The 144,179-nt window shown below is 39.9% G+C and overlaps 1 protein-coding gene across 1 annotated transcript; it reads left to right on the top strand.

The window, feature by feature from the left end:
• Positions 1 to 30,376: 30,376 nt before the first annotated feature.
• On the top strand, positions 30,377 to 113,094 carry LOC126235038 (protein amalgam-like). Its single transcript, XM_049943774.1, has 11 exons — positions 30,377 to 30,512; positions 52,467 to 52,688; positions 55,264 to 55,467; positions 60,117 to 60,241; positions 60,388 to 60,529; positions 61,080 to 61,352; positions 74,020 to 74,147; positions 76,800 to 76,965; positions 87,835 to 87,867; positions 104,100 to 104,217; positions 110,290 to 113,094. Exons 1-10 carry the CDS (start codon positions 30,377 to 30,379, stop codon positions 104,204 to 104,206), a joined length of 1,536 nt encoding a protein of 511 aa, XP_049799731.1. The 3' UTR covers positions 104,207 to 104,217; positions 110,290 to 113,094.
• Positions 113,095 to 144,179: the final 31,085 nt, after the last annotated feature.

Below are 144,179 nucleotides of genomic sequence, written 5' to 3'. Positions count from 1 at the left end.
AAAATTAATGATCTGTTAATTTTATACCGTCTGCATTGTTCTCATTCCTAATTGTGTCAAACAACCATGTTTCGGAAATCTTTCAAAATAGGGAACTGCTAAGCTCTCGATCTATATAAATTACTAACCTCTAGTATTACATAAATTATTGAAGAAGATACAAGCATTCCTTTCGGTACGACCGTTGCATCAAATTTTAACATTTGTTCGTTTCCCTCTGAAATAATTTTATAACAGCTAAACGCGCGAAACTTTAAACGGACACCATGGGTTTTGATTAACGGTTAGTGGATATGAGTGCTTTACTCTGAGGAACGACGTACAAGAGATTATTATTGACGAGGGAGACCAGCTTCCATTCTTCATTGTTTGGTTTGCGCACTTACTAGGTGCGGTGCACGCCAGCATGCCTGTATACCCGCCACAGTCCACCTTATCGGGTCCCTGTTGCTTCCACTCTAAATATATCATGGAATCGTGTTAGTATATGAGTCAGACAGTGGAAGCCTTAATCTACAAACTTTCGTGAAAAGAACATTTTCTTTCGTTCGGCATATCTCATGTTAAGTTGTCTGAGCATATCAGAAACAGTTTCATGTTGACTAAATGATCTGTGGCTCTTACAGCTCTGAATTTCTTCTATTTCCTCTTTTTCCTTCTATTTCCCCTTCATTTCTACTATTTTCCAAAAATTCTAACAGTGGAAAAAATAGATTGCACGACACTTTTTGCACGGGGTGTAAGAAAATTAATATGCGCTGCATCGCCATTTCCTTTTTATTTCACTAGCTATCGAATACTGCTAAGAAATTAACGTGGTTAGTGTTGAAAATAATCATATTGTAGCCTAAAATGATTTAGTGACACCAAACAAAATCTAAACCTGAATAACTGGATTAGCTCTGCTCCTCCCGAATATGAGGCCAATACTTTGATCGCTGCAGTGCCTCTCTTGGTTTTACTGTTTTGAATGCTCAACATCCTAAAAGCAGCTCCGGAGGCCACGTTAAAATGCTCCTCCAATAATTATATAGTGACGACTTTGAGCGTTGTTGTCTTTGAACTCTGTTAAAGTCATCAACACTCGGACCATGCATTCTAACGCTGAGCATTGAACGTGACGAGTTTCTGACATCATAGCGTCGAAAAAGCACTTGGGGAGTCTTTCCGAACGTGCAGAGCAATATCTAGCATATCATATATTTCCAAGGTGCATCTGAACGTAGGCTCATGGGATGGAAGAGCGCTCAGTCAGGAACCGCGCGACTGCTACGGTCGCAGGTTCGAATCCTGCCTCGGGCATGGATTTGTGTGATGTCCTTAGGTTAGTTAGGTTTAAGTAGTTCTAAGTTCTAGGGGACTTATGACCACAGATGTTGAGTCCCATAGTGCTCAGAGCCATTTGAACCATTTTTTTTTTATGGAAGAGCGCCACCTACGTAACAGGACGCTATCTCTCTTCAGTACAGGGTCGTAAGCCGCCACATTGGCTTTCAGTTAAAAACCCATATGTATATATATCCTTTCTAGGCACATGTAAATTGAGGGTCTCTCGTAAACCAATCGTTAGTTGTACGACTTATTGTAATAAAGTTACGGAAACGTCAAATTGGTAGTTAAAGATTTATTGCAGCTTGCTTGTTATAAAAGTATGTTGTCTCATGGCAACGGCACATTGACTGTCTGTCGGAAACGCATGGTTCTTAGTACGATTTGTTATAATTAAATTTCAGTTAATAATATATGTAAGATTAATGGTTTCAGGAGGTGGTACGATGCAAGTATGGGGGTGCCTCATTGATGATCGGTGTTACGCAATGAGTAGAGACGTAGAATTGTAAGGTAACAGCTGGTGTTTTTTATTTTTTATTTATTTATTTATTTATTTTTTGCTGATTCGCATCTCACAGGACACAAATAGTTTTGTACTAACCTTCGCATTTTCTAATAGGTTCCGGAATATTCGTTGTTATGTAAATATAAGTGCGTTCTTTCTGAGGAGTAAGTTTGTTCGATTGGCTTTATCTAAAACACGGCTTGCACTACTTGCGCTAAGATATTTGGACATTCTTGGTTCAAGTTTTGTATTTAACACGTTGTAAAGATTCTGTTATTGAACAAGAACAGAGATCCAAGTAAGAATAACCGTAAGGTTTCACTAAAAAAGTAAGAATGAAGAAATAATTTGTGTCTTATGTGGAGAAATATTATAAATTTGTATCACACAATTTTTTCCTTTATTGTTATTTCGTCCCTCTCGCACCATATGGGCGGAAGCGGGCTGTCACAGAGGGTGCGTTGTGTGGGTAGGGCATTGGTTGCAAAAGGAAAGGGAAGGGGATGGATGGAGAGGGAAAACGAGAGAGGAGCCCTGATGTGGAGCGCGATAGGGAGGGGGGGAGGGGGAGTTAAAGGTGGTAGGAGTGATAAAAGTCAGGGAGGATCTCATTGTCTGGGAGAGAGAGTTGGTTGAAGTATCGCACTATTTGTAATGAAACTTTATTAGCCCCTCATTGACTGGACATGGTACTTTCCTTTATGCCTTATTTTGCCTTATCTAACAATCCTACCACAACAGAGGTCAAAAATATATTGCATTTTCGGGCAACAACAAAGTTATATTATGTGGCAGGTGTCATTAGAGCACAGTTAATAAGTCATTTCATGAAATAATGGATAAACTAGGCACTCATCTTTTCGTGTTTCCCACGCTGGTCTCGTTATGAACTCATGGCTCAATCGTCGAAAATCTAGGTGGTGATGATTCCAAGCTCGGATGCAAAGAGGCCTAGGTGTTACTCTGCGATATTCAAAAGTTTTGTAGATGTGTTTCATAAACCATTCTTGAAGATTAAACTTTTGCAAGTTAGGACAATGGTGATGTAAAAAAAGTAATCAGCATTCCGAATTTAAGTTACACCTCTTTTTTACTACTTTTGTTGCAACATCACTTCACAATAAAAAAACATACTTGAAAATATCTTCCTCACTGTTAAAGTTCACATTTCATAAACTGACTACAATTTGCGTCTTTTCAACCTGACGACCAAGACTTAACTCTCTAATAACCGCTTACGCGATCAAAAAATCAGAGTTACAAGTACGTCAAAAATCATAGTGACAAAAGAAAGAATACACATAAGAATAATATCATTGCAATATAAACATATCGATGTATCAAAGTACCTCTACATTAATGAAATCAAATCTGAATGTTGTCACAGAAATATGTTAACTATTTTACAGAAACACAGTAGAATATTGCTGGTATCGAGAGGTTGAGGTGAGGTGCCGTAATGGTTACGTAATTCAAGTACCATTACACTTATGACAAATTTATGGATATTAAAGTTTTTATTTATTTATACTGCAGAGTGAACAACGTGGCTGGGATATGGACATGGGACATTTCATGAACTGTGATATGTGAGCCAGACAGAGCCGACAACTGCCGCTGGTGCGCGCTACTATCGCGTATACAACGTTGGGGCGCACGAACTGTACGCACAAGCCGCATCGTTTCCGAGCGTTCAGCAGCACGTTGAACTCCGCACGCCCAACGTTGACGTTCGAAAGCACTGTCTGCGTGCCGACGTCTTAACGGCGTGAGTCACCGGTGAGACTCGAGGCATCGGCATTGGGCATCGGGTCACGGCGACCGCCGGCAGCTAAGTACGGCCTCGGTGGCGATGACTGGATAGGGAGGCGCGAGGTAGCAACGGCGGCGCGACGTGCTTGGCGGCGGCGGTGGCGCGCACAGTGCGTGGCGCAGGCGCCGCGCTACGCTGGGGTCGAGGCGCCGCGCTACGCTGGGGTCGACGCTCGCCGCGTAGCATCGGCAGGCGCGGCGCGTCCACGGGCGTCCGCTACCTGCTGGCACCTCGCTGCCGGGACCGCTACCAGCGCTGCCTCTGTCTCTGCCCAACTGTCGCTTCCAGACTCTGCCATCCTAGTCGGTATTCGACAAGCCGCTGTATGCTGTGACATTTGACCCCTTGCCCTGTTCTGTCCCGAGCTGTTGTGCCGGAAGAGCCATTGTTACGACGCTTTCGTATAAGCCCAAATTTGACCGAGCGAGAGGGTAGCACGCTCGACTCGCTTCAGGAGGACGACAGGTCAAATTTGCCTCCGGCCATCCATCATTATGTTTTCCGTCATTTCCCTAAATTACTTAACGCTCGCAATATCGTGGGGTGGGGGTAATTCATGCCCACCGTTTGAAAGTACTCTTACCTAGTCAGTTTCTTTACATTTTAAAATTTTGAAAACGTTATTTGTTGTTATTTATTAAATTATCATCTTCATTGCGCCATTTGCTGTATGTCGAGTGGTCAGTTTTCACAGTATATAATTCTTCACACTAAATAATAATCTCGTTGAATGGAGTTCCACGAACTCTTCCCTTTTTTTAAGCGTATATAATCAGTACATGAAAAGGATGCCTACTACGGCAGACATGTGTATCGGTGTAATTATGATTTCATATTTAAAGATACTCAAAGTACAGTGTACATACAGTAGTAAAAAAGTCAGAAAACGTCGCAGCGAAGACAAAAAAAAAAAAAAATGGCTCTGAGCACTATGGGACTCAACTGCTGAGGTCATCAGTCCGCTAGAACTTAGAAGTACTTAAACCTAACTAACCTAAGGACATCACACACATCCATGCCCGAGGCAGGATTCGAACCTGTGACCGTAGCGGTCTCGCGGTTCCAGACTGTAGCGCCTAGAACCGCACGGCCACTCCGGCCGACGCAGCGAAGACACAGCTCCATAACCCAAAATAGGTAATATTCTGTTTACACGTTTATGTAACTTCAAATATGTCAGTGCCTGAAGACAGCGAAATGGCGGTAATATAGGTCTAGTTAAAAAATAAAAAATTAATGCAAATTGTGACTTTTCCAAAACATTCATTTAAAATGTTTCATCCCTCGTCACCATTATGAAATAGTAAACAATACCGCTATAGTTCAAAGTTCTTTTTCTATTTTGAGATTAGATCTACTCAGAATGGACGCAGTTACACACACGCCGGGCAAATCTAGGTCGCTGCAGTGAAAGTGAACGTTAATCTTGTACAAGACGTGGAATCATTCCGCTATAACGCATGGGCAGTTTGAAGAATGTGAGACGCAACGCTGGTGGCAATGTGCTCTTTTGTGAGGCTGGTCCCGGCGGAGGTTCGAGTCCTCCCTCGGGCATGGGTGTGTGTGTTTGTCCTTAGGATAATTTGGGTTAAGTAGTGTGTAAGCTTAGGGACTGATGACCTTAGCAGTTAAGTCCCATAAGATTTCACACACATTTGAACAATTTTGAACAGTGTGCTCTTTTATCTCTATTGGCACGTAAACAGTCCTGTACATGGCTTTGTCCGACGTCATGGTCCGCAGACTCGATAGAGTTTTCGTTAGTGTTTTGCGAAAAGTTCCACAGCAAATAGTAACTCTTTTATATATATATATAGTTTGAAACAGGACGCTGTCCTATTCTACACCGGCCCCTTCCTTCCTGAGAATGACGTGCACTTTAAGATTACGTGTCATTTAAGCGAGTACGATTAAGAATTAATGGATTATCTTGCATTTAAATTCACCAAGATTTACAAAAACACAGCTGGAAAAGTGAAGTAAAACCTTCATTTAACAAGTTGCGTGCCAAACCAAATCGAAATGGCTGCCGCACCTTCCCTTTCATTCAGAGACATAGTTAAATGTCACTACAGTAGATTGCAGAATTCTCCAGTATAGAAAACTTCACGTGATATACTATTCACACTAAGCAAAACTACATGATAGCAGGAACGATCGCGCCCGTGTGACGCAAAAAATTGCTTATCCGCCACGTAACAAAGGCCCTGCGACTTCACGGCCCATTTTGCTGCTAGAGGCCAGTGAACTAAATTTTGAAGACTACTTGTCGATGCATAGATACCTAATTTGTTGTAGTTATGGTTTTCAACCAGGAGACTAATTTGATGCAGCTCTCCATGCTAATCTATCCTGTGCAAGCTTCTGCATCTCCCAGTACCTACTGCAACATACACCCTTCTGAATCTGCTTAGTGTATTCATCTCTTGGTCTCCCTCTACGATTTTGACACTCCACGCTGCCTTCCAATACTAAATTGGTGATCCCTTGATGCCTCAGAACATGTCCTACCAACCGGTCCCTTCTTCTTGTCAAGTTGTGCCACAAACTCCTCTTCTCCCCAATTCTATTCAATACCTCCTCATTAGTTATGTGTTCTACCCATCTAATCTATAGCATTATTATGTAGCACCACATTTCGAAAGCTTCTATTCTCTTCTTGTCTAAACTATTTATGGTCCATGTTTCACTTCCATACATGGATACACTCCACACAAATACTTTCAGAAACGACTTCCTGACATTTAAATTTATACTCGATGTTAACACATTTCTCTTCTTCATGAACGCTTTCCTTGCCATTGCCAGTCTACATTTTATATCTTCTCTACTTCGACCATCATCAGTTATTTTGCTCCCCAAATAGCAAAACTCATGTACTACTTTAAGTGTCTCAGTTCCTAATCTAATTCCCTCAGCATCGCCCGACTTAATTCGACTACATTCCATTATCCTCGTTTTGCATTTGTTGATGTTCATCTTATATCCTCGTTTCAAGACACTGACAATTCCATTCAACTGCTCTTCCAGGTCCTTTATGCTAGAAACGTAGGTTTGCCTTTAATTAATCTATCTTCTAAGATAAGTCGTAGGGCCCAGTATTGCCTCAGGTGTTCCAACATGTCTACGGAATCCAAACTGATCGTCCCCGAGTCAGCTTCTACCAGTTTTTCCAAGGACAGTAATTTAATCTACAAACATGAAAAATTATCATTTTTTTTCTTCCGAAACCCCGCATATGTCATAGAGGTTGGTGGATTACAATGATCGTCTTTGCGTCAAATCTCAATAAACACAGTAGCTTATAAAATGGCTCTCACCACTATGGGACTTAACATCTGAGGTCATCAGTCCCCTAGAACTTAGAACTACTTAAACCTAACCAACGTATGGACATCACACACATCCATGCCCGAGGCAGGATCCGAACCTGCTACTGTAGCGGTCACACGGTTCCAGACTGAAGCGCGTAGAACCGCTCCGCCACACCGGCCGGCAGTAGCTTACGTAACAGATATCTAGCGTCCTGCGAGACAAATAATGCAATATTTGTTAAGGCAGTGGGCGAAATACATGAATACTAACAGCCTCCTCTTTGCGTGAACTCCCTCTGTTTCTCATCGCTGTTCCATCTCTCACCTTATCCAACCACAACACTAACTGGCGACAAAACTCGATATTTCTTCAGCTGTGACATAGGACGCGCTTAATAACGGTGGAAATAAGCTTCAGGTAGCCTTTGATCTTTTTAAAAGAAGTCACCGCCGTAGTACAGAAGGATGAGCCGTCCTGGCTGATTTAATGCCGCCGAGAGCTACTGAAGACGAAGCCGTCCGTGCACAGACAGAAAGAATTCTTGATGAAGTATTTAGCTCTTCAACGATTGTGAGACCGCAAGATATTCGACCTTAAGTATCACTGGTAAGTAACGTAAAAAATAGGACGAAATGTTTTCCTTCTTCGATCTGCTCGTATAGTTTAAATGCGTGTGTTCGCTAGCGAGTAACTTCCGCGGGTAACTTCAGCATGCGCGTGCTGAGGTGTTAACGTTAGAATGAAAACTTGCGAGTTTACTTCCATAAGTCGCTCGAGCAAGTTGCGAGTAATTTCAGTAACTTGCTGCAAGTACTAGCAGAAGTGTTTCCACTAGAGTCGCATCGTGAGGCAGGCAAGTGAACGTCCGCAGTGTTGTGCTTAAAATCCAGCAGCCGCCACCTTTATTGTATTTTTATTATTATTGAAGAAAAATCGTGACGAAGAACTAAAAGTTCAGAAAGAAGGAAAAAATGTTTGGGTGAAGGGATGGATAAAGAGGCGTATCTTCAATTTATCTAGAAACATAAATGAATCAACTAAAATCGGAGCACCTCAAAAACTTTCTGAGAATGTCTATGCAAGTTTCGAATCTCTCTTGCCTGTTGTAGGCCTAAAGTCCAATTTTCGAAAACGGGATACAAAAACGCGGCAGACTATATCACCAGTAGACCGCCTTTTACTTACTGTTGTATTTTTTCAAACAGTATTTGTTACTTTGATTACAATCTAGCTCAGTGCCCGCTGTTTCGCTCGCGTAGGCCGTATGGTCTGCACAGGTTTTCTTTTGTTTTCCTTTAACCGAATTTTTATGTAGTTCCCAAACTGCGACATCTTCTAAACGTTTACGCAAATTAAGGCCATAGAAGAATGAACTTTTCCGAACGGACTTCTGACCAAAAAGAGCTTCTGATAGCTGGAGTCTGAGGTCTTTGTTAATGCTACCTTTTGAGTTCTTGTGGTGACATTTCCTTAGAAACTTCATCCCCTAACACATATTTCTTTAGAAGCAAATTCCAGATTTCATAGATCTAGCTTTAAAGTGCTTTAATGAAACAAAATATTTTCAAAAATACTGAAACACGTATTTCTTTTATTTCTAACCGAGAAGCTGAATTAAAATTTTCTGAGATTCCGCTATAGTTTCATGATTTTCCGATAGGCGGCGGCGCTATACGTAACTTTCTAAATGGCGTCCGTAACTGAGTTGCGTTCCAAGCAGAGAGCTGTGATTGAATTCCTTTTGGAGGAAAACCAAGGCATTAAAGATATTGATAGACGCTTGTAGAATTTCTACGAACGCCTGGCGGTGAAAAAACGCACGGTTAGTCGCTGCGCGGGGAGTCTATTACCATCGCAACAAGGTCGCACGAACATGTCTCATCTCCCGTGTGCCGGCCGGAGACACACAGCTGTTACTCCTGCAATGTTGGAACGTGTGGATACTCTCATTCAAGGTGCTCGACGGATTACAATCAAACACCTTGCTGTTCAACAGTACGTCTGTGCTGATGGTGCTGACAAACTATTCCAAGAGTTGGGCTTCTCGAAGGTGTATGGCCGGCCGGGGTGGCCGTGCGGTTCTAGACGCTACAGTCTGAAACCGCAGGACCGCTACGGTCGCAGGTTCGAATCCTGCCTCGGGCATGGATGTGTGTGATGTCCTTAGGTTAGTTACGTTTAAGTAGTTCTAAGGTCTTGGGGACTGATGACCTCAGAAGTTAAGTCCCATAGTGCTCAGAGCCATTTGAACCATTTTTGAAGGTGTATGCCCGATGGGTTGCTCGCCGCCTAACAGAAGACCATAAAGAGCAATGAAAGACCATCTCTTTGGCACAATGAAGGATGCACTCCGCGGATATCAGTACGTGGAGGATGAGGAGGTTATTGATGCAGTATGACGTTGACTCCCACGTCGACCAGTGGACGGGTACCATGCGGTCATACAGGCCCTTTCAGTGTGCTGGCATAAGGGCGTCGCATATGTTGAAAAATAGGGTTTTGTAGCCAAAAGAGTGGAGAATAATATGGTGTATTGGAATCCTGAACAAAATCAACCTACTTTAAGAAAAAATATGTTGCATTACTTAATGAAGGCCCCTCGTATGTTTAGGCTTTCGAACGGTACTTTGGTTTCGGCCTATCTGTCTTTGCGCCCTTCTCCTTTACGATGCTGACATTTTCGTGCCGGCATTGAAAGCACAAAAACGTCTACAGGTTCGAGAAAAACTTCCAGCAACTGGCAGGTTTGGGAAGCAATTGCAGCCAGACGCAAGAAACTGTTTTCACTAACTTGTGGAAGCTACTTCTGGAAGTTGTCGGTACTTGCGGAAGTCAACTTACTACTTTCAGAAGTAGCTTCTGCAAACGACTTGCGGAAGTTTACTTGCTAAGCAGCGGACACACGCCTTAATGCGCACGCGCTAGCTCGCAAGACAGCTCGGTGAGCAAGGCCTAAATCGAATATGGGAGGGATTTTAACGACCACTGATCTGGTATACTGTTCGGCCTGACTGTGGTCTTCAGGTGGTTTTCCACTCTCGTTTAGGCAAATGCTGAGGTGGTCCCAAAGCACCGCCACGGAAAATACAATATCAGTCAGTTAAAATACGATGACGCAGTGAACGAAGTTTATAGACAGATAGCGCTCACGAGCCCCATCGTTTACGTTAACTGTCGACTGTGGCGCCACGAAGGATATCCGGCCGCATGGTTAAAGTAAAATCAATTTGCCAAATCATGAAAACAATGAACTCGAACGATAGACTAAACGCTAGTAAAGACATAGTCTTTCATTAGTTGACACCTGGTCCTCATGATGTGCGGCTGCTGTTGGTTTGTGAGTATATCTGTTTATTTTAGACGAAAGTGACAAGTGCGTGTAGAGTTCAATGTTTGTGTTGTTAAAGAGAGAGAAGCGAGAGAGCGTCGACACTCCTGTCAAGTACACTGAGGAAACCACCGGTTTTAACGTCCCCTTCCAACGGAGTGTTCATTGTGGCGCGCTCTCACTCCACAAGATATTGCGGAAAGCTACGTGGTTTAAGCCACGACGTTAGCACATAAGAAACCGTATGCAGCATCTCCTCTTACCCTTTCTCACCAAATCTCAACGCAAGTTGACCCATTACCAAGATCCAATCAGACTGCCTCCGACTCGAGTCCTACCTCATTGTGGTGTGATTTAAATTGAAGTTTAGGTCAGAAGTTGCGACGTTATAAAAAAAGCTGCCACCATAGCTGTGCATTGCGAAAGAAAATCTCGTAAAATATCCCGGACTCACTTTTATTAGACGAGAGAAAATAGATAAACCTTATGATGGCGGTTTTAATGCTTCGGGTGTTCTACGCAATCACCCCGTACTTGAATACAACACGCAGAACGTTCATACAACCGTGTAAAACTGTCAGAAAAGTCTTGTCTTGAAATTCTGTTCAACTCTCGAGCCACACTGCCTTTCAACGTCAGTTACGATGTCAAACCGTTGATCCTACACGTGAATTTCTACGCTTTGGCGTTTGTAGTAGGCTCTGAGCACTATGCGACTTAACTTCTGAGGTTATCAGTCGCCTAGGACTTAGAACTAATTAAACCTAACTAACCTAAGGACATCACACACATCCATGCCCGAGGCAGGATTCGAACCTGCGACCGTAGCGGTCGCGCGGTTCCAGACTGAAGCGCCTAGAACCGCTTGGCCACACCGGCCGGCTTTCTCTTCTTCAAAACATTTTGGAGAATGTCTTGTGGACTTGATTGGGAGGTGTTGCTCCTTTGCGATTTGCGACACAACAACATTGACACACTCCAGCCGCGCGGGATTAGCCGAGCGGTCTAGGGGCTGCAGTCATGGACTGTGCGGCTGGTCCCGGCGGTGGTTCGAGTCCTCCCTCGGGCATGGTTGTGTGTGTTTGTCCTTAGGATAATTTAGGTTAAGTAGTGTGTAAGCTTAGGGACTGATGACCTCAGCAGCTAAGTCCCATAAGATTTGACACACATTTTTTTGAACACACTCTAGTCGCACGTCCGCTATTTGACATTGTCTTGTCACAACTGGCTGGTCAAATGAACATCTGTTATTAGTTCAATCTGGCACCGTAGTTACTGCGCTGACGTCGCTTATACACCAGGAATAAAATGAGTCTCGAAACTACTTGGATGGACGATGTCTCTTGAGAATGTCCAAACCCATTTTTCATTTTAGTGAGGGCCGGAGAAATGTTTTTCTTTCAAATAGATAAAATCGTAGTGCGCGGGAAAGGTTCGTACATGACAACTGCAAACCACAGTGCTTTGGGGAACGGAGGTGGCTCGTGACGATACAAAGATGGGGGCGGGGGGGGGGGGGGGATGGGGGGCGCAATACCAGGCTCTCATTGGTGAACTGCTGGTGGGAGCAACCGCCTCGCTGTCAAATACCCACTAATTTAAGTTTGACTACAGTGTGTGTTAGCGGCCTTGGCAGCTAAAGCGTGTGCATACAGCGTACAGAATGCTCGCTGTTGTCACAGTGGTTATGGATGTGTTGCCGCATCACTTGGCGTGGAAGGTGCGCCCTGAAGTGAAATCCGGGCCGTGAATAGGTGTCGAGGCTGGTGCGTGTCTGCCCTGCCAAAAACAGGCGCGGCGGTGGCCGGAGGTCGATGACCTCGGTCGCGTCACGCTGGCCCACTGCCTGGAGCGCCCTAGTGGTGGTGATAGAGGGGGAGGGGCGGGAGAACCGAAGAAACAGCTGCGCGGCGCGGCAGCGCGGGGTGGGCGTGGCTCTACGCTGACGCAGTCGTCGCCCGGCTTTACGCCTACGTGCGCGTCGCTCATTTTTATACCATAAACTTTTCAATATTCAGACACATTTTGAATGTGATAACACGCCAACTGCCCAGTACACTTTCCTTTCATGTTCAACGTTTTGACGTCATACTGGTTTTCGCAAATAGAGTGAGGTATACATTTCTTAACTAAATTATTAAGTTTTGGAAAGAGGCTTATAGTGTTGTTTAGGGTGTCGACTTACCGGAAACACGAGAATATTGTGAAGTAACGGATCAACTGAATTTGCTGGAAAAAATGGCTGTGGATCGAGGGAATTCTGACAGGTTTTAGGGGGAATTGAACTTTTGCTGGAAACAAAACAGTCTGCGATTCTGATTCCTCTGGGGCATTCGCCGACCTCTTCGCTATTGTGTGTTCTCGGGCTCCAGGTCCATTTCACGTAGCGTGAGTTTTAAGGACGCTGCGTGTGACGTAACTGTAAATTTGTCATTCAACACAAAAGGTAAAGTAGATTTTTTTTATAAAAGCCATGAATAGTAATCCGGAGACCGCCCGGATAACCGCGCGCGCTAATACACCGCTTCCGGGATTCGGGGAGGTGCGCGGACCCCGGAACGAATCCGGCCGACCGAGTAACGACGAGGGCTGGTCTGCTGGCCAGCCTCTTTGTGATTTTTACGCGATTTCCCACCCCCAACAATATTATTAATCCTTTTTTTAAATAAGAAATAACAAATAAGTATCATATTCTGTACATGTACGATTTTGTATTGTTTAAGTACGATCTGTCTTATTAACAAGGTGGAATGTCATTTGTAAATGACAACAAATAAATAAATAAACCCCCAGTTAGGTGAATACCGGGCTGGTACCCAAGTCCTGCCTCAGTAACACGATTCGCGAACATTTCGGAAAAAAATCTCACACTTTCACATGAGAACTCCAGACGCAGACAGATTGGGGTGCATAAAGTCCGCCGGGGTGGAAGGGGGGAGAGGGGTGGCGACAGGAAGGACATCCGGCCACCTCTGTTAAATCCAGATTAACATATCGGCCCCGTGAAGATATGGGATAAGACGAGGAAAGAAAGAAGATAAGAAGGAGTCTGGAAGTGAACGAGCATGTTCTATAGATAAGCAATGAATATGCAGGCTATGGTTCTTTTCCACTGGTTTCAGTACGAGGCCGAATTTGAGGCGCTTCAACAATGACTACAGTGTGGAGAGCGTTCGGTTTGAAACTTGATGTGTCGTTGTTGTCAAATTGTAGTAATGCTACATTCCAGTGACAACAGCTTGTTCCTGTGAGGATTTCCCATACACTTGAGGTTTTCACACAGTGACACGGAGTGGCACGGAATGATGACAGACAACAACAGTAACAGCGGAATCCCCCATATCTTACAAAATTGTTGCTGAAACCATAAATCCCGGATGAACTCGGAATATCCACTAATCATTGAGGCGGCAATTCAGAAAAATGTAATTCTCATTTATGAAATGTAGTACAGTAAAGATTACTCCTACATGCAATAAAAATCGTTTCTCGGAAATCTGGAATTTCAACCTTGAAAAAACCTGGAGATCTCAGGGGTGTTTTTAAATGAAACGAAGTCGTCACACTTATTGTTCATGGCAGATATTCTCGTAAAAAACAAACAGGAAAAGTTGATAATAGTGACACCCAAGATTTTCGGACAGTACAGTCTCACTTAGATCGCCACGTCCACATCTCTTGACTGGGATTGGACAGCCTTGGTCTTGCCGTTTAGATCATAGTAAAGTGTTAGTGAGGTGGCCGAGGTTCACATTAAACATAAACTTCGTTAGAGATACGAAAAAGGTTGTATCTGTAGTTAACAACCGTTCGCCCCGGAATATATTCACTGCGTAGTCCTTTACCTATCAGGAACTACTAACGTGCATAACATCTAAGTTGTATGTGAAAGTACACACGCTAAGTTTCATTCCGTGCACACTTTCATCTTGAATGTCTGTCTATTAATTATGCTACGAGACAGTGAGGATATGATGGCATCACGTTGTAAAAATATTAAAATATCACTCGTTTAGGGCCAGTTCCCTTCATCTTCCGGAGTTTAGCCTACAGAAATAGTGAAATATTGTTCTTCAGTTTAAATTAAACTCAAACACAGCAAACTTATATACAGCTGTGCATTGCTTGGGAAAGTGTGTGATGTTTGAAGTTTCGCACTTCTTGACGTTAGTACCAGTTGTGCTGTTCCTTGCTTCAATAGTGCTGTCTAGTCAACCTGTGTTGGTGGTTAGTAGCCTTCCGCTTCAGGGAATTTTATAAACGGAGTGACGGGAATGGTTGTTCCATTTGAAGATGTGCGTGTGTGTTGGGCGAATGCTACGACTAGATGCGGCCAATGGAGGGAGTTCAGAGACGATATCTGAGTCCTCTGTTACAGGCAGGTATACAGTGAACGTGGCGTGAGGTCGCGAGTTAACCAACTTTGAGCGTGGGGTGGTATTCGGTGCAAGACAGACGAGTCATGGGATATCGAAGATTATACAAGAATTCGGCTTTCCAAGGTCAGCAGTGTCTAGGCTGGATCTTCGATGTCGCAGAGAGAACGTCTCCAGACGTGTGCGCCGCCACACAGGAAGGCGACAGATGTCCTCGGCGTCTTTCGCGGTCGCATGCTTCAGTAAAATCTTCGAGGTTTACAAGCCGCATCACTTCGACTAATGTAGTCGAGGTTTGGACAGGTATCTCCGCCATCGGCATCGGTGACGATGGCGGGGGCTGCTATCGAAAGCTCTTGTGTTTTTTTCGAAATGACACGGTTTGTACCGAGAAGATTTTGTTGACGACCACAGGTGCTTGACGAACGGACGTCGCCTCTGCAGAGCCATACTGGGCGATAGACGCTCTAGCAAGGGTCAGATGGACGCCGATTTGAAAGTGTAGCGTCCACCAGGAGTGTTCGGAAGCAAATGCATCGCGTAGGCTTCAGCATCCGACGAACGATATTACATCCCATGACTCAGTCACCCACAATCGGAAGGCCTCAGACACGACCAAGCGTTTCGGCTCCTATTTGGCAGGTCCCTTGTGTACAACCTAAAAGTAAAAAGCCTTAAGATATTTTCGCTCCATACTCCCCTGTTTATGAGAAAACCATCATTAAAGTTCATAACGCGCAGTCCACTTAGAATTGATGAGATCGATAGATAACTGAAAATTTAGCATTTTTCGTCATCGGTTATGGGACCGGCAACACACTAGTTTTTCTAGGAATCGAGGGAAGAAACTGTTACGATTAGTGATTTTGTAACCATAAGGTTAGCTGTGTTCAACGAAAGCGCCACTGGCTTAGCGACAGTGGCGGGGCTGGGGAACAGAGATCCACAAATGCATTCTAATTATTTTTTCATTTGTATTTTCTTTCGTATCGAATTTGGTAGGAATAAGTGGGTTAATAAGGAAAGCAAATCGATAAGAAATAATAACACAGTAGGCAAATAAATTTCGCGGATAACGTGGATTATAAAGAATTAAAACAGCAAAGTCTCGGTGTGTGAAGCCGGCCGGTGGGGCCGAGCGATTCTAGGCGCTTCAGTCCGAAACCGCGCTGCTGCTACGGTCGCAGGTTCGAATCCTGCCTCGGGCATGGATGTGTGTGATGTCCTTAGGTTAGTTAGGTTTAACTAGTTCTAAGTTTAGGGGACTGATGACCTCAGGTGTTAAGTCCCATAGTGCTTAGAGCCATTTCGTTGGGTGAAATTGTCTGTTTCTCCAATGCTGCGTGTTGAATGACTTGTTCTCAGACCGGACTTAGTCATTATTGTGAACCGAGTTGCATAGATCGACACATCCATGTGTGATAATATGAAATTTTACGTAGATGATTATCTTGATGTTGGCTTCGTTGTGTTCTTTGTAGGCATGATAACATCCAGCAGTTTTCTTCTAGTACGGAGAAAATTAACTGATCAGACAATTGAGCAAATTAGGTAATCCTCGAAGTAGTAAATGAAGTACGGTATTTGAATTTTTAAACGTTTGTATTATGCAACATTTCGCATATTGCGATGGCATAGTTTGAAAAAAAAAACAAAACAAATAATACACATGCCTTATGCAGTCTCGTAAAACGACTCGCCTTTCATTTACCCCACTCCCCGCGAAGTCTCTACGCAATGAAAAGAAATGAGCGTACGGCATCTTTGGCCGGGAGGCACCATCCGGGGAAGTTCGGCCCCCAAGTGCAAGTCTTATTTCAGTCGACGCCACATTGAGCGGCTTGTGCGCCGATGATGAGGATGAAGTTGTAATGAGGACAACACAACACCCAGTCCACGAGCGGAGAAAACCTCCAACCCGGCCGGGCATCGAAGCCGGGCCCGCTGCACGGGAGGCAAGCACGTTACCACCCAGCTAAGCAGGCGGACTTCTATACAATAAAGAGCAGAGATATTGTGCAAAGCAAAGATTTACATCTTTGTCAAAGACAGTCATTGGTACATATTTAGCTGAATTAATAGAACAGAATTTGCAAAATTTTATATTAAAAATTCAAAATTATTTTAAATACATGGAATAAATACATGGAATATAAATATTTAACCGCGAAGTAATTTATTTTCATGTACACGGTTTCCATATGAATTTTTCTTTAGGCAAACTAACCTGTCGGTACCCGCTGGTGTCGTAGGATTCCGATTGTATCATTGGCTTGATTATATTACTCAGTGAATGCAGACGCTTATGTTGGATAATTAATTAAATACCACAAAAGAGTCTGATCTTCATTGCGCTTTAAAATATGGGACTGGAGCGCTCCAGTTTAGATTCAGAGATACCTATTTGAGAAAAGTGTGTTCAGTTTTATTGGGAGCCGCAGTCAGTGCCTGACCTCGATAGTTGTATTTGAAGTTTGCTTTTTCGTACCTCTAGAAAACTCGTTTGTGTTTCTTACCTCAGTCTCTGCTAATCGTGTTGTTTGAATGCCTTGTGTGTGAAAACACGAGAGAACAAGTTGTATCGGGCGTGCATCGCTCGTTGCCACACTGTACCACGAGCGTGCATCACGTGATGTAACTACTTAGCCAAGTAGCATGAGCCAACTGCAAGGACATCAGCTGCATGAGCACGTAAGTGGGCATGACGTATCCGCGTCATAATAGAACCGTCTCCTGGAGCAATGCACGAAACAGTCGCATGTGGAACGCGCCAAAGGCCGCATGACGACAGGATGACTCGTGGCCGCAATTGCCGTGCACGCGCAACTGTGTCATGTTTAGCTTTTGTTTCGCTACGGCCATTTAGCAAATTACAACGAATTGAGTCACCGAGCGTGAGGAGCGCCGTTTCGCCATTAAACAGGAATTTGTGTGTCCACTACGCGTGTCTGCGATGATAAGTTTACTTGGCGTGCAATTTCTAACAACTCTGGTAATGAGACGAATTGAGTTTACATATGCACCAAGTGGTTCCAAGTTGTCAGAACGAGGCCCACATTTCACTTTCTTGACCTTAAAAATACACTGGTGTGCATGACTTAAGGACGAAAGCAATTTTCTCCTGGTGTGTCACTGCCAAGTAACATTGCTCGATGGAACTTGCACCGCCGGCCACTGTGGCCGAGCGGTTCTAGGCGCTTCAGTGCGGAACCGCGCTGCTGCTACGGTCGCAGGCTCGAATCCTGCCTCGGACATGGATGTGTGTGATGTCCTTAGGTTAGTTAGGTTTAAGTAGTTCAAGTCTAGGCGACTGATGACCTCAGACGTTAAGTCCCATAGTGCTTAGAGCCGTTTGAACTATTTTTGAACTTGCACTATACATAGAAAGAAAGGCTACAGTGTAGTACAGATGGTAACCGTAAAAAAATACAGAATGAGGCGAACAGAAATGACACTTTTTTTCGAAGACAATAATTACGCAGAAGTCAGCGCTCCCGTGGTGGCCACAAGGTTGGTAGAACGTTCCATTGCTCCTCGAGCGTGCTTGAAAACTGCTGCCGGCCGGTGTGGCTGAGCGGTTCTAGGCGCTTCAGTCCGGAACCGCGTTGCTGCTACGGTCGCAGGTTCGAATCCTGCCTCGGGCATGGATGTGTGTGATGTCCTTAGGTTAGTTAGGTTTAAGTAGTTCTGAGTTCTAGGGGACTGATGACCTCAGATGTTAAGTCCCATAGTGCTCAGAGTCATTTTTTTAAAAACTGATGGATGTGTTGCCATACGTCTCCCCAACGCAATCTACACCCGCTCGATGGGATTTAATACGGTGGGACGGGTAGGCCAGTCCATTCACCGAATATCTTCTCGTTCCAGACGGTCCTCCATCTCCGCGGTTCGATGCGGTCGCTCATTGTCAACCGTAAAAGTGAAGACAGGGCCGAATGGACTCCTGAAAAGAGCACATAGGGATTGAGTATAGTGCCACAATAATGTTGACAAGGAGAATGTACCCTCTTCAAAGATTTGGAAGTCAGTACGCCCACGCAACATTATGCCTCCACAGTCCATAACACCTGTATCACTAAAACGGTCTTGTTCGACAATGATGGACGTATCCTTATACGGCGAGGGGCGGGAACACGTAACGCACCCAGGAACATTATCGTACGTGATCGTTTTGATAGCCCAGGAGTTACGGTGTGCTGCATCAGCGTACTGACCTCAAAACGTCTGAACTCAGTACACTTACCGGTCAATGCTATTACGACACTGAACTCCTTCCCCACTTCGTCTTTTCAGGAGTGCATTCGGTCTTGACTTAATTTTTATGCATGACAAATTGCTACCGCATCGAACGGCGCAGGTGGAGGAATTCTTTGAACGAGAGGATATTCGACGAATGAACTGCCCTGAAGGTTTACACACTGGTGTCTCTTGAGAGATAATGTGATGGAATAGCCAATTTTACGTTAAGAAAATTTCAGATACGAGAAGATTTTAAAAAGGAAGGACCGATTATCCACAACTTATGATAGATATGCAGTGCAAGAGAACATTCCCTCACATTATTTTTGCTTTTTATCTATGTATCAGTATCTGAGGACTTATCTCGAAGAAACAATGACAGATCTTCGATGCACAAGCAATCAATTCCTCACGCTGCTGTTGCATTTTCTCTGTATAATAGGTCGATGACTTGGCTGCGAAAATATACAAACCCGCCGCCAACGATATTAAAAAAAAGTCGGCTCTATCCTCCTCTCTCTCTCTCACTCATACACACACACGGCATAAACATCATAAATAGAAGTTAGCATCGGATATACTTCGTTAGGTTGGCAACTAATTGGAAAACATACCAAAGAAGATGAAACACGTAATAGAGTCGCAATATTTACGCTGTGAAAAGCGGTGTACGACGAAATAGTTGTATCTAGTGACAAAAGAACAATAGCCCACAACAAAAAAGGGCGAGAAACATGGTGAACAGTGTGTGGAAGACGAGAAAACAAAGATGTGATTATATGGCAGTGATAAAAGTGGTAGTGCGACATCCAGACCATATGTGAAGAAACGCAGATCAGCAAATCGTAATTAATTACTTTTTTTTACAAAAAATCGCGAAGTGAACTGTTTGATAATCTATAACTAACAAAACTGTATCGTTATAGATCCCACTGATGATGCCTTAGAGCAGAAGAAGGCGAAACGCGTATGGGATAAATAAAGTAACTAGCAGCAGGCAAAGGCAGTTTTATTTACAAAACAAGTATTTAGATGCTTGCTGCGGAGGATGGCCACCCAAACAAAATTGATATACGACGAGTTGCTAAATTTATCAATAGAAAAGGCATACTGTTTCTAAAATTCGCTGTGAACTGGGAGATATTTATGGAGATTTAGCAATAAGCAAAGGAAAAGCAAAACAGTGGTGTCGTGCATTTAGCGGCAGTCGTACAAATGTAGACGATGAGGAGAAAAGTGCCAATCGTAGGGTTCAGATAGGACAGCCTATTTGTACCAGCCTGTCTCATGAGAGAAGCTTTGCTCGTCTCTTCTACTGATGACTGAGTTACTGCTGTGGATGTTTTGCTATTCAGTCACCGTAATTTATGATATGGCGTGATTCATCTGTGCTGAGCGTAGCGCCGTTGCAGAAATTGAACACTGCTGTTCTGGCAAGAATTTCCTGTGACGCCATTGTATCATATGTTGCACATCTAAGTGCGTAGTATGAGTCACATTGAGAAGTGCTTTTAAAACACATTTTTATCTGTGAATATGTAAATTAGTGGAAGGGACAGAATAATTCCGGTGTCAGCAGATATCTTGTTGCTTCTAGCAGTAGACTGGTGTCATTTCATGCGCGTAACTTACGAATAATGTGTTAGAAATACTACGTTTCTTAACAAAATTTTGTCGTGTGGTTGTGACCTGTTATTCCTAGATAGTGACTGGAGAGGTCCTAAACCACGTTGTAGTTGCCAACAGCAGACGCATTTGCATCTATAATGTCTTAGGGAGTTAAACCATAAGGCACTTTTGATTCTGGTACAGATTTCTGCCCTGCTGACATCTCATGCGCATAATTAATTCGTTAGCAAATACGTCTGGTAACAAAAATGATTCTTTGGTTGCGAAATATCCGAAGTACATTACGGCGAGGTCTTAAAACACCTTATAGTTTCCAATACCAGAAACATCTTCTCCTGTAATGTCTTTTAAACCATACTACACCTTTAATGAGGATGCATTTGATGGCTTATGTTATTTCCAATCCCATGTCGACAGTAAATCTCTCCATTTCCGATCAAGATCAACGGGACGTTTTTTTGGTCCCCCCTCCGCCTCAGTACCAGCTAACTGCGATGTTTGGCAGAAAATAACATGGTTTTACAACTGAAAAGACGTGTTTTTACAACAGACATCCAATTCTTCATCAGTAGGGATTGAAAGATGTGAGAAAAAATCAATAGCCGCGTCGTGGAAACCACAGGGATTGGACAAAAATATGGGAACACCTCGAATCAGTCTTGTGGCGCCCTATTAGACATGACGTTTGATCATGTGGATGCAATATTGTGGAGATTTGTGTACATAGGAATTTTAACTTTTGTCTGGAACCGCGCGACCGCTACGGTCGCAGGTTCGAATCCTGCCTCGGGCATGGATGTGTGTGATGTCCTTAGGTTAGATAGGTTTAAGTAGTTCTAGGGGACTGATGACCTTAGACGTTAAGTCCCATAGTGCTCAGAGCCATTTGAACCTTTTTTTTTAACTTCTGAGGTGCCAACACATAATTCATGACATATGTTGTGCATCTGGAGATTTAAGGGATAGATTTCGTGTGCATCTGGCACAAGATGTTTATAATAACCTATACGAAGATCTGATGACGGTAATAGTTTTACCGAAACCGGTCATCCACAATACTGTGTTTTACTGTGATCTTGGCTAAGAAGTTTTTCTTCTCCTAAGAAAGCATAAAAAAAACTCTTCGTCCGAACAGACATCGGAAGGTCCAACGGTACCGACCGACCGACCGACCTCTGTGTCCTCAGCCGATAGACGTCACTGGATGCAGATGTGGAGGGGCATGTGTTTAGCACATCGCTGACATAACTAATGAAAACTTTGCTTCGAACCGGGATTTTTTGCTTTTCTGATTTACCTATTAGGTGTCTCTGAACGTTCCTCCAGACATGAATCGAGTATTCATTGTCATTACCAGAAGTGTTCCCAGCGGGTATGTGAGAGTCGGTGGAGACTGTGGCTTACCCAGTCATTGGGGATGTTCTTAGATCAGTGGTTCCCAACCTGGGGGTAATTACCCCCGGGGGGAAAATGAGAATTTATAAGGGTAAGAAGCCAAAAGGGTGTCGTGTTTCAGTCATGAAACTAAATTACCTTTAAGACATCATTACTATTATCATAATTTTGTAAGACTTTAATACTGGTTATGTAAGTTATCAATAATTACTTTTTCTGCTATTACTAGCATTAACGCATGACATCATGCGGTGTAGGTCACGGGCGCCTCACACAGACCACCGATTCCACACACACTTTGCACTTCGAACTGTACATATGTGAAAGTAAAAGTAAGAAATACGTAAGAAATGAAAAAAAAAAGAAAAGAAAAGAAATCTCATGAAAATGTCTTCTGCAAGTTGTAGATAGTTCCTGTAATAGACCAGAAAATGCTTCATTCCTTACTTTTAAATAGACATACTATTTAACTTACAGCACAACACGATATTGCTGTATACAGAACTATTATTACTATCGTTGTTATTAGAGTGGTCTGACACAAAGCGTTAACAACCCGAAGTCTTGCAATGTCCACCACCTCAGAAGTAACGAGTCCAACACTCAAGCGATTTACAAACAGTAACTACGCTCCTGGAAATTGAAATAAGAACACCGTGAATTCATTGTCCCAGGAAGGGGAAACTTTATTGACACATTCCTGGGGTCAGATACATCACATGATCACACTGACAGAACCACAGGCACATAGACACAGGCAACAGAGCATGCACAATGTCGGCACTAGTACAGTGTATATCCACCTTTCGCAGCAATGCAGGCTGCTATTCTCCCATGGAGACGATCGTAGAGATGCTGGATGTAGTCCTGTGGAACGGCTTGCCATGCCATTTCCACCTGGCGCCTCAGTTGGACCAGCGTTCGTGCTGGACGTGCAGACCGCGTGAGACGACGCTTCATCCAGTCCCAAACATGCTCAATGGGGGACAGATCCGGAGATCTTGCTGGCCAGGGTAGTTGACTTACACCTTCTAGAGCACGTTGGGTGGCACGGGATACATGCGGACGTGCATTGCCCTGTTGGAACAGCAAGTTCCCTTGCCGGTCTAGGAATAGTAGAACGATGGGTTCGATGACGGTTTGGATGTACCGTGCACTATTCAGTGTCCCCTCGACGATCACCAGTGGTGTACGGCCAGTATAGGAGATCGCTCCCCACACCATGATGCCGGGTGTTGGCCCTGTGTGCCTCGGTCGTATGCAGTCCTGATTGTGGCGCTCACCTGCACGGCGCCAAACACGCATACGACCATCATTGGCACCAAGGCAGAAGCGACTCTCATCGCTGAAGACGACACGTCTCCATTCGTCCCTCCATTCACGCCTGTCGCGACACCACTGGAGGCGGGCTGCACGATGTTGGGGCGTGAGCGGAAGACGGCCTAACGGTGTGCGGGACCGTAGCCCAGCTTCATGGAGACGGTTGCGAATGGTCCTCGCCGATATGCCAGGAGCAACAGTGTCCCTAATTTGCTGGGAAGTGGCGGTGCGGTCCCCTACGGCACTGCGTAGGATCCTACGGTCTTGGCGTGCATCCGTGCATCGCTGCGGTCCGGTCCCAGGTCGACGGGCACGTGCACCTTCCGCCGACCACTGGCGACAACATCGATGTACTGTGGAGACCTCACGCCCCACGTGTTGAGCAATTCGGCGGTACGTCCACCCGGCCTCCCGCATGCCCACTATACGCCCTCGCTCAAAGTCCGTCAACTGCACATACGGTTCACGTCCACGCTGTCGCGGCATGCTACCAGTGTTGAAGACTGCGATGGAGCTCCGTATGCCACGGCAAACTGGCTGACACTGACGGCGGCGGTGCACAAATGCTGCGCAGCTAGCGCCATTCGACGGCCAACACCGCGGTTCCTGGTGTGTCCGCTGTGCCGTGCGTGTGATCATTGCTTGTACAGCCCTCTCGCAGTGTCCGGAGCAAGTATGGTGGGTCTGACACACCGGTGTCAATGTGTTCTTTTTTCCATTTCCAGGAGTGTATAATGCACACAATTTAGCTAGGTGGACTTTAAATGGGAATGGATGGTGTGGGTGAAGCAAATGAGGTAGGGAGAGGAGTAGTACAGGAAAAGCACGTTTTGTAACAAGTGTCTACCTTCACTGTGAATAGTGACTCCGTTGTAGGTAGCACTCACTGTTCACCGGGAATTGCTCCATCATTCATTATAGCGCGCGCGCACACACACTCACTCACTCACTAACACACACACACACACACACACATCGCAATATCATTTATCTTTCATCAATTTAGAAACAAAGGTTTTCAAAGAATATTCATTTTCATTATGTAGTTCAGGTAGGCATTAAATTTGATGATGGCGGGCGAAGCGATTGAGGGATGGAGGTGTAGGGGGAGACCGGGGGGGGGGGGGAGGGGTGCTAACTCAGGGGTAGTGGGTAGTGGTCTAAGAAAAGTTGGGAACCACTGGCTTAGATGAACTGAAATAAAAGTGAATATATGATGGCAATGAAACGGATGAAGATGCAGTGACATGAAATGGCAGCAGCGAAAGCCAATCAGAGATGCCCGAACGGCAATGCTATGAATATGTCGTGATTGATGAAAATTTGTGCCAATTGGGACTCAACTGCTTGCGGAAAACAGGAAATCCGGATTCGAGTCCAGGTAGGGCGCACGATTTTCATTATTTATCACAATGTCGGTTCAGGATATGTGATCGTCTTTTGCGGATATAATTTCTTTTCAGTGCATCTTCATTGATTCCATTCATGTAAACCATTCCTCCTATTTCAGCGAATCTAATTCGATTGACTGTACTTGCGAAATATTTTCTATGTCTGACAATAAGGAGTAACACAACAGCAGAATAGAAATCAAGAAGAGAACAGGGTGGCACTCTTGACAGTTACATTTAGGAAAGCTTGCTTAAAAGCTCCGGCTGTACTGGTTAGCCTGGTTTCTTTCGCGTAAAATGCATAGAGGATACCTGCAACAGATTCACAGATGTTTCCTTCCTCTACAACACAAAATAAGACAGTCGTCCCAACTCTAGTACCGTCGTCCTCGATGAGACGAATGTGTTAATCGTAGAAAGACCTTTCAGTCATAAGCAGAACGACACAAACAGGGAAGAAAAAGATCGAAGGTTTTATTGGGTCGGAAAAAACAGTTAGTGGATGCATCCTTCAACTTTAATTGACAACTAACTGTTATGATTTCAGACTGAGAGCCAATATTTGATCTGGACAGAATGCCCACAAAGCTTTCGTGGGAAGCGACTTACATCGAAGACATGAGTCCTCTTTCAGTACCTGTACGTCTGTTGCGTGTTCAGCTGTCGATTGCGCGCTGCAGACCACGATAAATGCACCAAACACTCAAAATGCCGCGAGGCCTGGCATTTGGTGTTCCCGTGGCCTTTTGCTGGCAGCACGACGCCACAAACCTCCCACAGAACCAGCTGGTGCGCTGACCTCCGTGGTCTCGGCGGAGCCTCGCTGCCTCATAAAGCAGAGGTCGAGAGTTAGTCCTGCCTCTGTGTGGCTGTGGGCTGTAAATATGTCCGTACTCTGTTTCCTGTACATACAAAGTGGAAATAATTCACTGTGCACGTTAACTGCGTGTTTGATGTGAGATGTAGTTTCTGCGTTGGTGGGTCCAAAGACTGTTTATACTGTGCAAGCACTGTAGATTCTGCGTTCGTGAGTCCAAAGACTGTTTCTACTGTGCAAGCCTCTTCATCTCTTCTTAAGTACTGCAACATGCATGCACTTGAACAGGCTTACGATAAGTCACCCTCCACAGTTGTTTTCCCTCCTCCTGCCCCTGCCCCCCCTCCTCCCCCCCCCCCTCAGAAACACTCCCTCTCACGCTAAAAAAAAAAAAAAAAAAACGTTAAGATACCCGGTTTCGACAGACTTTGCTGTCATCTTTAGGTCTTAAAAAATCTTTTTGTTATGAAATGTGTTCATTTTACGTAGAACCTCACAAGTTGTCATGGCGTGACGTTCAACGTAAAATGAACACGTTTGACGGCAAAAAGATTTTTAAAACCTGAAGATGTCAGTAAAGTGTACGGAAACCGGTTGTCTTCAATAAAGAAATATCTTATGCGATTTAGGCTGTTAAATGTGTTGTAGCAAGTAAAACGGATTGCTCCTTCAGTACTCCGAAAATGAGAAAATTCTCTTTTTCTCTCTCTCTGTCTCGTCTCGGTATCTCACACACACAGAGAGAGCAATACGGGTGAGCACACATTTCACATTAGTGACAAAGAACGACGTTTTACATCATTAATACAGGTTTCGGCGTTTAGTGAACGTTCAGTGAAATCAGGGAATATCACCAAAACTCCAGTCAGACTCGCCTGCACTTAAGTGAAAAGAATTTGCAGCTCATATCACTCCAATATAACGTTCGTATCTATGTGCAGCAATGTGTTGGAATTTATTTATATCAGAATAGTGTGATATTTATCAAGTAGAAGGACGGTTATAATTTTAACTGCCTCTAGTTCCAAGAAAACATCGATTACCTGGAAACCGAATTCCCAGTGTCTGCACAAAAAGGGAGGGAATCGAGGTCAACTTTCGTCATAAGCAAAATAATTAGACACGGAGCGTTAGGTTAGACTGACAAACATGAGGATTTAATTGTTCTGCTTTCCCCATAAAGTAATTTAGAGAAACCCCACAAAAGAGAGTTGTGAATCCAGTTTCCGCACAGGAAATTCTAAAATCAATGGATGACTATACTCATGCAGATTTACTTCACCTGAATTTTGTTAAGCATAGAGTGAGGACGCCTTGGAATGAAAATAGTTCATATTGCACATTGATTCTGATGTGTGGCGGGGTTAAGAATTCCTTGATAGAAAGAACAGAAGAAATATACTTGGTAGAGAGTAGTAAACAAAGAAAGGTAACTTCGAATAGTCTTCAGGGAAATCGGAGTTGACCACTACCCATCAAGACGTATTTTCACTGCTTTTTAGTGTCAGACACGAGACTCAACAGTCTGACATCAGGTAGCTCGATAACAAACCATAGGGTTGAGTTTATTTATTTATTTATGAATAGGTAAATTCGTTGCAACTGTTTGTTTGGATGCGGGATTCGTTCCTGTAATGTCTGAAAGCACTCGCCCGCGTCGCTGACTTCGCTCATACACCCTTCGGCAATCGTGACCGCAGACAGTCTGTTCTAATCCTGAAGGTAAACGAAATTTTCGTCTTCTGAATTGACCTCACAAGAAGAGGAGATGCGATGGTGTACAACCATACGATGCTCTCAGTTAAATCCGAGTGTCCCATAGCGTGACAGTGGGAGACACTGTTGATGATAGTCCATCCTCTGGATGCCATATTGGTGCTGTTCGTTGGGCGTAACCTGCGTGCCAGTAACAGAGTTGATGATTTCACTTACGTCATCATCAGAAAAAATACAAAAAGAAACTACACCATCAAGCGAGGTGACGCAGTGATTTGCACACTGGTCTCGCATTCGGGGGGACGACGGTGCAAATCCCCGTCCTGCCATTGAGGTTTAGGTTTTTCGTGGGTTCTTTAAACTCTTTGAAGCAAATGCTGGGTGATTCATTTGCAAAGGTCGTGGTCGATTTCCTTCTGCAACTCGAGCTTTTGCTCTGTCTCAAATGACGCAGTCGTGGACGGGACGTCAAACACTGATCTCCCTTTGAACTATACTAAATTTTTATACATAAGGCACAACATGCATATTTGAAGAAGAACAGGTGCCAACGTGAGGGAGGGGGGGGGGGGGAGGGAACAACTTTTCCAATTAGAAAACAATCTGCTCCTTGGTGTCTCCCAAATAGGACTGCAGTAGTACCTTACTATATTTTGGACGATGCTTCCACACTGTTGGGGGTAGAGTGGCGCTCTACCAAAACTACGGTTCGGTAGTTTGGTGCAGGACATAAAGGACATAGTAAATGGTAGGATTAGCGGTAGTATTGGTAGAATTCGTAAGGAAAGAAACATAAATGAATGTGTAAGAGGGTAACTGGGAACCGACAACTTCTCTTTGATTTTTTGTTTGTTTCGTGTTTGTTTTGCATGTAATTAGAACCGCACATCATTCTCTGTTGGTCCATTATATATTTTATATCCTTACAGAAGGTACATTGGGTTTTATAAGTAATTAAAATTAGTTGTTCAAAAAATGGTTCAAATGGCTCTGAGCACTATGGGACTCAACTGCTGAGGTCATAAGTCCCCTAGAACTTAGAACTACTTAAACCTAACTAACCTAAGGACAACACACACATCCATGCCCGAGGCAGGATTCGAACCTGCGACCGTAGCGGTCGCGCGGTTCCAGACTGTAGCGCCAGAACCGCTCGGCCACCAGCGGCCGGCAAAATTAGTTGTTGCTTACGTGTAACCAAAGTAGTTACTTTTGATGCAAGTACAATTTGTTTGCACAAACATAAAATATATACAATTATTCTTTTTATTTTGTGCTAAAGAGAGCGTTCTTCATCATGATCAAAGAAAAAGAGTTTCCTGCCGTTATTCATAATGCGAAAGTTGTTTGTGAATAACAGAAACATTTTTCGACGAAGTATTCTGCAAATCACATTTAAGTGCCTGGCAGAGGGTTCATCGAACCACCTTCGCAATTCTCTATTATTCCAATCTCGTATTGCGCGCGGAAAGAATGAACACCTATATCTTTCCGTACGAGCTCTTATTTCCCTTATTTTATCGTGGTTATCGTTCCGCCATATGTAGGTCGGTGTCAACAAAACATTCTCGCATTCGAAGGAGAAAGTTGGTGATTGGAATTTCGTGAGAAGATTCCGTCGCAACGAAAAACGCCTTTCTTTTAATGATTTCCAGCCCAAATCCTGTATCATTTCTGCGACACTCTCTCCCATATTTCGCGATAATACAAAACGTGCTGCCTTTCTTTGAACTTTTTCGATGTACTACGTCAGTCCTATCTGGTAAGGATCCCACATCGCGCAGCAGTATTCTAAAAAAGGACGGACAAGCGTAGTGTAGGCAGTCTCCGTAGTAGGTCTGTTACATTTTCTAACTGTCCTGCCAATAAAACGCAGCCTTTGGTTAGCCTTCCCCACAACATTTTCTATGTGTTCTTTCCAATTTAAGTTGTTCGCAATTGTAATACCTAGGTATTTAGTTGAATTTACGGCGTTTAGATTAGACTGGTTTATCGTCTAACCGAAGTTTAACGAATTCCTTTTAGCACTCATGTTTTCTTTATTTTTACTACAACATCCCACTGTTTCAAGTCAAAAACCAAGAATTTTCGAATAAAACCTGAAGTAAACATTGACAATTTCAATTTTGCTATAAATATTGTTTAATTTTAAGCAGCAGACACGAGGGTAACTATGCAGAACAAAAATGTTCCATAGGTGACCCGGCCTTTGTATACCCTCATTCATTTTCTAGATAGTTGAGCGTTTCTGGTTTCAAAGGGAATGTAGAAAGACACTGATCGCAAACGTAAAGAAATCTATCCTTACGAGGTACCGCCAGATAGGTATGCAACACATCCACCGTACAATTGGTTCAAATGGCTCTGAGCACTATGGGACTTAACATCTGTGGTCATCAGTCCCCTAGAACTTAGAACTACTTAAACCTAACTAACCTAAGGACATCACACACATCCATGCCCGAGGCAGGATTCGAATCTGCGACCGTAGCAGTCGCGCGGTTCCGGACTGAGTGCCTAGAGCCGCTAGACCACCGCGGCCGGCTCCACCGTTCAGATAACACGGGTAGAACCTTCACTGACCAGAGCTGTGGGAAAAGTACCGCAGTCTACGCTTACTTAATGATAGTCTACGGTAGCCTAGGGTAGGTTTACAAGTCTAGTTGTGGGCTATGCGTTGGTTCTTATTTGCTCATATTTTCTAACTACTTAAGTGGTATGTTCCCATAGTTCTTCTGTGCTGGCCAAATACATAGTCTGCAGATGTAGACGTGCAAGAAGATCATACGATGACTCATGATTTAAGGAAGTTGGTTTGCGGCTTCATTGGATTTTGCCGAGCGGCGATGGACAAGACCGAACTGTCATGTGCACTGCCAGTCCGGTAGCAGAATGGCACTGGGGCAAGTAGAAGAAAAAGGGTGTTACAGCCGACCAGCTAGCACCATAGCTTCGAAGTGAACTGATGAAATAGATGTGCTCCAAGTATCATCCTGCGCGGACTGCGACCCGTCACCGTAGTCCCCGAAGGATCTCTGGAAGAGGAAGGTGGTTGTATTTTTGTTTTCCGAACCGATACACAGTAAGTGGGGGGGTGAGCGGGCAGTCCCGATTTAAGCGTGACATCATGGCAAGGGCGGCGGGCAGTTTTAGACGTTCTGCCTGAACGGTCGGCAGTGACCGCGAGGGCGCTCTGCCAAATGCCTGAGTCGTGCGCTGAGGCGGCGCGGCTCGGTCGGCGGCACGTGGACGCGCCAAAGGCCGCGGCAGGCGCCGCCGCACACACCGCTGGCCAGGGGACTCAGGTTAATCACGTTCCAGACAGCTTTGTTGCCGGTGCGTTCCTAAACAGTCTCCTCGCAGATAGAGGGACCAGTACGAAGGAGGACAACCATACGATGATAATCCGCACATCAAAAAGCAGAAAAAAGTTGTATCTTATAACTACTGTATCAGTGAGTCACAACTGGAATTAGTCAACTGACGCAAATACGTAGCCGTAACACACAAATACTTAGGTGTAACGGTTCGATGGATATGAACTGGAAGAGAAATCTACGAACACGTGAGATTATATATACACAGGGTGGTCCATTGATAGTGACCGGGCCAAATATCTCACGAAATAAGCATCAAACGAAAAAACTACAAAGAACGAAACTCGTGTAGCTTGAAGGGGGAAACCAGATGGCGCTATGGTTGGCCCGCTAGATGTCGTTGCCATAGGTCAAACGGATATCAACTGCATTTTTTAAAATAGGAACCCCCATTTTTGATTACATATTCGTGTAGTACGTAAAGAAATATGAATGTTTTAGTTGGACCACTTTTTTCGCTTTGTGATAGATGGCGCTGTAATAGTCACAAACGTATAAGTACGTGGTATCACGTAACATTCCGCCACTGAGGACGGTATTTGCTTCGTGATACATTACCCGTGTTAAAATGGGCCGTTTACCAATTGCGGAAAAGGTCGATATCGTGTTGATGTATGGCTATTGTGATCAAAATGCCCAACGGGCGTGTGCTATGTATGCTGGTCGGTATCCTGGACATCAATCATCCAAGTGTCCAGACCGTTCGCCGGATAGTTACGTTATTTAAGGAAACAGGAAGTGTTCAGCCACATGTAAAACGTCAACCACGACCTGCAGCAAATGATGATGCCCAAGTAGGTGTTTTAGCTGCTGTCGCGGCTAATCCGCACATCAGTAACTGCGCGAGAATCGGAAATCTCAAAAACGTCGGTGTTGAGAAGGCTACATCAACATCGATTGCACCCGTACCATATTTCTATGCACCAGGAATTGCATGGCGACGACTTTGAACGTCGTGTACAGTTCTGCCACTGGGCACAAGAGAAATTACGGGACGATAAACAGATTTTTTGCACGCGTTCTATTTAGCGACGAAGCGTCATTCACCAACAGCGGTAACGTAGACCAGCATAATATACACTATTGGGCAACGGAAAATCCACGATGGCTGCGACAAGTGGAACATCAGCGACGTTGGCGGGTCAATGTATGGTGCGGCATTATGGCAGGAAGGATAATTGGCCCCCATTTTATCGATGGCAATCTAAATAGTGCAATGTATGCTGATTTCCTACGTAATGTTCAACCGATGTTACTACAAAATGTTCCACTACATGACAGAATGGCGATGTACTTCCAACATGATGGATGTCTGGCACATAGCTCGCGTGCGGTTGAAGCGGTATCGAATAGCATATTTCATGACAGGTCGATTGGTCGTCGAAGCACCATACCATGGCCCGCACGTCCACCGGATCTGACGTCCCCGGATTTCTTTCTGTGGGGAAAGCTGAAGGATATTTGATATCGTGATCCACCGACAACATGCGTCAGAGCATTGTCAATGTATGTGCGAACATTACGGAAAGCGAACTACACGTATTGCCAAATGCACTGAGGTTGACAAACATCATTTTGAGCATTTATTGCATTAATGTGGTATTTACAGGTAATCACGCTGTAAAAGCATGCGTTCTCAGAAATGATAAGTTCACATAGGTACATGTATTACATTGGAACAACCGAAATAAAAATGTTCAAACGTACCTACGTTCTGTATTTTAATTTAAAAAACCTACCTGCTACCAACTGTTTGTCTATAATTGTGAGCCGTATGTTTGTGACTATTACAGCGTCATCTATCACAAAGCGAAAAAAGTGGTCCATGTAAAATATTCATATTTCTTTACGTACTACACGAATATGTAATAAAACATGGGGGTTCCCATTTTTAAAAACGCAATTGATATCCGTTTGACATATGGCAGCGCCATCTAGCGGGCGAACAATAGCGCCATCTGGTTTCCCCCTTCAAGTTAGACAAGTTTCGTTATTTGTAGTATTTTCGTTTGACGCTTATTTGGTGAGACATTTGGCGCGGTTACTATCAATGGACCATCCTATATACATATGTGAGGGGCGTTTAATAAGTAATGCAACACACTTTTTCCTCGGCCAGTTTGGGCTGCAAAAATGCCGAATTTGTTATAGGACATAGTGGAATACTCCCACTTCAGCCCCTACAGTTTCATGAAATTCCGATACGTGTCGGCGGTCTGTCGCTGTACGTAGCCTTCAAAATGGCGTCTGTGATGGAGCTGTATTCGAAGCAGAGAGCTGTCATTAGGTTTCTTTTGGAGAAAAACCAGAACATCACAGATATTCATAGTAACTTGCCGCATGTCTAAGGAGAACTGGAAGTTAACAAAAGCACGGCGAGTCGTTGGGCGAGGCGTCTGTCATCATTACAAGGTCGCGCAAACCTGCGCGAGCTTACGCGTGCCGGCCGGTCGCACACTGCAGTGACGTCTTCTGCGTGTATTTTGCCACAAAATGCAAACGAACTTCCCCTTCTCCATGACGACGCAAGGCCTCACACAAATCTGCGCACCGGAGAGCAGCTCACAGAACTTCATAGGACTGTTCTTCCTCATCCGCCCTACAGCCCGTCTCGCACCTTCCGACTTCCACCTGTCCGGCCCAGTGAAGGATGCACTCTGCGGGGAGCAGTACGTGGATGATTGGGAGCTTATTGGTGAAACAAAACGTTGGTCCTGACGTCGACCAGTAGAGTGGCACCATGCGGGCGTACAAGGCCCCCCAATAAGGTGGCCTAACGCCGTCGCGTTGAACGGAGATTATGTTGAAAAATAGGGTTTTGTGGTCAGAAGAGTAGGGAGTAATATGAACTACTGAAATTCTGAATAAAACCAATCTGCATTCAGAAAAAAAAGTGTTGCATTACTTATTGAGCGCCCATCATAGCTTCAAGAAAGGCAAATTTATAGATTTAGAGAAAGCTTTTGACACTATTGACTGGAATACATTCCTTGAATTATGCAGGTTAGAGACATCAAGTGAATACAAGCTTTTGAAACGTGGTGCTACATAAGAATGTTGAAAATTAAGTGGCCAGATCGAATAATTAATCTGGAGCTACTGAATCGAACTGAGAAAATAGAAAACTGGCACAGCTTGACTAAAAGAAGAGATCGTTTAGTAGTCCTGAGACATCAAGAAATCGCCAGTTTGGTAATGAAGAAAATGCGGAGGGTGGGGTTTAAATTGTAGAGGGAGACCAAGGCTTGACCACACTGTTTAGGTTCAGTTGAATTTAGATTCAATAGTTGTGCGGAGATGATGAGGCGTGTGCGGGATGGACTAGCGTCGAGAGGTGCATCAAACTACTCGTCGGACTGAAGTCCACAATAACAACAGAAAACGAAACGATCACATGTCTCAGGATGTTGCCGCCGTCAGCAGGTGACTGCGACAGACCCCCTCAATCGGCTGCGATGAAATGAGTGGATGCCGTGTGTGCCCGGCTCGACTGCCACACTAACGGCCAGTATCAGATCGGACTTCATCCCAGTCACGTGGTACTCCGAACTATCCCATTCGCCAAGGAGGGTGACCAGACGTCCGGATAAATCCGGACATGTTCTCTGTATTTTTTCTTTGTCCGGATTTTTACATTGTTGTCCTTTTTCGCAAAGCTGACTGTAATAAAATTATATTTGGAATTATTCCCATTCTATTGCTCTTTTCTTAAATACCTTATCTATAGATGGCAGCACGATCGTCGATTTTACCGATTTTTCACTACTGATCATGGATCAACTCATAAGCGAGTGCAAATATCTATTGTTTATAAATTTTTGCTCCGTATTTTCAGTTCCGAATTCATATTGTCTTGGCTTGGCGTTATAGCTTTCATGTCGTGTACTCAGTACTCTTGTGTGAGTGTGATTTGCTGTCTATTGTAACCGAGTGAGTTTTATAAAATATCTGGAATTGCCACACTTCGTAATTACTTTTCTGTTTACACTGTTAGAAAGGAACAGCATGTGAAAACTAAATGGTTGCCTCCTTTCCCAGCCATTGAAAGCGTACTGGAAATTTCTCCTGCTCTGAAATCTTACTTTCTGTCTGAAACCAAGCCACAAAGATTTTGTTTCAGTTTTTTGAGAATAGATTAAGTGAAGCGCACTTATGGCATATGCATTTTGTGAAGTTACGTTCAGTTCAAATATTCTGCAGATAGAAAAGGAGGAAAATTCTGTGCTTGGTGTGATTGAAACTTTAGATTCTGTACGTAAGGTGCTTGAGAACCGATTAAGTGAAAAATTCATTTGCCGAAAGGTTAAACATAAAAATGGTTCAAGTGGGACTTAACATCTGAGGTCATCAGTCACCTAGAACTTAGAACTACTTAAACCTAACTAACCTAAGAACAACACACACATCCATGACGGGGCAGAATTCGAACCTGCGACCGTAGCAGTCGCGCGGTTCCGGAGTGAAGCGCCTAGAACCGCTCGGCCACAACGGCCAGCAAGATTAAACGGAAGCTGGAAATTGCAATAGAAGAAGGCTTTGATAAAGGAGTTAAAATTTTTAAGGAGGAAGCATATGTTGCAGTGTCAATTGTGTCATGAACATTTAAAAGGATAGTTCTGTATGTTTGATAGCTTTTCGTTTTTCAAATGGATGTCTCTTAAAAAATAAGTTGAGAAAAGCCTTTTGTATTTACAAGATGAATGCAAAGGTTTTGAAACTGAATATGAAAATGTTTTGACCAGTTCGGTAATTTTAGGCAACTTCTGAAACAGAATACTAATGATACCGAATTTAGTGGGTTATCTTGCAGCTAAAAAAGGGCCAAGTATTTTGTGAAAGTAAGTCTGTTGAATGTCATTCAAAATTGTTAAAACTTGTCAGATACTTTTTCTGTATATCAGGGCACAATACAAGTGCAGAACGAGTATTTTCGCTCATTACAACATAGCGGACTGATGACAGGAATAGGTTGAATCCTGAGTCTGGTTAAAGGTATTTCGATGGCCCAGTATAATTTAAAAAGAATTTTCCTATGTATCTTTTTACGATTATCTGCTAAGCAAGCCCACACTTCTACAGAAAATTTGATATTCAGAGAAGTACCAATAAAAGTTAAGGCATGTATGTTGTATCTATTAGTTAATTCATTTATTAAATTTGAACGCACATTTGTCTGTCGTCGTCTTTTTTCTAACTTTGTCCTCCTTTTTGAAGCTGTTTGTCCTCTTTCTTGGACGTCTGCATCTGGTCACCCTAGACAAGCGCGATCTCTCTCCAACACAGAAACTTTGTTTTGTTCAGTTGCTTATTAATGTGTATGAAATTTGTAAATCTGTTCGATAACAGCGAGAAAGTAGTGCTGGTGGCTTACGGTCTCCGAAAAGTTGTTAATGAGCCACCAGAAAGATTAATGTGGCTAGCGCAGTGCAGAACGCCAGAGGAGCGTGTCCCGTGTTCCGTGGACGCGCTAGCGGGAGGTCGGCCGTTCTGTGACCCAGTTGCTCGTCAAAGGCGGCGCGGCGGTGACAAATTACCAGGGGGACAGTGGCGCCGTCGGAGGCTCACCCCTCAGACAAATTGCCCGCTCTTGTAACTGCCTGCACTGATACACTCCCCGACGAGGGCGCGTTGGCTCTCACTTACGCTGTTTAGCTTTTGTATCTTGTAATGAGTTTGCACCGAGCGCCTGAAACACGCTACCTGCGATTACGTTTAGTATATTACACGTGAAAGTGCAATCATGTAGGTTTAATGGCTATTTCTGTGAGTTATTCATTTGGGAACAACCTTACCTCGACTATTACTAACAAATTCTCCTAGCACTCCGTCGTCAGGCCACAAGTGGCCCATCGGGACCATCCGACCGCCGTGTCATCCTCAGTTGAGGATGCGGATAGGAGGGGCGTGTGGTCAGTACACCGCTCTCCCGGTCGTTATGATGGTTTTCTGTGAGCAGTAGTCATCAATTGGCATTACGAGGCTGAGTGCACCCAGAAAAATGGCAACAGCGCACTGCGGCCCGGACGGCCACCCATCCAAGTGCCGGCCACACCCAACAGCGCTTAACTTCGGTGATCTGACGGGAACCGGTGCATCCACTGCGGCAAGGCCGTCGCCAACAAATTCTCCTAGCTCCTAAATAAATCAGTTCCATAGCAACAAGCAGCTAAGCATGCTTAATATACAGGGTGTTTCAAAAATGACCGGTATATTTGAAACGGCAATAAAAACTAAACGAGCAGCGATAGAAATACACCGTTTGTTGCAATATGCTTGGGACAACAGTACATTTTCAGGCGGACAGACTTTCGAAATTACAGTAGTTACAATTTTCAACAACAGATGGCGCTGCAAGTGATGTGAAAGATATAGAAGACAACGCAGTCTGTGGGTGCGCCATTCTGTACGTCGTCTTTCTGCTGTAAGCGTGTGCTGTTCACAACGTGCAAGTGTGCTGTAGACAACATGGTTTATTCCTTAGAACAGAGGATTTTTCTGGTGTTGGAATTCCACCGCCTAGAACACAGTGTTGTTGCAACAAGACGAAGTTTTCAACGGAGGTTTAATGTAACCAAAGGACCGAAAAGCGATACAGTAAAGGATCTGTTTGAAAAATTTCAACGGACTGGGAACGTGACGGATGAACGTGCTGGAAAGGTAGGGCGACCGCGTACGGCAACCACAGAGGGCAACGCGCAGCTAGTGCAGCAGGTGATCCAACAGCGGCCTCGGGTTTCCGTTCGCCGTGTTGCAGCTGCGGTCCAAATGACGCCAACGTCCACGTATCGTCTCATGCGCCAGAGTTTACATCTCTATCCATACAAAATTGAAACGCGGCAACCCCTCAGCACCGCTACCATTGCTGCACGAGAGACATTCGCTAACGATATAGTGCACAGGATTGATGACGGCGATATGTATGTGGGCAGCATTTGGTTTACTGACGAAGCTTATTTTTACCTGGACGGCTTCGTCAATAAACAGAACTGGCGCATATGGGGAACCGAAAAGCCCCATGTTGCAGTCCCATCGTCCCTGCATCCCCAAAAAGTACTGGTCTGGGCCGCCATTTCTCCCAAAGGAATCATTGGTCCATTTTTCAGATCCGAAACGATTACTGCATCACGCTATCTGGACATTCTTCGTGAATTTGTGGCGGTACAAACTGCCTTAGACGACACTGCGAACACCTCGTGGTTTATGCAAGATGGTGCCCAGCCACATCGCACGGCCGACGTCTTTAATTTCCTGAATGAATATTTCGATGATCGTGTGATTGCTTTGGGCTATCCGAAACATACAGGAGGCGGCGTGGATTGGCCTCCCTATTCGCCAGACATGAACCCCTGTGACTTCTTTCTGTGGGGACACTTGAAAGACCAGGTGTACCGCCAGAATCCAGAAACAATTGAACAGCTGAAGCAGTACATCTCATCTGCATGTGAAGCCATTCCGCCAGACACGTTGTCAAAGGTTTCGGGTAATTTCATTCAGAGACTACGCCATATTATTGCTACGCATGGTGGATATGTGGAAAATATCGTACTATAGAGTTTCCCAGACCGCAGCGCCATCTGTTGTTGAAAATTGTAACCACTGTAATTTCGAAAGTTTGTCTGCCTGAAAATGTACTGTTGTCCCAAGCATATTGCAATAAACGGTGTATTTCTATCGCTGCTCGTTTAGTTTTTATTGCCGTTTCAAATATACCGGTCATTTTTGAAACACCCTGTATATGCTCGTAAATTGTAAATTATCAGTAAAATTTCAGTCTACATCATCTTCTTCTGCGTTTCACGAGGTACTCTTACAGCCTGTTATATCTCCACTGAAGCCACGTGTTCCTCGGCCGTTCAGATCCATTTCCTATTGATTTATAGTTAATTACTTCTGTAACTAATCTGTCTGCCACTACTCCGTTGGTATCTTGTTCCCATTTTATGCATACTTGCTCTATTTCTTTTTCATATATATTAACTTCTTATCTTATAACTCCGTTTTGTATTTGATCTGTGAAGGTAAAGCCTTTAACTTCCTTTAAAATTTTCGTTTCAGCCGACTATATTTTTCTTTTGTCTTTCTTAGTTAAAAATTCAGTTTCTGCGTTAAAGTTTCCGGTGGATTTTGACCAGAACTTAAAGATATTTACTTTAAATCAAAATTTTATGGGCTTTGTCATTATTAATCGTTGGAATAATTTCATTAAATGTTGTTAGTACACCTGTCCTAATACGTACAAACCGTTATACCAAATTTCAGGTTTCATAATGAATTACATTTATGTAAATTTACCAATATGTCAGTAGTATTATTCCGTTTCATATGCAAGTGAAAGCCTTGGCATTATGAAAATGTGTGTGCTTCCGTGACAAACATGCACAGTGCTCCATGGAGCAAGGTCTTAGGAGACTGTTGCTGGTGATCACTTCAACGGATGAGAACATTAAGCCTGGCGGCTCCTTTGCTGCTATTAGTGAGGAGCAGCCTATGTACCGGCAGCGGGTTTGACACTTTCCCTTGGCTCGTCGTCACCACCACCATAACCACGACCACCACCACCACCACCACCACCACCACCAACAACAACAACAACAACATTATCATTATCATCATCAACAACAACAACAACAACAACACCGTTCATTGTGCATCCACTCATTACATAGAACTAGCACGGCCTGATATAAGTCGTCAGCTACCCGAGCAACAACATACAAACCTCGAGGTCCATTTTGTAATAGCTTTTTAAATTATGCCAGTCCTCCTTTATACAATATGATGTACTGCGCCTTTTGCAACCAGTCTTACAGTTTCTTACTTCGGCAATAAGAGTCTACCAACACCTACTGGTAATTCACGTACCGAAAGAGTAGGCGATTATTGTCACTGCTCTCAGAATACCCTACAGTTCCTAGGTTATCAACTTCGCTAATGACAAATGCAGTTTTATAGTTAAATGACATAATTAATGGTCAGATTGAGCAGAGAAAGTTATGCATTCGCAGAAGACATGAACGAAATAATGAATCTTGTTTATAAGTGTACGCATGCACGGAATAGTGCTGCAACGTACCAGGTGACCGGGATCAATACATAGTTAAGTGCCTAGCAGAGGGTTCATCGAACCACCTTCAAGCTATTTCTCTACCGCCACTCTCCCGTACAGCAAGCGGTAGAAACGAACACTTTAATCTTCCCGTGCGAGCTTTGACTTCTCTTATTTCATCATGATGTTCATTTCCCCCTATGTAGGTGGGCATTAACACAATATTTTCACGCCGTGCGGAAAAAGTTGGTGATAGAAATTTCAGGAGAAGCTTCTGCCGCAGTGAAAAATGCCTTTGTTTTTATGACTGACATTCATGTATCATTCCCGTGGCACTCTCTCCCTTATTTCGCGATAATACAAAACTGCTGCCCTTCTTTGAACTTTTACGGTCTTTCTTCAATCCTATATGATGCGGATCCCACATCGTACAGCAATAATCCAGAAGAGGGCGGACAAGCGTAGTGTAAGCAGTCTCTTTAGTAGACCTGTTACATTTTCTAAGTGTTCTGCCAGTAAATCGTAGTCTTTGACTAGCTTCTCCATAACATTATTTACGTGACCTTTCCCATTTAAGTTATTTGTAATTGTAATCCCTAAGTATTTAGTAGAATTTACAGCCGTTAGATTTGCGTGATTTATCGCGTAACTGAAGTTAAGTGATTCCTTTCAGTACTGCTGTGGATAACTTCAAACTTGTCACTATTTAGAGTCAATTGTCATTTTTTACACCGTACAAATGTCTTGTCTAAATTATTTTTCAATTCGTTTTGATCATCTGACGACCTTACAAGACGGTAAATGATAGCAACATCTGCAAACAACCTCAGAGGGCTGCACAGATTGTCTCCTAAATCGTTTGTGTAGATCAAAAGAACAGAGGGCCTATAACTCTTCCTTGGGGAACGCTAAATATTACTTCTCTTTTCACTCGATGATATTCGGCCAGTTATTACGAACTGTGACCATTCTGACAGGAAATTACGAATCCAGTCACATAACTGAAAAGGTACCCCACAGGCTGGCGCTTTAATTAGAAGTTTCTTGTGACGAAAGGTGTCGAAAGCTGTCTCGGAATCTTAAAATATGGAGTCATTTGACGTCCTCTGTCGATATTACTCATTACTTCGTGAGAATAAAGAGCTAGATGTGTTTCATAAAGACATTTTTTTAATCTGCGTTGGCTATTTGTCAAATAAATCGTTTTCTTCGAAGTGATACAAGCATACAAGTAGTGTATGTTCCAAAATACTACTGCATGATCCGTTGTTCCTAAATTGTGCTCAGCTAAGAGAGAAACGTTTAATTAAGCAATTGCCTTCGGTAACATCGACAGTAGATACGATGTTTATGGGTGATGAGTACTTGACTTACGTAGCCCACAAATCATTCCAATAAGATTGTTTTGCAACATTTTTTATTTTGTATTGACTAACCGAAACACTTTTTTAGCCTTGTTTCAGGAACTCTATGATTACTGCACGACCTCAATTAAGGGTTATAAGTTCATTTTCTAGTATATAGCTGATCGCAAAGATCAAAAACAAAGCACAGATAAACATGCCAACTTTTTAAATATGTCGATTCTTGACTTAAACTGTAAAAGTTATATCTGTTGACAATTTTCACAAAATTATGAATGGATTTACAAAATTCTGTAGGAAAACGCTTACAATATTCATTAGTACAACGTTTACAGTAACTATGACTAAACATACATTGGAGTGAGGCTATTATTTTTATTAAACATTCTAGTGCTGATCTTAAGAAACCTCAATCAGCTAATTTTATAGGATACGAGTCTTATTTTTTTGTCTGCGGGACTTGGCGCGAATAGGTTGCACGTGGCAGGCAGTGGCTCGCGTGCTTAGCTGCAGGTATTTCGGGACAACGCCCCCTCAGCTGATTGGAATTAACAACCCCCTGCGGACGCAACGGGTGCGATTTTCACGCCAGGGAACCGCAGGCACGCACGGGAATGGAGACTGCTGACCGTATTCCTGCAGCTACTACAGCTTTCACCTGACAGGCCAATGACGACTCGGAATACTATCGTAACTGGAGACTGCATAGGCTTTAGGATTCTCTTCCACCACCACTAACCGTCCACCCAAACAATCTCATACAATTACTTAAAATAATCCACAATTTTATCTCGTTAATGTGTAGGGTCGGTTAAGTTGTAATCAACATAGGGTGTGAGTGAGTTGTCGCCTGCTCCACCACTTATAACTTTCCCTAGCCTACTCTTCTTCCCCTCGCCCTGTAGGAGAGATACACGCACAGTTCTGAAAGCCAGACGTATTGAATTATTTCCTAATTTAAGTCTTTCTATCGACAAGAAATCGAGCCTCTTCCAAGAAAGTACTAGACAATTATCTCTCTGTATTCTGGAAAATTTCTTCAACTGAATTTTTCGCTTCATACTACATTTTTTACTTTTACACCCCAATCACTCCCCTTCCACCATTGCCTACTTCTGTCTACAGTGCGTAAAAGGAAGGATGTATCAAAGTGCACAAGACAGTCGTTATCCCACTATTGTTATAAAGAGTAAATGCGATACCTATGTACAAAGTTTCGGAGATTTTTCAGTGATATTTTCTGAGTATTTTGGTCCACTTTACTCCTCGCCCTCAAGCTTGCCAGACAATCCTCCTCGGTTCTATCACGGATTTGTTTTTCCGGGTTGTACGTTATCGGTGATACACAACAGTAAGGACAGTTTTACTGATGAAGATTTTGCCGATGTATACCTCGTGTATGGGATCACTGAAGACTGTGGAAGAGCAACACAGCGATGGGAACCGCATCATAGTTCTTTTGCATCTTTATGTAGACGCCAACTTTGTTTTATGTGTTGTACGTTTTGTTGATTGTATATTACAGCCTTTTTCACTTTTTAGAGATACTTTCACAGAAACAATGGTAACTAGAGAAACAGATAAACCGTAATTACTTTATTACTCTGTAACGATCCACGGATATTCTGTACGAAAATACTCAAAAAACACCCTGAACAACGTCCGAAATTTTACCGATGAAATTTGGGTTCACCGTGTACATGCTGACAAGCGGGTAGCCTTTGTTATCAAAGCGATTTTACCCTCAGTATTCGGCGATAATAGGTCAACTACAAGACGACTATTAAAATTTTATGTGACGTCAAAGCTCCTTCACAACCAATTTGTTGGAGCTTTTCAATATATTTCATGGAGAGTGGCTCAGACGATTAGTTGAATAACGAAGTCTTGCATATGTGGCATATTACAATGGTGCAAAGCTTAAGGATGAAAGTAACTTTTGCATGATGAGTCACTTCCAACTTGGAACTTACGTAGAGTACAGTATTGTACAAAAGGTAACTGAAAGAAGTGCGTAATGAGATGAACAGATGGTTCAAATGGCTCTGAGCACTATGGGACTTAACATCTTTGGTCATCAGTCCCCTATAACTTAGAACTACTTAAACCTAACTAACCTAAGGACATCACACGACACCCAGTCATCACGAGGCAGAGGAAATCCCTGACCCCGCCGGCAATCGAACCCGGGAACCCGGGCGCGGGAAGCGAGAACGCTACCGCACGACCACGAGCTGCGGACAGATGAACAGAAATGATACTTTTATTCAAAGATAATAACTGGAATGAAGTCACCGCGATTGATGATGCTCCTGGCATTACAAAAGGCGGGGGCTCCTGGCATTACAAAAGGCGGGGCATGGTTCTTCGTAGGGTGTGTGTTCACCTCTGCGCCGTGCTTCAGTCTGGCACAAGGCTAACCGAAGGACTTCAAGTGGTAGGGTGTTCCATACCTTCACCAGTGCGGTTGACAACCAATGAATGGTCGTTGGTGCATGTCGACGTGCTACAATGCGTCTGCCCAACGCATCCCACATGTGCTCCAAGGGGTTTAAGTCAAGGAAATGGGCGGCCTGTAAATTCGCCGAATATCCTCTCGTTCCAGGAGATCCTCGACCTGCACCGTTCGATGCAGTCACGCATTGTCATCTATAAAAATGAAGTCAGACCCTAATGCAGCCCTGAAAAGACGCGCATAAGGAAGGGGAGCAGTGCTACAATAACGTTGACCAAAGATACCTTTATATAAATGAAAGAATTATAGTTTTAACTGCCAAAGAAGAGAGAAAAAACTTCACTGTCATTGCAGTTTATGCACCTGATGAATGAAAAACTGCAGTCGGTTTTGGACAAGGATAACAATAAGCATCAAATAATATTGACGGATTTAAATGCAAGAATAGGATATAAACCTATTCCAAAGATTGTGGTAACTATGGGAGATAACGTCATAAGAGTGGGGTATAAACCTATCCCGAAGATTACGGGAACGATGGGAGATAACGTCATAAATAACAATGGAAGACTGCTTAAAGAATTTATTTCCTTTCATAAACTAAAGATAGCCAATATATTTATCCGCAAAAAAGATAGTCCTAAATGCATGGTCAGCCAGAGGCTTTAAACAAATCTTTTACTGACTAGATTATCATCATTGAAAAATTAGGAGGCAAAGTAAGAGACACAAGAGTGTACAGGTTCTGACCATTTCATGGTGATACCTCTACTAGATATGTACACGAAATGGAGAAAGAACAAAAAGCTGGCGGAAGGAAAGATGAAGGAAGAAACCTATAAAGTATATCTACTAAATGAACAAAGCATATGACATCTGTACCAGAAGAGACTTAATTAAGAACTAGAGAAGGAAGAAGAAGAGGAAGAAATAGAGAAGGAATGGAAAAAGGTAGAACCTGCAGTTAAGAAAGCTGCTGAAGCAACCGTAGGAAAAAAGAAAAAAACCGAAGAAAGAGTTAAAAATCTGGACACCAGAATTGGATAAAGTTATAAGGAGAAAACAAGACACTTATCTCAGTGAACCAACAGAGAAGAATCATCAAAAATACAAACAAGAGAGAAATGCAGCAAATCGGTGGCAGTGAAACGAGCCCGTCAGGAATCTTAGAATAGATTTACAAGCATAATAGAAGACGATATTCACGGAAAGCAAATGATAGTTTATAAAATAATGAAAATTCTAAATCAAACAGAAAAAAGAAGTTGCTGAAATAAATAACATCCAAGAAGCAAAATGGATAGAACATTACAAGAACTTGTGGTGTGATGAAAAATGCTAAGGCAACATTATGCGTCGGCCTCCCCCCCCCCCCTCTCCACCACACACACACACACCAAAACACCTGAACCACCAAAACGATCATATTCGACAATGTTCCTAGGTGCATTATGTATTCCCACTTCTTGCCATTTGAGGACACCTCTTGCTTTGCCGAACATAGTCATTTTGGTGGTCCACGTGTTATGATATGTTGTGTGTGTGATCTGGTGGGGGGGCATGATGTTGCAAAGGCGTACTGCCCTCCAACCTCCAAATCTTTGAACACGATACATGCACCAAAGTCGACCCATCAGTTGGTGGAGTAATGGAACGGCTTACCACAGGAGCTCCTTACCAAACTTATGGCCACCATGGCAGCACATTGCAGAGCATGCATTGCCGTTCATGGTGATCACACAACGAATTAAGAACCATGTCCCACCTTTTGTAATGCCAGGGGACCATCATGAATCGCGGTGACTGCAGTGTAATGATTTTCTTTGAACATAAGTGCCACTTCTGTTCGTCTTATTGCGTATAGTCTTTGAATTATTTTCTGTTCTGTACTGTAGCAGCTATTTCTAGGTCTGGTCCAAGAGTTATCGAGCTCTGCTTGACAGTGCCACATCAAGTGATAGTAACTTGTGTCCTTAAGTTTTGCCCGTCAGTGTATTTTATCAGAACTTCAAATGTTCGTGTTTATATTGAGAGCAAAACACTTCGAGATTTTGGTGAGCGTGTATGCTACATTTAAATGTTTGCTTTATGAATTTTCTTACACGTACCGCACTATTTCGAGACACGAGCACCGATTTTCTCGCTTTTATACCGAAAATCAAATCCGTCCTCTTATCCACCGCTGTGTATATGCTTCGACTGCGAAGTTCATGCTGGTCATCATTAATTTCTATGGACTGCAAAATATCTCTCCAATCAAATTCTCATTCGGTCTTCTTCATTTCTTGAAAAATTTGAATTTCAATTGTCGTCAGTAAATCTTTTATTCCCTTTCTCTCCTAAAATTTTCCGCGGAACACATTTCTTTAAAAAAGCTACTGAATTTAAATAAATGGCCCAAAATCAGCCTCTAAGTGCGTATAGCCTGTGCCTTTCGCAGCATACCTCATGAACGTCCGAGAAAACTGTTTCTACCTTTCAGTGCTGAGTGGTCTACTTAAAAGGTTCTCAAATTTTCTGGCAGTACCTGCAACCAAAACGAAAAAGATGGTATTCCAGCTTTCTTTGACTTTCTGACTACTGCAGTTTTGTTTCAAAGTTGTCGCAAGCTCATTTTTCTACACATGTTAAACGCTATTATATACAGGGGCGATGTCATCTCTAAATGGCATATTGTACATAACTATTCCATTTTGCTAAATTTCAAATGTTTATCACTTTTATGATTGATAAACAAATATGACAAAGAGCAAATTTCTCTTACACTTCTCTTAACTTTTGCTTTGCGTTGTTGTTAATAAATTGGAATATTCACCCTGTACTACGCGCATCCGAAGAAATTTTCCCAAGAGGGGAAGAGATTCCAAAATTACAGTTTTTATATAACAAATTCGGTGAGTTTGAGAACGTCTGGCACCCCAAAAACCAAATTCGACGTGAATTATAGAAACGATTGATAGATTCCGCTCAATATTATTTGGCTACATTATTTTATACTGAAATGACGAGCATATTTCATTAGTATAGGATAAGTAGGGTATGTTTACGTTTTTACTATGAACATGAGTATACCACCATCTTATTCAGCGAGCTCAGATTACATCCTCCTTATAACTAATTCATGGTATTCAACGCGTTATTCAGAAGAAGTAATTTTCATCATACAGCAGCTGGTTTTTACCAGCGGGATTTTACAGAAAATTAAAAATCTGCAACAGAGAATAATAGAGGAAAATCATATTGGATAGAAAAAAATGGTGGGGAAATGTCAAATTAATATTCCACATAGTGGAGAAACAGAAATAAACCTAACCTGACCCACAAAATGATCCATCGTACTCGGCAAAGCTAAATCTGCGTATTAGTAGAACTATTGCAATAGTGTGTGGCAGTTATGTAGTATATATACGCTTTCTTCCATGAGTGCTAGTCCAACGAAGTGTGCAGGAGAAGTCCTGTGTCCTTGACTCGTGCTTGGATACCTGACTCGGAATAGCACTTGCCCACGAAAAGCGAAAGTCGCAGGTTTGAGTCACAGTTTTACTCTGCCAGGAAGTTTCAAAAAATAAAAAAGTGTATACCCCTGCCCCCCTCCCCTTGCGGATTCCTTTGCCCTCTACGAACACGAGTGGCGACTGCGGGCGGCTGCGCTTCATCAGTCACCATCTGCGCAGTCCTCTCGCTCCGGCGCGACCACCCACCATGATGTCCGCAGGACCGGAGTACGCGAATTCTCCGCCCCTTGGAGCCAAGTAATAAAAATACGCCGTACGTGAGCGGCATTGAAGTATCATTTTTCCTGCTTTTCAGCAGCCGCCCACCATTAATAACACATGATTCGCGATACGTGGCTGAGGTACTGCAATTTCCAGTAAAGTGAAGATCCTTAATCTCGCCGACGTTTGAAACAACGTTCTGTGGTTATTTGCTCTACGCCATTACATACTTAATTTTAGCGTATGTTTGTATAAACACCTTAATCAGAAAGTTATCAGTGCAAGAAATCGCCGAATCGCAAATAAACTAAAATCGCTAAACAGAGGATTTTATACAATTCTTGTGAAAGAACTTGCTCCCTTCTAATAGCAGTTTTATAGTAGGCCGCTGTAACAACGAATGGCTCCAAGCGATTAGAAAAAGGGACAGCTCATTCTAGTTTTTAAAAAACTTTCACAACCAGATCCACATTACTACAGGTCTTCGAGTTTGTCGCTGATACCAGTTTTTTGTAGAATTATGGAACATTTTTTACCCTCACTTATTATAACCTTATTGGAGTACGGAAATCTCGTGTACAGGAATCTGTAAAGAGTACACAAACAGATAGATACTGTGCTCCTCGACTTCCTTTGTGCATTCGATGCTGTTCCGCAATGTCGGTAGTAAACGAAATACAACCTTTTGAAATATCGAACGAACTTTGTGATGGTTTGACTAAAGGCGTTCTTGCAAAAAGAAGTTATTACATCTTTCTAGACAAGGAGGACTGTAGATTCGGGAGTATCTTCAGGGATACATCTGTAAACGTACCGATCAAATTTTGCATGGTAGATAGTTTGTAGCGTCGCAGTAGTACCTGGTATAAAGTTCGTTACTACACTACTGGCCACTAAAATTGCGACACCAAGAAGAAATGCAGATGATAAACGGGTGTTCATTGCACAAATATATTATACTAGAACTGACATGTGATTACATTTTCACGCAATTTGGGTGCATAGGTCCTGAGAAATCATTACCCAGAACAACCGCCTCTGGCCGTAATTACGGCCTTGATACGCCTGGGCATTGAGTCAAACAGAGCTTGGATGGCGTGTACAGGTACATCTGCCCATGCAGCTTCAACACGATACCACAGTTCGTCAAGAGTAGCGACTGGCGTATTGTGACGAGCCAGTTGCTCGGCCACCATTGACCAGACGTTTTCAGTTGGTCAGAGATCTGGAGAATATGCTGGCCAGGGCAGCAGTCGAACATTTTCTGTGTCCAGAAAGGCCCGTACAGGACCTGCAACATGCGGTCGTGCATTATCCTGCTGAAATGTAGGGTTTCGCAGGGATCGAATGAAGGGTAGAGCCACAGGTCGTAACACTTCTGAAATGTAACGTCCACTGTTCAAAGTGCCGTCAATGCGAACAAGAGGTGACCGAGACGTGTAACCAATGGCACCCCATACCATCATGCCGGGTGATACGCCAGAATGGCGATGACGAATACACGCTTCGAATGTGCGTTCACCGCGATGCCGCCAAACACGGATGCGACCATCGTGATGCTGTAAACAGAACCTGGATTCATCCGAAAAAAATTACGTTTTGCCATTCGTGCACCCAGGTGCGCCGTTGAGTACACCATCGCAGGCGCTCCTGTCTGTGATGCAGCGTCAAGGGTAACCGCAGCCGTGGTCTCCGAGCTGATAGTCCATGCTGCTGCAAACGTCGTCGAACTGTTTGTGCAGATGGTTGTTTGTTGTCTTGCAAACGTCCCCCCATCTGTTGACTCAGGGATCGAGACGTGGCTGCACGATCCGTTACAGCCATGCGGATAAGATGCCTGTCATCTCGACTGCTAGTGATACGAGGCCGTTGGGATCCAGCACGGCGTTCCGTATTACGCATCTGAACCCACCGATTCCATATTCTGCTAACAGTCATTGGATCTCGACCAACGCGAGCAGCAATGTCGCGATACGATAAACCGCAATCGCGATAGACTACAATCCGACCTTTATCAAAGTCGGAAACGTGATGGTATGCATTCCTCCTCCTTCCACGAGGCATCGCAACAACGTTTCACCAGGCAACGCCGGTCAAGTGCTGTTTGTGTATGAGAAATCGGTTGGAAACTTTCCTCGTGTCAGCACGTTGTAGGTGTCACCACCGGCGCCAACCTTGTGTGAATGCTCTGAAAAGCTAATCATTTGCATATCACAGCATCTTCCTGTCGGTTAAATTTCGCGTCTGTAGCACGTCATCGTGGTGTAGCAATTTTAATGGCCAGTAGTGTAAATATGTTGTTCGTGACCTGATTGCGTTCTTCTTGCATCCGTGGTAGTGGGTGGGGTAATTGATCCCATATTTCTTTTTGTTTCGTTTAAAACAGAAGCTTTCGTTGTACGATGCAGTGCGGATTTATGTGTATCTGTTATTGCTTACGAACTTGTGTTTGAACTGCTCGATTTAAATGCTTTGTATGTACACTCCTGGAAATTGAAATAAGAACACCGTGAATTCATTGTCCCAGGAAGGGGAAACTTTATTGACACATTCCTGGGGTCAGATACATCACATGATCACACTGACAGAACCACAGGCACATAGACACAGGCAACAGAGCATGCACAATGTCGGCACTAGTACAGTGTATATCCACCTTTCGCAGCAATGCAGGCTGCTATTCTCCCATGGAGACGATCGTAGAGATGCTGGATGTAGTCCTGTGGAACGGCTTGCCATGCCATTTCCACCTGGCGCCTCAGTTGGACCAGCGTTCGTGCTGGACGTGCAGACCGCGTGAGACGACGCTTCATCCAGTCCCAAACATGCTCAATGGGGGACAGATCCGGAGATCTTGCTGGCCAGGGTAGTTGACTTACACCTTCTAGAGCACGTTGGGTGGCACGGGATACATGCGGACGTGCATTGTCCTGTTGGAACAGCAAGTTCCCTTGCCGGTCTAGGAATGGTAGAACGAGGGGTTCGATGACGGTTTGGATGTACCGTGCACTATTCAGTGTCCCCTCGACGATCACCAGTGGTGTACGGCCAGTGTAGGAGATCGCTCCCCACACCATGATGCCGGGTGTTGGCCCTGTGTGCCTCGGTCGTATGCAGTCCTGATTGTGGCGCTCACCTGCACGGCGCCAAACACGCATACGACCATCATTGGCACTAAGGCAGAAGCGACTCTCATCGCTGAAGACGACACGTCTCCATTCGTCCCTCCATTCACGCCTGTCGCGACACCACTGGAGGCGGGCTGCACGATGCTGGGGCGTGAGCGGAAGACGGCCTAACGGTGTGCGGGACCGTAGCCCAGCTTCATGGAGACGGTTGCGAATGGTCCTCGCCGATACCCCAGGAGCAACAGTGTCCCTAATTTGCTGGGAAGTGGCGGTGCGGTCCCCTACGGCACTGCGTAGGATCCTACGGTCTTGGCGTGCATCCGTGCGTCGCTGCGGTCCGGTCCCAGGTCGGCGGGCGCGTGCACCTTCCGCCGACCACTGGCGACAACATCGATGTACTGTGGAGACCTCACGCCCCACGTGTTGAGCAATTCGGCGGTACGTCCACCCGGCCTCCCGCATGCCCACTATACGCCCTCGCTCAAAGTCCGTCAACTGCACATACGGTTCACGTCCACGCTGTCGCGGCATGCTACCAGTGTTAAAGACTGCGATGGAGCTCCGTATGCCACGCAAACTGGCTGACACTGACGGCGGCGGTGCACAAATGCTGCGCAGCTAGCGCCATTCGACGGCCAACACCGCGGTTCCTGGTGTGTCCGCTGTGCCGTGCGTGTGATCATTGCTTGTACAGCCCTCTCGCAGTGTCCGGAGCAAGTATGGTGGGTCTGACACACCGGTGTCAATGTGTTCTTTTTTCCATTTCCAGGAGTGTATATTGCTCGTATTCTACGTAATTTTTTTTGCGTCCGTTTTCCGTTCTTTCTCGCAATTTAATGGAGAATTTCATGTTAGCTGATTTTGACAGTATTAGTGTTCACATTTATTACATCTTGTTATGGAACGAGTATGTAATTCTGCTTCGAATGGTGTTGCTTCTTGCCAGAAAGTGCTGTGCATTGTACAAACTGGCTTACGGAATATGGCTGTAGATTTAAATTAGTATGCTTTTAGTCGTGGTGCCTATAGCACTATTCCAAATGCTAAAAATGCAACAGTAGTTACGCAGATGTTTTCACAAGCTAGTAACAGGTACTACAAACAGTACATTTTAGCAGAAATCAATGAAAATTTCAGTGGGCTCCATTAAATGCGAGTACGGGAAACGGATGGGAACAATAATAACGCTGAACATGAACAATATACTTACAGTACATTTAAATCGAGCAGTTCATCCACGGATTCATAAGCAGTAACAAGTTGACATGAACCCACAAAATACCATGCAACAAAAAACAAATATGGAATCATTTACCCCACCCAATACACGGAGGAGAGGAAAAAAATTGAGTATAATACGATCAACATATTTACATTGCATATCGAACAACTCAATACACACAAGATCACAATCAGGAACATAATTTCCATTCGATAACAGCTACAAGGTCGAAGTTGCTGTATTGGGTTTTACAAATAAATACAGTTTACCATCAGACTACCAGACCTACCCGTAAAGTATAAATGACGAATATTAGTATCTACTACTCGCATTTCGGAAAACATGGGTCTTGCACTTCTAAGATTTTGGTCTTCCGTAAGTGATCAGGTCACGTAACGCGGAGCGCACACAGATCGCTGATGTGAGAGACAAGGGTGCCAGCCTCACCAGAGTTAAATTCATGCTCAGATCAACGACCTTTAGTCCACTATTTCGACCAGACTGGATGAGAATTTTCAGTGGTTTCCTGCATCTGCGTAGGGAAATGTGGAGCCATTTCTTATTTCCAGCCTCAGAAAACATGACTCGTTAACAGTTACGATATAAAAATTCGCAAAGCAGAAATACCACGGCTCGTAGAAAGATGGCGCACTTGAGGTACGTGAGATGTGGTTATGACATCAGCCACTAGAATGAGTGCCAGAAATCTACAATATGTACCAGGTGCTAACACCACAAAGAAAATAGGACAACACCATGAATCAGATGCACGTCACAACTGAACTGCATCGAACTAGCATATGCATACATTGTCAGCTGCCATCCCTGGATTCATTGTTATTTCGACCTTGTTGGACTTTGCAAAAATGTGTAGTCTTTTATTTTTATGCTTACACTATCTGTAAAATGCACTCAGTCCCAAACCATGCATACCCGGTTCCATTGTTTACTGATTTCTAATGGGCGATGTATGTGTCTACAGGTCTGTCACGACCAAGCTTGGATGGAGATGACGGCTACCAGATGGATGATTATGCCAATGATGATGACCCGGACACCAATGTGTCAGACTACGAAGAGGAGAAGGAGTACACGGGTCCGCCACCTGAGTTCACCGTGCAATCTATGATGCTGGAGGCACACGAGGGTGACACTGTTACCTTCCCCTGCTCGTGGAAAGTCCCAGTGGACGATCTCAAGGAGCGTAAGTATTTACAGCTATTTAACATTTACAGCTATAGGCGTGCTACGTGGCAGCAGAATTCTGCCAGGACCACTGATTCGATGCGACACTGAATACGAGGGCCAAATATTAAAAGCCATATAAATGAGTTCTTGCTTACTTTTTGATAATAAGACAATGATTCAGACAGGTAATAAAAGATTCTGCTATAAAACTAGGTAAGGTAGGATGGTTTTACATTTTGTAGTAGTTTGTTACAATAGATAAAATGCATGTAGTTTGTGTTAATTAATTTTAAATCAATGACCTGAGTCTAAAAATGTGAATTATGAATAAAATATTCGTAAATAAAAATATTTGTAAATCCATTGTAACACACACAAATGTGGGAAAAATGTGAGCATATTTGACTGCAATACCTGGGTTCATCAAATTGAATAAACGTCTAAGACAACATTCTGGTGTTCAACTTGAAGGAAGGCAACTTCTCAGCCGAGATCGCGTTTTTAAAGCTTTTATTTACAGTGACCGGTTTCAGTAAACAGAACTACCCTCATGTGATCTGATCAAATGAAAGTGACTCTGTTTACCATACTGGTCATTGTAAATTAAGGTTTTACAAATGTGATCTTGGCTGAGACATTGTCTTCATTCTTAATATTGTGGAGTGACATGAACTTAAACTAATTTATATCGTCGGTGGTAGCATGGTGGAGTCACACAAAAATATAGCATATCTTCGAGTAAGATTTGACTTGAGAATTCAGAAACATGATGCTAGGGCAATAACTGGCCAGTTCAACTAGTTTGAGAATGTTGCAGATTTGCTCAGCCAGAAATACTGTGGTTGTACCAGAATAACTGATGGTGCTGTTACAGCATATATCAAAGTTGAGCAAGAAACTCTGGTGAATTTTAAAATTCAGTCCTTTTCACATATATTCCATCTTCATCTAGTGACAAAAGTCATTGGACTATGATATGCGCATATACAGATGGCAGTAGTATCGCTTACACAAGGTATAAGAGGGCAGTGAATTGGCGGAGCTGTCATTTGTGCTCAGGCGATTCACGTGGAAATGTTTCTGACATGATTATGGACGAACAATGGGAATTAACACACTTTGAATGCAGAAACATAGTTAGAGCTAGGGACACTGGGCATTCCACTTCAGAAATCATTAGGGAATCCAATATTCAGAGATCCACAGTGCCAAGGGTGTGCCAGGAATACAAAAGTTTAGGTAATACCTCTCACCATGGACAATGCAGTGACTGATGACCTTCACTTAACAACTGATAGCAGCAACGTTTGCATAGAGTTGTCAGTGATAGCAGACAAGTAACACTGCATGAAATAACCACAGAAATCAATGTGGCATCTACGACAATAGTATCCGTTAGGACAGTGGGGCGAAATTTGGTTTTGATGGGCTATGACAGTCGATAACCGACATGAGTGTCTTTGTTAATAGCAAACATCACCTTCAGTGCATCTCCTTGCTTCCTGACCATATCCTTTGGACCTCAGATGACTGGAAAACCATGGACTGGTCAGATGCCCCCCCCCCCTCCCCCCCCAATATCAGTTGGTAAGAGCTGATGGTATGGTTCGAGTATGGTGCAGATCCATGAAACCATGGACCCAAGTTGTCAACAAGGCAGTGTGCAAGCTTTTGGTGGCTCCATACTGGTGTGGGCTGTGTTTACATGGAATAGACTGGGTCCCCTGGTGGAAATGGTTATGTTCAGCTACTTGGAGACCAATTGCAGCCATTTATGGACTTCATGTTCCCAAACAAGAATGGAATTTTTATGGTTAACCTTGTGCCTTAACATCAGGCCACAGTTGTTCACGATTGGTTTTAAGAACATTCTGGACAATTTGAGTGAATGATTTGGCCACCCAGGTCGCCCTACATGAATTGCATCGGAACATTTATGGGACATAATCGAGAGATCAGTTTGTGCACAAAATCCTGCACCAACAACAATTTTGAAATTAAAGATGGCTGTAGAGGCAGCATGGCTCAATATTTCTGCAAGGGGCTTCCAATGACTCGTTGAATCCATTCCATGTCAAGTTACTGCATTGCGCCGAGAAAAAGAAGGTCTGACTCTTGTCAGCTCAGTGTATGGTGGAATCTGAGGTACTTTTTGGTTCTTTTACCTGCAATTTCTTTTCCATGTAAATTGAATAACTAATTTGGAAACCTGGAAAGCAACAGGGATTTAGCAGTGTCATGTGGGCTGTGGCAACCCTATGAAGCTAGTCTCCACATACACACTGAAGTGTACTATTGCTTATTTTTGCACTTCAAACCAGGAGAGAATCTGTACCTTGAGCCTCGAATTTTGCTGCGGAATATTTGTCTGTTTCTTCACTACCTGAGTCTGGCTATGTGATGTAGTGCTAGAGTATGTTCTAAATAGCAGTGTTTTTGTTAAATTAACTTAATCAAACTATGAAAATGTTTAACAAATTTCATTTGTTTCCAAGATAAAAAAATAAAAACAAATAAGTCTCTACTGGGCCCCAACCTGTAGAAAATATTACTTGGTGAATTTTCTCATGTACTTTGTTTTCTCATTTTAGGCCCAAACTTTCCTCTCATGTGGAAAAATGGAACCTCATCACTGATTATGGGTGCCATCATAGCAACAACAGATAAACGGGTACAGTTAAATGGCTCTAATCTGATTTTGACAGATGTACGTCCTACAGATCGTGGTACCTATACGTGTGAAATACTGTCTAATGAAACACCAATGGATCTACACCATTCATTGGAGGTCTTTGGTAAGAAGAACCCTTATTTTGATACATTAAATTCAAATTCAAATAGAGTGCTCTGGGAGTTTTTACATCTAATCCATGTATAAATTATAATTGTTAGACTCCATACATTGTTCATCTACATCAGTAGCCACTTTTTAAAATGTGGAAACTATTGTAATCATACCTATTTTTAGCATAATTCATTTTCAAGTATGTCGGGAGACAAGGTTTTGTCAAAGCAAAGGTTATGAATGCTACTCTGTGACGCATTAATAAATCCTTCCTTGTCTTGATGTTGTTTCTTGACATTCAAATTTCACTACTATTAAGTGGGACACATCAGTTGTGTGCACTCCAGATGATGTGGAAATTACTTAAAGGTATCATGTAGTTTTTAAAGTGCCTGGACTTTTGCGTATAAGCTGAACTAAAAAGGATAATTGTGAATAACAGTAAAGTAAATGAAACTTTAATATAGCCTTCACAAAACTTGCCAAACTCAGCAGGTTCTGGCAGGCTAGCGTACCATGGCCATGCTGCCATGTGTGGGCCCTGATACATTGGTATCCTGGCCAGGGTGAAAGAAAAATGGGAGCGGTCGACTGAAAGAAATCAGGTGATGATTTCAGGCCATGGGGCACAGCTGCCAGCCTCTGGACCCACACCTTGCAACATATAGTTTGGCTAAACAGATAACAACATTTGCTTATAAACACCATTGGAATTTGGACTGGGAATTATGAAAGGTAATGGAAGGGTTTAATGCAAAGTTAGGAGAAAAACTGAAGAATGCTACTTCAATTTAAAACTTCTGATACAACAGAAATATGTCATTCATTAGCAGAGTCTGCTGAGGGGCAAAATATGTTTGTTGAGAACTCTTTCTTCTGGAAGAAAACATTGATAGTGAACTTGACAAATACATGGAACAAAATGTGAAACTGACCAAATAATAAAGTAAACATACAGGAGATGACAGCCTACGCCAGGTTGATATTTCAGGTAATTGTTTACCCACAAGATGCACAGTAGAAAATAAATAAAGTGGGACACAAGGTACTAGAATATATTTAAGAATAGACAGGTGTACCTGATCAAATTTGGCAAAAAGTTTATCATCTTAGATAATAAAGATTATACACACATAGATGAAAGGAACAATTGTTTTACAAAGATATTTATGCAAATATTAAATGGTGCAGGTATGAAGAAAGCAAAAGAAAATGGGGTCACTATTAAAGAGAAAATGAGAGTTTTAAGAAATTGGTGATAGAAATGTGATAGAATGGTTGAATTCATCAAGGAGTGGAAAATCTGAGATGAAACAACAACAGTATGAAAAGGATAGATTGCTATTCACCACATAGTGTGGGCATTGAGTCACAGACAGATACAGTGAATCAAAACTATTCGTAAATGTCTTAAGAAAATGTGAGAAGACAAAATGAAACTTTGGCTAAAGAAACAGTTGAAAGCAGTAGAGCATGAGAAAAGCAAAATGGAAATGTACTTATTGGTAGACAGCACATTTCATCAGTTAAAATGAAGTGATATAGAATGGAGATATAATTGTACTAGCATTCCAAGGTTCCTATAAAAAGTTGAGTAGTTCAAGAGAAGAATTAGGAACTCAGACAGTTAATGGTGAAAATAAATAAATTCTGGAAGTAATGTTTGATGAGTGTGTACAGCCATTTGATGTATGAAGGCAAAGCACTTGATGGTTATCATGCCCCATTAGAAATGGGTAAAGCTGGAGGTAAAGTAATCAAAAAGGAACTTGCAGTGTTGGTTTTAGAGGAACCTGTTCCTCAAAATTGAAAAAAAAAGCTGTAATTATTTTACTTCATTATAAAGGAGACAGATGTAAAAGAACTATAAACTATCAGTCCTCTTTTCATAATTTACTTGATAGTAACTAAAATTATCACAATCGAATAAAAAACTTGAGATTGTATCTTGGTTCATTTTCACATAATAGCTTATTGTTGTGTATTCACAGCTGCAGGTCATTTTGTAGAGGAAGGAAGGCCATCAAGCACCTACAGATTTTATGAAATTTATTAGCAGACTGGTTTCAAAGCTCCATAGCTCCATTACGAATGCTCTGCAGGATTTTAAACAACCAAGGGACAAGTTGGCTATATAAGTGGATACAGCAATGCAGACCATTTACAATCTTTAATAAAGGTTAAGAAACAAAGTAATAAGTATGCATGACCACTTTGTCTGGGGTTCATGTATTTTGAGAAAGCTTTTAACTCAGTTTCAAAAAAATGTGTAATAGCAGTCCCTCAAAAAGAAGACTTTCATTCAAAGTAAACTACTATACTGAAGAATATGTATGACGATGCCATAGTATCCATTAGATTTTATCAAAGCTGTGAGAAATCTAGAATTGATAAAGCTATTAGGCAAGGAGAATACATGTAATCAAAACCATTCTCACTAGTCTTAGAGGAAGTTTTCAGATCTTTAAACTGTGAAAATGAAGAAAGCATCTGAATCAAGTTCACACAACTGCACATTGATCAAAAGTAAGAGCTGCTTGTTCTTGTAAAGACGCAAGCTGACACAGTAACTGATATGCCTTGGTGGAATCACGAGACAAAAAAGGCTTTGCACAAATTTGAATCTGTCACACCAAAAGCCAAAAAATGCTGTCTGAGTCTTTCTTCGTGAGCATTCCAATCCTCGGCTGTAGCATCATATGGAGGGAATGCGGGTGGGTGGACCGGTTGAACGGTACCCTGTCTGTTAATGGAAGCCAACAAAGTGGTCACAGCTGAAGTAACCTGTTCAGCCAGGGCCAGTAGCATGACATCTGTAATGAATAAACCTGATGAAAGTACACTTAAAGATTGCACACACGGAACCCATCCCATCCTCATTGCCTGTCGTGTAGTAACCAAGTAATACACGAGACCAGGCCAAGTAACTCAAATATCAAATAATTCATACACCTCTGAACAATAATGGTAAACAGACTCTTGTGTATCCCCACATAACAAGACACAGTACACTGATATGAGTGGTACACTGGAAGGATATACTAGAGAATCAGTTAGCACTGCTGTGCGAGCATATATGTTTGAGTCGCCAGCAGATGGTGTGGTGGAGACCTTGCCACCTGCCTGCATCCAACAGGTGACCTTGAGCAGCTGGCCTGTGTTGATACAGTTGGGGGCCAATTCAAACACGTGTGCGTGGTGACACCATGCTCAGTGCAATCGCACTCACATGCACTACCGGTAGTTGCAGGATGCAGCACTGACAAAATCAAAACTGTTGAATACATATCAATAGTATTACTATTCTGATAAATTGTGGGAGGGGTTGCTGATGAGATATTTTTTGCATTGTGTTTGAATATCTGGTAATTTACAGAGCCCTGCCTGATGTCTACTGGTAACTGTGATAGACTTTTGAATCATAATAGAAAACTCTATTGTGTACCATAGATAGGAATGTGTAGTGGTAGTGTATATGGAAATTATTTTTACTTCTAGTATTGTGCTTGTGAGTTGTGCAGTCGATTCTAAATTTACCCTTTTTTTGAGCACAATTACCAGTAGGGAGTATATTTATTGGCATGTAAGTGCAATTATTTCTAGATTCCGGAAGAGGTTTCTGTGAGGTGTTCAGTTGCCAACTTCACACGATATTGATACAGCATGCTTCTGTAGAATAAATACTTTGTGGACCTAAGTTGCATTTCCCCAGAAGATTATACCATTGGACAGTACTGAGTGAAAGTACATTTGCAATTTCTTCTGTAGATCACTATAATGAGAGATATAGTGCTAACCAGCTAGAACTGAGCATCTTGGTGCCACCCAAGTTTATTATCCATCTGGCCACCTACGCATTTCACATGACTCTCATCTAGTGTTTGCTCATTGATCTCTGCTTTTGTTTCATTTTAATTTGTTCAAAATTGCAGAATATGATTATGTGTTACTCTCCTGGTTGTGCTTGGTGCAGATGTATTTGGGCCTTTTATCGATGTAGTTGTGTCATAGGCAAACATTATAGATTTTGAAGGCTTCTATATGTCCCAGGTAAATCATTTACATACACAAAGAATAATAGTAAACAAAGCACGGAATGTGTGGCACATCATATTTAGTGTCCCTCCATTCAGAATTTAGTCGCATTCTTTATGGATTGGTTGTTGTTGTAGCTCTATTTTTAATTATATTTTTAAGATACAACTCCATCTCTGCAACAAGAATGTCTTTGACAACACACTATTTTAGTTTCCCCCTAGTGCAATTTTATGTTCACTAGTGACTTCATGTTGACCCAAGAAATAAGAAGATATTTCAGTGTGGGACACAAAACTTTTGCAAATGGGACTAAACAGTTCACTAATTTTGGTAGCACCTAAAAGTTTTCTCTTAGTTTGTTCCTCTAGTTTCTTCAGTTAGTGTGTTTAAAAAAACTTTCGTGATCCGTAAACTTAATTCCCATATTCATTCTCTTTCATTGTATGTTAACCTAGCAATATTCATGTGACTCGTTGAAGACTCATGAGAGTGAAGTCTCAAACCAAATACATATTCAGATATTACAAGAAAGATTGATCAACAAAATCCTCGTAAGTGCAATGTGTATGAAAAGAACACATTTATACTGCAGTAATTAAAACAGTAGTTATTGTATTCCAGAGGCTCCAAAAGTTGCCAAAATCCGTCCTAATAAGTCATCTATTGTTGTTGAGGCTGGAGAAGCCCTTACGCTCACCTGTGATGCAAATGGATACCCAAAACCTACAATTTCCTGGATTAAGAAGGTATGAAATATGAAAAATAATAAATTTTATTTAATGTAAATCTTACATGCTTTACTTTTGTGTGGCTATGTGTTAACATTATAACAATGCAGAATTAAATTAATTCGCTTGAAAGAAACAATTAAGAATCTTCTCTGTTTCTCCAGAGGAAAGCCAAAGAAGAAACATTTAAGGCACCTACACTTAATTTTGAGAAAGTAGCGCCAAGCCATTCAGGAGAATATGAGTGCACAGCTGAGAATACCTACGGCAAATCCAATCCAGCACATGTTAAGGTGGTCGTCCACTGTAAGTATTCACAAGACATTCGCATTAATAATTTATTTGTATTACTGCTAATATTCAGAGTGCAGGTGTACATTCTTAGACGTCCTAATTAATTTGTGCTATTGGTGTTCACAGTCAGTGTGTAATATGAAGAGCTTATTTCAATAGTGGTACAAGTCCATTTTTGTTCATTTTGAGATACAGAGTCCTAAAGTTAAAAGAGTGCTGAAAAATCTGCAGTTGAGATACCACAAATATTCAAGCATATGGCTTCTTGCTAGAGATGAACCTTTCTTTCTGTTTGTGTGGATCATTAATGTCAGAAGCATTATAAACAGAAAAGTGGAGGTAATGGACTTGTACCACTATTGAAATAAGCCCTTCATATGTGCTACCTAGATACTGGTACTTTCTTGTCAAAGGACAAATTTTGAAAAGTTACTCTTGTTATCCTTGTCATTAAGAGAATACACTGCTGGACATGTAATTGTGAACTGCAGAGTAATTGTGTAGATGTAGATGAAGTACAACTGATATTTACAAAGATAGTAATTTTTATTTTCTTTCACAGATAAACCAAAGGTGACCGCTATAAAAGAACGTGTAATAAGTGGTGTGGAATATGAGTCTGAACTGGAGTGCAGAGTTGATTCTGAACCTAAAGCCAAAGTGAAATGGCAGAGAGATGGCCATCTGATTGAACCGTCAAATGATTTTGAAGTGACACACATGAATCACATATATAAACTTAAGATACGTAAGACCAAGACATCAGATTTTGGAATATACACATGTGAAGCAGAAAACACTCTTGGCTCTGCAAAGAGCACCATCGACCTGACACGTAAGTTATTGCTTGAATACCTCTGATTATTAGTGTACAATACCACTGCAGCCAAATTTTCCACACCTCTCATATATTTCAGGTAGAAAGAAATTCGTATTTTTTCCACAGCTAATGGGCCCTTCACTTCTTAAACTAATATCAATATCGCTACATGCTGGCCAGTAACAGGTTTTTTTTCTGTAATAAAACCAGACAAGAGTGATCAGGACTAATGATCTGAGGGTTCCATACAAACAGAATTATTTGTATAGATACCAATAATTATTTCTTGTGGGTCAATGGCCTGGTGCAAGTCTTTCTATTACATGCCACTTTGGTGACTTGTGTGTACCTACCCTATTCCTGTTACCCAATCAGCGAAAGGGGAATGACAGTTGAACATGGAAAGTGAATCACATTTAGTTTCTGGCTACTCTTCACACCGTTGAGAGGTGAAGAGTAGGTTAAAACAAAGATTGAAAAATTCATGATCCAACCAACATTCAGTTCCAATGCCTCTCGGTTTCCAGGTATGCACGTCACTGCTAAACCACCAGGCCTGAAATGTTTGTGGGTGATACACTATAGGTTTTGATGAGTGAATGTGCGAGTATCCAACTGTGACATTTGGCCATATCTTTCGATCACATTGACTTAGGAGCTTAAAGTATTTACACCGGCAAGGGATCATAGGCCTTAGTGCAGTATTTGATATAAATTTCAACTTGGTAGCTCTACCCGTTCCTGAGAAAAAGATGCCTTTACAGGTGATCATATCTTTTGACTGCGTTGCTTAGAAGCTTCAATTTTTTTATGCTGCCAAGTGACTGTAGAGCTTAGTATTTGACATAAATTTCAACTTTATACCTTGACCCATTCCTGGGAAAAGGGGTCATAAAAACAAATATTTTTTTATGTGATGTAATTTCCAATTAAGAATTTTCAGATTTTTACCTTTACTTGTACTGTGAAATATAGCTTGTTGCCAAATTTTATAATTCTAGATTAACAGAGAGTACCATACAGGTTTTGATGAGTGAGTTTTTGAATATCGAAACATGACGTAAATGGCTGTATGTTTTGATTGCACTGCCTTTAAAGTTTTACACTGCCAAGGGGTGGTAGACCATAGTTCATGACATAAATTTAAATTTGATATCTTTACCCATTCCTGATGAAAAGGGGTATTAGACGGATAGACATGCAGACAGACAATGGCTGGGAACTTCTTTTCTTTTCAGATTTTTTTTCCTTTACTTGTGCTGTGAAACATGCTTTGTGTCAAATTTCTTGATTCTCAGTCATAGGGAGGTGCCCTGTAGATTTTGAAGAATGAGTTTGTGAGCATTGAAATATGTGATCTAAATGGCCATATCTTTTGACTGCATTGACTTTTTAGAATCTTAAAGCTTTCACACCATCAGGGACTGTAAATCTGCATATGCGACATGAATTTCAAATTGCTATGCATACCTGTTAATGAGAAAAAAGAGGTCTCAAACAGATGGACGGACAGGCAGGCTGACAGATGGACATCAAAGTGATCCTATAAGGGTTCTGTTTTTAAAAATTGAGCTATGGAACCCTGAAAATGACCAATTATTTCTATTCAAGAGTTCCTCTGTGTTATAAAATGAGTTGTAAAGGAGAAACACTTCTGATTTCTGTCAGACATTTAATTTCCACAATAAAAGTGTTTTATAGTTGTATATTTTCCCTTTCTGTACGAAAATTAGATTCATTAAAAGATATAAAGCAGATCATTTTTTCCTTTTAGTGTCGTACACATAAGCATCTCTGTTACTATCAAACTCAGATGGATTGTTGATAACAAATTTTATAAATGATTACAGTATAATGAAAAGCATAGGTACTACTCACCATATAGCGGAGATGCTGAGTCACAGAAAGGCAAAACAAAAAGACTGTTGGAAAGATAACTTTTGGCCAACAAGGCCTTTGTCAAAAATAGAAAACATACACACATACGACACACTCACATAAACACAACTCACACACACATGGCCACAGTCTCTGGCAGCAGAAGTCAGACAGAAGCATATAACAATTTTTTGTTTTCGTTTCATCTTGATCTACATATGCATACATGGTAAGGAAAGTTCTGGCAAGTAGTAAATAATTTAGAAGTTAAAGGGAGTAAAGGAGGCCACTCAATGAATAGTAGTGGCATTGATTTGTCAACTGACACATGCACACAAACACAAAAAAGCTTCCAGATGAATCCTTTAACAAGATAGAGTACTTATAAATAGGTGTGCGCACATGCACTTGCACGCGCACGCACACACACACACACACACACACACACACACACACACACACACACACACACACACACACACACACACCTGTGATTGCAGCTACTCACAGAGGTCCATTATGCATTGTAATTGTTGTCATATGGCAGCGAAAGTTGGTAGAGTTGGTAGATATGCTAATGTGTTAATGTGAAACCAATTTATGCTGGAAAAAAAATAGTTCCAGTTTTGCACACCAGGTGCACCTGGCACCATGAATGCAAGAACGATGTGTAGAAATGTTTCCATATGTAATAGATTAGGAACTGGACATCGGCAGAAAAGGACAAACAAGTGCGAAAAGTGTGAGGTTCATTTTATTATTAACTGTTTCGTACACAGTTTGTTCAGTATGAGCAGTGGAGATGTCTAAGAGATGCTGCTACATTTGTAAAATGACATGATCAACAGTTTCTTGCACCAGTTCCAGTGGAATCTGAGCAACGTATTCCTGTATTCTGGCCTTCAGATCATGTAGAGACCAAATGTGTCCTGGTAAATGCATTCATTTAGATATCCTCAGAATCAAAAGTCACATAGATGTGATTGTGTAGGCTATGCATCTGCAAAACCTCTGGTGCAACATGTTTGTGGAAGGTTGTGTTAAGCAGGTCTTTCACTGGGTGAGCAACATGGGGTGCTGCACATCTAGCATGAAAACAACGATTCCCACACAGTTGTACTCTTCCAAAGCAAACAATATCATGCTGTAGAAGGAGTTCTTGAGAACATGCAGACATCACAGTACACCTGATGGGTCCTCTGGGTGCATTTTCTTCAAAGAAGAATGGACCGAGAATAAAGGTGCTTATGAATCTGCACCATAAAGTCATATACGGCAAGTGCAATGGATATTTGTGCACAGTGCATGTTTTAACAGTACCCCAAATTTGTCAGTTCTGTGTATTCATTAGATTAGATTAGATTAGATTAGATTTACTTTCATTCCAATTGATCCGTAGTGAGGAGGTCCTCCAGGATGTGGAACATGTCAGAAAAACAACAATACATGACAAATATTTACAACTAAAACAAATAAGCTAATGTACCACTCCACAGGTCCCAAGTGGAATGATCGTCATTTTTTAATGAACACTAAGAGTCATTTTACAAATACTAATGCACTAAATTTAAGATAAAAAAGTTTTTTATTTATTTATAAGGTAATACAACTACTGTAATACTTATTTACAATGAACACATTACTGCACTGAAATGGTGCAGAAGTTAGATTATACTAACACACACACACACACAAATTTTCAATGAACACATTACTGCACTGAAATTGTGCAGAAGTTATGTTGTACTTATATACAAATTAGTTGGTTTTACTAAGAAATTCATCAATGGAGTAGAAGGAGTTGGCCACCAATAAATCCTTTAGGCTTCTCTTAAACTGAATTTCATTGGTTGTTAAGCTTTTTATGGCTGCTGGCAAGTTATTGAAAATGTGGGTTCCTGAATAATGCACACCTTTTTGTACAAGACTAAGTGACTTTAAATCCTTGTGAAGATTATTCTTATTTCTAGTATTGATTCCATGAATTGAGCTGTTGGTTTGAAAAAGTGATATATTTTTAATGACAAATTTCATTAAGGAATAAATATATTGGGAAGCAGTAGTTAGTATCCCTAGTTCCCTAAACAGGCTTCTGCAGGATGTTCTTGAGTTCACACCACATATAACTCTCACTGCACGTTTTTGTGCCCGGAAAACTTTAGCTTGGCTTGATGAATTACCCCAAAAAATAATCCCATATGACATTATGGAATGAAAGTAAGCATAGTATGCCAGCTTTTTCATTTTTATATCCCCTATGTCTGACAAAATTCGCATTGCAAACAGAGATTTGTTAAGACGCTTCAGAAGTTCTGTGGTGTGCTCCTCCCAGTTGAATTTATTATCAAGCTGTAATCCCAAGAATTTAACACTGTCCACTTCTTCTATCTTCCTGTCATCGTATGTTAGACATATACTCTTGGGACACCCCTTACAAGTTCTGAACTGCATGTAGTGTGTTTTTTCAAAGTTTAGTGACAAAGAATTGGCTAGGAACCAGTGATTAATGTCCACAAATATTTTATTGGCTGATCTTTCTAAGACTACATTTGACTTGCTATTTATTGCAATGTTTGTATCATCGGCAAACAAAACAAACTTGGCATCTGGTAATGTTACTGTTGAAAGGTCATTGATATACACAAGAAAAAGTAAGGGCCCCAAAATGGAACCTTGTGGGACCCCACATGTAATTAGTTCCCAGTTGGATGAGGCCTGATAGCTTGATACATGTCTCTTTCCTAATAACACCCTTTGTTTCCTGCCAGAGATATAAGATTTGAACCATTTTGCAGCATTTCCTGTTATACTATAATATTCTAGTTTACTTAAAAGGATATTGTGATTTACACAGTCAAATGCCTTTGACAGATCACAAAATATACCAGTTGCCTGCAATTTTTTGTCTAATGAATTAAGCACATTTTCACTGTAAGTGTAGATAGCCTTCTCAATATCAGAACCTTTTAGAAATCCAAACTGTGACTTTGACAGTATGTTATTTGAGATAAGATGGTTATAAAGACGACTGTACATTACTTTTTCAAAAATTTTTGAGAATGCTGGCAACAGTGAAATTGGACGGAAATTTGATGCTATTTCTTTATCTCCTTTCTTAAACAGTGGCTTAACTTCAGCATATTTCAGCCATTCAGGAAATATTCCACTAATAAACGACTGGTTACACAGATAGCTTAATATGTTACTTAGCTCAGAATCACATTCTTTAATTAACTTTGTTGATATTTCATCATACCCACTAGATGTTTTTGATTTTAAAGATTTTATGATGGACATTATTTCTGTTGGGGTAGTGAGGGTCAAATTCATATTAAGGAAGTTACTTGAAATGTCTGGTCTAAGGTAATCCATAGCAGCATCTACCGAACCTGACAACCCCATCTTTTCAGTAACAGTTATAAAATGTTTGTTAAAAAGTTCTGCAACACTATACACATCTGTCACCAATGTATCATTTACTCTTAATGCTATTTGTTCCTCTTCATGTCTGGTTCTACCGGTCTCCTCCTTCACTATATCCCATATTGTCTTTATTTTGTTATCTGATATGACTATCTTTTCCTTGTAATATATTTGCTTTGACATCCGTATTACAGTCTTTAATATTTTGCAGTATTTCTTATAATGTGCTATAGCATCAACATTGGAAATGTTTCGGAGTGACAGATACAGTTTTCTTTTTGTTTTACAAGATACCCCTATTCCTCGAGTAATCCATGGCTTCTTTGTAGACTTTGCTCTAACCTTGGTAAGTTTTGGGGGAAAGCAGTGTTCGAATAAGGTAAGCACTTTATTAGCAAAAATGTTATATTTTTCATTCATGCCATGAACGCTGTAAACATCAGTCCAGTGAATGTCTCTGAGGAGTGTCCTAAAATAATCAATTTTTGGCTTACTGATTACCCTTTTGAGCTCAGATTTAACAGATTTTATATCCTGTTGAGTATTAACATTTAACAGAAGGAACTGCATGTCATGGTCCGAGAGGCCATTGACTATTGGTTTTGTAATATAATTTTGTTCATTGGACTTTTCTATAAAGATATTATCAATGGCTGTTTGTGAGCAAGTGGCTATCCTAGTGGGGAACTTTACTGTGGGAATTAAGTTGAATGATAGTGTTACTAACTGAAACAAGTTCTTATTGGGAGAGTCTTTAAGGAAATCTACATTGAAATCACCAGCAACCACTATTTCTTTGTTTTTGGTTGTTAAATGGGCCAGTACAGCTTCAAGGTGGTTGACAAACAGATTAAAGTTACCTGCAGGTGCTCGATATACACTTAATATTATGAAGGATTTTTTGTGAAATTCTAATTCTGTTGCACATGCTTCCATATGCTGTTCTAGGCAAAATTTATGAATGTCTATGTTCTTAAATTTATGACAGTTCCTGATGAATGTGGCAACTCCTCCTTTCTCCATTTCTGATCTACAAAAGTGAGATGCTAACCTAAACCCTGTAACACTTAAAAGTTCTATACCAGTGGTCACATGATGTTCAGAGAGGCAGATTATGTCAGCTGGGTTTGAAGACTCTAATTCATCTATGCAGATAGTTAATTCATTAATTTTATTTCTCAGTCCTCGAATATTTTGATGCAATAAAGATAGCTGACATTTCTCATTGACTGAGTTAAAATTGGGTGGAGTTAAAATATCTGCTGACAGTTGAAAATTCTTAACCAATGGCTGTTTATGCTGATGTAATAAGCTGGAATTATGTTTTTTGATTTCTTTCTCAAACTGAAGATTTGTCTCAGTTCTAACCTCTCTTAAAATTTGCTTTCTTTCTGTCCTCCCTACCCTAAAAAAGGGTCTTTTCTGAATCCTATAACCACTGGTATTTTACCACTCATGACAGTGCCTCCCCCCTTTAACTTTCCTGCTATTTCCCCAGCCAATTTACCCTTCCCCTTCCTGTTGAGGTGAAGGCCATGCCTAGTATAATCCCACCTACTGAGAGAATCAACAGGAACCACACCAATGTGTGACCCCGCACCCGACATGAGCAGCCGTTCCAGCTCCAAATTAACTCTCCTGACAGAAGAGTTCAAATGAGGTCGGTCATGGCGCCCAAGAACAGATACAAACTCAACACTAGTATGCTTCGATGCTGACCCTGTGGTGTAAAATGGTGTAAAATGGACCTCATTACTCCATAGAATATTGCCTGACCAAATGTTGTCAACTTCAATCCATGCCAGAAACTGAAAAGAAAATTCAGAAAACTGCTGTGAATTATAAGGTTTCATTTGCTGCACCATCTGGATCTTATACGGGTACCACTGTAATATAGGCAACAAAACTTTCCGTACTTTTAACAAGGGGTGGTCAATTCTTATGACGCTGCACAAGCACTCACACTACCCAGGGCATGTACTGTATGGTCAGTTACAGCAACAGCAACTTTGTCAATAATTTACACTGGGATAGAATGCTTTCTCTTCCAGGTGCTACACCAAGTTCACCCACCTTTTCAAATTTCATTATCGTCATCTTTAAACCATTTAATGACATTGGCCCTCACCTCAGATCTTTCAGTCAGCAATACTCTAATGTCAGTGAAGCACTGTAATTGCTGCTGCTCACATAAAACAGATTCTCTAACAGCACATGGTCTCTCTTCTCGATGGCCATATTGTTCACTCATGTTACGGCCTCTCAGATGACCTTGTGGCCACAGTTGGAACTGATAGTTTTTCCAGCGTAAATTGTTTCTGTGTTGACGCATTAGCATATCTACCAAGTTTCACTACCATATGACAATTATAGCCTACTCTGGACCTCCATGAGTAGCTGCACTTTAATTACAACTGTCAAATACATTGTGCTGGCTGAACATATAATACCCATGGACATTGTATGTTCTCTACTCATTGTATATACTCTTGCTCCTTAAAGGATCTGTCTGAAAGCTGGCGAGGTTTTCATTCTTTTTTGTATTCTTGTTGACAGCTCAGCATTTCTACTGTTCAGTGAGAAGTTCCTTTACTCCTAAATTATCCACATGAACACTCTGAAGGCCAATGTGAAGTGCATGGCAGACACTCGTTGTACCAGTTATTAAGGCTTTTACTTGTTTTATTCACATTTGGAGTATGGGGAGAATGTTGGCTTAAATGCCTGTGTTTGAGCTGTAATTACTATAATCTTATGTTCATGATCACTATGGGAGCAATACATAGAGGGTTGTAGTATACTCCTAGATTCATCACTTAAAATTGGTTCTTGAAAATTACTGATTATGTTTTCACGAGCTAGTTTACATCTACCTTCAAGTGTTTACCAGTTCAGTTCCTTCATCGTCTCCGTGCTGCTCTCCTGTGGGTCAAACAAACTGGTGTTGCCCTCCTTTGCAAATGTTCAGTATCTGCTGTTAGTCCTATTTGCTAATTCTCACATGGCTGGACAGTATTGTATGGAGAATCACATGAATTTTACATAAGCAATCGTCTTAGCCAAAGTCTGCCACTTGCTTTTTTACCTATGACTGAACTTATGTGATTGTTCCATTTCACATCCCCACAAATTGTTACACCTAGAGTGCAAAATACTATATGTGAGCATACCAGATATGCATGAACCGGGCCTAATGAGAGTCAGATTGCTCCTTGAAATCCGAATGCTTCGTGAAGATACACAACAGAATTAATTTTAACACAGTTTAATAGTAAATGGGCTCCAGTCCAGAATTTGGGGTACCAGCATTTCCATACTTTTAAGCTGGTTAACCTCTTGAGAGGGCTCTACTAATTACAAATTAAATACATGGCCCAGGTAAATCCTAATTACAAGTGCAATAATTAATAGAAAACATCACAACACTTAATTACACACACTTCAAGAACGTTTGACTGATACATGAAATTGATTGCAGGAGAAAGGACACTAATGCTCCAACTTTCTTGTGAAACAATCTGCTGAAGCTGCTGTATGCTCTTATGATAATTGTGGGCAGGCATGATGACTACAGATGTGAAGGTGGAGGTCACTAGAATTCAGACTGTTACCAATATAAATTGCAGATATCGCCTTTGCCTCTCTCCATCACCACATCAGAGATGATCCTACGATATCAGGAAGAGAATCAAGTTGACACTACCTAGCCTGTATCAGAAAGTGAAGTGAAGTGAACACCGTGCTCCCAATGGCAAGAATTTTTCTAGCTTCCACCAATAATGTTTTTGTTAGTTTGCAGTTTTACTCCCACTGTATATTGTACAAAACATAACTTCCAATCTGGTGTCTGTCAGCCTGGTGTGCTCTGAGAATTCTGGGTCTTGGACCTCCATCATGAACACACTTTTTTGGTCATCCAATGACTGGTCATTTTGAATCGAAAAATACAGCAGAATGGAACTTTATTTTTCAGTATGGCTTGGCCACTGGCCTCCGTCCTTTGTTGGCACATCCTCAAGACAATTGCCCACCCCAGTGTGTGCCCCCACATCTGGGGGGGGTTACTGGTCATCTATTCATGTTATGCTCTCACTGCTTCACCAAGATTGCATTTCACAAGTGAATACAACCTCTGTGTATGCCCATATTGTTAATTTGAGGAGAAAAAGGTCTTCTGACCATACAATCACTTCTATTACTCTCTTATTAAAGCAGAGAAAGATCTGATCAATCTGAAGATGATTTCTTAAATTATTAATTGGATTTGCTTATAAAAAATGAGAATAGGCAGGCCAGGGAATTCCTGATACTTCTAGAGGTATTTGCATGAGTTGTCTGACTTCAGCTGTGACTCATTACTGTTGCAGTCGTTGAATACAGACTGTTTGTTTTCATTGTGTGAAGTGCAAAATCTTCTTTTAAGCTTTTAATGTAAGTTGCAAGTAGTGGTCATGTGTGCATGGGGTGTGCTTGCTTCTGTGAATGTGTGTATGTTTTCTTTGCTGAAGGAAGCTTTGGTGAAAAGCTGTAATGTGTAACAGTCTTTTTGTTGTGTCTGTCTGCAACTCGATGGGTCATCTTTACGGTGAGTAGCAGTCTATCCTTTTCCTCATATTGTTGATATTCCAACCTCAAGTTCCTGTTGTTTGATTTTACCTGGAGAATTACTTCACAAAATCACTGAACTTCCTTAGATTTCATAAAAAATTATTGAGTGAAACTACAGAATGGTAGACATTGCAGACATAGATTTGCAGAATGTTCATATAAGGACAAATTAATCTCTTGTTGGGTACAGACAATATTTTTGTCAAAATTCTCACTAGACACTCAGTTTTTTGAAGGACAGAGAAGCACCTGGGTATAGAACTGACTAGAGACTATAAGAATGGCACTTTACATTACTGAGCATATCAGTTACAGAATGTTCTGATCTACAGGGGACTGATGACCTCAGATGTTAAGTCCCATAGTGCTTAGAGCCATTTGAACCATTTTGTGATCTACGCACATAGTCAGGGTATCTGGTAGATTGCAGTTTACCATAGTGAAGACCTTTCATATTAAAAGACCCTTCATATTGCAGAAGATAGAAAATGTCACAGATAATCATTTCATATCACTTTAAATGTAAATTCTTTCAAATCATTGAGAGAGTGAGAATTTTGGCATAATTAGAAATAGATAGTTTGGATTTCAAAAACATATGTTCACAACTGAAACTGTTGGTTCATTAGAATATTGTACTGGTCTCGTTGAACAAAAATATATCGCCATCGGCTGTATTTTTTGGTCTTAAAGACTTGTGACTGTCTAGATCAGAAAATACTTCTTGACAAAACATGCTATTTTGACAACGGAGGAGCCTTGGGCACCTTACTAAAATCCTACCTCCAAAGTCAGTCAGAGCCATAAGATCGTCTTGAGTGAATGTAACTTTTATTTTGTGAGGGGAGTGGGGGAGGCTTGAGGGAAACAGTCTACTTGGGAGACTATGTACACCATGGATTGTTCACTGCTGTTTCTCATATAAAACTTACCTTTGTCCTACATAAAATGCAAGTTAACTATGTTTTCACATTGTTCTAGCAACAAATCTTTTGCAGATCTAAAGGCTAATGCTAGAAAATTTCTTTCAGATCACCTGATGTAGTTGAAACTAATTTCACTATCAGTGAACCTGAAGGGGAAAAACACTTCATTAGTAGGCATAAACAGTATACTGCTACAAATTTCTAAGCAGGCTTGTAATAGCACACTTACCTGGGAGCACCATTTCCTCAACACCTCTAAGGATTATCTTCAGTTATGATCACCATTACGACAATTACAGATATCAGAGTCACTAGTGTCACAATTTGTGTGTACTTTGAGCAGTTAAAATCTGTAAGAGAATAAATTTTTGCGAAATTTCTGTTAAAAAAAAAAAAAAATGAAACGTGGAAACTCCAGGTTAGAATGCCAATAAAATTAGGAAAAGGACAGGTTGCTATTTACCGTAAAGATGAACTGTTGACTTGCAGACAAGGTCTATGAAGAGGCTGTAACGCATTAATACCTTTTGGCCAAAGCCCTTTTCAGCAAACAAAACACACAGTCATGAGCAAGCACACCTCATGCACACATGACCACTTCCGTGCAACTCTGACCAGAGCTCTAGTCAGAACTGCTGGTGGAAGCAGTCATGTGTGAGTGAGGTGTACATGCGTATGTCAATGTGTTTTCCTTGCTGAAGACGACTTTGGCCAAAAGGTATTAATGTGTGACCCTCTTTTTGTTGTGCATGTCTGCAGCTCAGCAGGTTGTCTTTATGGTGAGTAGCAATCTGACCATTTCATAATATTGTTGTCTTAACAACAGTTGTTCAAATCATTTCCTGTGTCTCTCAAACAACCTCCTATGTAGACTTTTTAATTAAGTTCATGCCTGCCACAACTTTCCAACATAGTTATTGCATCATGAGCATCATGTTGACAATCATGAGCAGTTTGAAAGTTAAGAGTTGTACCATTATCACATCAAAACATGGAATGTTGACCTTTATGATGAGCTACGGAATTTAATTCTGGTAGGGAAAGATGTATAACATTGTATTAAAACATGAAACTCAAAGCCAAAAGAATGTTAATTGTTGAGGCAACAGCAATGGCTTACTTATCTGAAGAGAGAAAAGTGGTTTATTCATCCTCCTTTTCATGTGTTTATTTGCTATGTTTTTAATTATTTGGCAGCAGTTGGTAATCATTCTGCTGTGTCTGTTTTTATGTTTTTACTTTACTTTTTTCAGTTTCATAATTTCATAGTATCTTCAATTGTTTTTGCCAGTATAATAGGACTACATGTTACAATTTATGTGCAATTTATATGTTGCTTCACTCCTAGCATCTCACATGATCAAAGAAATATGAGCATAAAATAAGAGCTTGATCTAAATATTTTACTGTGGGGCACTGCAATTGTAGGTATTCATAATGTCTTCAAGTTGTATAAAGATACGTGAACTGCTGGATGTTGTATAATAACACTCAAGACTAAAATAGTTATTAGAATTTATGAAATATTACACAAGCAATATCCATCTTTCATAAATCAGTAAGAAAGTACAAATATACTGAAGCTTATGAAATGAAGTGTAGGAATGGGTCAGTTGTAAATAATGTGCCAAAGAAGAACTTTTACAAAACTTGCACCGTTTAAGCTGTTGTATACTATTTAACAGTTAATTAATGACATAGCAGTGTATATTCCAACAATTTTTTACTATTTTCATCAATTAAAAAAAATGTAAATCTCCATAGTATACTTAAACATGCTACTGTGTTGAATTTTAAGGCAATGAAGAAAAATGAAACAAATTTAATGTTAATTTGATATATTGCAGGGATGCCAAGCACACCTGCTCTAAAGAAAGTTAATCATGCAGATGATGGAAGTAGTGTTGAATTTGAATGGACTTTGGAAAGCTATGCGCCTATATCTCAGTACGAACTGCGATACAGGAACAAAATGGTAATTTGTCATATAAATTTATTTCAAATACTAGTGCATATCTTAGAATGTGTTTTTTGTAAAATTAGTATTTATAGGCTGCTGTTTTCCTGAAGCACTGCAAGTAGTAAGTTTTGACCACATTAGTAGGGTACATGTTTAGCATACTGTACAAGAAGTAATGACACTCTTGAGCACATGATGTCACTAATTTGATGTTAGATGGATGTCAGGATATGCCTTGGGTGTGTTAGTTATAATATCGATAGTCTCTGTATGGACAGCAGGATACATCATGCTTCCATAGATCCTGTATGCCAAAGAGGTACTATACAACTTAAGTTCAGAATTTGACTGGAGCATTTAGTCATGCCGCACCCTGCGTCCACAGATTTCTTAGAAAAGCCAGTTAATGGTTCCTGTTGTGAAAATTTTCTTACAATTACTCATTCAATTCATACACCTCCAAAATGGGATGTATGAAAATGTGAGAACATATGCTTTGAGTACAAGGAGTGTCTAATTTCAGTTTGATGAGCATTTTTAGGAATCTTGACATGGACAGCTAGGTGTGTACAGTGCTTTTCCTGTTTGCATCCAATTGAAGATTTGTGGGAGGGATTAGAGAGGTCTGTTCACATGTAATGTCCTCCATTTACAAATATCTGGAAGCTATGAGCAATTTTTATCTACAGATAGTTCAATATTTCTCCATACAGCTTTATGTTACTTTGTTGAGTCAAAACCCCATAAAGATGCTGCACTTCACTAATCTAGCTAAGTTCCTATGTGACAGAAAGTTCATATCTAATTTCTTAATGTAATAATTTCCATTGGTAAAGTTTTGCTTTAATGATGCAACTTAGGAGATGCTTCTGAAACAAGCAATTTAGAGTGTTCTTTGTCTCTAAATGAAAAGCATGAGTAAAAATATAAATTGATATAGTTGACACACTGTGATGATGCTGATTCTATTAATATTATGAAAAATATATTCTGTAACTGATCTATAGCTCAGAGTCAGTACTCAGTAAATAATTGTATAATTTAAAAATGTTTTTTTGAAAATATAGTCATAATTCACTGACTCTTTGCTGTTGCAAGTTCTTTCAAAAGTAAGGCAGCCCAATCACAAAGGTTCTTTTTGCACAATTAATGTACATTTATATTTGGAACAAATTAAATGTTGGCAAGTTCCTCTGTACCTGACGGTATTATCATTTACCTTATACAATGAGGAAATACTGTAAATACTAAAATGCCTAGAGTGATATGTAACACCAATACCCTTAAGCTTAGTCACACACAACACAGCCCTATTGCCCACTCCTCTTAAACAACTCTCTCTCTCTCTCTCTCTCTCTCTCTCTCTCTCTCTCTCTCTCTCTCTCTCTCTCTACCTCCTCCTCCTCCTCCTCCTCCTCCTCCTCCTCCCCCCCCCCCCCTCCACTATGTATTATTTGTGCGCAACTGGAGAGGTTATCAGAGAATTTTGTGAAAGATTTTTCTGCTCCTACTGAGGCTAATTACTCTGTAAAGGTCATGTTTCTTTTTATCAAGTGATAAAAATAGCACTGTTTTAAAACTAATTACGGATTTTATGTGGGAATAAAGGCACTGTAAATTTCAATGACTGTCTGAGCAGATTTCTATAAGAACTATACATTTTTATAGCTACTTTTTATTGTACTAACATTTTGTGTGATAGAACATGAATGCATATAAACAATCTAAATGGATCCATTTACTAATTTGCTGGTTGCTTGAACTGGTAATTCTACTTACCAAAAACATTATTGAAGTCATCCTTTTGGAAACTTTACAGTTAACTTTGTGCATTGTTACAAACATTTTGTACAGACTTTTTTTTTAACATGCAGTTGTAGGGACAGTCATTGCTTGAATACTGTGGCAGTTCTCTTATATGTGCATATAACTTCTGTAAGGTGACAAAGTTTTCATAATTGTCTTATTTGAATCTATTTGCAATGTTCTTCAATTAGTATTGGCAACAGACTATATATGTGTACACCTCTTCTGTGTGATTATGCATATATTAAAATGGAGTATTATCATAAACTTATTTCCTGAAAGATTGATGTTTTTCCTATAATTTTGGAATTTATATGTTACTTCCTCAAAGAGAAAAGAAGGACTGGCTGCGGAAAGTTATAAAAGTGAAGGGGGTGGCGTGTGGGGAAGGACGGTCACTCAAATCTTAGTCTGCAGGGTCAGGTGATTTCAGTAATTAGAATTTTGCTTCCTGAAGATAACGAATGAAGATGTAATTGTTATAAAACAATACGAGAAGTGAAGGCAACATCTCACCATGTTGTTGAGCAGTCGACTGATGCATAAACAAGATTGATATTCAAGCCTAGACAGGCTAGAGTGGTAGTACAAGGTAGCTGTCCCACTGAATGTATCCAAGTATGTATGTTTGAATATTTTTATTTGTCAGTTGGCTCCACAGAACAGCTTGGTCTTAAAAGCTTAGGAATGATTTCAGTATTGTTTATGTGCCTATCAACCACTCAACATCCAAGTTGTATGATAAGTAGTTTCATTCACTTGTTCAATTATTTTAGTCCACTCAGAACATATCAGCATCTTATTAAGAAGTAGTATGTTGTATTATGGTTATATTTCATTTACTTCTTGAATTTATTTTAGAATGGGGATTGGAAGTCAGAGAGTCCTGCAGTTACTGATGCTGAAGGCAATATTTACACTGTGAAACATAAACTCAGTCCTCAGCCACCAGGAGAGTATGAGGTTGTGCTAGTGTCAACCAATGAATTTGGTTCATCAGAATCTGCTCCACACACCTTCCAACTCAGTAAGTTTAACCTCATGTCAGACTGTGACTACTATATTAATTTGATAGTTGACTTCGGCTTCTAAAATTTTTGATTCATTTTGTGTCACAGTAAAACTACAGCTTCTATTGTAACTATGTGGAGTGCATAGCTTCCTTGATAAGGTGGTGGTAGAAAAGTACAGCTTTGGTACACAGCCTATTGCTTAATGTGAAAGCTTAATTTTTTAATGCTTCTTTGTATATCTGCAAACAGCTATTTATTTTAATTCACTTGTATTATGAAGTACCTTACTAACAATTTATTTCTTACCTAGGAATGTAAGATTTTATTGTATAGTTTTATGTAACATGCTATCTCTGTTGAGCTGCATCACCATTAATGGTGCACCATTGTAGCATTCTGGAACTACTACACAAATAAATTAGTCAATACAGATGGAAACTAAGTCCATGAGAAATTATTGCTTCCATTAGTAATGTCCTCCAGAGACAAAGTACATATCTGCAAGACAGTACTAAGACTGTGGATATTCCATGTAGTCTCTCAGTAGTCCACCATACGTTCTGGTAACTTCATAACTGTGATAGAGGACTGTGGAACACAACTGTTGATTGTAGACTATGACTGGGACTACCTTGTCAGCCCTTGGGCTGCAAGTTATAACATCGTGCACATGGCTACATTGGATCTGCACGATTGGCTGTCACTGTGATAGATAATGACTCGTCACCCAGTGGCTCTCCTGGCCAGATGGTGTAATCATCATCTCTGGTTGGAGGCTGTGGAAGGTGTAGCAAAATGTTCCTCTGTTGAACAGCTGCCGAGACTTAGGCTACTCACTGTGTTGCCTGTGAAGCAGGCAAGCTGGAACACAGAGATGTTGGTAGAGATGAAGCCAACAGGGACAGGTGTAGGGTGTCCCCCCCCCCCTCCCCAAAAAAAAAAAAGCGGTTGAGGCAAAGTCTCTTTTTCATTGGCCACTACTGTGGGCAGTGGATGACATCCATCTGTGTCCTCACCCCTGTGCTGACACTGTGGCTCTGTACATCCAGGTGCCACTGGTGACAACCAGGCATCAGCAACAGTATGGCACTGCCATGTTCAAACAGTCCCTTCCCCCCAAGTGGAAAGATGTGTTATTGGTATCTGCAACTGAAAAGGGGATACAAGGTTTGTAAAGCAGGACCACCCCAAGGCTTGATTGGATTCTGGTGAAGTCAGGTTGGTGCATTTCTCCTTGCTGTCCCAACTGAGTCACTGACTGTCATTTCCCACGATGGAAGCCAGTAATGCCTGCAGTGTCCTGGTGGTAGAGTGCACTGGACAGGGTGTTCAACATCCAGTGTCTGTACAACCTTTCTGATGGTGATGCATCCTTATGGGTGGTGCTTCTGTCAGCAGAGAGAAACAAGGAGTGGGTCCTCTGGAGGATGATCAGCTGCTAACTTTTACATTTGATCTTTGAACATTGGGATCAAGTGGCTGGTAGCCCAGTCAGTGGTGGTGTCCAGCAGAAGGAGAATTCTTGGGATATAATGGGGACACCATAATCCACTACCATGGCACGAGGAAGACCTCCAACATCAAAGATCCATTGTAACACCTGGGTCTTGTGGAACATTCCTGTGCTGTAAATCCATACCATATAGGGGTGGTCTGAGTATGCATCGAACAGAGTGAACCAATGTGTTTCCAGAAAAGGTCCAATGGAACAGATATGGCTCCGGTGGCCCCAGTCTAGGCAGGAAAGAAGACCTGGATGTGTGCATCTGAATCATGAATCCTGAAATGCAGATGCTGATAGAGATCTAGTCTCAAGATATTCACCACAGTGCACACTTTTGTCACAAAAAGTGGAGTTGTCTTTATGATTAACAACATTGTTTGATTTGTACTGTATGCTTACTATAACAATTCAAAGTTCCATGGAATGTGAACAGTGTAGGAGATCCAATTAAAGTGTAAGTGTCACTATTGATAAGAGATGTAAGTAAACCAGTATCTACATGAAATTTAACCAATGTTAATGAACCTTGTCCTTATGGTGTTTTCATCAACATTATATTAGAGTCAAAATGATGATGTGAGAGAACATAATATTCATTATTTTCAAATGTGTCACTAGGAGAAGTATTTTCGAAGTCCTCAGTGTCAGTGTCAGATGTATCTATTGAAGCATCCCTGGCACAAGAGGAGCATTTGACTATGCAACATAATTTCTTGAAACAAAATCCAGCCTGTGACCCAGACATTCTTTTTCCCTTTAGGAACATCTGCACACTTAAAGCTTGTCCGGAAAAGTTCAATTCCCTTGTAGTCAAGTGCTTGTTCTGTTTGTTTGGACTGTTTGAAAGCTTGAATAACTGATGGATTATTAAAAAATAACTGATGGATTATTAAAATGCTAAGTTCCCTACATAGCTCTGCATCTAGAGCATGGACAATTAACATATTCCTCACTGTAGTGTCCGCACAGAAAAGAGCACAATCTTTGCTTTTACACAGGAAATGAGTCATTAGTATGGCTCCAAAAAGTAGCAACCCATTCCTTAAATGATTAGTCAGGCTTCTTATAAGTACAATAAAATTTATGGTGTGCTGCAGTAACAAGTAGTTTACTCTGTATAGTCACCTGACATCTGAATAACTCAACTCACACAGGTCTTTATCAGGGAAAAGCTGCTGAGCCAGACCGTACACATAAGCACCAGCATTAGACAAGAGAAATGCTCGCTTCATTGCATCATCTATGGTTTTGTGTGCCATAAAATGTTGTTCAAGTCTGTCCACATAACTGGCCCATTGTTCTTGTGCCAAATCAAATGGAAGGAATGCTGGTGGCATTTGCTGAACAATTACACGTCGATGTTCCTGGTCCTCCATCCAGCATAGCAACTGTTCCTGAGAGGCACTAACTTTTCCAGGGTAGAATTCACTTTTCGCAAGGAAGTCTGCAGCAACTGGAGGAGGTTCAGCACTAGAATCATAAACTCGGTATTTTGCAGCATCTAGAAGATGTCACACACAATTAGAATTCGCAGCATGCACGACCCAAGTCACAGTGTCCAACAAATAACTAAATTCAGTTAGAGCAGACTAGAGTTCAGAGAAAATTCTGTGTTGGCCACTATGTCCACAATACACTGACAGTTCTGAAGTCAACACTAGAAAGTAGAAAAACTTGAAAAAGTAAACTGTATCATATACTTTCTACATAAAATAACTTGTGGTTGAGGTCCAAAATTGTCCTCTGAAATAACCGTATCGATGACTGTCCATAAATTTACCAAATGCCTGGAGAAATGCGGTTGATGTCTTTTAAGTCTCTTGCCCCAGTATTGACTGTATCTGAGATGTCGAGTCACAATACTGACTGCACCACTTTTGTGATGTGCTCTTTACTTCTGTTGAGCTGCATCACTGTCAACAAATGCACTAGTGTAGCATTTTGAAAGTACTATACAAATAAATTAGTCCACACAGAAACTTGCTCTGTGGCAACTTGTCACATCCATTGGTATTGTCCTCTTAATACTAAGTTCATATTGGAAAGGCAGCATGATAGTTGAGTCAGCATAAGATGATCAATGACAGCTGGCAACATCGTTTCCAGCTTTCACCTATGCAAACGGTTGCAGACGGTCTATAGAGCTCTGGAAAAATGAGGCATTGCCATAGAGACGTTTACAAAATCCCCTTACGTTGCAGTGGGCACACCGGTCTCCTGCACTCAGCCCACTGCAGTTAACAGGGATATTATTACAGTGATTTGATTATAGCACTGCAGTAGTTCCACTAACAAGTCTGTTTATGAATGTGTCATATTCCAGTAGGGTGTCTTTCAATAGTCCACCGTACTTGCTGGTAACTTCATAAGTGTGATAGTCAACTGTAGGCAACCCAGAAGACAGTGATGCGGGAAGAGATGTATCTGCCAAGGGTAGCTGGAGGATGTAACAAGTTTCAAAATTACTTGTTTTTAATAAACAATAAAGGAAGGGACTTTCTTTCACATGTAGTTGAAACTACAGTCACAGTATGGCCATTGTGCCAGAGTAGACACACTCATCATCCTGAATGTTGATCTGAACCCAATAGGACTTTATTAGGCATTGTCCTGTTAGAGGTAAAATGCTCTTTCCTTTCTCAAACTGATAAAATAATTTACACAGCTCATTATTGTTTGAAAGGGAAGGGGGTGGGAACCTGCAGTTGAATGTGGAAAATGAATAATTATGCAATTTTAAATTTTTCATGTGTTTGGTAGTATGTCAGATAACTCTTGATTATTCAGATGATGCCTACTTTAATCCATTCCTTCGCTCAATTAACATGCTTCATCGACTTCATCATTATGGAGAAACAAACATAAATTACAAGTTCAGTTAGCCTGATATAAATAAATTATCTGACAGACAATAATGCTGGTAGATTGATTTATTTATTTGATTTATTTACGTTGAAGAAACAGATGTTGGTCTACTTCATGACCACTGTTGTTGCGGTGTCTTCAGTCCAAAGGAAGGTTTGGTGCAGCTGTCCAAGCTACTGTATCCTGTGTGAGCCTCTTCATTTCTGAATAACTAGTGCACATGACGCCCCCCCCCCCCCCCCCCCCCCGCTCCCAAAAAAAAAAAAAAAAAAAGAAACACTTCTTGGTCTCCCTCTATCCCTCTACGATTTTATTTACCCCCCCCCCCCCCCCTCACTCTCACACACTCTCTCTCTCTCTCTCTCTTCCCTCCAATATTAAATTGGTGATCCCTTGATGTCTCAGAACGTGCCCTATCAACCAATAGGAGGGAAGGGGAGGGGGGGGGGGGCATGACCTCTACACTATCATAAAATAATCACAATATTCCATCAAACACACAGTTAATAATTCTGTTAGCACTTCAATCACACAATACACATAAGTGTAGAAATATGCTAATATTATTACAGTTGTTGTTGACATCAGCTGTCGCAACAAATTTTCGCAGTATTTACCAGCTGTATCTTCTAGAAGGAAAGAATGCTAATACTAAGAAACTTAAAAAGGTACTAAATTTAAACTATTATTCTAAAAAATTCTAAACAGTGGTGTCTAAATAATTAATGTCTTCAATTATATTAGCATCTGTCTGTGGTTATCTACTTTAATTATAATAATATTTTTGGTGTCATTTGCATGATGACATTCGAATACCTGGCCATCTCCGTAAGAGTGTGCATTATCTTAAGGTATTAATGAGATAGTCTTTGATATAAAATGTAGACTGGCAATGGCAAGGAAAGCGTTTCAGAAGAAGAGAAATTTGTTAACACTGAGTATAGATTTAAGTGTCAGGAAGTCGTTTCTGAAAGTATTTGTATGGAGTGTAGCCATGTATGGAAGTGAAACATGGACAATAAATACTTTGGACAATAAGAGAATAGAAGCTTTCGAAATGTGGTGCTACAGAAGAATGTTGAAGATTAGGTGGGTAGATCACGTAACTAATGAGACGGTATTGAATAGGATTGGGGAGAAGAGAAGTTTGTGGCACAACTTGACTAGAAGAAGGGATTGGTTGGTAGGACATGTTCTGAGGCATCAAGGGATCACAAATTTAGCATTGGAAGGCAGCGTGGAGGCTAAAAATCGTAGAGGGAGACCAAGAGATGAATGCACTAAGCAGATACAGAAGGATGTAGGTTGCAGTAGGTACTGGGAGATGAAGGAGCTTGCACAGGATAGATTAGCATGGAGAGCTGCATCAAACCAGTCTCAGGACTGAAGACCACAACAACAACAACAGTCTTTGATTTCTCGATTGTGCACACAAAGTGCTCAGTTGTGTTAAATATGTGTTTGGATCCAGGTGCCTCTTTTCTAGAGGTGCAGGGAAGGGACAAAAATATGGGAACGCCACAAACACAACAAACTACCATAAATAATGCGTTGTAGGAAAACTGTTGGCACACAAAGAGCTTCCACTCACCTTGGAATAGATAAATACAGATCCAGTATGGTTTTCAAGGGAATCTTATGCTGTTATCATCCTTCTCACCAAAGTAGACCACAAAGAGTCAATAATATTGAGATCTGCTGACTGTAGTGGCCAGGGGAGATGTGACAAATCATCCTTGTACTCACAAAACCAGTCCACATGATGCGAGCAGCTTGAGGAGCTCTGTCATCTTGGAACTCTGTACCACCACTGGGGAAAAAAATATTTTACCGTGGGATCAACCGGATCAGCCAAAATGATGACATAATCCTCAACAGTAATGCGAACTTGCAAAGTAACCATGGGGCCCATGGAATACCATCACATGGCTTACCAAATCATCAATGAACCTCTGCCACATTTCACTTCTTGGACTTAAACGTGGCAAGAAGTTGGAGACAGTGTGAAACACAACACATATGATCAATGACGGTCTTCCATTGCCTTTTTGTCCCAGTTTAATGGTGTCGGTACCATCTTTTCCTGTTGTGGGCATTTGCATCACTGATGAGTGGTTTTGGAATTCCAGCTTTCCCTGCAATTCCCTGTTTATGGACCTCCCTTCATGTTGTTTTGATGCTGATAGTGTTTGTGAGTATGACATTCAGTTCTGCAGTGGCTTTCGCAGCTACTGTCCTCTTACTTTTTGTAACAATACTCTTCATTGAATGGCCACCACAGTCACTCAACACTTACTCATTGCTACTTGACTGATGATGTTTTTCTGCTTTCCCTGTATGTGATGCCTCTTGAAACACCAAAAGCTTTAGCTACCTTGGTTATGGAAGTGTGCAATGTATAAACACCAACAATATGCCCACATTGGAATTCACTTACAGGGAGAGGTTTCCAGAGGTGGGATCAGCTTTATGAAACAATCTACACAGTTATTTGGGTTAAGATCCCATGTATCACATATTGCAGCCATTCACTCTGGTGGCCCCTCGTTTGTGAGTAATTGACAAAAATTTTTTTTTGGAATTTAGTGTGACACTCAGTAGCATTGAAAGAGTAACTTCAAATAATCTGATTATGTGGTGTAATGGATAGGACAGTAGCTTCACGTGCATGAGGTTGTAGGTTTGAATCTCGTCAGGTGCATTAAATTTTTCATTTTCAAAACTGTATCAAAACTACTTTGATCTTCATTTTTACTCTGTTAACTGATTTAAATGTAATTTTCTATTTCCATTCCTTTGTCACATCATTTTAATCATAACATCAACATCTTCATTTGCTCTCATTTTTTCTTCCTATCATTCTATTTCCACTTGAAATCTATGTTCATGTGTTTTTAATTACTTTTATGTATTAATTTTAGTTTACTCTCTTTTGTTTCATCGCACTGGTTTTTCATCTACATTATTGTGTTCATTACATCAGTTTCTCATTTTATTTGAATTTATTTTTATTTAAAACCCACCTTTCATTTAAATCATCATCTGCATTATTTTGTCCATAGTGTAATAGATATTTAGGTTACGTTTTAAATGTTTGTATGATTACCATGGAATAAGAAGTAGGACATCTGGCAACGAATAATACATTTTTCACACCAGTGCACAGTCAATATAAACAGATTATTTTGTCTTTTGTTTTTTAACTGATAATTGGAATTGTCAAATAATTAAATATTATAATACATAAATATAATTAAATTCATAGTCACAAAAATTCTGATTGGAAAAAGAATGATATAAAAAATGAAACAGTGATTAAAATAACATGACAAAGGAATAGAAATAAAAATTCACGTTTCAACCAATTAACTGAATTAAAATAATGATCAAAGTTATTTCAATAAATATATAAAAGAAAAAAATTACTTTACCTGACAGGATTTAGACCAACAACCTCTCGCTTATGAAGCTGTTACCCTATCCATTACACCACGCTACCAGACTATGTAATTTGACTTCTTTAACATTGTTGAGCAGGGCACAAATTTAAAAAAAAAAAATTTTGTCAGTTACGCGCAAACGAGAGCCCACCACGGTGAATGACTGCAGTATGTGGCACCTGGGATCTTAACCTACATCACTGAACATCTGGTTTCAAAAAGTTGATCCCACCACTGGGATGTCTCCTTGTTAGCTCCGATATAATGCACTCTTGTCTACATAGAACACGGTTCTGACTCTTGCAGTGTATGGAGAATGTGCTGCTCATGTTCAGTACAGCAGCATAGCCTACAGGCTTGGTTAATATCTACACTTATTTTCAAGCAAGCATTTCATGCAGTGTTTACATATCATTGTCAGAGGCTCAGTCATGAATGTGTTTGCCCCCCCCCCTCCCCCCACACTCTCTCCCTTTCTCTCTCCCATGCTCCCTCCCTCCCTCTCTCTCTCTCTCTCTCTCTCTCTCTCTCTCTCTCTCTCTCTCTCTCCCGCCCCTCTCTCCCTCCATCCACCCCTCAGACCCCACTCCCCTCCCTCTCTGCCAACAACTCAGTGCATCTATTATTCAATGAGTTGTTCAGTCATGTTTACATGGTGCAGGTTCAACTATTACTACCTGCAGACTACTCTATATACTTTTAATTGTTTTGAATTTCCATGTTTGTCAAAATTTAACAGTTTTAACCCCAGTTAATTCACATACAACATTTTTGCAAAGCAACACAGTGTTGTCAAACCAATCCAGTTCTTAAATTTACATTATTCTGCAAATAATGAAAATAAATAAATAAGTAAAATGTATTTAGAAAACTCTTGCAGACAATGGGCAGCAGAGAGAGATGAAATATGGCAGTATCTACTGTAATTGTATGTCAGTGTTTACTGATTTAGTAGCAGAAAACTGCCTATTGGGCAACAATCAATTAACATCCATAACTGGCAAATAAGTACACATACATGGATATATTGATTGGGATTACTCATGCAAAAGACTAAGTGGATTACTCATGCAAAAGACTAAGTGGGAACAACAGTAACCACGAGAGAAATTATTAAGAACAGCAGAAACAATGTGGATCTCTTAAAGAATGACAGGAGTGTGAACACTGAAAGGGGGAGCAGAAGTTACACAGCACAACATTACAGCTATTATGCCTTTGAGTAAGAGTAACCTGCAGGGAGAGTAAATGTGTTAATTTCTCACATAAAATGGTAAATATTATTTTCCATATATCTGTGCATATTATCTGCTGTCAGTACTGTGTACTGTAAAATTCATTGAATCTTCTTTCATCAAAAATAATATCCTGGAATTCAAATAATTGGTTTAATATCACTGTTTCAGTCATTCATTTATCATGGTCTGTGGGTTCCATCACGAAGGGGAACCTCCAGGAAATTAAAATGAGTCAAATTATACATTAAAAAAGAGAAGACCCCGTTAGAAATTGTACTTTCTTTTCTTTTCTATTCTTTATAAGTGCCACAGTTTCCAGTTCATTTCTTGTTTGTTTCATTGATGAAGTGCATTTAACATCTGATTTCTTACGTTCTGTTGTACCCTACTGTGAAGTTATGCAACATTTCAAAATAATGAGTATCCTTAGCACTCTAGCAGAAATTCCATTGCCCTTACATTTGTAATTCCCACACAGACACCCTCCATTTAGACCTTAATTTCTGATTATTAAAGTTTGAAGTAGTGTACCATCAAATTAAGGTTTTTCTTAGCCAGTCATGCCATAAGTTAAGCATAATCCAGAAAGGGATCACATTGCCTGAACAGGATGAGAGCAGGGTTTCAGAACCAAGCTCAGATTAATCACAAAATATGCGGCTTGCATCAGTATCCAGTACATGTATTTAAAAATGTGCTAAGCTAAACTACTAAGCTGAGCAGACATTTTAGGTAAAACTTTAAATCCTTTTTTTTTTTAATCCACTTTCAATGAAATAAACTCTTTATGTAGCCCCAAGCTGCGCTCAAGTTACCTGTGAAAACTGCATGAAAATTCGTGTAGTAGTATTGGAGATCAGTGTGTTAAAACAGGCAGACATGACAGTTTTATTATTAGAATGGATTTTCAAAGGGAAAATTGAATTTCCTTTTCAAAATTGCGATTGGAATACTTTAAAAGCTCAGATATGTATCCTTTTACTGTGCTACAGCATCATAATTGCAAACTGAATTAGATGAGTAGGGATAAAACATCTTGGGATTGACTAGGTTTTCAAATTCACATTTAGGTTCTTTTAAATCACCAAATCAGGTTAGCATGCTTACATGTATTCTTTACCTTCTTACACCTAAGATGACAGAACATAGCATATTGACCCCACCTCAAAGCAAAAGGAAAATAAGGTAATTATTCTGGCCTTGTATTACTTTACCAAGCGAGAAATTGTCTTCAGTAACTTAGAAAGTAAGTAGAAAAATAAATTTTACAGTTATTTGTATATTTATGTCACTAATATCTTTTGTTATGTGCACTGATTTTATGAGTAAATGTGATCAGCAATGTGACATCTTACATTTTATTTAGTGAAAGTGTAGTAATTTGTTGTGAAATTAGTTTTGCCTGATGTTTATTTTTCCCTGCACTGTAAATAATGTTCTCTTCCTAAGATAGTATTACTGTGAAGAGTAGCTGAGAAAACAAATTACCTCATTGTTTTAAGTATAATTCAATGCAGCTTTTGCAATGTCAAGAACATATGTGCCACATACTTACGTTTTATGGAGTGTGTGTACTGCAGAAATTTAATGACAAGCACTAAGTCAGGCATCTGATGTGAGGCTTATTGAATAATCAGGGAATAAAACCTCTTTTGATTTTACAAAAATAAAATTTAGTAACTAATCTAAGACATTTCTGTAGATAAGCACAGACCAGCAGATATAGATTACAAGAAAATGGCCGTTACAAAAGCTGCACATCTTTTTTCTGAAGAATTTGCACAAGCTTTTTCTGTTTGATTTCAGTCTTTTATGCTTTTATATTTTGTTTTTTAGCTCATGAACTTGGTGTAGCAGAACCTCGAGGAGGTATGTGAAACTACCATCACCAATTTGGGACCTTTTATTACTTCTAAGTTGACACCTCATCATGTATGAATTGACTGTCTGAATGCTTGTTGAGTGCATTTTTTGCATTGTAATCATCATTAATCCAACCTCTTGCATACTTCCTTTTTGAAATATAGATATAATGAGTGTTTCTTCTGTGAGTCATCAGGTGAGGTTTCTTTGTTGTTTCAGCTGATTTTTGCAATTTCGTTCTTGCAATGCATAGTTGGAATCTTTGATGTGAGACCCAGTTTTGATGGAAAGCTTCAGTTTGTTTTCTGTTGCAAATAAAATTATTTTTAAATTGGAATTTTATGTGGCCATTCAACAGAGCTGTCCCAACTTGGTGTAGTGTGATATTTGTTAATCAGTACATGTTAACAGGAACAGCAGAGATAAAAGAATAACCAGTACTCCAACAGCAACTGAGGTACTGCTGGAATACTGGTTTTCTTTTTGTTTTACTGTCTCCGTTAATACATATATCCCACTAGGCTAATTTTGGATCACTGTATTGAATAGGGACTTCAAATTTCAATTTAAAAATCATTTTCTTTGCAATGGGAACAAATGATGCTTTCCTTCAAAGCTGGGCATCGCATGAAAGATCTGGCAAGCAGTATTTGTTTGGGCTGACTCTAGCTAAACTTCGCAAATATGAAACTGCAAATACCTGCCGGAATACCAGAGAAAATGCGCCTGCTGACTCTTAGGAGAGACGTAAGTGTGTGTGTGTGTGTGTGTGTGTGTGTGTGTGTGTGTGTGTGTTTAGTTACATGTCTTAGCATGATCATCCTCTAACTATTTGCCTTCCTCTCTGGTTTGTCTGTTGCTTTACAGTTTTTATTCTTCTTATTGATGTACTTGAGCAGATACTATTTGTTCTGTTTCCACCCAACTGCTTCTTACACTGGGAAGCAGAGTACTTATTCTCCTTAATATTAAGGTTGCTTCTGGGTATAATGCTGTCTTCATGTTGTATCACCACTTTGGACAATCTGTATTGTGACTTGTTTCTTGCATTATCTGTGTCCATATGGATATGTAGTTAACTCTATGGTGTCTGCCCTTCCTATGTTCCAACAGTGTCCCTAAAGTTGTAAGACTTTGGAAAATTAAAGAAACTGTTTAATTGGCTTTCCTTGGAGCCTTATAGAAAACACATGGCAGTTTCATAAAGGTTGCCTCCTGCTTATGTAACAGAAAACTGTTTTTACAAGTTATGAAATACAGACATTTATATAACAATCAGTACTCTTGTGTGTGATATATGACTTACAAAGACTTATGATGTGCTGATCCATATTCTTCATCCATGATGATAATAGTTTGTTACTAATGTAGTTCTTCAGATATTATTTGCCACTCTTTGCAATAATGTGGTTAGACAAGGAATGCTGACAAATGTTGGTGACCAGATCATGCAAAGCAATCAAAATTCTATGTTTAATGGCCCAAGTTGGTCAATAGAAGTAGAGTTTCAGTACACCAAGCCAGTGTAAAGAATAGGTGTGCAGATGCTACTAAACATCTTCCATATGCATCATAAATTTTGGTTATTACTTTTGTATGCTTCAGATCAATTATGGAAAAGAAAAGGTTCACAGTTATGTGGCCATCAATATATTTGCCAAATTTCTTCACTCCAGACCACTGAACTTACATGAAAATTATATGTGTAGTTTAAAAATTCAGGAGATAATATAACTTCTACATAATAGTAGATTATGAACCGACCAAGTAGAGGAGGCACTGGGCGGGGGGGACATGATTATATCTGTTTATGTGATAATAGCTCATTATATCACAATTACTTTTGTGTATAGTTCCTCAGTTCATCTGACTTTTCAAGTAAGGCAACACCATAGAAATGAAAAAGTAGCTGATTAATCATCATTTGTTGTTTGTGAATAACTAGCACATCTATAGGATCCACAAAACAACTTTAGTCTAAAACAATCTCTTTTCTGTGAGAAACTAGTTAGGGCACATTCAGAACTGCCTATCGTTTAGCCTGTTTGAATTACAAAGTCACATAATTTTGATAGCAAACGGCATGTAGCACAGATATTCATACATGACATAATCTTTATGCATGATCCAAATAAATCATGAAGAAGTCAGCCTATCTGATTGTTAGACAAATAAAACTCTGAGCCAGCAGTTTCGTTTCCTATTGTATGATAGCTATGATAGCATGTGCAGCCTTAGTGGGCCATTGCATACGTAATCAAACATCTAACATAGGTGACTGCATCTTTGGGAGCATTATATTTTTATTGCTAAAATCTCAACACTGTTGCCATTTCAAAGCTTTTGTTGTTGTTGTGGTCTTCAGTCCTGAGACTGGTTTAATGCAGCTCTCCATGCTACTCTATCATGTGCAAGCTGCTTCATCTCCCTGTACCTACTGCAACCTACATCCTTCTGAATCTGCTTAGTGTATTCATCTCTTGGTCTACCTCTACGATTTTTACCCTCCACGCTGCCCTCCAATACTAAATTGGTGATCCCTTGATGCCTCAGAACATTCCTGCCAACCGATCCCTTCTTCTAGTCAAGTTGTGCCACAAACTCCTCTTCTCCCAAATTCTATTCAATACCTCTTCATTAGTTATGTGATCTACCCATCTAATCTTCAGCATTCTTCTGTAGCATCACATTTCAAAAGCTCCTATTCTGTTCTTGTCCAAACTATTTATCGGCCACATTTCACTTCCATACATGATACAAATACTTTCAGAAATGACTTCCTGACACTTAAATCTATACTCGATGTTAAAAAATTTCTCTTCTTCAGAAACGCTTTCCTTGCCATTGCCAGTCTACACTTTATATCCTCTCTACTTCGCCCATCATCAGTTATTTTGCTCCCCAAATAGCAAAACTCCTTTACTACTTTAAGTGTCTTATTTCCCAATCTAATTCCCTCAGCATTACCCGACTTAATTTGACTACATTCCATTATCCTCATTTTGCTTTTGTTGATGTTCATCTTATATCCTCCTTTCAAGACACTGTTCATTCCATTCAACTGTTCTTCCATGTCCTTTGCTGTCTCTGGCAGAATTACAATGTCATCGTCGAAACTCAAAGTTTTTATTTCTTCTCCATCAATTTTAATACCTACTCCAAATTTTTGTTTTGGTTCCTTTACTGCTTGCTCAATATACAGATTGAATAACATGGGAGAGAGGCTACAACCCTGTCTCACTCCCTTCCCAACCACTGCTTCCCTTTCGTGCCCGTCGACTCTTATAACTGCCATCTGGTTTCTGTACAAATTGTAAATAGCCTTTCACTCGGTGTATTTTACCCCTGCAACCTTCAGAATTTGAAAGAGAGTATTCCAGTCAACATTGCCAAAAGCTTTCTCTAAGTCTACAAATGTTAGAAATGTAGGTTTGCTTTCCCTTAATCTATTTTCTAAACTAAGTCGTAGGGTCAGTGTTGCCTCACGTGTTCCAGCATTTCTACGGTATCCAAACTGATCTTCCTCGAGGTCGGCTTCTACCAGTTTTTCTATTCATCTGTAAAGAATTTGTGTTAGTATTTTGGAACAGTGGTTTATTAAACTGATAGTTTGGTAATTTTCACATCTGTCAACACCTGCTTCCTTTGGGATTGGAATTATTATATTCCTCTTGAAGTCTAAGGGTATTTCACCTGTGTCATACATCTTGCTCACCAGATGGTAGAGTTTTGTCAGGACTGGCTCTCCCAAGGCTCTCAGTTGTTCTAATGGAATGTTGTCTACTCTCGGGGCCCTGTTTCGACTCAGGTCTTTCAGTGCTCTGTCAAACTCATCACGCAGTATCATATCTCCCATTTCATCTTCATCTACATCCTCTTCCATTTCCATAATATTGTCCTCAAGTATATCGCCCTTGTATAGACAGTCTATATACTCCTTCCACCTTTCTGCTTTCCCTTCTTTGGTTAGAACTGGGTTTCCATCTGAGCTCTTGATATTCATACAAGTGGTTCTCTTTTCTCCAAAGGTCTCTTTAATTTTCCTGTAGGCAGTATCTATCTTACCCCTAGTGAGATAAGCCTCTACATCCTTACATTTGTCCTCTAGCCATCCCTGCTTAGTCATTTTGCACTTCCTGTCGATCTCATTTTTGAGACGTTTGTATTCCTTTTTGCCTGTTTCATTTACTGCATTTTTGTATTTTCTCCTTTCATCAATTAAATTCAATATTTCTTCTGTTACCCAAGGATTTCTACTAGCCCTCGTCTTTTTACCTATTTGATCCTCTGCTGCCTTCACTACTTCATCCCTCAAAGCTACTCATTATTATTCTATTGTATTTCTTTCCCCCATTATTGTTAATTGTTCCCTTATGCTCTCCCTGAAACTCTGTACAACCTCTGGTTCTTTCAGTTTATCCAGGTCCCATCTCCTTAAATTCCCACCTTTTTGCAGTTTCTTCAGTTTTAATCTACAGTTCATAACCAATAGATTGTGGTCAGAGTCCACATCTGCCCCTGGAAATGTCTTACAATTTAAAACCCGGTTCCAAAATCTCTGCCTTACCATCATATAATCTATCTGAAACCTGTCAGTATCTCCAGGCTTCTTCCATGTATACAACCTTCTTTTATGATTCTTGAACCAAGTGTTAGCTATGATTAAGTTATGCTGTGTGCAGAATTATACCAGGCGGCTTCCTCTTTCATTTCTTACCCTCAATCCATATTCACCTACTATGTTTCCTTCTCCCCCTTTTCCTACTATCGAACTCCAGTTACCCATGACTATTAAATTTTCGTCACCCTTCACTATCTGAATAATTTATTTTATCTCATCATACGTTTCATCAAGTTCTTCGTCATCTGCAGAGCTAGTTGGCATGTAAACTTGTACTACTGTAGTAGGCATGGGCTTTGTGTCTATCTTGGCCACAACAATGTGTTCACTATGTTTGTAGTAGCTTTCTCGCACTCTTAATTTTTTTTAGTCATTATTATACCTTCTGCTGCATTACCCCTATTTGATTTTGTATTTATAACCCTGTAATCACCTGACCAGAAGTCTTGTTCCTCCTACCACCGAACTTCACTAATTCTCTCAATATCTAACTTTAACCTATCCATTTCCCTTTTTAAATTTTCTAACCTACCTGCCCAATTAAGGGATCTGACATTCCACGGTCCGATCAGTAGAATGCCAGTTTTCTTTCTCCTGATACTACATCCTCTTGAGTAGTCGCCGCCCGGAGATCCGAATGGGGGACTATTTTATCTCCGGAATATTTTACCTAAGAGGACGCCATCATCATTTAACCATACAGTAAAGCTGCATGCCCTTAGGAAAAATTATGGCCGTAGTTTCCCCTTGCTTTCAGCTGTTTGCAGTACCAGCACAGCAAGGCCGTTTTGGTTAGTGTTACAAGGCCAGATCAGTCAATCATCCAGACTGTTGCCCCTGCAACTACTGAAAGAAAAAACTGTAAGAAAAAATAAAAACTAAAAACAAGTGAAGTTGTACAATCTCTAAGTGGGTCTTTGCATCACACACGATTTATCTGCAGGTGTATAACACAGTGGTTTACGTAAACAAAACTCCATATGAACTACTTAAAAAAAAGAAAAGATGTTTAAAATTTCATGATACTGTACTTCCCATTGTTATGTATTGCCTGTAGTAATAGCCAAGAAGTACATGTCAATGTACAGAGTTGATATTTACTAAAAGTTGCAGAATAACATGAAAAGACTAACCAAATCAGAAATAACAGAAAGGAACTTTCTGCAGGCAGTGTTCAAGTAAATACAGGGGACTTAAGGATAAATTGATTTCATAAAACTGTCACTCAAACCAAGCAATAACGAGAAGAAGATTACTTTTTGACATGTGTAAATAAAGGAGATGTAAAGCCCAGTGGCTTTAATAAATACTGGCATGAGATTGTTTTCCTCTAAGCAGCATTATTTCTAATTACTTTTCAGTATTTCCTCTCTTTGAAGGAAAAGATTTCTTGTTTTTATTGTGTGTGTGTGTGTGTGTGTGTGTGTGTGTGTGTGTGTGTGTGTGAGAGAGAGAGAGAGAGAGAGAGAGAGAGAGAGAGAGAGAGAAGTTCCTTGCATTCAACTGTTAGTGTGAAATAGAATCCTAATCGATACTTCACTTTCTGGAACTACAGGTGGGTAACAGAAATCTAAAAAATGCATGCAGTGAAAATTATTGTTTGCTTTTGGATGGATGTGTGAGGAAGCAAGTGCATTGATATGAGGTGGAAAATTTAGTCCTGCATTTGGTTTTAATTTCATCTTTCATTTGGTCACTAGTTCAAAGTTCATCAGACGATCCATTGAAGACTAGACAGCAATTTGGAACACCTTTTAAATTATTATGTCAAGATAGTGTGAACTATAAAACTGGGTTAAGAAAAGATACAAGCTGGATGTTTCTTTATTGCTTTCATGGAAACCAAAGAATATGCATTTTGATCAGTTACTCTTGTAACCTCTGCATATTTCAGTCTCATTCACTTATCACCAACAAACAGTATTTGTGGCCATGTTATAAAATGTAATTCTTCTAGAGTTTTGCAAATTAACAGAAAAAAGTATTTTACTTGAATTGTTTGAAGAGAATAAATTGTTTCTAAAAATCTGTCATGCATATTGTTTCATCCCATTACCGAATATAGAATCCCATATTTTTAAATAAACTGAAGCCTGGCCAGTTTCCTATATTCACTTCAGTAACACTATGAAGCTTTTGTACTAATAAGATACATGTTTTTCCTGGTGTCCTGTTGCTGTGTGCTTTATAGAATATTGATTCTGAAGTGTATGTTTTGCATGTAAAATGGTTTGTATGCATTTAATAATCTAGAGACTACCTTGAGAACTACGAAAACTGATTTGGTAGCAATAGCATGTGGTGCTGTACCTTTAGCACTTTCCGTTATTATATTAATATGTTTAGCTGATCATTTAATGCATGTTACCTGTAATGCCATTAATATGAATGTAGCAAGAAACTAACACTTCATACAAAATAAATAGGTAATGAAAAAATTAATTTTGTTATGATGTGATTTTTAGAGTCATACAGACTCTTTAAAAGCATGTTGTATAATACATTCAAGTTACATAGTGCACTTTCCTTTATAGTTCCTTTGGTGTTGTGATATTTCAAAGAAAGTTAAATTGAGTATGACCAGAAAACATTACAAGAGTCAATGCAATAAAAGAGATTCAATGTAAAATGAGCTCAAAAATGTGAAGGCAGTTAACATTAATAATTATGTTGTTGTTTGCAAAATCTTCATATGTCTGCTATTTCGTGTAACAGTTCATAGCTCATATATTCAGGGTGATATCAGTTAGCTGTTTAAATTACTATAGTAAGTCACAGACCATGTTTAAGTAATGAGTAATAATAATGAAGAGCAATAGGGATGACTCTGGAGCAGTATTGAAAAACACAATCGATATATTTATATACATCAAAAGTTGCATCTTTAGTGTTTGGATTTTTCAAAAATTCCTTCACATGGAAAAAGTGGTACTGTATGAAAGTAATACTTTGTATCTCATCTGAATTATCCATTTTTTTCTTTCCCCTGAAGAAAACAAACTTTCATACATGTTTTGCAATTTGTGATCTGTCAGTGCTACTCCGATTGTTTCTGTTTGGCAGCTAGTAAGTAGTCTGTTTTATCAGATTTTGATAGTATTAATTTCTGCTTTTCATTCTGATTTGAAATGTCTTACATTATGTCTAGGGTTTATACATATTTTTAACACATGTAATTACACTAATTAAATTAGGCACTTCATTTCCCCAATGTTGATGGTGTCTCATATTGGCAAGTGGAACAATATTTATGCATCAGCATTCAATAGCTATCAGAAGCATGGAAGATAAGAATGCACATACTCTGCAGCACACATGTTACTCCGTAGTACCTGATATGTGCTCAGTAACACTGAGATAAGTGGTCTTTGTTTCTATCAAGCATTTATCAAACAACTGTGATAAAATTTGAATGGAAAAATGGCTGGTGCCCTCGCTTTATGAACAAGCAGTGTGTACACAAACAGATGTGTCAATGTGACCTTTAGTATATTAAAATCACCTGTGAGGGATGATGATTGAATTTCATACCAGACCAATATCAGTACCATCCTTCAGGCAAGAGGTATTCATTTGCTTTTTGATGCCCTTGTACCACCTTGAGTACCAGATGTGTCAATGTGACATTCAGTATATTAACATCACCTGTGAGGGATGACAGTTGAATTTCATACCAGACCAGGATCAGTACTGTCCTTCAAGCAAGGAATTAATTTGTTTTTTGATGTTCTCGTACCACCATTTACCATAACTCAGCAAGCCAATGGACATTTACCCAAACTCTTAGCACATGCTGTGGAGTTAACAGTAATACTTCTGGCTTCTGTAACCCCTACCAAGGAGGTGGTTCTGAGTAGTACGAAAAGTGGGTACTGCTTTGTCGCTTATTTGTTGACTCTTAGAATTGATTAGCATCCATTTGTGACCTCGGTCATCCATGCTTTGTTGACTATGAGGATTTATATTGTCAACTCTATTTTTGTTCAGATGGAGCCACTCCCAGTATATCCTCAATATGCTGGGCTGCAAAAATTCAGCTGCCTACGCAGTATCAAAGATGTAGTACGTTATGCATCAGTTGTGTAGATGGAAAATTGTCGTGGTGGGTTAGGAATGGGGTGTAAGTGTATTAGAAAAGATCATGCCAGGGCAGAACATTTCGATGCATGCAGGTTACGGGACTATCAGGAGGAACATGAAGAGAAAAAACTGGACAACTGCTGAGACCTCATGTCTTGCATTTCTTTGCAGTAAAACTCTGATAAATTCATTGTCATGTTCCACACTAAGTGATGCTATTCACTGAGGCAATGGTGTCAGTTCAGCAGGACAGTTCTCCATCTAATTGAATTGTCTATGAATACAAAGCATTAAAATCTTGAAATAGTTCTAGAGTATATATAGTATATAACTTAAAACGCCTGCCTTTAGTAACTATGGTCTGGTTTATTTTATTTATACATCTCCTACGGTTTAAAATATCCCTTAAATATTTATCAATGTTACTGCCAAAGTGGACAGGCACATGGAAAAGAAAAGTCTTTCTTTAATTGTTGTGGTGGTGGGGTAGGAAGGGAATGTAAGTGTGTTAGAAAAGATTATGCCAGTTCAGAACATTTGAGTAGGACTCGTGCTCCGAGGGTTTCATGCAAACTTATTATCTACATAAATAATAATAATTTGGAAGCCTTTCTATTGGACACCATTTCAGTGACTTGCATGTCCCTAACCTACCCCAGTTATCCAACTGGGGAAAGGGGACCTACAGTTCAATGTGGACTCCAAACCATGCAATGTTTCTGGCCACTCCTCACATTGTTGAGAGGTGAAGGCTGGTTTAAAATGAAGACTGAAAAATCAGTGGTCCGGCCGAGTTTCAATCCAGCAATCTCTCAGTTTTTAGGCAAGTGCTTTATCACTGGACCACCAGGCCCAACATGGGTATACATAGTTAATGTGTAGGTTTTGATGAGTGAGTTTGTGTGTATTAAAACCTGTGATAACAGGGTGGTCCATTGATTGTGACCAGGCCAAATATCTCACGAAATAAGCGTCAAACGCTTACCAAGAACGAAACTTGTCTAGCTTGAAGGGGGAAGCCAGATGGCGCTATGGTTGGCCCACTAGATGGTGCTGCCATGGGTCAAACGGAAATCAACTGCGTTTTTTTAAATAGGAACCCCCATTTTTTATTACATATTCATGTAGTACATAAAGAAATATGAATGTTTTAGTTGGACCCCTTTTTTCGCTTCATGATAGATGGCACTGTAATAGTCACAAACATATGGCTCACAATTTTAGACGAACAGTTGATAACAGACAGGTTTTTTTTAAATTAAAATACAGAACATAGGTTCATTTTATTTCGGTTGTTCCAATGTCATACATATACCTTTGTGAACTTATCATTTCTGAGAATGCATGCTATTACAGCGTGATTACCTGTAAATACCACATTAATGCAATAAATGCTCAAAATGATGTTCGTCAACCTCAATGCATTTGGCAATACGTGTAACGACATTCCTCTCAACAGCGAGTAGTTCACCTTCCGTAATGTTCGCACATCCATTGACAATATGCTGACGCATGTTGTCAGGGGTTGTCGATGGGTCACGGTAGTAAATATCCTTCAACTTTCCCCACAGAAAGAAATCCGGGGTCATCATATCCGGCGAACGTGCGGGCCATGGTATGGTGCTTCAACGACCAATCCACCTGTCATGAAATATACTATTCAATACCGCTTCAACTGCATGCGAGCCATGTGCCGGAAGTATCATGTTGGAAGTACATCGCCGTTCTGTTATGCAGTGAAACATCTTGTAGTAACATCGGTAGAACATTACATAGAAAATCAGCATACATTGCCCCATTTAGATTGCCATCAATAAAATGGGGGCCAATTATACTTCCTTCCATAATGCCGCACCATACATTAACCTGCCAAGGTCGCTGATGTTCCACTTGTCGCAGCCATCGTGGATTTTCCGTTGCCCAATAGTGCATATTATGCCGGTTTACGTTACCGCTGTTGGTAAACGACACTTTGTCGCTAAATAGAATGCATGCAAAAAATCTGTCATCGTCCCGTAATTTCTCTTGTGCCCAGTGGCAGAACTGTACACGACATTCAAAGTCGTCACCATGCAATTCCTGCTGCATAGAAATATGGTATGGGTGCAATTGATGTTGATGTAGCATTCTCAACACAGACTTTTTGAGATTCCCGATTCTCACGCAATTTGCCTGCTACTGATGTGCAGATTAACTGCGACAGCAGCTAAAACACCTGCTTGGGCATCATCATATGTTGCAGGTCGTGGCTGAACACTTCCTGTTTCCTTACGTAATGTAACTATCTGGTGAAAAGTCCGGACACTTGGATGATGTCGTCCAGGATACCGATCAGCAGACATAGCATACACCCTTTGGACATTTTGATCACAATAGCCATACATCAATACGATATCAACCTTTTCCGCAATTGGTAAACGGTACATTTTAACACGGGTAATGTATCACGAAGCAAATACCGTCCGCACTGACGGAATGTCACGTGATACCACGTACTTATACGTTTGTGACTATCACAGCGCCATCTGTCACAAAGCGAATAAAGTGGTCCAACTAAAACATTCATATTTCTTTATGTACTACATGAATATGTAATAAAAAATGGGGCTTCCTATTTAAAAAAAACGCAGTTGATATCCGTTTGACCTATGACAGCGCCATCTAGTGGGCCAACCATAGTGCCATCTGGTTTCCCCCTTCAAGCTAGATGAGTTTCGTTCTTTGTAGTTTTTTCGTTTGATGCTTATTTCGTGAGATATTTGGCCCAGTCACTATCAGTAGACCACCCTGTATATGGCCATATCTTCTGATTGCATTGAGTTTGAAGCTTAAATAATTTACATCCTAGGGATCATAGACCTCAGTACTTGAGGTAAAGCTCAATTTGTTACTTCCTGAGAAAAGAGGTCCTCACAGATGGTCAAACAGACAGATAACAAAGTGATCCTATAATGGTTTTGTTTCCACTGAATGAGGTGTGGAACCGTAAAAAGGGGAAGCAGGAGGAAACCAAGTAGGAAAATGAGGCAGGGTGATTAGAATGGGTGGGCTGAGTGCATTAACACTTAGTAATGTATTTGGGGAGGGGGGGGAGGGTTTGCATCAAAACTTGATACACTGCCGTTTGTGAAAAGTGCAACACCGAGAAGGAATTACCCGAATAGTGCCACACTTGGTGGAAGTGGTGACGGGTGTGCAAGCAATACGTGATACGTTTTGCAGCAAGATGAGGTACACGTAGGCCAGGCAGAGCCATCTCGCGTTGGTCCAACAGGGTCAGTGTTGTGTCTAGTGTAGTTGGTGCAGAGCTGTCACACAAGGTGGAAACAATACAGTGAGTGCCGGTATGTCTTGTTGATGTCAAAGGGAGCCTAACGGGGCAGAATTGTCAGTCTCCGGGAAATGGGGTTCTCATACCATGACATTTTGGCTCACACAGGTCATGCTGCTATGACAGCGATGTGTGTGTGTGTGGAAGCAGTGAAGAGAGGAAGGTAGTACACAGTGACAAGTGGGAACTGGACCATGGAACATGACCACAGCACGGGATGACCGTCATCTTGTCCACATGGCCATTACGGACCGTACAGCGTCATCCACAATGTTGGCTCATCGCTGGAGCACTGCAACAGGTGTGAACTAGTCCGCATCAACAGTTCGTCGCCGTCTGCTGCAGGTTGGACTGGTTGCATGCATGCCATTACATCGGCTTCCATTGTCCAAAAACGACAAGCTCCTCCAACTGCAATTGGCACGTGAACACCGTCACTGGGGTGCTAAGTGGCAACTTGTAATCTTTTTGGATGAGTCCCACTTCAGTGTGTCCTACAGTGATGGCCACATATGCATCCAGTGATAATGTGGTGAGCACAACCCGAGGGCTGCATTGTGGTGCAGCATAGCGGACAAACACCAGGTGTGATGGCTTGGGCGCCATTGGTTACAACAGCCGATCTCGCCTCGTACGTATTGTGGGCACTTTGAACAGCAACCGGTACCTAACTGAGCTTGTGGAGCCTGAGGTATTCACCCTGCTTCAGGCATCTCCAAATGCCACATTTCAACAGGACAATTCCTGGCCACATATTGTGGAGAATGCACAGGCCTTCTTCGAAGAGCGATGGGTACTATTGTTTTCCTGGCCTGCATGTTCACCAGACATGTCGCCCAGCGAAAATGTCTGGGATATGGTTGGTCAGCATCTGGTGCATCGCGGTCCTCCAGTAACTGGTGTCATGGATTTGTGGGCTTGGATACAAACGTATTGCAGCTCTAATTGCAGCGCATGGTGGCCACATGGCATACTGAATAATTAAATTGAATTCATGTGTTTCCTTCTTGGTGTTGCAATTTCCATAAACGGTAGTGTATATAGACTGCCAACTTGCAAAGGATTAGGAGAAGTACAATTTAGAATGGAAGTCCAAAAAATATAGCGAAGAGTTCAGGATACAAAGATAAGTAGCATTGGAAGAAGCAAACATTGTGTTTTAGAAAGTTAAGTAGTGAAACGAGTACTTTGTTTCATTTTTTAGTTCTTATAGTATTAGGACAGTTGTGTGGTTCTAATGTGTGAAAGATTATTGAGTAGTATCCATGAGGAAGGAACTGAGCATGGTGAACAGTCAAAGAAACATCAAGCCATTCAGATGCACTTGTACCATATGCAAAATATTTGAAGGAATCATGTGCAGATTTTTAATGTGTCATTGTGTTAAAAGTTAATCGCTGAATTCAGCTGTGCTAAAATTATTGGGGGCATATCAGAATCAAAGAAAATAGTTATGATCAAGTCAACCGTAATATGTAAGCAAGGAGGGAGATATTCATATACTGAAAGAGAAACAGAGGTAAAGAGAGATAACATGAGAAGGTGAATTAGGGCTGTTACTATTTAGGATAAATACACTCCTGGAAATTGAAATAAGAACACCGTGAATTCATTGTCCCAGGAAGGGGAAACTTTATTGACACATTCCTGGGGTCAGATACATCACATGATCACACTGACAGAACCACAGGCACATAGACACAGGCAACAGAGCATGCACAATGTCGGCTTTAGTACAGTGTATATCCACCTTTCGCAGCAATGCAGGCTGCTATTCTCCCATGGAGACGATCGTAGAGATGCTGGATGTAGTCCTGTGGAACGGCTTGCCATGCCATTTCCACCTGGCACCTCAGTTGGACCAGCGTTCGTGCTGGATGTGCAGACCGCGTGAGACGACACTTCATCCAGTCCCAAACATGCTCAATGGGGGAAAGATCCGGAGATCTTGCTGGCCAGGGTAGTTGACTTACACCTTCTAGAGCACGTTGGGTGGCACGGGATACATGCAGACGTGCATTGTCCTGTTGGAACAGCAAGTTCCCTTGCCGGTTTAGGAATGGTAGAACGATGGGTTCGATGACGGTTTGGATGTACCGTGCACTATTCAGTGTCCCCTCGACGATCACCAGTGGTGTACGGCCAGTGTAGGAGATCGCTCCCCACACCATGATGCCGGGTGTTGGCCCTGTGTGCCTCGGTCGTATGCAGTCCTGATTGTGGCGCTCACCTGCACGGCGCCAAACACGCATACGACCATCATTGGCACCAAGGCAGAAGCGACTCTCATCGCTGAAGACGACACGTCTCCATTCGTCCCTCCATTCACGCCTGTCGCGACACCACTGGAGGCGGGCTGCACGATGTTGGGGCGTGAGCGGAAGACGGCCTAACGGTGTGCGGGACCGTTGCCCAGCTTCGTGGAGATGGTTGCGAATGGTCCTCACCGATACCCCAGGAGCAACAGTGTCCCTAATTTGCTAGGAAGTGGCGGTGCGGTCCCCTACGGCACTGCGTAGGATCCTACGGTCTTGGCGTGCATCCGTGCATCGCTGCGGTCCGGTCCCAGGTCGACGGGCACGTGCACCTTCCGCCGACCACTGGCGACAACATCGATGTACTGTGGAGACCTCACGCCCCACGTGTTGAGCAATTCGGCGGTACGTCCACCCGGCCTCCCGCATGCCCACTATACGCCCTCGCTCAAAGTCCGTCAACTGCACATACGGTTCACGTCCACGCTGTCGCGGCATGCTACCAGTGTTAAAGACTGCGATGGAGCTCCGTATGCCATGGCAAACTGGCTGACACTGACGGCGGCGGTGCACAAATGCTGCGCAGCTAGCGCCATTCGCCGGCCAACACCGCGGGTCCTGGTGTGTCCGCTGTGCCGTGCGTGTGATCATTGCTTGTACAGCCCTCTCGCAGTGTCCGGAGCAAGTATGGTGGGTCTGACACACCGGTGTCAATGTGTTCTTTTTTCCATTTCTTGGAGTGTATTTTTAACACTTAAGGTTGGTGAGTACATGGATAAAATCATTCTCAGTGCATGTAATGATTCTTTATGTAGAGAGACAGGTAATTCAGTGTATTATGAAAACTTTGAAGTGATTTAGAAGATATGTTACCAGTATTAGACTGGACAAAAATGTGTTGTTTATGAATGTGTGAGGGACTTAGTGCTATGGTAAGCCACTGCATAACAGGATGGGAATACTTGGATTTAATATGTAATTTTGGGCACAAGGAAGATTCATTTGGAGAACTATAGGAAAATGGCAAAGGGAGAGTCTTGTAAAAGAACTGTTTCATGTGTCCAGAAGGAAGAAGAGAACTTGAATACATACAAGGAAAGACAAATACACAATGAGAACCATGCCAAAGTAAGTAGCACAACTGAGATGCAAATAAATCAAAATGGTAATGACAATTGCAAAAACAGGTGTGGGTTTAGGCTTACTTGTGTGAATATGGTCTGTGGATTGCAAGAGCACACTCATGAGCTCTGCTGGAGAGGCAGCAACTCATATTAGTTTCTTGGGAATTGGAAGTATTGAGAAAATGAAATATAATTTACAGCAAAAGAAAACTCAAAGCTATTGAAAACCTGTGTTCATTTGGCTAACATACTGAGGCTACTACTTTGTAACAAACACCCTAATTCAGAGAGTATAATTTGTGTGAAAACTACACTTATTATTTTGCTGTCAGGCAGGCTGATACAGAAGTAATGTTTCTGCATGTGTGGCAGGCCAGCATGCAGCTCAGTTTGCAAATTCCTTTTCGTTTTCTGCCAATCAGGGCAGCTGCTCTTACCTACACAGCTCCAGGTATGCTCTTGGTATATTGTGAGAACTTTGAAACAAGGATGACTACAAATGTTGTCTACTAGAAAAGCAGGGCATTTTGTGAAATAGCACCTGTGTATAATGTGTAATGACTCAGTTGACCACTCCTATTATAAATCTTACCATAAAATATCGTTTAATTCATACATAAGGTTGCTTGGTAGTAAAGTAGTTGGTATTCCACACTATAGACAATTATTTAATATCAGAAATTTATCTAGATTTTTTCCCCTCATAACTTGTTTGTAATGTTTACTTCTTTAAGAGAAAAAAATTGTGAATATGTAAGTGCATCAACTGAAGAAATGTACATGACCTTCTCCTGATGTGAAATGTTACTTCCTGTTTTTTTTCACAGAACCTGAACCACAAAAGATACCAGAAAGTGGAAATAATGGAAGCGAAACTAGGCCAAGGTTAATGGCTCTGTTGACTGTCCTGAGTCTAAGCACTTTTTTCTTGTAGTTAGCTTTGAAGTAAGTATTACTGTTCTTCACACTATATGAAATAAGTATGTGAAAGAATTTTTATTGCTCTGTAAAAATGGGTGCCTTATTTTAATCAATGTTATTAAACTTATTTTTGGGCCTGTGGACTACCTTTTTTTCTTTCTTTTTAAATCATAATTTACAGGTCTGCTCATTAAATCTTTTCTCTTTTCTCTCAGTTGCTTCCAGTCATCCACTGTCCACTCATGTCACTCTTAACACTGCCTCAGATGTCACTTAGCACCTAGAACAAAAATGTGTGTGTTTTGAGGAGCTGCTTGGCCACTGTACTGCATTCTTTTTACTTCCTTCGTATTAGCTCAACTACTGGTAGCTCTTTAGGCTCAAGAGTGATTCCTTCCTTTGATATCATAATTTTATACAATCATCCTGTGCAGTGCTCAACAGTCCCTGTCCTCAGTACATGAAGGCTGCCTGGTCTTGGTTTTGTTGTGGTTGTTCCTTCACATCTCCACTTTAAAGTCACATCATCTACAGTTGACTTGGGCAGCTTTAGAAGGGTTGTTACTCAGAGCACATGCAGTGACTAGTCCACATTCGAAGTAACAGAGATCTCCTGATTGGCCCATTTTGCTGTTATCGATTTTCTACTGATGATACAGTATTCCGCACCACATTTTATAATAGCAGGTCTGCTACACATGTCGTCTTGTGGTCAGCTCTGCAGTACATAGGAGTGTCCGGTTATTTTTGATCTGATAGTGTACATGATGATGCATGTATAGGCACATTATGTTTCTGATGTGCTAGATTTGAACCAATAGGTGATATATGGCCCAATTTATGCATATCTATTCTGTCACCTTTTTCACATCACATTTTTTAACATTCCGTACATTCATACAGTCTATACTCTACCTACACAGTGTGCTTTACCAGATGCTGGAACAAGTCTTTATCATGTGCCTGTAGATATAAGAGAAGATACAGTATCATAAGTATAATCTGAAAACTTTTGTGACAATATTATGTTATAATATTTCACAGTAAAGTGTTATGTCTACTATTGCTGTTGTATAATATGCCAATTTATTAATAATAAATAATTAGGGGACTTAGTATACAGTAAATTCTGTTCCCTGTACAAATATTTTTGTGTAACATGTTGACAGCATCTTTGTGCTTAGAAATTTTGAATCTGTGTATTCAGATTACTTGGTAATTTGCTTTTCTTTATATTTAAGCACACCTCTTGATGGGAAGCTTCCAGGGTGAGTTAGTGTGTGTTTTGGTTTTAGTTGACCATTATGAGAGTTAGTTTGAAATGTTTGGTTATGACAGCATAGTTTTTATAATCATTTTCTTATTAATAGCATGGTAGAGTTGCAAAGTTGTGTATTGTATCCATTAATTTTGACAAATACAAAGCCTTAAGTATTAAAGTTCTTTCTTGACTGACAAGGCTATATTCTTAATTCCTCTCATAAAGATTGTAGTATAGTGATTTAGTATTTCCAAAGATCTTTAATTAAGAATGAAAACATTGGAATATGAAATGTTATTATTATTATGTCATATACTGCACCTGATTTTATTTGAACTGAAGGCAAAATGAGGTAGAAGGATGTACAATGAATGAATTGAAGAGCAAATGTCATCTTAAAGCTCACAGATATGTACACCTTCTGCAATGCTCAACAGTCCCTGTCCTCAATACACCAGGTCTACCTGGTCTGGGTTTAGTTATGGATATTCCTTCACATTTCCACTTTCCAATCACATTACCAGCAGTCAACTTGGGCAGTTTTAGAAGAAAACTAATGAACAACCTTTTGTAAAAGCCTGAAGCATCATTGGTGAAGATATAATTCCCAAGAAGTGCAAGGAAGCAGAAACACAAATTTATGAGTAAAACAGATGTTGCATTCACCAAGCTGAAAGAATTATGTTAAGTTTTGCTTGCACGTAAAACCAGTTACATATACAGCTGGAATGTTCATGTGAGATATTAAAAACAGAAGCACAGTTACTCATAATTTTCTAGAAGAGCAAGATGTATGACCTATTCCACAGTGATCTGATAAAAAATAACAATAAAATATAATACTAAAAATATATAAAATATATAAAAAATAAAATACTGAGAATATATAAGAATGTATGAAATCCCATCAGAATTATTGCAAGTACAAGTATTTATTTTGTCTTGTAAGCTGGTAGTAGAAAATGCTACAAAAGGGAAAGATCAAGGTTTGAGTTCAGTTTGATTCACATTTTTCATTGGTCTAGGTACAAATCATAAATCAGCTGTAGATGAGTGGTTGCCTTGCCTCATTTTTGTTTGTTGTTTCCATGTTGGAATTTTTCATAGTCATAATATTAGAACAGAAACATCTGGTTACTGTGTTTGGAGCTAAATATAGGTGGGAAAAAATTACTATATTTTTGCATTCTGGAGATTACTGCCCCATGGAAACATCAGGAGCAGAGTTATCTGTTTCTTTATCATTTCACATTGCATGTCACTTCATGAAATAGCATGTCCAATCAGAGAATGGCTAGTTTTCTCCAGTATGTAATGCCATTTTAACATCACTGTCAGGTGATATTGTCCAGTACTGAAAGTGCATACTATGTTAGAATGAGCCACCTCTCATGACACAAGTATGCATTTTGTCCCAGGATTAAGAAACTAGCAGTGGTAACAACTGCAGCTTAGGGACAAAATAAATTCATGATGGGTATATCCGAGAGTTTCCTTTAGTGAATTCCACAAACTGCAGGGAACTGGAAGAATAAATGAAGTCTTGCACAAAAATTGTAAAAAATCAAATCATACTCTTTTAACTTGCCCCAGAAAGCTTTACAAATGAGGAGAAGAGTAGTAATTAACAAGACAGATCATACAGCCATATTTCCTTGTTCACAACACATATGTGCTTTTCTTATTACAAAATAACCTAAAAAAAACCATATATTTCAGATTATAAGGCATTAACTATTCATATATCCATCACAAATAGTGAACAGAAAAGAATCAGTTAAAAAGAAAATTTAATTATTTAGGACAATCTTTGTGTTAAGTAACATGAAGCTGGTGTGGTGGACACTCTAAATCCATCTTTATTCTTTCTGGGTATTCACTGTTATTGCAGGCCAACTGCCTTTAAATGTTTGACAGTTGCATGTGTTTTGTTGGTTTTGAAGCAGTGTTATTACTTTGTTTCCCTTTCATACTTTGTAACAATGTTACTTTCTTCATTCCATCTTTCAGCTTTTAGTAGCACGGTTTTCCACCCTCTGTCCTGCAGCCACACATTTTTATTTCTTCTTGGCTAAACTTTCCCTATTTTCATGTCTTTGCAATTGACTTACTTTAAGGCATACATTACTCATTTCATCATTTCGTTCCTCCTTCCATCCCTGCCTCCTCCTGAACCACTTAGCTGTCTTCTCTTTTTCCCCTTCTCTTTTATACAGCGTGTACATAATGTCTGGGAACACTGTCAGTTATTTATTGCACAAGAACTAAACATTGTACAGATGTCATTCATATTGCTTGCATTTTGAAGAAAAACTCTGAAAGCTTTTTTAACATACATTCGATGTGCAAGCCACGAATGACCCAGCAGGCGTCAATATGGTAATCGAATTCTTGCTGTACCAGTCCCAGCATGGCATCCTCGACTGTGACAGTTGCTTCCCGTATTCTCTCCCGGATCTCTGCTACATCATGTGGTAGAGGCGGTATATACACCAGATCTTTAATGTGTCCCCACAGAAAAAAGTCACAGAGTGACATCTGGTGCTCGGGAAGGACATTTCATGAAACAACTGCCCCCTTCTGTAGCACTGTCGATCCATCGATGTGGCAGCTCCATGTTCAGGTACCGATGAACTTCACAATGAAAATGGAGTGGACCCCCATCTTGCTGAAAGATGAACGGAGAGTCCGATTGCATTTCCGGCATCAGCTGTTGCTGCAACACATCGAAGTAGGAATATCCAGTGACAGTGCTCTTGGCGACGAAGACTGGTTCGTACATTTTTTGACGTGATGAGGCACAAAAAACATGTACCTTTGGGGAATCACACTCAAATTCAATGCATTTGTGTGGATGCTTTGTACCCCAGATTCGACAGTTATTCCTGTTCACTTTCCCATTAGTGTGAAAAGTGGCTTTGTCACTAAAACTTAAGCAATCAGCAATGCCATTCCCATCGTCATTCAGTTGTTGCAACTGCGAACAAAACTCAAAACACTTATCTTTGTCATCATCATTGAGCTTTTGCACTAGCTCCAATCTGAAAGGTTTTATAGACAGTTTCTGTCACAGAACTTGCTACACTGTCATTGGAGCCATTTCGAGTTCACAGGATGCACGACACACCGATTTCTTTGGACTCCTTATGAACGTCTCTCATATGTGCTCCACATTCACTTCACTGACACTGGGATGCCCACTTCTCTTTGCTGGGCATCAGCAACCCGTCGTAACGAATTTGTTGTGCCAGTGGTAAATGACCTCCCTTGTTGGTGCTTCTTACCATACTTGGTTCTAACCATCCATTGAACAGCTGTAGCACACTTGTTTTTCTCGAACTCCAACACACAGAAAGCTCGCTCCGCACCTGAACTAGCCATGTTTGTGACTAGCGCTGTCTATCGGCAAATTATCAAACTAAGCTGTGGCGGTATACGTGAAAAAAAACTTTCAGGATTTCTTTTCAAAATGACATATGTATGATATCTGTACAATGTTTGGTTCTTGTGCAATAAATAATTGAAAGTGTTCCCTGTACATATTATTCAAGTAGTTGATGTCATTTTGTGGGATCACAGGGCCACTCATATCACAGAACATCACACATTAAAGTTGTGGGGCAATATATATAGTGTCCCTCTTAAGACTTGTCACAAACATTTTCTCTGGTGTTTTGGCAGATATTTTCATTTTATCTTTTGCAGTGTGTAGTTAGGATCAGCCCAAACAAATACTGCTCATCATGGCTGTCAAGTGACATCCAGTGTCAATGGGAAACATTGGTTTACAAACAAAACTATTTTTAAAGTGGAATTTTACAAGCCCATTTGATAGAGAGGTCCCAAATTAGTCTAGTATGATACATATTAGTTTTATTGAACTGTATTACCAGAGACAGTAAAACACAAATTATAAACAATACTCCAGCAGCGACTGAATGGTGGTGCTATATGACAGTAACAGTCGGCACAGGCCAGAGTGGTATGCGAGGTGCTGTGTAGCAATGGTCATTCTTTGTGTTTTGCTGTCCCTGTTAATATTTATCTCACTAGACTAATTTTGTAATTATAGCACTAGACTAATTTTGGACTGCTCTATCAAATGCGCATCTAAAATTTCACGTCAGATGTAATTTTGTTTGTAACTGGAAACAAACCAACCCTTTCCATTGACTCTGGGAAGTATTTGTATCAGCTGATTCTAGCTATATATTGTGAAAACTATATTACAAATATCTGCTGAAACATCAAATAATACAGTTTATACAGGCGGGCCAGAAACAATTTGAAAAGCTTGTAAGGGATGTTGTAGGGTAGGTTTTGCTGAGAAATAATTGTTATGAAAAAACTCAATACATTTCACTGTTTCTGAGTTCATTAGCATTTAAAGTTAGCCACACATGTGACTGTGCAGGCAAATTCAAGTGGCCTGCGAGAGACGGTGTCACCAAACATGTTTCCAAAAACCGAACAACAGAGCGATACAAAAATTGGACATGGGGCGGTAGTAAAGATTGAGCCCAAGCCAAACAGTCTTGTGCGCTATCATCTACGCTGTGATAACAACTAATACTAATTGTATCTTGTGGGCCACTTGAATTTGAGGAAGCAATGCCCTGATTGGGTAACTTAAACATTAATTACCCCAGAAACAGCTCAACATATTGAATTTTTTTCTTAAAAATTATTTCTCAGTACAACCTATCGTGCAGCAGACAAACTTTTCAGACAGTCTGTAACCTCTTGTTATATATAAGTGAAGCCAATCTATAATAATTAAAAATATGCTCTTTAATTTTCTGGAAGCTGTGGTAATCCAATGATTATTGTTTCAGGTAACACGGAAGCTTCTCTTGTTGCCTCGACCTGACATGTGTGATTGAGTGCGGTTGAGTAATAGCTGATGAGCTTCTTATCAATAACAACCAAGCAGTTCATCTTCGCTTTGAAGCAACCAGTGACAGCTTTACTGCTTTGCAGGACTGTGCCAGTCACTCAGGATTCTTTTGATCTGAAACTTAGGACTTTAGAACTAGCATATAAATTCCCTTTCGTGCTTGAAATGATCTTAAAATTTTCAGTCAGAAACATATATTTCCCAGTAAAGCTGCATGTGCATCATATGACACTTTTAAAATTGCATTTACAAGAAAGAATGCAGCTTTTATTTTATAAATATTGTTAGATTTGTCCTTGTTCACAATTGCTCTCTGAATAAGGAATGCAGGTTAGCCTTATATGATGAATGTGTTATTGGTCTTTTAAGTCCTGCAGTTTAACATACTTAGAAACAGTTTCTGGGAAATCAGTGCCACTATTCTTTCAGATTCAAATATTGGTCATCATTTTAGAAAGAAATTGCACTCTACAGATAGTATCTTGTTTTTAAAACATTGTTAATATAATGCATAAACCAAAGTATTTGATGCCTCTGGAGAAATGAATCGGCACACTCCTAGGGCACGTACATGTTTATAGAGTTATGCTTGTATAAATATATATTATAGTCAATCATAAAATGTGATTTGGCCTACTTTATGAAGCCAGTTATATTTTACTTACAAATTGCTTTGTACATATCTATAAATATGTGTAAAACACTCTATATTTTAAGTCTTTTATATAGGTCAGTCATTTTGTCAAAAGGTTTTTCGCTGAAAATAGTGATCAAATTTTTCCCCAGTTATTCAACTGACCGAAGGGTAACTGAACTCAGTTCCTTTTTCTGTTTGTACAGCTGAGCTGCATGATTGTAATAATGAAAGAAAGCAATGTTTCATCTAGCGGTACAATAAGTGTTGTTATTATTGTTCCTTGGTATCTTAAAGACAGCAAAATAATGAGAAACAAGGAAAATATTTTCTAAGGCTTTAATTTATTTTACTACTGCTGTCTTTATTTTTCTCCTGTTATTTATTACATGCCTTCATAATGTGGTACCAGTGTGACCTCTCTGGAAGAAAGTACTTGATGAATTTCTATTTCCCTAAGTGAACGATTTTTCACTTTTGCCTTTTTCGTTAAGCTAACACAGTTTTGTGATAGGCTTATTATGTGTACCACTTATTTTCCATGATGAGTCCAGTAAAATATTGTTATTGCTTCCTTCACATGCAGCTCCTTATATCATCTAGTTAATGGACCATCCTAGTATTTATCTTAAAGATGAAGAATAAATGAAAGTTATATTTTGAGATGTATGTGCATTTAGTCAATGTGATTTGGTAATTTGACAGTATCCTCTATACCCTTTTTTTTATTTCACACATGTTACTTTGTGATAGATATTGCCATGTACTTTTCTCATAAAACTGACATCATGCAGAAATTTTTGTGGCAGAAAAGACTGCATAACAGTTAAGTGCACAAAAGGCAGCTTTGAAATTTAAATTATTTTTTGTTACCTCATAAAAATGTCATTGAAATTACCTGCAGCTTAAATAAAAATGACAATCTATGCACTGTGCCTTCTCATAGTAAACTTTATTTTGTAAGAGTTATTTGAGTGGAGCATAAAACAGTAATTATCATTATTAAAGTTCCATATGTTGAAATTATTTTCATAAAATAGAATAATATATGGTCAATACATCAAATGAAACACATAATGTACAGTGCTGAAAAAGGCTAAACACTGATACGTTTGCACAGAATGTTAGAATTGTAAATATTTTATTTGTCTATTGTGACAAGACAATTCGCAAAAGATTGTATTTTTAATGTTTGTAATGTTTGTATGTGTGTAATGTTGTAAATTGTCACTTATTTATGAGTTTTATGAGCTGCTTCCATATGTCACTGTTATATTTTAATGCAAAAGTTTTCTCATTAAGTTAATTTTTAATGTTGTACTCGTTTAAAATTCAAAAATGGAGATGTAATTAGCTTTCTTAATTTTTTGTCACCTTTCAGTTGAAAAATACATTTGTATCATAGTTAATTGATGCTAGTTGGTCTGTTCTGGGAAACTTCTAGATGCTTTGATAGCCCTTCCTTTGTCATTTTTGAGTGAAGATGAATAATAGAAACTGGTTTTCTGTACTGTATTTTATAGAGTATGTATCAATGGACACTTTGAAAGCATCACATTAATTTTGTTATCAGTGAAGGATATTATAGTCATAGGATCATAGGGGTGAACAGCTTATGTGCCTTGTGTACCTGTATTAGGTTCTCAGTAACTTCTATTATTATACAACTTCCTTCACTTTTGTTTTTGCATTATATTTAGAAAGTGTTAAACCCAACTCTTCACAGATTTTTTCTAGTCAAATTAATAGTATTGAGTACATTCTTTATGTCAAATCAAAAGCAAACTTTTCATTTTTCTCTTATTCGTTTAAATGATCTATACTCTGAGAGTTGTCATAAAGCAGAATTAATAGTCTTCATCAGTGACAAACCATTAATTTTGTCTATAAGTAGTACATACCATAGTAAATATATTTGCTGTGATACAAATGTATTCAGATATAGAATAATTCATTATTGCCAAGAGTGTGCACAGTAATAGCTATAGGATAAAACTCCTGTGTGAATGTGATTTTCTGAAAAATTTTATGAGATTGGACATAAATGTGTACAAGAGGAATAAATGTTATTGATTAAAGAAATAAAACTGTAATTAACATCACAGAAAACTCTCTGTCTGTGTATCTTTTATTTACTCTTTTCATAGAACGATGCATTCAGTCTCTTACAAATGCAAATCTGGTGGGTCACAAATGAAACACGGAATTTGTGTCTGGAAATATTACCTCTCAAAAAGTCAATCATTATTTGTTTGGCTGTTTCCTTAGTATGTCTGTGTCATAAATTATTTTTTAAATAATTGTAATTATCAAACTTCATTTTATGTCAGGCATTTAAAAAAAATAGCATTTCTGTAAGATTTTGATAGTTCCAGTTTTGTATTGCTCCATATCCGCATCCAGTGACGCCTATAGGCTGAGGATGACACAGTGGTTGGTCAGTACTGTAAGGGTCTTCTGACAGCTGTTCAGATGGAGTTTTAGCATTTTTTAGTTTTTAATTGAACAGATATTTCTTTTATTGAAATATACTATTCAAGGAAATCTTGAATGATGGCTGAAGACCAGTAGCACATCAACATCGTCTCAGTTAAGTATATTACTATAACAAACCTCATGAATGGTACTCAAATTTGCCTTTCACTTCAGAAAGTGGATTTCTACATTCAGCGGTTTAGTTACCCATTAAATGAACTTTACTGTGAAACTAAAGAGCGGAGTATTTGCTAATATGTTTCTCTGATTGTGTGATATTTTTTAACTTATTATTTTTGGCTGTTGTTTTATTCACACACCGAGAACATGCACTACTATATATTTTCTTGGATTGTTAGCTCAAGAAATATCATTTCATTATCAACTTATCATTAAAATTGTTTAAACAGATTGTTAAAATGTCCCTGGGTATGGAAGTTTAATGACAATTCATGAGTATCCATCTTTGCGTAAATAATGACTATGGTGCTACTCCCTAGAATGATTATCTTTTCTTTGGCTTTGTCCTCTGTCTATGTTTGTATTGTATGTGTTCCTTTGATTCATACATTGAATGCATTGCATAGACTTAATTAGGAAGGAAGATGATAATGGATGTAGAACTGGTCAAGTAATACGTTAAGAAAGTAAAGCAGTTGTTATAAACTGCATTGTAACAATGATGTCATCCAAGATCAGTCTCTCTGCCATATTCAACATACTGACATTATGGAAACATTGAAAAACAAATCAGCCCAAGACCTAGTGAAAAAATTGGTGATCTGTCTGTTGAGAGTTTCTGGGGGACTAAGAACATCATCAAGAATATGTGGAAGCTTCCCAAATCTCTTCAGCAAAAATGCAAATTTTTTAATCACATTGTATACATCACTGAACATTGCAATATTAGTGAATTTAGGCATGTAAATAATGGTGTATTCAAGCAGCTAACATGCCTACTAAATAAATTTGATATCCAAATTTTAGTAATTCAGAAATCAAGTACCCTGATCAAAATAAATTTAAAACCTACAAATCGTGGGAATTTCAGTCACATAAAAAATCCCACAGTGTGGCACTTCGTTTGCAGCAGCACACCATTTCACTGTTCTGTCTGCCTTCCTCTTCATTTCTGCATTCGTAGTACACCCTACATCACTCATAATCTGCTGCACGTCCTTGGTCTTCCCTGGCAATTAATTCCCTCAATATCACCTTCTGCTATCAATATAACTGTGACTTTAGAATGTGTCCTATGAGTTTCTATTTCCTTGTTTGGATGTGCCTCCAAGGGGATATGGTTTCCTGTGTTCCTCTCAGTGCCTCTTCATTGGTAAATTTATGTTTCCAGCTGATATTCATTCTTCTGTAGCACAAAATCTCCACGTTTTCTACCTGTCTTTTCTCTTGTTTTCCTGTTGTTTAGGTTTCACACCTGCATAGAACCACTTTGGATCACCTTCTGATAGCATTTCAGTGTTACCAGTCAAATCGGGAAATGAAGCTAATCACTAATCTGTGGACATACACCAATTAATAACTACAGTCAAGAAAATTCTCATACATAGTGAACTTCTGGGAATTATTTTGACAATCTATAGCTAAAATTTGCTTGCTTACACTGAAAGGAAATATTGTGCACAAAATGGCAAAGAGAAGCAATTTGAGACTGCTGTTGGACTACAGCCTGCCTATAAGTAAACTTAATTTATTTATTTGTTTCTTATTCCGTTGATCTGTCTGCAATAATCTCACATGGATGTAGTGTGTGTAAATTCTTTTCTTTTCACTTTTTTCACATTTTATATGACAATTTGTGTGATCTTTCTAAATAAATCAATACATAGCTGGTAATGTTGCAAAAAGACAAAATTAATAGTAGATCACATTTGCATTATACAAAAATTTGACTCAGCAAGTTAAAAATAAAAAATGAGTGTGTACATAATTTTCAATTTTACATTATATTACGATTGTCAAATTTTTCCAGTCATTGTGTAAATTGTGCTTTCTCCTTATATTGTATTCATGATATCCACTATTCTGTTTATACAATCCAATATTTTTACAACACATTTTTGGGCCAAGAAAATTTTCTTTGGTAGTGATTTGTTTCCCCAAAACATAATTCCATCTGTCATTAGAGAATGAAAGTATCCATAGTGAGATGCTTTCATAGTATTTAAGTTCCCACTCTCACAGATAATACATGTCACAAAAATCTGTGACCTGAGTGTCTTGTGAAGGTTTATTATATGCTGACACTAGTTTATGGTGCAGTCAGTCATAACACCCAGGTATTTTTCGTTTCAATTCCCTTTATTGTCTGTGTGGCACACTTCAAAGTTAACTCTTCCTTGGCAGTTGCACCGAACTGAATACAGTTAGTTTTATTAAAGATTAATGAGAGTCTATTGACATGAAACATTCTACTAAAGCAATAATGTTAACAGATCCTTGAAGATTTGAAGATTTTCACACTTATGACCATCAGTCATAAGGTTGGTGTCATCTGCAAAAGTGGTAAAACTGCACTATATATTTGTACATTGTGGTAAGCAGTGGCAAAGCTCTTCAGAGGCTTTTGAGGCTTATCCTACCCAAAAATTTCAAGAAAACTTTTAATTAGAGTTGAAAATGGTATAAGTCTGCTTTGTATGTTACTGCAGTTTCATTTTACCCATCCATGAGTGAGAATTTGGTGCATTGTTTATGCTATCCAGTTTTAACAGTTCACTGGAGGCTTCTAGAAATAGCCTCTTGTTTTCATGCAGCAGCCAGCAGACAGCAGGCAGTCACATGTGTCATAGGAGCATGGCAGTGAGGCTTGTCTAAGCTGTGAAACTGTGTGTTTTCGCACACTGTTCAAACCTGATTTAACAGAACTTCTTCTAGTAGTATAATTCATGAGTGGATTTGATTAACTGGTATTACACATTGTGCAGAGGGAACATTTGTGTCTTTATTTTGTGAATTAAAAGACATACCATTTCCAAGCTGGACTTAACAAAAAAGTGTGCTTATAAAAATAAATGATCCACATCACACTTAGACATCACAATAGTTGATGAGAAACAAAACAGAAAATTTCATTGTTCATGGTATAGGAAGTATCCTTGGCTTATAGGTTTCTCTGTAACAATTTCTGTTTTATTTGGTGGGTCTGGAATTGAAAAAGAATGGACATGAGCTTCTTTTTTGGAGTATGCTTGACAAAAGAACTTGACAGAGAAGCTGAGAAACACCAGAATTCAAGAAGTCGCCATCAGTTGTTGGGTCATGGAAGAATTGAACATTCAATTTCTGAAGGAGCCAAACTTCTAGCTATAAAACATACTCCAATTGTGAAACAAAATGCATTTGTAACCGAGAGACTTACTGATGATGTTTGTTTCTTGGGCAAGAAAGAGCTTTCAATCAGAGCACACTTTGAAGACGAAAGTTCTGACAACAGAGGGAATTGCCTTGAATTATTGGTGCTTTTGTCTAGACACAAACAGTTCATTCTTGATTACTTGCAGAACACTCTTGCATTCAAAGAAACACAATTCAAAAAGAATTAACTGTGTCGGTTATCAGTGCAATTAATGATCGCATTAAAGAAGATTTACAGTCATATGTGTTTGTTGGAGAGGAAGCAGATTGAATCATGGCTATTACTCACAGGTTTTCACAAGACAATCCCACAGAAAGATTTATTGGTTTTTACAATGTTTGTAGTGCAAAACTCCTCAGTGTTTATAAGAAATTGTAGTCAATGCACTTGATGTTTGGGAAGTTACTGACAAAATAGTTAGCCAAACGTATGATGGAGCCTCAATAATGGCAGGTAAACATGAAGGGTTCCAAACTATTACCAAACAAAAATGTATGCGAGCTAAATTTTTGTGCTGTTGTGCTTTTTATTTGCAATCTTATGGCATTTCAGTCACTTTTTTGCATGTCCTCAAAGAGAACACAACTCTTAGAAAATAAAGAATTTAGACCACCTCATATGTGTATTGCATGCACGAATTTCAGATGATGAAAATTGGGATGCAGATTCGTTCAGTAGTGGTTCTGACTTGCCTAGCTAATAAAACTCAATTCCTTTTCTTGTATTGCCCTTACAATGACTTATTTATGTGTGTTGACCATCTCTATGCACTTCTTTAACACAAAATTGCATGTGAAATTAGTAGTATGTTCAATGCTGAATTCAAGAAGACCATCAGTTCGTTACACAATATGAGATCAAAAAAACTGTGACATCATGTACTGAAAGCTATAACAAGAAACTTAACAGTGAAATAACTGATCATGAGCATGACTTTCAGTCCCTTAAGATGTTATCTTACGAGACCTTAGATAACATGACAGTGCAAATGGAAATGCCTTTTGGATGTCTTCAGAATATTCGGTTTACAGAATTTCTTGAAAAGAATCAGTTTGGAAATTGTAAATCAAATTTCCCAGCAATGAATCTGAATGTCCTCCTTACAACTTACCCATTCTTGAACAGAAAATGACTGGAAAATAAGTTAGGAAACGTTTACATTGACAAACACAAATATTGAACACCTGGAAACATTCTTAAATTCATAATGGACAATGATCTTCAAAATATTTATAATGAAGTAACAAAGCTTATCAAATTAATTCTTACATTCCCTGTCACTACAGCTTCTTAAAGAAGCATGAGCACCCGTAAAAGAATTAAAAACTGCCTTCACAATTCAGTTTCAAATGATAGGTTAAGTTCTCTCTGCACAATTTCCACAGGAAAAAAACCTTACAAGAGAACAGAAATTTAAAAATGACTTGATTGATAATTTTACTACCAAGAAGAATCTACTCATGGATCTCCTGTATAAAAAATATAAGGTAAGCCTACCTAAAATTAAGTCATTATAAATATCAGGAACAGTAAAGCACCACCGCACGATCTAGGGTGCCTTGCATGGCCCGTGCGGCTCCCCCCGTTGGAGGTTCGAGTCCTCCTTCGGGCATGGGTGTGTGTGTTGTCCTTAGTGTAAGTTAGTTTAAGTTAGATTAAGTTCTGTGTAAGCTTAGGGACCAATGACCTCAGCAGGTTGGTCCTGTAATACCTTGCAAAAAAAAAAAAAAAAAAAAAAGTGTGGATGGAAGAGGACGCAGCCGGAGTGAGTGGTACAAATGCATCACACTGTTAAAAAAATAGAAAATAGCTATTTATTCAACACAAATGTGTTAGTACTTTATTCAAGACAAATGTGCTAGTACTTACAATGAACTGTCAACTGGATACCCACTATTTCCTGTGTTTTGTGAGATTCATTTTCATCTTAGACCATTAGCTTGAATGTAAGCCAATCTGGCCGCCGGAATTCGTAGTGTACGAGTACAGTAAACGTGGGAAAACTTTGCCGATCACCGTACGTCGGTCCTATTCCGAAAACTTCGGGTCAGCCGTCTTCTGTTTAGGATTTCTCACAGCTTCATGATGTATTAATTGTTGACAGTAGTTGCTTTGTTTCCAGTATCAATCAAACAAGCAGGTTAATTGTCTGATATGTGAAAGTGAAATTTCGACTTGTAGAGCTATTTTTTCTTTACTTAATGAGTTTGTCGAAGACACACAAATACAGTGATGATTACATTAAACACAGTTTTGTTGCTGTACAAAACAGTGGTGTCGACCATCCGCAATATGTTATTTGTTATGAAGTATTGAGTAATGATGCCAAGAGACCCTGTCTCGAACGGCATTTGTGTACTAAGCATACCGTTTTAAAAAGTAAGACAATGGAGTTTTTTTTTGCAAAATGTGTGAGTGTGAAACGTATGAAGTTGGATAGTACTGGACTCATTTGTTCAGTCCTACATCTACGTCCATAGACTGCAAACCACTGCACAATTACATTCCACTCTAGATTCACAAATAATTTCTATTCTTCAACAAATTAATGAACTGAGTATTTCCATAATTACTGTCACACTGTTCTCAACTATATACCCACATAACCATACATTGCTAATAAAGTCTTAACTAACTATGACCGCAGCAGACTACATATCTGTCCTCCAAGGCTTCCCAACAAGCTGTGATTTACACACTAGACATTACTAACTAAGTCTTAACTAACACTGACCACTGCAGACAACATGTTTGTTCTCCAACCAGCTCTGATCTTACAGCCGAACCACTTCACTCACCATCTAAGTTAGGTGCGTTCCAAAGATCACCGAAGTCCTTCGTCTGCTTTTTCGATTCACAGTTGTTTATTATTATGCTGGTTACTAATACTTGTGAAATAATGGAATGAATATACACTATTGATAGATGCTTTAAATATGACATGCAGCTACCGAATACAGCAGCCAATCGCAGAGAAGGACCACAATTTAGGTGGTCTTTCTCATGATACTCATACCTAACAAGCCATCTGTCATCGGTACCTCACACCACATTATGTCCTCTGGCAACTCCTGCCTTCTCAACTGATCTAAGAAGAGCTTCTTGTACCTAAATATGATGGCTGCAAAGCCAGAAATATTACACTGTGACCATTTGTGCTGCCATTTTCTGTTTGCGTTCAATATCCCCCATTGTATTGTGTATATTAAACTGGGAACCTAGAAACAACGGAGAGGCTTCATCCCGCCATAGCCCCCAGTGGTTCACAACCCCACAACAGGCCACAGCAGTCCACCCACCTCACCGCCACTCCACACCAAACCCAGAGTTATTGTGCGGTTCAGTCCCAGTAGACACCCCTTCTACTACGCTTCTTGTAGATGTGTGTGACATGTGCCTTTTTCCAAGAAATGGGCATGGTTTTTTTGTACGAGGGATCTACGATAGATTATAGTGAGAAGAGGTATGTCCGCCGCAAATTCAGTATAGAATCTGAGGGGGATTCCATCAGGCCCTGGAGCTTTGTTCAATTTTAACAATTTCAGCTGTTTCTCAACACCACTAACACTAATACTTATTTCATTACTCTTTCCAAGGGTACGAGGATTAAATTGGGGCAGTTTTCCTTTGTGAAGGACCATTTGAAAACTAAGTTAAGCATTTCAGCTTTTGTTTTTCTATCCCCAATTTCAGTTCCTGTCTCATTCGCTAGGAACTGGACACTAACTCTGGTGCCACTAACAGCCTTTACATGCGACCAGAATTTCTTTGGATTTTGTGAAATGTCGTTTGACAATATTTCGCTTTGATAGTCATTGAAGGCATTGCTCTCTTGACAGCCAAACATGTTTCATTCAGCATCTCTACCTATAGCCCTGCGCTTTGTTTTACACCTATTATGCAGTAATCTCTGTTTCTTTAGAAGTTTATGTAGAGTGACTGTATATCATGAAAATTCCCTCACATTATGAACTGTTCTATTGGGTACATGTCTGTCTAGTGAATGGTCAACTATTCTTTTTAACTTGAGCTAGAGTTCCTCTACATGCTCCTGACCTGTGCTGAAAGTTTTTGAAATTCCTCATTGAGCTATGACATTACTGATGTTTCTTATCTAGTTTACTGAACATGTATATTTTTCTGCTTGTTCTTTGTACCATTAGGATTTTAATAATCTCACCTGTGGGATGCATTTCTTTCGATCTTACACTGATACTCCTGGGTTTCCTACAGCTATATTTACCTGAGATGGATGGAGAGTCACCTAATGTAAAAAGCCCTTGTGTGCACCCCACACACAGTCAGCTACCTGAGTAGCGGCCTCTGATGTGTAGTGCACATCTTGCCTATTTAGAAAGACCCTACAGTTGTCAACCCTATGGCGCAAGTCCAGGAAGTTGCAGCCTAGCTTGTCATGGAACCTTCAAAGTCTCTGGTTCACTCCCTCCACTCGACTCAGAACCAAGGGGCCACAATCAGTTCTGGGGACAATGCTGCAAATTGTGAGCTTTGTTGAAACTCCACACGCAAGCCTGGTCTTCTCAACCTTCTCTGCCAGTCGCTGGAATGACTCAAGAATGACTTCATAGCACAGACGACTGGCATCATTTGTTTCAACGTGCGCCGCAGTCTGCAGTTGGTTGCACCCTGTTCCCTGAGTGGCTGCTGGAGTAGCTTCTTCAGCATGTTGAATGACACTCCCACACACCTTAAGTGCACCTGGTGTCATTTCCTGTCTCTTGCTGCCATTTCCCAAAGAGATAGCATCATTCGCCATACCTCTGAACTGCCAACTATTAATAGACCCCTATCCTTTAGTGTTTGCCACCTCCTGACATCAGACAAAATTGGTTTCCCCACAACAGGTAGTAGTAGTAGTAGTAGTAGTAGTAGTAGTAGTAGCAGCAGCAGCTTTATTCATCCGTAGATCTCTTTTTACAAGGATATAGGACATGTCAAAGACCAATTTAAAACAAGCTAATTCATACACACATATATTTACAGACTTCTAGTTAGAGACAATCATTACATTTACTCCTGGCATACAATACTTTTTTTTACAAATATCTTATTAAATAATGTAATGCCACACTGTTCACTCATATCTCACTATCAGCCACTGCACACACTACTATACACACATCATTTGATAACACTTCACTCACTATATATATATATATATATATATATATATATATATATATATATATATATATATATATATATATATATATATAAACAAAGATGATGTGACTTACCAAATGAAAGTGCTGGCAGGTCGACAGACACACAATCGTTTGTGTGTCTGTCGACCTGCCAGCACTTTCATTTGGTAAGTCACATCATCTTTGTTTTTAGATATATTTTTCCTACGTGGAATGTTTCCCTCTATTATAACCATATATATATATATATACACACACACACACACACACACACACACACACTGGTGATCTCTGGGCCATTTTCTGTATCGCAACTTCCCATTTGCTATCCTGAAAAACTGAGTCAGCGTTCCTCCATAATGAGTGAGATGTTGAGCTCAGAAAGAGGAAGAGGTGTTAGTATTGTGCTAGGCATAGCTTGGGGGGTAAGTATTTCTTGAAAGGAAAAAAAAAAAAGAAAAGAAACATAAAGTGAAAGTGTTATGTGGAATGTTGGATGTTTTATAATCATTATTGTTATTATTTATTTGTATAACATTTTTTATCAAACCCCCTACTCTCTCTAAGTAATCCTTCAATGTATAAAATGTATTGCATAACAGTTACTTTTTAGCTGCCTTTTAAATAAGTGTATTTTTGCAATTTCTTTAATCTCTTTTGGTAATTTATTGTACAGTTTTATTCCTTGGTGGAAAATGTTGTTTTGAGTTTTATGTTTATTTTTTCTTGGTAAATGTAAGTTGAGTCTATCTCTTGTTGCATGGTCATGGACAGAGCTGTTTGTGCAGTAATGTTATTTTTGATGTGTACAAAGTGAAGTCCCACTGGATCAGTTTCAGTGAAAGGCACACCTCAAACTTGTTGGTTAGGGGGATCAATACAACACCCTGAGTCCTCCCTGGTCCCCGTCCACCCTATACAGGACGACTAGATCTACCATTGACAAGCATCTTGCAGTCAAGTGACGGCTCTTGACAGATGCTGTACTATCTGCGGAGGGGATAGGCTCCACGGTACAGGATAGTATTTGAGGTACATCTGGTAAGGTATCACAGGTACACGACTCTCAGGAGCTCTTCCAACACACCGATTCTATCGTTTGACAGCAGTCAGTGCGATTTCTAGCTGCTTATGAACCATCAACCAACACATCCTGTGTTTGAGAATAGCATTGAAAGTCAGACTGTATTTTGGCTGGTGCAATGTATTACAAGGCAGTGAACAAAGAACTTTAAACCAAACCACAAAGAACTTTAAACCAAACCTGCTGATTATCCTTTACTCTGTAGGGCTAAAAAGTTGCTAATTCCCTATAAGAACTGAAGAAGATACACAAAACGAGATTTCTTTTCAAGCGACACAAAAATCTGTAGTAAAAATAACCAGTTTCCTAAAACTTTTTGATGTTTATTTATAGTCGTTAGCCAACTCGAAACCCGATTTTGTTTACGACAAATGAAGATAATATATACAGCTTCCCCTCTTAAGGGAACACTAGATGTAACACAGAATGATAGTTAGAAAATCTGCTACAGTAACTAAACCTGCTACAGTAACTAAACCACAAACCCCGATTTTTTTTACAAATTGCTCGTATTTATACAAAGGACAATGGTAGCTTCCAAAAATTCTAAAAAAAGCATGTTTATTTGAGTTAGTATAGAATGAAATTCAGGGGTGATGACTACTTTGGTTGAACTGTGAACCACAAATGCTGACTTGCTACGAATTAAATTACGTATCGAAAACTAACTTGACGATAATATTGTTTTGTAAGCGTCCGAAAATTCTGAAACTAACCTATTTCTCATGTAATTGTACAATGAAATTACAGAAAGATTGTTTTGAATGTGGATAGGCCTGACTCCTTACAAATTTTAAAAGAGCACAATTTAGTTTAGGCCTAAGTTTCCAACTGAAGATAACAATACTAGTTAATCGCGGCGCTCGCGAATGATCGAAATTTCATACTATGTCAAGATACAAACGGGTATTGACACAATCAGTGAAAAATTACGCAGAAGAAGCGAGGCAATAGTAAAACATGTGAATCTAGAACTTTAAATCGACACACGATCTTATACAAACAGTCTCACACAAGGGAAAATTTCTAAGTTGGCTTTAATTAAATACACGTGTGTCTTGCACGGATTTTTCACTTAGCTGATTCTGTGCACACTTCTACACGTCTGAAAAAGCGATCCTAGCTTCCTATGAGTTATGGCTAGTCATCGCGAAGGCTAAGAAAAGTCATATTGTCGGAGAAACATTTGTCAAACAATATTTATTAAAAGCAGCCGATATTGTTCTTGGGCCAGAAAGAAAACAGAAACTTTCACAAGCACAGCTTTCTGAAAACACTGTGAAACGTCGGATTGATGGTATGGCCGAAGACATAACGTATCAGGTAGTGCAAGTTTAGAATTTTTCACATTACAGTTAGACAAGAGTACAGATGTTGCAAATTGTTAGTTTCGTTCGATACATACACAACAAACAATCGAAAATGAGATGCTATTTTCCACAGAGCCAACAAATGCTTCCTTCCCCATGAACCATGGACCTTGCCATTGGTGGGGAGGCTTGCGTGCCTCAGCGATACAGATGGCCGTACCGTAGGTGCAACCACGACGGAGGGGTATCTGTTGAGAGGCCAGACAAACGTGTGGTTCCTGAAGAGGGACAGCAGCCCTTTCAGTAGTTGCAGGGGCAACATTCTGGATGATTGACTGACCTGGCCTTGCAACATTAACCAAAATGGCCTTGCTGTGTTGGTACTGCGAACGGCTGAAAGCAAGGGGAAACTACGGCCGTAATTTTTCCCGAGGGCATGCAGCTTTACTGTATGGGTAAATAATGATGGCGTCCTCTTGGGTAAAATATTCTGGAGGTAAAATAGTCCCCCATTTGGATCTCCGGGCGGGGACTATTCAGGAGGACGTCGTTATCAGGAAAAAGAAAACTGGCATTCTACGGGTCGGAGCATGGAATGTCAGATCCCTTAACCGGGCAGGTAGATTAGAAAATTTAAAAAGGGAAATGGATAGGTTAAAGTTGGATATAGTGGGAATTAGTGAAGTTCGGTGGCAGGAGGAACAAGGCTTTTGGTCAAGTGAATACAGGGTTATAAACACAAAATCAAATAGGGGTAATGCAGGAGTAGGTTTAATAATGTATAAAAAACTAGGAGTGCGGGTAAGCTATTACAAACAGCATAGTGGACGCATTATTGTGGCCAAGATAGACACGAAGCCCACAACTACTACAGTAGTACAAGTATTGCCAACTAGCTCTGCAGATGATGAAGAAATTGAAGAAATGTATGATTAGATAAAAGAAATTATTCAGGTAGTGAAGGGAGACGAAAATTTGATAGTCATGGGTGACTGGAATTCAAGAGTAGGAAAAGGGAGAGAAGGAAACATAGTAGGTGAACATGGATTGGGGCTAAGAAATGAAAGAGGAAGCCACCTGGTAGAGTTTTGCACAGAGCATAACTTAATCATAGCTAACACTTGGTTCAAGAATCATAAAAGAAGGTTGTATACCTGGAAGAATCCTGGAGATACTAAAAGGTATCAGATAGATTATATAATGGTAAGACAGAGATTTAGGAACCAGGTTTTAAATTGTAAGACATTTCCAGGGGCAGATGTGGACTCTGACCACAATCTATTGGTTATGAACTGTAGATTAAAACTGAAAAAACTGCAAAAAGGTGGGAATTTAAGGAGATGGGACCTGGATAAACTGAAAGAAACAGAGGTTGTACAGAGTTTCAGGGAGAGCATAAGGGAACAACTGACAGGAATGGAGGAAAGAAGTACAGTAGAAGAAGAATGGGTAGCTCTGAGGGATGAAGTAGTGAAGGCAGCAGAGGATCAAGTAGGTAAAAAGACGAGGGCTAGAAGAACTCATTGGGTAACAGAAGAAGTATTGAACTTAATTGACGAAAGGAGAAAATATAAAAATGCAGTTAATGAAGCAGGCAAAAAGGAATACAGATGTCTCAAAAATGAGATCGACAGGAAGTGGAAAATGGCTAAGCAGGGATGGCTAGAGCACAAATGTAAGGATGTAGAGGCTTATCTCACTAGGGGCAAGATAGATACTGCCTACAGGAAAATTAAAGAGACCTTTGGAGAAAAGAGAACCACTTGTATGAATATCAAGAGCTCAGATGGCAACCCAGTTCTAAGCAAAGAAGGGAAAGCAGAAAGGTGGAAGGAGTATATAGAGGGTCTATACAAGGGCGATGTACTTGAGGACAATTTTATGGAAATGGAAGAGGATGTACATGAAGATGAAATGGGAGATACGATACTGCGTGAAGAGTTTGACAGAGCACTGAAAGACCTGAGTCGAAACATGGCCCCGGGAGTAGACAACATTCCATTAGAACTACTGATGGCCTTGGGAGAGCCAGTCGTGACAAAACTCTACCATCTGGTGAGCAAGATGTATGAGACAGGCGAAATACCCACAGACTTCAAGAAGAATATAATAATTCCAATCCCAAAGAAAGCGGGTGTTGACAGATGTGAAAATTACCGAACTATCAGTTTACTAAGTCACAGCTGCAAAATACTAACGCGAATTCTTTACAGACGAGTGGAAAAACTAGTAGAAGCCTACCCCGGGGAAGATCAGTTTGGATTCCATAGAAATATTGGAACACGTGAGGCAATACTGACCTTACAACTTATCTTAGAAGAAAGATTAAGAAAAGGCAAACCTACGTTTCTAGTATTTGTAGACTTAGAGAAAGCTTTTGACAATGTTGACTGGAATACTCTCTTTCAAATTCTAAAGGTGGCAGGGGTAATATACAGGGAGCGAAAGGCTATTTACAATTTGTACAGAAACCAGATGGCAGTTATAAGAGTCGAGGGGCATGAAAGGGAAGCAGTGGTTGGGAAGGGAGTGAGACAGGGTTGTAGCCTCTCCCCGATGTTATTCAATCTGTATATTGAGCAAGCAGTAAAGGAAACAAAAGAAAAATTCGGATTAGGTATTAAAATCCATGGAGAAGAAATAAAAACTTTGAGGTTCGCCGATGACATTGTAATTCTATCAGAGACAGCAAAGGACTTGGAAGAGCAGTTGAACGGAATGGACAGTGTCTTGAAAGGAGGATATAAGATGAACATCAACAAAAGCAAAACGAGGATAATGGAATGTAGTCAAATTAAGTCGGGTGATGCTGAAGGAATTAGATTAGGAAATGTGGCACTTAAAGTAGTAAAGGAGTTTTGCTATTTTGGGAGCAAAATAACTGATGATGGTCAAAGTAGAGAAGATATAAAATGTAGACTGGCAATGGCAAGGAAAGCGTTTCTGAAGAAGAGAAATTTGTTAACATCGAGTATAGATTTAAGTGTCAGGAAGTCGTTTCTGAAAGTATTTGTATGGAGTGTAGCCATGTATGAAAGTGAAACATGGACGATGACTAGTTTGGACAAGAAGAGAATAGAAGCTTTCAAAATGTGATGCTACAGAAGAATGCTGAAATTAGATGTGTAGACCACATAACTAATGATGAAGTAGTGAATAGAATTGGGGAGAATAGGAGTATGTGGCACAACTTGACAAAAAGAAGGGACCGGTTAGTAGGACATGTTCTGAGGCATCAAGAGATCACAAATTTAGCATTGGAGGGCAGCGTGGAGGGTAAAAATCGTAGAGGGAGACTAAGAGATGAATACACTAAGCAGATTCAGAAGGATGTAGGTTGCAGTAAGTACTGGGAGATGAAGAAGCTTGCACAGGATAGGGTAGCATGGAGAGCTGCATCAAACCAGTCTCAGGACTGAAGACTACAACAACAACAACAACAACTGCTTTAAACAGTTCATGTAATGGCAGTGATATCTGAATTCTTTTGCAAATATGAACTTGTTGGAGCTGTCTTCTGTTTCAGACTGCTCACAGCCTCACCGATCTATCAGCAGTCGCCATGTTTATTCTATTTATTGCAACGTATTTCAAGAGACTTCATTGTCTTCACAATATTTGCTACATATAAGTGTCACTTTTGAAACCGGCTATCTCTGTAATGAATAGAGCCCGAAATGCAAATGCGTGTATTCACCATTTTGGGGAATAAATGCATACATCGAAGAATTTTTTATTTAATATCCTCGTATTTAGAAATTTGTTTGGATACAAATAATTTTCCTGGATTCAAAGGAGATGTTGCAATAGCTTGCATAGGCATAATAGGTACCGTACCATCTTTTCACGTGTGAATCCTAGAATTGTGTGTAAAATACAATATGCCTAAACCATTTTCTTTCCATGTCTGTGTTACGGTATTAGTCGACAAAGCAAAAGTGTTTCCTTGTTACCAACAAAGGAAGGTGGCGAGAGAAGTTCCTGTGGCACATCAGACCAAGTCGGAGGGATCATTTCGAATCGTTAAAGCTCCTTTTCTCCCACTGGCGCCACAGTCAAAATTTACTCTTGTGGCACCATAGATGCCAGTAGTGTGTTGTTTGCTGTTGACAATTTAAATAATAACGAAATGAGAGGTTAAATGCTAGTGGTAATAATTGTATTTATATAAAATTATCTGACACTGTCTAAAATGCTCAATACGTTTTTGAAATGTCGTTTTCCTCATTGCTTAGTGCTACAACACCGTTAAGACGGTTTCATTTTCCTTGATATATGTGAGTAACGCGTTGGAAGATGAGCGTCTGTCTGTATAATGCGACATCTCGAATCTTTGTTTCTTCCGTGTCAAATTTATGTAACATTGTAGCTTTTGGAGCTCCGAACTGGTGACTGATAAACATTCCTCCTCTCATGTCACCTCTCACCGCCCTTGAGTTAAAACACTAACTTCAAATATTCGTACTGTAACAAATACTCTACCGCTCATAATCCAGTGAACGCGTGGAAACCAGTATATTTGTGTAAAACTGTGAAGTGCACTCATTGCAATTACCAGTATTGCAAGAGGAGACCTTTTCTCAAAATGAACTGAGGAAACAGTTTTTAAGAACGAACATTATTTTTGTGGTTGTTGTACGCGCGATTTTAGTTAGCGTCTTACTTCAAATAGACGAGTGTTGCAGAGGGGGTGTTGTTTAACTGCTGTGTTCGGGAGAGGGGAAATGTTAACTTGACTGCACATCAGTGGTGCCAATCCACAGCTGCGTGCACCTCCTACGAAATGGAACTGGTGCCCGTTGGCAAACGTTTTGGAAAAAAGATGTGCCAAAGTGAAGTAAATATAAAACTGGAACTGAATTTTGATACTGCATATTTTTAATGTTGTTCGCTTAATTATGCAATTTTGGTATTGTGACTGCTCATGAATGCATGCATGTTAAGATATGATAGCGCATGGAAATTGCAGCTCCGATAATGAGTCTTCACGAATCCATGTTACTTCCGTGTGGTATTTACCCCACAATGACAGGGCGATACAAGGCGCACGCACTACACTTACGCTGGCAGTGCCGAGAGAAATTAATACATATGCATTTCCCCTTTCACGAATTCCATCCCTCACCTAATCCTAACTACTTTCCCTTTTAACCCAGCCCTCCACCTCCAATACAATGAGCTAATCGGTCGCATTTTCAGGTGCTTGTTGTAGGTAATACAGAATTATCATCGCAAAGATGGGTGCAAAGTTTCCATTTTTGGCATTGGGGGAGGGGGGGGGGGGGTGCGACAAACAGCAGTTTGGTAACCTATGCTCTTCAACTTTATTTATGAAAGCATAGAGTGCTTGTTCATTTGACAGACCCCTTCAGAAACTAAGCTGTCTTTTGCTGAGAATATTAACACTTATCTTACACTAACTTTTGTTTTTTCACCTTTCTTGAAGAAAGGTTTCACAACAGCATATTTGAATCTGTCAGGCAGAGTTCCTCACTGTAAGGATGCTTTGCAAATGTGACTAAGTGCATCACTTACAGAGCCACGCCAGGGTTTCAACAAATTGTTAGGGATAATGTCTGCTCCAATGGAATTTTTATTCTTCACAGACATGATTGCTCCATCAATTTCAGATACTGTGACCGGACTAATATGAGTTTTCTTACACTTGTGGGAATAGTATTTTGCATAAGACTCAAGACTTCAAACAGAGCCCTTGTACCTTATTTGTTCTGACACTGATAAGATGTGTTAGCTGAAAATATTGGCTATATTTTCAGAATTGCATTCAAGATTTCCTTCACATTTGATTCTGAAGTCCTCTAAAGTTCTTTTGTTCTTCTGTGCATCTATGATAACAATGCCAAATGAAAAAGCACTCTATGCTTTCATAAATAAAGTTCAAGATCATGGGTTCCCAAACTTCTGTTTATTGTGCCCCCCCACCCCCTACTGCCATTGCCAAATAGTCATCATCTTATTATTAGATTTATCAATTCCTTGTTCATAATACAATGGCATAGTCCATGTCATTTCAGGCATGCAAGGAAAAAATCTTAACTTCATAGTCTCTGATGTTATTGAAATGTTATGTTAAAATGAAGGATTCAGTTAGGAAAACGTATTTCTTTGTTTTCTCCAAAAACATTTCTGCTCCAAGATACAGCCCTCCAAAGATGACACTGAGCACACTATTTTTAATATGCGAATTTTGGAAAAAATTTTAAAATGCTGTATCTCTGGAACATTTCTAGGTATGTTGTTGAGTTTTTTATTTGAAAGATAATTGCTTTATGATTACAAAGAAACCCTCCATTTGGACTTATCTGTCAAAGTTATTTTACTATAGCATTCTGAACTTTTTTTGTAATTTCTGGAAAAACATTTTTTTTTTTTTTCAAAAATACCAATCCATAAAATTTTGATTTTTTTCTGTTGATTAGTACCATATCATTCTACATTCCCTGAAAATGAGAGCTTCCACTTTTAGATTTAACAGGTTTTATAAACAATTGAAATTTTTGCCATACATAAAACCTGTTTTATTACCACAGTGTCAAATAACAGGCTCATAAAAATCAAAACCTAGCCGTATTTAACATAATTTTACTTTTGAAAGATGAGTAAGAGACTCATTTTTAAGCACTTCAAATGCTTTCAAAATGTATGTGAAAGGTCGAAAGACTTTAAAGGTTTCAATTTATACAACTTCTGTGCACCCTGCTTTGTACTGAAATTAGCCAGTCAATGAACTAAAAATGTGTTCCACTGCTTCAGTATCTTCCTTTGATATAGAGTGTTGCCTTCCTGTTGAGCCTATAGGAACTTGAGCACTTACATCTTCAAAACATAGTGAACAGGAAGTGAGCACTGATGGTACTGTTGCTGTCCTTCAGCTGGAAACCTATATCCAGCAGCTGGTCCATGTGGTAGCATAAAGTTCACTACAATTTCGCTTTTCTCATAACTGGTGTCTATAATCTCTGCAATTCTCCAGTCACAGTCATACATGCATGCCACAAACATATCCCCTCTCAGGTTGTGAATCTGAATATTAGCCTGCTATGAAACTTCCTGGCAGATTAAAACTGTGTGCCCGACCGAGACTCGAACTCGGGACCTTTGCCTTTCGCGGGCAAGTGCTCTACCATCTGAGCTACCGAAGCACGACTCACGCCTGGTACTCATGGTACTCACAGCTTTACTTCTGCTGTGTGTACCGGGCGTGAGTCGTGCTTCGGTAGCTCAGATGGTAGAGCACTTGCCCGCGAAAGGCAGAGGTCCCGAGTTCAAGTCTCGGTCGGGCACACAGTTTTAATCTGCTAGGAAGTTTCATATCAGCACACACTCCGCTGCAGAGTGAAAATCTCATTCTATTAGCCTGCTGTTTCTGAGATGTTGGCCGGATGAACAAAATTTCTTCTTTCTTGTACTTTAAAGTGTGTGCAGTATAAATTGGCCCATCACTTTGAATCCAAAAAGTGTCTTCTGAATTCCTTTCACAGGAGTAGTTTTTTTGGACCATTCTTCTTTTTTCTTTTCATGAAATTCTTTTATTTCCTCTTTGGCTAAAAGAATGTGGGCTGTGGATGTGTAAGGTTTCACAACTCTCATAAAATCCTCAGCATTCTGAATCACAACTATATTTGGTATGGAAAGATTATGTTTTGTAGCATGGTGTTGCAGCAGGCCTCCTACTCCATCGCTCGGGCCCTTCCCGTGACTAATAGCACTGTATGCCCAGTCAGTTGGCAGAAGCAACTTACTCAATTCAAACAGCTAGTAACGATTTTTAAAATGATTATGAGCACCATCAGATGATGATCTTCTCTGCTCCTGTTTGCAGTTGAAGAATTTTGTGCGTTGCTAGCAAAGCATGTGCTGAGTCATGTCCTGTGTCATCACTTATAACTGCAACACTTGTGGCCTTGTTTTAAAAATATGTCACTACTGTAAAAATTGAAACCTGGTCATTACTCCAATGATACCGTTGTACTTCTTGTGGTAGAATTACAAATCAGTTCTCAGCAAAATCACAGTGGAGTACGAAACATAGTTCTTCAGCCTGTACAGACCCTTTCACTTCTGCAATGTTTTGTTGTTGCAATTTCTTCAGATGCTGGTGTGTTATTGCTTTCACTGACCATTTACCAAGTTCATCAATGAAACTGTCAAAGGCAACAGTTTTCTTAATTAGTTTATTTTCTTCCCATGTCACATATGTAATTTCTGCATAGTTATCTGCTACATCTTGCAGGCCAAGTGTCTGTAATGACAGTCCTCCCTTTCCAGGACAGTCACCACATTCTTGAAATAAACAAGTTTCTCACTTTACATCACAGACTACTAATGACGTAACACACCCAAACAAAGTGTCATGTGTCACATGCTCCAGTGAGTTCTTCAAAGTTACCAAACAAAGTTCAAACTTTTTGACCTTCAACTGTTACAGTTATAGTGTCTTTTCTGTTGGCATTCTGGCAAGAAGAGTCCCATTAATCTTCCCAATAAAATGATTGCACTATTTGAACGTGAGCTGCTTCTACAGGATGACCATAATAGGGATCTGATCTTCCAAAGACTCCTTTTACAGACCTCATATTTCTTGATTTGTCTACCATGTACTTTGATACTGATGGAACGTGGTTCAGAATTGTTCTCTTTGAAAATGTCTCTGTAATAATAGTTCAAACTTGCACCTTTTTACTGTACGATGCACAATATTCGACAGCTGAATTGATGTTTGTGAAAAATTCCTGGCAAGAGGTGCAAGAGTGCTTTGGTTCATTTTCTTCTGAAGATGGAATTTCTACTTTGAAGAGTGTGGTCAGTTTTGCTATAGTGTATTCATCCATAGCTTTAGTATTATCTCTGCGCTTTCTTGATGCATAGAGCTTATGGCTCGACTTCACTGACCATGGTTTCTTAACAGCTCTAACACCTACTTCTGCAGTTGACTGATTCAGAGTATTTAATTCTTCCTCTACTGCTAAAAAATCTGCATCATCTGCACCATGGGAGGCTTCACCTTGTTCAGATACTGTCATTGTTGTTATTCTGCCAAAACATTTAGAACACAAAAAGTCATCACTGGAAAAATCTTCACTTTGAAATAGAGTCTTCAAATGAGAACACTTATTCTCGACTTGAACAAAGTCTGTTTTTTGTTTGTCTTATATATCACTCTTTTATGGATATGCCAAGAGTCAGCACACTTCATTCTCCTGTGGCCCTAGTCAGAAGACATTTCAGACAGTCCTATTCACAAAATATGCTGCAACGGTGTCAATTGGCAAATTCCTTACGAAAACACAGAACTCACTGGATGGTCTCAGATTTCTTTGAAGCCTCTTCAGTAAACAAATTAGCACTGAACAACTACAATACAGATCCCTGCAATGAACAAACACGACAAAGAAACTGACAAGAAACTACAACAAAGTGTAAGAAGTATTTGCAACAATGAAACTGAAAAGAGATAACTGCAACAAAGAAAGCAATAAGAAATAACTGCAACAAAGACAATAGAAATAAACATTGTAACAATGAAATTAGTAAGAAAGAATTTCAACGAAGACAAACATTACCCTCTAAAGTGAAAAGAATGATTTTTTTAAAGTAAAACCTGCCCAACTTAAAAGTGTAAGCTCTCTTTTACAGAGAATATAGTACTACATGGTACTAAACAACAGAAAAGAATCTAAATTTTCTGTCATTTTTTAAAAAACAATGTTTTTCTGAAAATTATAAAAAAATTCAGAAGGTGTCAGTAAAAGAACTTTGACAGATATGTCATTGTAATCATAAAGCAATTATCTTTCAAATAAATAAATTCTAACAAAATATCTAGAACTGTTACAGAGATACAGCATTTTCAAAAATGTTTCTGAAATTCGCATCTTCAAAATGGTGTGATCTTTGGAGGCTTATGTGTTGGGGCCTAAATTTTTTTGGGGAAATCAAAAAAATACATGGTTTTTAATTACTTCTGAATTTTAACACATGCTAAAGTCAATAACACCCAAGACTATGAAGATAGTCTACGTGCCTGAAGTGATACAATTATGCCAATGCTTTTTCTTTTTGTATCAGCTTCTTTAGGATCTTACAGTATATTTTATAACAATCAATTTTTGTTGTGTCTTTAGGCATTCTAACTTCAATGTTAAGTTCCATTTTTGTTTTGCTCAATTGTTTAATTCCCTTTATGATCCAGGGTTTGTTCAGGGATGCAGAAGTGTTGTTTCTAACAGACTTTTTTGGAAAAATCCCTTCAAAGAGGGCTGTTGAGTAAATAATAACTGAGTTAAAAATAATAAAGCTTCAGAGGAAAATTTTATACTTCATTAAAGGTAGAAAAGAGAAATGGCAGAAATCTCAACCAAAAACTATGCACCATAGTCTCAGATATCTTGATCAAAGAAAACGGTCACTAAAGAATGTCAATGTGCACTAATGCATCCACTGCTCAAGAAAGGAAATAAAACAGGTGTACATAAATACAGGCTATCTCCATGTTGCCAGTTATTTGTAAAATTCTATCGAAAATCATACTTCAGGGACAAAAAGATTTAGGAAACAAAGATCTTATGCAGAACGGATGGAAGATTCCTTCAGCTGTATTGTATTGTATTGTATTTATTGGTCCAGTAAATCTTTCATGTACAGTACAGCACATCAGATATTGGACAGGTCAAAGTATATCTTACAGTTAAAACACTTTAGAAACTAGAAAATTATGTTCACAAAATTTTACAGCACTTATGTGTAAGTTATAATTAAACCACATTAGAAACTTGAAGTTTACAACTGAATACATGTATAAGCCAATATTAACGATTACAGTATTTGCATGATCCTCACTTAAGCTCTAAGGATTTTTGAGGAACTCTTGTACACTATGAACTGACATGTACACTAGAGAATTACATTCACAGAATTTTACTTCATATACTGGGCAAGTCGGTATACAACTTATACTTGAACCCCATTAGAAACTTGAGAATTACATCTGAATGTATTTATAGGCCAGTATTAATGGTTACAGTATTTGCATAATCATCACTTAGACTCTCGAGGATTTTGGAGGAACTCTTCCACGCTATAAAAGCAATGTGTCAACAGATATTCTTTTAATGCTGCTTTAAAATTTTTTACATCAGTCTTTACTTTAATTTCTCTTGGCAATTTATTGTAGATAATTTTTCCATGGTGTAATTTTCCTTTTTGGCACAAACTGGTTTTTGTATGGAGTACATGAAAGTCAGTTTTCTGTCTTGTATTATGATGATGAACATTTTCATTTTTGGGGAGGATACTAGGATTTGTTATTTTACATTTCTTTATAAACATTGCACTTTCAAATAGGAAAATACATGGAAGGGGAAGAATCCCCATCCTTTTAAATAATGGTCTACATGGTTTGTTCCTTTTTATTCCAGCCATGATTCTCACTATTCTTTTTTGCATCCTGAAGAGTTTTAGACAGGTTGGCGAGTTACCCCAGAAAGTGATCCCATATTTTAGGCCAGAATGTATATTAGAATAGTAAACTGTCATTAGACAGTCCTTATGACAGCAGTTTTCTAGCACTCTCATTAAATAACACATGGTACTTAGCTTCTTTATGTTCCCTTGTCTAGCCCTCTGAGAGATAACAGCATAAAGTTTTGCTCGCTGCCAGAATCCATGTGCTCTTGATGTGTAAGATCATTTACATGGCACATTGTTTCGAATTGTAACTAGGGAAACATTTATCAGTGGAAAATTAATATAAAATCCATATAAATAAGAAGCAGCTGCTTTCATTTGAGCCACAGAACATTATTAAGCTTGTCACTGATCCAAAACAATTGATTAATGACCCACAACTATCTAACTGCATTCAGCAAGATTCTGCAATCCAATTTGTGGACCAGAAGATGTACACTGCAAACAATTAGTACACTGCCTTCAGCGGGTTCCAAGTGTCTTCTGCCAATAACCTTCTCAAAGGTAAAGTAGCATCACAGTTCAAAGTGAATTGTACAAAAGTCACACAAAAATACCATATTCTAAGTTTTTGCAGAAAAAAAATATAATTCTTTGGCTTATATTAGACCTCATCAAGTCCAGCTTGTTCATTCTACACCTACATCTACTGTATACTCCACAAACCCACTAAGCAAGGTGGCACAGTGGTTAGCACACTGGACTCACATTTGGGAGTACAACGGTTCAAACAAGCGTCCACCCATCTTGAGTTAGGTTTTCCGTGATTTCCTCATCCTTCCTTAATCTGATGGGACCAATGACCTCGATGTTTGGTCTGCTCCCCCAAATCAACCAACTGAACAATCTGCAAACTACCTTGTGGTATGTGGTGGAGGGTACTTTCTATACCATAGCCACTTTCCCTCTTTTGTGCCCCAGTCTCAAATAATTCATGTGAAGAATGAACACTGGTAAGCCTCTATGTGGGCTCAAATCTCTCTAACTTTATTTTCATGATCCTTTTGTGAGACATACATAGGAGGAAGCAATCTATTTGTTGACTTTTCTAGGAATGTTTGCTCTCAAAACTTTAACAATAAATCACATGATGCCAAATGCTTCTCTTGCAGAATCTGCCACTGCAGTTGGTTGATCATCTTGGTGATGCTTATATGCTTAACAAATGAACCAGTAATGAAACATGCTGCCTTTCTTTGGGTATTCTCCATTTCCTATATCAGTCCTATCTGATATGGATTCTATACCAACGAGCAAAATTCAAGTATTGGTCAAATGAGTGTTTGGTAAGCTATTTCTTTTGTTGACAGACTACATTTCCTGAGGATTCTTCCAATAAATCTCACTCTAGCATCTGCCTTACTCACAATTAATTGTATATTGTCATTCCATTTCAAATTTATCTGTATGCATACTTCTAGATAGTTTAAGGAAGTTGCTGCTTCCAATGATTGTTCTGCAGTTGTGTGATCACGCAATAAAGAGTCTTGCTGTCTATGTATTCTCTGTATGTTACATTTCTTTATGTTGAGGCTCAGTTTCTGCTCTCTGCACCAAGTGTCGATCCTCTGCAGGCCTTCCTGCATTTCGCTACAATTTTCTAGCATCCTGACTTCTCTGTATGCAACAGTATCATCTATGAAAAGCCTTATGGAATTTCCAATGTTACCTATTAGGTCATTTATATACAGGGTGTTCAGAAATTCCCATAAAAAATTCTAGGACATACAGTTAGTACATAATATTTTGAATGGGAAGTCACCTCCGTAAATGTCATCCAATGATGTTACAGAGTGTGGAAGTTATAGGTGCCAGCACTTGTAAATGTGTGTGTATACGGGGTGGTTCCATGGTGGTGTTACAAACTTCCAGGGATAATGGAGATGGATAAATGTGCCAATTTGACGTATAGGACATTGGTCTAGAAACAATTCAGTCAAAAGTTATAAGCAAAAACCTTTCCGATACCTCTGACAGTGGAATACATCTACTGATACTGTTGTTGCTAAGAATGTAGGATACACAACTTTCAGAGGTGGTAGTATGGATCAAAACAAGAAACAAATGTCTGGTAATGTGGGCTCTAAAATACACACAATATGAGCTATATGCACTTGTTCAGCAGAGGAGACTAGCGAAAATGAATAAATGCTCACAGCACTTTAGAGCTAATGTTTACTAGCTATTTTTTGTTGTTGTTGTCCATACTGCCACTTCTGAAAGTTGCATATCCTACATTACTGATACATGTATTGCACTGTCAGATGTATCAGCATGATTTTTGTTTGTAACTTTTGACTCGTTTGTTTTTCAACCAGGGATCCTTACCTCATATTGATACATTTATCCGTTTCCATCATACTTGAAAGTCTGTGACATCATCACAGAATAACCTTGTGTTTACATACATTTACAGCTGCTGGTACCTATAACTTTGGTATTCTATGGTGTTATTGGATGATGTCATTAGCAGAATGCTGGCATTTTCATTGGTGATTTCCTGAACCCATTAGTAACACTCTGACTTTTCACAATTAAATTCCAAACAGGTGCTGGAGAATAGTTGTTACCATGGGAAAGCCACTAGCTCGTAAGGCGGCCTAGTAGACACTGAGCACAAACTATTTTCGATGGATTATAGAAAGACCAACCCACCAGCTCCAGGCTCTACAAAGCCAACTCTGTTGTCACTAACAGTCAAGAACACACTCACATGCATGTTGCACAGATCATAATACCAACCATACTACAAATTCATAAAGACAGACAGACAGTGATAACATCTGAGACTTTATGAAAAGAATATAATTAAATAGCCAGGGAAACTTAAAAAGTGACTTTTTAGGCAAAATATTGGATCCTTTTGATATTAGCACAAGAGTGCAACAAAGAGATGGACTTTCTTCCCTGTTGTTCAGTCTCATATTTGAAAAGGTGGTCAGGACATAGGAGGAGAAAGTAAACAGAATAACCATTGGAAGACTATGTGAAGCTAAAATTCAAGTCTGCTGTCTGGTATCTGCTGATATTCTGGTTATCTTTACTAACAATAACTCACTCTCTTAAAGAGCTCTATGTAACTTCAACAAAAACTGGAATTAAAACCTTACATGTAAAAACACATAACTTATAAGAATCATACTTACATAAACTGTGCACTAACATGTATCTTTTTTGTATCATTGTTACTTTACTATTACATGTTGCAACAAAAGAAAAATTGATATGTATTTCAGAAACTATAATTTTACAAAATTCAGTTCACTGACTTGACATACGACTTTTGGAAGATTAGGTGATAATAGTCTGATAGATGCTTTATTTTTGAAAGGTCTTTTATACAGTAGTGCAGTGATACTTATTGCAACAAGTGATGATGGTACAAAAGAGATATAGCTTAAGACATGAAGCTGAAATGAAGTTTTAATGTACAATTTATCACATTGATAATATTTTAATGCAGTCCTTAATGCCAGGCTTTGGACCAATTTTGTTTGTATCAAAAGGGAAATTATGTTGAGAAAGGAACAAAAAAGTCTGAGAGAGCATTAATGGCCATTTCTTACCTTCAGAGGGCTCTGTCATCCTGGGTTCTGAGCCCCTTGACATTTCTTTTTGACCTTCCCCAACTTCCTCTCTTAAAAGCTAGGACATTTTTCTGAACTTAGTTACATGCATGTAGTCAAAAATTTGTTTTAAAGACTCAACATACTTGACATTATTAATATGATAATGGAAAGTCCTGTGGAACACAAACAATAGAAACCAGTTACTTTACAGTAGAGTTATCGAGCAGTTAAATCATGAGTATTTGCAATTTTTTCTAGTGTTTTAGAATAACATGTTTTATATGTAGAATTCTGACCCTACGACTCATCTTAGAAAATAGATTAAGGAAAGGCAAACCTATGTTTCTAGCATTTGTAGACTTTGAGAAAGCTTTTGACAATGTTGACTGGAATACTCTCTTTCAAATTCTGAAGGTGGCAGGGGTCAAATACAGGGAGCAAAAGGCTATTTACAATTTGTACAGAAACCAGATGGCAATTGTAAGAGTCGAGGGGCATGAAAGGGAGCAGTGGTTGGGAAAGGAGTGAGACAGGGTTGTAGCCTATCCCCCTATGTTATTCAATCTGTATATTGAGCAAGCAGTAAAGGAAACAAAAGAAAAATTCAGAGTAGGAATTAAAATCCATTGAGAGGAAATAAAAACTTTGAGGTTCGCCGATGACATTATAATTCTGTCAGAGACAGCAAAGGACTTGGAAGAGCAGTTGAACGGAATGGACAGTGTCTTGAAATGAGAATCTAAGATGAACATCGACAAAAGCAAAACGAGGATAATGGAATGTAGTCGAATTAAATCAGGTGATGCTGAGGGTATTAGATTACGAAATGAGATGCTTAAAGTAGTAAATGAGTTTTCTTATTTGGGGAGCAAAATAACTGATGATGGTTGAAGTAGAGAGGATATAAAATGTAGATTAGGAAATAAGACGCTTAAAGTAGTAAATGAGTTTTGTTATTTGGGGAGCAAAATAACTGATGATGGTCGAAGTAGAGAGGATATAAAATGTAGACTGGCAATGGCACGGAAAGCGTTTCTGAAGAAGAGAAATTTGTTAACATCGAGTATAGATTTAAGTGTCAGGAAGTCATTTCTGAAAGTATTTGTATGGAGTGTGGCCATGTATGGAAGTGAAATGTGGACGATAAATAGTTTGGACACGAAGAGAATAGAAGCTTTCAAAATGTGTTGCTACAGTCAAAATGTGTTGCTACAGAAGAATGCTGAAGATTAGATGGGTAGATCACATAACTAATGAGGAGGTATTGAGTAGAATTAGGGAGAAGAGAAATTTGTGGCACACCTTGATTAGAAGAAGGAATTGGTTGGTAGGACATATTCTGAGGCATCAAGGGATCACCAATTTAGTATTGGAGGGCAGCGTGGAGGGTAAAAATCGTAGAGGGAGACCAAGAGATGAATACACTAAGCAGATTCAGAAGGATGTAGGTTGCAGTAGGTACCGGGAGATGAAGAAGCTTGCACAGAATAGAGTAGCATGGAGAGCTGCATCAAACCAGTCTCTGGACTGAAGACCACAACAACACAACATGTAGAATTTAAGGAGTAGAGGGAACAAGTCATTGAACAGTGGAAACACTGAGTTGTTGATAGGCAAAGAAACAAGAGGGAACTTTTCTAGCTTCCTTCTTCTGAGACCACAAATCAAATTATACATAAATAGGCAAAAACAGCATTACAGGCTGCTTCCACAAAGCATAATAACAAGCAAATACTTAGGCAATCCACTCAATTGCTAACTATAGGAAGCTCTTCATGATTACTTTCTTTTGATGTGTGCTAAATCTGGATATCATGTATATTAATAGAAAAACAAATACGTTGAGAATAGTGAAAAAAATACAGTGTGTTTCAAAATGAACATATCAGTTTTAAGGCGTTGTAGCATTTATTACGTTCAACTTACAATTGTCAATAATACACCAAATGAAAGAGCAACTCAAACAGCTTTGTTTGTCTACCTGTGTGCAATGGGAAGATTATGGAATGACAAAGAGTGACTGAAAAACATGTTGTACGAGTGCGAGTCTTTCATGCTTAACCACAAGAAATATCCCCACGGAAAGTTTATGGACATTTCTTTTTCAGTAAATCAACTGTAACTGATGTTTCTTATCTTTATGTGCTACAGCTATGGCCCGTACCTCAATGGGAAGAAGCTGAACAACACTTCTTTATTTGGGAGCAAGATGGTGCGCCGCCTCACTGGCACAACTCACTATGTGACTGGTTAAATGATGTTTTATCTGACTGGTGGATTGGGCACAAGAGGCCGATTGACACAGCATTTTATGCATGACCTCCATGTTCACACACAATCCGATGCGATCATGTGTATGTGCCTCTAATACCAGCTGATCTAACTGACTTTAGAAACAGTGTTATTGCAACAGTTACTCCTGAAACATCGATCAAGGTTTTGGAACAACTCGCCTGTCAACTCAATGTGTGATATGCGTTCACACTGAATAATTGTAAGAAAAACTGTTTGTGTTTGTCTTTTATTTGGTGTATTATTTATAATTGTAAGGTGAATGCAGTATGTGCTACAAAGCCTTAAGACCCATATACTCATTTTGAAACACCCTGTATATAAAACATGGGAACCATTGCACTTAGTTGCTGTTTTCACACACATCTTCAGATTCTGGACCCAGACATGAAAAGTTAAATCTGTCTTTGTCATGCAACCATATGTTTTTTGGGTTTACCTTTCTGTAACAATGACAAGATCCTGGAAGACAGTTACATCAAATACTGAGTTTAAGTTTTTGATGGAAGGAATTTTGAATGCAATATAGATTAGACAAATTACCTATTCATGACACACACACACACACACACACACACACACACACACACACACACACAAGTTTTTTAATAGTCTCATCAATGAGGGGTATTTTATTGAATCTTTCACTGGTATGAATTCTAACGGCTGTAATTATTATCTGGACTGAATGGAGTCACCTAAACTAAAATCCGTTGTGTGCACTCTATATGTCAGCTTCCAGGGCAGCAGCCTCTGATGTGCAACCCTTCCCTGAGCCATTTAGGAGGACTGTTCTCAACTCTAGGAAGTCACAACCTAGCTTTCACAGATCCTTAAGAGTTCCTGGTTCAAGCCTTCCACATGACTCAAAGCCAGTGGGTGACAATCAGTCCTGGGAAAATGCTACAGGTTGGGTACTTAACTGAAATTACATGAGCAATGTTGGTTTTCTCAATTTTTTGCCAGTCACTGGAATGGTCTAAGCCCAGATGATAAGCATTGTTCGTTGCAATGTGCACCACAATTTGCGGCTAGTTGAGCCCTGTTCTGCCAGTGGTTGCTGGAAGAACATATTCAGTATGTTAGTGAGTGGGCAAAACAGTTATTCTTATCCCTTGCTGTCATTTCCATAAGTGGCAGCATTATTTACTATTTGTTCAAACTGACAGTTATTAATGAACCTGTATCCTTTTCTACCTGCTTGCTCCTGACAGAGGATACAGCAGGCTTTCCAATAGATGAAGTATGTTGCACTGGCTCAGTTTTAGTTTTCAGCAGGAGATAGCATGTCAAATTTGCTGGTTCTGAGGGATGTGTGCTGTAGTGTAAATTCCCCTGGTCCTTGTTCCTCATGTACAGGCCACCAAGACCTACCAATGCCATGCCACTCACAGTCAAGTCAATGAATGATGACATGTTCTTTATTTCCTGGAAAATGACAGTATTGACAAGAAAGGATAATGCTTGAGGTGCATGTGGTATCTCTGGTAAGTATCTTTCCATATCCCATCCGACATATCAATTTACAAGAGCTGCTAAGCACTTGACAGCCATCAAGGTGTTTTCCAGTTGCTTGCAAACAGCAACTAACTCATCCTGTGGTAACAAAGCAGGTGGATGCTTTATATATATTTGCATATTTGCAAATATATTCAACAGTGCTATTTTTATGACATGTGCACAGTATCAGAAAGTCTCACATATTGACTCACAGCTTAGCCTAGTGCACTTTATTATTCATTACATTCTTTTAGTTAACTGGAATTCATAAATGTGTTTAGGTTACAAAAACTACAAATACCAGGAATTGCAAACTTCAATATCATTATTCATATGTAAAAATATACCCAGTTACTAACTTTCAGATAAAGTGGATCAAAAGTATGTGTAAATAAGTGAAGTATCACTACAGCTGATGCTGGGAATATGTTAGTAACTTTCTCCTTCATTTAGTTTCAGAGTGATTAGCATTCTTAGCTATATGTTGTTGCTGAAATAAAATACTGTATTTTTGCAAACTAGACAGCATAATTCAATAGCAGTTATTACTGTACCTGGAAGTTCACATTCAAAAGACTCTTCCCCACCATTCAACTAATCAGGAATGTAAATCTGTAGCTGTAAAATACAGCAAGCAGCAATAGATAGCTTCTGTTTTAATTATTGTAATCTTATAAGAGAGAGGCTGTTGGAAGCCATATGAGCCAGTCTGTGGAAGAGTATTATGTGAGCAAGATCTGTGGCTCAAAATTATTGCACAATGTATGCAGATGTGTTAGCATAAATCGCAGTTTGTAAAAGTTACTAAATTTCATATAAAGTCTGTGTCAGAGAGTTTATTCAGTGACTGTTTTGATCAACTGTGAAATTTTAATTAACTTAATGAAATTTGTTTATCTCCAATAATGAATTCTGTGAACTATGATAATAGTACTG

The sequence above is a fragment of the Schistocerca nitens genome, chromosome 2 (genome assembly GCF_023898315.1).
Source record: "Schistocerca nitens isolate TAMUIC-IGC-003100 chromosome 2, iqSchNite1.1, whole genome shotgun sequence".
Lineage (NCBI taxonomy): Eukaryota > Metazoa > Arthropoda > Insecta > Orthoptera > Acrididae > Schistocerca > Schistocerca nitens.
This window is presented reverse-complemented; position numbering and strand designations above follow the sequence as displayed.

Coding starts and splice junctions, on each gene's coding strand:
- LOC126235038 (XM_049943774.1), top strand. CDS start 30,377: ATGCCTGAGTCGTGCGCTGAGGCGGCGCGGCTCGGTCGGCGGCACGTG. Junction 30,513..52,466: donor TCCAGACAGCTTTGTTGCCG/GTGCGTTCCTAA, acceptor ATGTGTCTACAG/GTCTGTCACGACCAAGCTTG. Junction 76,966..87,834: donor TCCACACACCTTCCAACTCA/GTAAGTTTAACC, acceptor TTTGTTTTTTAG/CTCATGAACTTGGTGTAGCA.